The sequence below is a fragment of the Melopsittacus undulatus genome, chromosome 6, assembly GCF_012275295.1.
Source record: "Melopsittacus undulatus isolate bMelUnd1 chromosome 6, bMelUnd1.mat.Z, whole genome shotgun sequence".
Classification (NCBI taxonomy): domain Eukaryota; kingdom Metazoa; phylum Chordata; class Aves; order Psittaciformes; family Psittaculidae; genus Melopsittacus; species Melopsittacus undulatus.
The window spans coordinates 6,765,598-6,904,682 of record NC_047532.1 but is presented as its reverse complement, the minus strand read 5'-3'; the positions used below and the strand labels follow the sequence as shown (position 1 = coordinate 6,904,682).

Below are 139,085 nucleotides of genomic sequence, written 5' to 3'. Positions count from 1 at the left end.
AGTCTGTTGCCATTGTAAAGAAAATACCCAAGTGTTTTGGGGTGGTGGTATTAATATTTGGTGACTTTATTTTGGCCTTTCTTCTCCCCATCACTATGCTGGTGACTTTTGGTGTGATCATAACCAAAAGGACAACCCCAGCTCTGAAGATGGTCTCCCTCAACTTCAGCCTCGTGTCCTCAGACTGCATGGAAAAGTGAAGGGCAGCAGTGCCTTCACAGCTGCTGAATCCAGCCCTAAGACCAAGCGGCCACCATGTATGTGGCACTTTGCTCCTTTGAGAGGCACTCATTAGTCATGCCTGATGTGCCATAGAAATTAACTCAGGAGAGAGACAAAACGTCTCTCCTTCAGCCACCAATCACTCAAGCCTTGAAACTCCATTAAAATAGCCCCTAAACATCCAATATACCAAGGAAGAAGGAAAGGGAGCATTGATGCTAATGAAGGAGCCCCCTTCCAACCACTAAAACCCCCACAAGATCACCCTAACGCACACAGCATCACACCAGCCCGGCCTGAGGAGGCATCACTGACATCATGGAGTAGGGCTGAGCCACCTGCAAGAGTTATTTCCTCTCATTAATCTTTCTTTTGAGGCTTGTTCTATGTGTTTCAGTCACCCCTGGCTCTCCAGACACGAGGGCCCATGTCACTGACAGGTGCCCATCCTGGGTCAGCTTCAACCACACAGGGTATCAACAGACATCAATCCCCCCATCACCATGGAAACCATTATGACAGCATTCAAACTACAAAACCATCATTTTTCTATCATGATTTTTCCCCCATTTCTTTCCCCACTTTTGAGTGCCCACAGGAGGTGTTATTCCTATGGGAGGCAAAGTGAGGGCTCGCGCTGGTTCCTAAGGAAGTCATTACTTTTTATAGTCCTAAAAATACACTCATTGTAATTTGTCTTCCACTTTAATGCCTCAGATTTATAGCCTTTGGGAAGATGGAATTTAAGGAAAATGAGCATGGCCAAAACTGTTTCAAGCTCTGCACCACAGGGCGAGAGGGGAAACATAACCATTGTGCCCAGTGCTGTGGGGATGGCATCAGACTTGGTGAGGAAACCCCGGTACCTAGGGGAAATGCCCTATTGCCTGCAGAGCCTCAATAAAGAACTGTGTTTGGGGGGCGGAAAAAGTTGTGTTTGGGGTTATTTTTAAGGATTGTGCAAAAGAAAACTGACTCAGTTTTCCATCAGAGGAATCTCAGGTCTTTCTGGTTGGGTTTTGTTGTTGTTGCTGATTCTTTATATGGCTGCCTCACAGGATTTTACCCCTCTCTCTTTTTAATTCCCCTTCTTCCCACATCTTCCAAAAAGTAAATAATCAAGTCCAGACCTCATCTATCCCAGCCACACTTCTGGTACCTTCTGACCCCACATGACAATAAAACACTGCAGGATGGAAGAGAGCAACCAAAGCCTTAATAGTTGCTGTAAGCAGGTCGGCATAGCAACATCTCCAGAGAGAGCTCTCCATGGGGTCATTTCTATTCACTTTAAAGCCCACTTGGGCTGCTAGAGTGGTATAAAATGGACTCAGAAAGGCTGTTAATTAGGATTAGCAGCTTCAGGAACATCAAGCCACAGTGCTCCAAGCTGAGCCATTTATCTGAGAGAACTCAGGCCTCTTAACTGCCTTCTTGAACCGAGGCACAGGATACCATATGTCAAGGCAGATAGCTTCGAAATCAGATGGCAGAGCCACCCAGTCATCTGTGAGGGAAGGTTCCTACCTCCAGCTGCTGAATGACACTGCAGTACCTCTTCTGCAATCAGATCGCCCTTCGCTGGACTCCAATGATTGGCAGGTCCAAGATGCACCAGCCAGCTGCACAGGAGCAGGGGAGAAGGCACAGACCCATCTTATCAATACAACTTGCATGTGGTATGAAATCCACAGGGCATAGGATGGGTACCCCTGGGTGATACATATCCCATAACAGATCTGTAGGGCTCCAAGAGGAAGCAACCACTGCAGAAAAGAGATGACACAAGAGATGGATGTCAGCATGGTCTTTCAAGCCCAGTCACAGAATCCATGGAAAAACAAGGTAGTGACTTGCATTTCACAGCTGCTGGGATATGGTTTTTATTCTATTGCCACAAGCTTCCTGCCCTTCATCAGTCTGCAGTTTGAAAGGCTAAGGAAGGTGATAAGTTCTTCATGTGTAGTAGTAACACAAAAGCCAGCTTCACATTAGCTTCTGTCACACACATGAGCAAAACAGGCTATAGGGAAAGGCCATTGCCAGGCTGCCATTGGGCTGATTTGCATCTCCTATGCTACTGATCCTGAAAAACCTTCTAAAGCAATATTTTCTGACACCCCCCCCTTTCAAAATACCAGGTGAAACACACATGCATCCCTCACATCATTCTGCTTCTCTTGGTGTTTTCATCTCCTCAGGGTGAAACCCTACCTGAATCAGAGCTGAGATGAAGGCAAAACTTCCCATCTAGGAGTGGAGTATGAGCTTCCCTTCATACATCACTCTTCCTGAAGAAATACATTAGGTCTGGTCAAAGAAATACCTGCAGCAGCAATTCAGACACACTACAATCTGCTTCTCAAGCCCATGCAGCTGAGGGCTGCTGGCAGCCATGCTTTTAACTGTGTCCATCATAAAAGGAAAAGTCTTTTACCATATTGACAGACGGACCAGGTTCAGGCAGATCTGAAATACATTTTCAGGCAGAACTGCGCCTACACTGTTCTCCCACGTTTGCCATAGACATTCCCAGTAGCTTCAAAGAATATACATGGCAGCAAAGGCTCACCAGGCCAGAAAAACAGAAATCCCTACCCAAGAGTTTACAGCACCTTGAAAATGGTAGGTACCTGCTGATGTCCTAGCCATGATGGAGATCTATTGCTCCTCTGCAGGAAATGTCCTTCATTAACCAGCCCTTCTATCACAGAGCTTCAGCCAGCCCCAATGGTGTCCAACAGGGATCAGCAGCTCAAGTGAAGAAGTCAAGACAATGTGTGAGAAGAAAAGGCTGAAGAAAGAATTTATAAGTTAGATCTATCACACCTCAAAAGAATATATACAGTGTTAGGTGACTAAACCTGTGAGTAAGACCATATGTTGGTGCTTTTGCCAAGCAGGTAGGATCATAGAACAGTTTGGGTTGGAAGGGACCTTTAAAGGTCATCTAGTCCAACCCCTCTGCAATGAGCAGGGACACCTTCTACTAGAGCAGGTTGCTCAGAGCCCCATCCAAACCGACCTTGAATGTTTCAAGGGATGAGACTTCTACAGCCTCCATGTGCAACCTGTGCCAGTGTTTCACCACCCTCATAATAAAACTTTTCTTCCTTGTATCTAGTTTGAATCTACCCTCTTTTAGTTTAAAACCATTCCCTCTTGTCCTATTTTGATAATAAACCAAAAAGCAAAAGGAACCACACAGCTCTTGTGGAACCATCTCAAAGTCCCTGCATGTCCCCTCTGCCCAGCACCACTGGGTTATGAAAGCCTAACAGCCAAGTGGAGAAATATGCCGGGCTCATTTAGGCATTTCCCATTAGTTTTCCAAGATTTCTCAACATTCTGCTTCTTAATATATTCATCTGGCAGCAAATTGTAGCTGAGGGAAAAGCAACTCTCCCTGAGCCATCCAGAGAACACAAAGCGACAAAGCAAAAGCGTAACAGACAGGGAAACTTCTTGTGAGTCATCATCTTCCCTCTCGCTTTCCAACATTGCTGATAGGCCTGGGATTGTTCCATGCGGTCTGGAACCAGAAGGTACCTACTCCTGCTGCAGGCGTAAATCACTCCAGAGAAGAGAGGATTTTTAAACACAGCAAGACTTTTGCTTTCATTTTAAATTAAGTAAAGGAGAAAAACAGCAACTGCATCTTTGTAGCTCTCTACTTAGGTACCTTCTACCTGCTTTTCCGAGGTTGATGGACCAGTTACACCAAATGCATGTAATAAAATAACTATCCTCTTCCCAAAACACTCCCCATTGTGCCCAATGTGACATCCCCGTCTCCCCCAAAAAAACAAACAACAAACCAACAAAAAAGCCCAGCAAAGCAAACAAAATAAACCATAGTGGATTCATCAAAGAGAACACAAAAGCAGGTCTGATCAGTGCAAAACCAGCCAGGCTGGCTACATAAATATGAAGTCAAAGGAAAGGAAAACAGCCGAATGTGTGTAGAACAGAAAGCATGTTTTTGTCAGATCTTCAGATCCATATGTCCAAATTGCAAGACAGTGATTTTGCTGTATCCTACCACATATTTCAAATGACAGCTTCATCACCGACTGCCACTGCTCAAAAAGAAGATGAAAACTTGCTCTAGGCTGATACATTTTAAAGAACCATTTCTGATTTCTGTAGCCAAATTTTCGGAACAAATGCATTTGTCCTTGAGATAAGTTTTATTTGATCTGCATTGATATTCACAGAGTAACCCACTTCTCCCTGTCTGAAGAGACTGAAGTGTTTGCTACAGAGACTTCATATAAGCCATTAATACACGTTGCTGGGTTTAGGGGTTATAGGGTTACCATTCTATGTGGACTGTAGATAGCCAACATTTCTACAGTGTTTAGGATCTGAATTTAAATTCAGAACCAGTGCATATGTTTATATTAAGAGAAAACTGGGCAGGTTGAAACATAGGTCAGTGTATTTTTAATGGTGGTTTCCTCAATGTGTTTTTCATCTTCCAGGGAACCTTAGAATTTGGTCTAAGGGGAGGTCCATATAGGGCCAGCATACATCATCTGAGGAAGATTTGCTCCTCCACCTCCTTAGTGCAGAGACTTCAGGCTTGTCTAAGGGAGTTACTTGTTGGCTACTACAGCTCCCCCAGTTATTACAGCCCTCAGTCTTCAAGAATTAGAACCAAGCAGATTTGATATTGGATTAATTTCAGCGATACATCCACGGGTTGGTGTGTGAACATCATTATCACACTCCATAACCAGTCTGTAGAGCCATAAAAAGCAAGACCACCAAGAATTGTCACCTCTGAAGCTGAACTAGCAGCACAAAATTTTGCTACATGCAACACAGTCACATAACGAAGTTTTGATTGATCTTATCGAATCACAGCTCACAGCTACCCGCCCTTCACTAGCTAAAGCAATAGAAGCATCTCATTTGGGACTCTTGGGATCCAGAAGTACAGACAGCTTGAGTCCACATACAACATCCCACTGGTGAAAATGGATACAAAGCAGTGAGGCCCAGGCATGGCTCTCCAGGAAGGGAACTCCATGAGAATTCCTGCCACCTTCTTTCTGTTCTGTGATTCATTAAATTCAAGCTACTGCCCTTGTAAACTGGCAATCTTTATTAGGTGATGTGCAGAAACCATCCAAAGGTACAGGAGGTTGCTTGCTCTCTTTGTTCCATAACCCACATCCACACACAAAACCATACTTTTTGCCACCAACTATATCCTTTAAAACCAGCTTTTAACCTACTGATTGTGCAGGTTCCTCTCCAGGGAAGAGATTGTGTCAGCAGCTCTTGATAACACTGCATCAGGAGAGACCTGTAGTGTTGCAGGTAATGTTTGTTCAGGCTGGGGCACTGGACTGTATGGGACACGCTGGTTCTCACCATCTTAGGCCAGCCAGACAGTCAGGAGTTCTACAGAGGGAAGCAAGAGTGAATCAGCTTAAAAGAGCAGAAATGGCTGATTTTTACACGAAGAAAAAGGAAGTGTAGCATAAGAGTTTAGAAGATGTTTTGCCCCCAAAGGCAGCTGATGTATGCAAATAAGGCATCTGCTCTCACACGGAGTTCATGACTTTGGATGGAGAAAAAAAACCAACTCAAAAACTAACATGAAATGTATCAGAATGGAAACAGTTTCTCACTGTGATCAGATTTTAGAGCAAAGCCAGAGCTCTCCTCAGAAGATCAGACTCTTTGTAGGCTGCTTAAAACAGACTCTGTAAAGACGAAGCACAGGGACCTGACTTTCAAGCCAGTAAAGAGCCCATTGACCCCAAGCTACCTTTACCAGCTTGCTGTAATATTTCCCAGCCCAGCCAGAACAAGCCAGTGGCTCCTACCCAGTCTTACTGCATAGGGGCAGTTGAGAATTGCTCCAAAGGTCTCTGGTCCCAGGTCTTCTTTCCCAGTGATCCTAGTGCTCACCTGCACTGTGCTCCAGGGGAAATAACTTTATCCCTATGCTGTATTCAGATGTCCTGCTGCAGATTAACCCCAAAGGGTCTAAACTGAAGAGATAGATATAGCACTAGCCCCATCCTCCATACAAATGGTATCTAACTTCTCTGGGACAGCCAGGATACAGCCAAACCCTGAGATGGGACAGGTTCCATAGCTGGACCTGCTCAGTGCCTCCTTTTCTCATCTCAGGGACTGTGCTGCATTGTAAAGGCAGATTATTAAAGTGCTAAATTTATTTTAGCTATAACTGGGAAAAGTAATCACAGCAAATGCAACAGCTCAGGAGGAATCAGAGTAGGATTAGACATTTATATGAATAAGAATAGCTTCTCCACTTCCACTTGCTGTGATAAAAATAATAAGAATCTCAGATTCCATGCTCCAGGGCAGAAATTTAATCTCTGAACAAAGTGTTAGAAAGAAATTTCCTCTCCCAAGAGTAGTCCCAAATGTCCAGGTCACAGCATAGGGTTTAGTAGTGTCTAGGAGCCACTGCTAGAGACAAAGCTGGCTGGAACCCCATGGGCTTGTTCAGGAGGCGCTGCACCAGGGAGCGAGTGAGGTGGGTTGGTGTGTATAAGGCATAAGTGAAACAAGCCCATCACTCCCTTTTCTTTTTGCATTCCTTGCTCAGCCTCAGTCCATGACAATCAGCGAGTTTCTGCACTGGGTTCCAGGGATCCCGTTGCTTTTTGAGGTTTGTTTCTGTGTAGAGTCCTTGCCTGCCTTGCCCAAAGCAATCTGAGCCGTTAAGCTATAATGGCCTTAGCCTCAGCTGATTAATAAACTGGATTGGGACTGCTGATCTCTTTGGACCATTAAAACTTTCCCCAGCGACTAGTCACTAATCCCCCAAAGAGTCATCCTAGATGAGGTTGTTGTCAGCCACACCAATCCTGTTTAAGGCCTCAATTTGCAGCAGAAAGGAGCGGGGAAAGGGGGGGACAGTCTGCATTTGTCAGGCAGCACCATCTGTTCCCTCAGGTTACAGACAGCTACAGCAGCCTCTGTATGCCACAGCTTAGTGTTTGCACCCAGGTGAGGACTGTCACTGTGCAGCACAGACACCAAAGAGCAAGACAGTACTGCACCAGACATCTGGGGTTTTAAACAGGACCAGGAGATAAAGCCAACATTTGTTTCCTTAACTGATGCCTTTGGCTGGGGCCAGAAGGCATTATAGCATACGGTTAGGGTAGGAGTATCTGCCATATCAATTTCAGCAGAGATGCTTTCAAACAAGCATGTTTAGGACATGAACTACCCAGAGCATTGTTACATATAGGCCTGAGCAAGTGCCCTTGTTTTCTTAGCTTCCAATTGTAATCCCAATGACTTTATTATTAAAACAGTTCACATCTTCAGCCAGAAGACTGGATTTGCCTTAATGACAACTCTGGAAATGCAATGACACACATTTTGGCAACCCTGGCCATAGCCACCCGCTCACTCTTTCAGCCTCTTCCCCCATTGTCAGCACACTAATCCTGATTATCTCTCCTTAGCTCCTCTAGGAATTTTTATATCCTCCAATCTCATTACCATGAGCCATACTTAGGGGCTTGAAGGAGGATGGTGGCAGATGTTGAATTGCACCCTCCAAACAGAACGCAGCATAGAAATCACATCTGCAAAACCACAGTCAAATGTTCCTGGATTTTCACCTAAAAACTCACAGCTGTTTTTTCCCTCCTGTCTCACCAAAGTTATAGCTTTTGAACTCTGGATTTTCTGTTTATGTGAGGTTTTGAACAAGTGGTGCATGTTTAAGATGAGGTTTTATAGAGTGAGGCCATATAAGGCCATTAGCTGGAACCAAGCTACATTTGTAACTCCACATAGAGCAAACTGTGTCCCAATGTGGTTTATGCTACTGGATATTGAACTGTTGTCAATAGTCTGCTGAAGCAATCACAGAAGGGATGGGAGTGAAGGTGATGCAAGTACATAACTTATGCTATGGACATACCTTCTGCAGCTAGCTGTGTCACGGACGGCTGCTGTTGAAGCCCCTTCTTCAGACAATGTTAGACAAAATAGCTTCAAAGTTTAAACTGGTAGCTTGAGTTCGCTGTGATGCTACTGCTCCTGCAGAGTGTCCAAAAGAGGCAATGAGAGGGCAAACCCCTGGCAATTAGGACAGCTTGGAAGAGGACATCTCCATCCATTGCCAAAGAGCTGGTCAGTGTTATGCTCATTAGACTTCCCATGTGTCGGTGCCACTGCTGCATCGTGTCTCTGTGCTTCTGTTGGCAGCTGTAATTTAGAAATGACCATATCAGTTCTGTGTGAGACTTCTTATACCATTAAACATGTCCTACAAGCAAAAGTTTAACACGTTCTCATCAGAGGTCCTGCTTCTTTACTACCAGCACAGTGTATGGCTTGCATAAGTCCATCCCCAGATTAATGTGAACATGAGTCCAGAAATCATTTTGGCTTTAGCAATGGCTTGGCTGGTGTTGAACACACCAAGTTACAGCCAACAACATGTGGACTCCATTGGGAGTGGGGGAAAAAGAAACCAGCAACACACAAATGAAAAACCCATCGCTCATGATCCTTTTAAATGATTAATGCAGAGCACAGGGAAAGGCTTTTCAGCCTTCAAATCTTCATATGATTATATAAACTTAACTCATCCCAGCTACCGAGGACTTGTGTTTGTTTGTGGGCACTAATAGCTGCTGCAGTGTTATAGTTAGAGCAGAGAATGAGGAGTCCCATGGGGAAATGGAGGAAAGCCCACATTGCTCAAGTCATTTAAACATTCAGGGAGATAAAACACTGCAGAGAAGTTCTGGAGGGAGCAGTGCTTGGAGGACAGAGGGGTTACAGCCTCCACAAGTTTCTGCCTCTCTTGGGTCCATACAGTTGGTAATGGTTATTAATTATTTAGGATGCTACAGTAATAATTAGTGCAATAATCATCTCAGCCATTGGAATAGCCCCTTCCAACCCCTGGAGATCTTACAGGACCTCACACATTCCCATGCAGTCTCTTGCCTCACTGCCTGTGGTCTTAGACTCCCCATTGCACCTTTGAGAAAGCCAAGCCTGGTGGTGCCAGCATGGAGAAAGGACCACACCAGCCAGGGTGCCACTGCCCTCCAGGTTAATAAACAAGGGCCTGGGATGGAGGGTGATGGAAGCTGCTCCCACACTGGAGGGTAGCAGAGAGAATGTGGTTTGGATGCTGCAGCTTTCCTGGGAATACCCACTGGGTACCAGCACGGAATGGGGAAGAACCCTGAGGGCCTGCTAAATCAAAGCTTCTCTGGGCACAATGGGGAGCTGTGGTGTGAACCTGCTGGCCCTGTTCCTCAGACCCCTCTTGGGCACCTGTCAAAGAACTTGCATGTGACCCCAAATTCATCCCCAGAGAATAATCATCCCCCATTTCTGTGCTGGTGACTCTCACAGTGTGCCTCAGGAGTGCTCAAATTTGCAGTGATTTCTCACTCTGTCCTCCCTGGCTGTGGGCACCATGAGCCAAGAAACATCTGAGGACTGAGGATGTTGTACTGATGCCAGAGGTTTTGCTTCATCTCAGGACCCTGTAAGCAACTGCGTTACTCAGCAACATAGTTCCCATAGTTCCTGGTCACTTCCATCCACGGCTTCCACCTCCATCCACCCATCAAGTGAGCCCTGAGGGTGGGAATTTCCCCACTCGCCCCAGCCCCTTTCCTTCCCATCGTGTCAAGTGGCTCCTCACGTATATGGACTTAACTCAGCCAAAAACTAACACACATTACAAAACCCTGAAGAAAACCCATCAGACCCACACCATCAAACAAGTAACTCTGAAAACCAAGAATCATCTCTCCTTCATATCCAGCCTCTCCTTCCTCCCCCAGGCAAGTCTCAACTGCTGCTCACAGCATCCACGGTGCGACCCATGCTGCCGCATCACCCAGCCTCCCGGGGGCTGGCGTAATGGGGAAGTGTCAGAGATTAGAGACAAGAGAGCAGCGACTGCAATATAAAAGCAAACTGAATAATTAAAGAGAGAAGCTGCTCCTCGCAGAGAACAAAATGAAAGAGTTGTGTGATTTGAGCAGAAGTGACCTTTACACTTCATTACAAGGAGGTGGCATCCTCATAGGGTTATTAATATTTCCAGCTGAATTAGCTTGGGTTAAAAATGGCTCAAAGGAATGAAGAGGGAGAGGGAGTGTGTGCACAGAAATAAATCACCCTGTCTTTTCCCCTCCTCTTTGCATTTAACCTTCTTTGTAACTTGTTGACTTGAAAGCAGGACTGAGCAGCCAACAGGAGCAAGGCTTCACTAGAAAGGGTGAGAGCTGGAGGATGACCTGGCCGAGAGATCTTCCCCCCTCACTGGCTGTGCTTCAGCAAGAAGCCTGCGTGATGCCTTTGTGGCTCTTTCTCTGTGTTCTCATCTAGGGCACAGAGCACGTCTTCATTCACCAAGCTGCAAACACATCACGGGACTGACGTTCAGGTGGTTTTAAGACAGCAGTGGTGCTCAGTGCTGCTGCTGTTCAGACCATATGGAGTCCTTAGGATCTCCTAGGGCACTGCAGGTCTCGCATGTGGTCTCATGATTATTGTTCATCTCCCCTGGGCTGACTGATTCCCCTTCCCACTGCCCACAAAACATCTTCCCTCTCTCCTCAGTGGGGAAATAGACAGCTCCTCTCAGCAAGCTTTACCCCAACAAACTGAGAGCATTTACACCCTGAAACAAGGGACACACGTTCATCTTCCTTCCCAAATGCAGACAAAGCCAAGGTCTTCACTAAGATTATTTTAGCAGAGGACAGGTGATAAACATGCCACAGAGAGCAGAGGTGCTTTGATGCTGTAGCTGACAGAACATTATACACGCGCTGTTTCCCCCCAAAGCGCACACAGAAAAGGACCTTTACTTCAGCGTGTCCCAGCATACACAAGCCCACACAGCCTTACAAAAGCATGACTGTCAATAACGTGTCAAAGCACTGGGTGAACTAAATAAGCAAAGCTGAACTTGAGGATCTGAACCTAAATCCAAGCTGCAATTTTGCTGCTAAGAGCCCCGAGGTGTACACGGTTGTACTTTTTGCTCAGATCTCTCAGTCTCATATGAGTCCCACCAGTGACTTTGCAGATGCAAAAGGGCTTCTACCTTGATAATGCATCCGGGTACCTGGTTGCTTCTCCACAAGTCTGACCTGAACACTTTCTTTCAGTGCCTCTCTCTGACCAGCAGTAACAGACACCAGGAAAGGCCACCCTAACAAAGAAAAAGAAGGCAACATGAAGGCAGGTACACACCCATAAGGAATGAGGGTCCTGAGGTGGAGCCTGCACTCGGTCTCATGGGCTGCATCATCATGGGCTGCATCATCATGGGCTGCATCCCTGGAGGCACAGCAAATCACCTCCCCGTCCTCCACTCGTGGAGGGGTTATTGCAAATTTAGTGCAAACCCCCAAATTAAAAAGAGAGTTTAAGCTTTTGAAGCAATCATGAAATGGACACAGGGGCAGTTGCTGCTTCTCTAGTGGCTGCTGAATCACAGCCCCTCACTTATTTATAGGCCTCCCCAGGGTGCTTGCAGCTGAGTTGATCACAAATGCCAATGAACATCTACTCTCACTTCCACAGGGTGTTGTTATCCTGGCTGTAAGGAAGATGCAGGACAATGAAACACATCATCAGCTGTGCCAGACAGTTGTAGTGAAGGCAGAAAGAGGACATGAGACACTGACCAGCTCCTCCATCATCGTCTGAGCATTGCTCCCAGAAAACACACAGGTTCCAGTCTCTCATCCTACAAGGTGAATCTGATGTCTATTACTAAACCCACAGTTTTTGATGCTGTCTTCACTCTGACAAAAGGCTATGCTCTTATGACCACAGAAAACAAGACAATGACACACAAAGCCGAGGACTTACCTGAGTCTGAACTGAGCAGGGAAACATCCCAGGGATGGAGGCCAAGATGCTGATGTTCCAGGCAGAGGAGCAGGAGCAGATACTGAGACCCAAAGAACAGCCAAAGTTTTCCCCATTTTCAGGTGACTATTGCACACAGGCCAGGCTGCGAACAGTTCTGAGGGCAAGAAGGAGAAAATTCAGTCTTGATCTGGCTTTAGTGCTAGGAGAACTCATGAATGTGAAGGATGGGGAAGCCTGGGTCGGGGAGGTGCAAATGCCTTCCAGGGACAATGAAGGTAACCTGTACTACCCTTCTGTCCATAAGAGCATCCCTCACAGGTAATCTCTGTCTGGGCTGTGCTCCAGAAGGAAGAGACAATTTCCCTCACTGTAGTGCCAGGGAGCTCTCTCTGGGTGCATCCTCAAACTCTGGTGCTGTACAGCTGGCAAAGGCAGGAGTCAGCCTGCAGGATCACATATCAGTGATGATTCACAGGCCACAGAGATCACAACTCGCCTGGTAGATGTCATTGTGACCTGGCAGTCAAGGAAAAACATCTTGTTTATAAACCGGGACAAGTTACAACTGCTGAGGTGTAGCCCACATGGGAGCTGCTGCCTGCTCTGTGGAACAGAATGACTCTTTAAATGATAGATGAGGCTACAGGAGCCTTCCACAGGGCTCATTAGGTGGGAAAGGGCTACCTGGTCAGGGTGTGCAGAGCCCTTTCTCTTACTCACAGGCAGACCAGGGCTGGGCCCCTCTTCCAAAGGCTTCCTGGTGCTGGCTGACACTGTGCTGCTGTGGCTGGGTTCTTACTCAAGTCATCACTCACACATTAAATCTGAAGTGGCTGTTTGGTCTAGACATGTTTTTCACACTGAGAAAGCAATGGGGTTTACAGGAAACACCCATGGACAAATCCAGATGGACCCAGGAAGACAGTGAGGGCCTCTGCGAGGGAAGATTGGATCCTGTGGTGTTGTCTCCAGGATGAAAGCCTTTGAGGTCTGATTTAGGGTTGAGCTTGCAGTGAGGCCAGTGAGACTCCTGATGAATTCTCTCCCCTGACTCTTCAGTTCCGTGATGTCTTTCAGTACACGGTTCCAAATTTAGGTGGAATTAGTTGATGGCACAACATGTTATTGAAGCAGGAGCTGGAGTCAGGTAGGCAGAAAGGTCATCTACATCTTGTTTGCTTTGTTTCAAGTTTCTTTAGCCAAACCCGTGACTCATCTGAAAGGACTCGAGGTAGCAGCAGTCCCCAGCAGCTGGCTGAGATCCACAGGGAAGCGCAGCTATGGAGCAGTGGAGAGAAGAATGGAGTGAAGGGTTAGGAAGAGGAGACACGAGGTGCAGAAGACCCCTTGTTCATCTCAACAAACAAGTCCCACTTTAACTCCGCTAACACAGAAAACAGGAACAGCAGTAGCTCATCATCTGAAGACTGTGACATGAAATTTATCTTTTTCCCTTGCTTTCACAGCAATTTTGCACTATGTTTGATAGCTGATGTGCATATCCAAATTCATGCAGCCCTACCATCCCTCTCTCTCCCTGCCTACTCGCTCTCACCCACGTTCCTTCCGCATGTGACTCAGGATGAAAAGGGATTTAGAAAGATGCAGGGAACGTTTACAAGCCTCCCACCATTTCGCCCTCAGCCTGGATGGTTACATTAGAACCTCCAGTTTGCATTTAGAGGCCAGGCTGGTCAGCATTTGGGCTGACACCCTGGGACAGGCATTCCTTCTGTCTCCTGCACAGACAGGCACAGAGCAAAGCTGCCTTGGGGATTACTGTTGGCTGGAAGTTGCAAGGCTGGATTTGCTTTAGGACAAAGCAAGTTCCCTGACTTCTTGATGCTTTGTTCGTAGGCTGCGCTGCAATATCCAAGAGTGGTCACTGCAGGAGACCTCCTGAATATGGTCCCCCAGTAAGGAGGTACCCTCATCACACCAGGCAATGTAGATGGCTAAGAGACATAGAGATCTGCCACGTTTAAGAGAGCCACAGCCTGTCCCATCCAGGATCACCAGTAATACCATAACTGTGTAAACATCTGTGGCTCTTCTGGGCTGGCTAAATGAGGTGTGAATACTTGAGCCTGTGAACTCTCCAGCAAAACATCCAGTGCATGGGGGCACTGGTGCAGGTTCCACCAGCACAAAACTAGCACCAAATATTCCCCCAGCAGCAGCTGTCAGGGATTGACAGGGGACAAGCAAACCAGATTTGGGTGACAAACTAAAGCTATTCTCCCCCTTTAACACGGCTGCTGAGCAGCCATTTAGGGGAGAGCGTCACCACTAACATCATCCTGTTTCTATGGAGACCAGATTAACAGAGTGGCTGGGAGAAGCTGCACTCCTAATCTCCCCCAGAGAAAAGAGTTTGCTGATACAAGAGACTTTTAAACATCTTTAATCCAAACTCGAGGTTCCCTTTTCCATACTCCCTAATCCTGCTAGAGGTTACCAGCCCTCTTTTAACCCTAGGGCTACTAGCCCCTTTTAATCCCTTTACAAGCACAGAGCAATAGCACCAAGCAGTGCAGTTACCCACAGCCTCTGCAGTCCTTTGCTAAAATTAAATCTTCCCCCTCTCTCTGCACAAGTTTGGCTGTCTATAAAATAACACTTAAATACCCCCACCCAGCATGTGCAACTGGCCTGCAAAATGATGTCTGCATTGGTGCACTCAGCCGGCTTTCTGATGATGGACCTGGACACTGTGGATGGAGATGGAGGCACTGCCTCCATCAACAAGAAGATCCAGCTGCTGCTTTGTGTATTGCATTGTATTGATTTACTTCCCTTGAGTTTTGCACCCCAGGTAAGAGCAATGGAGCACCCGATCGTTTGCCCAGTGGAACAGGCACACTGCAGTTCCAGTTTTACCTAAGGACTTGGTGATAATGAGTTCCACAAAACCATGTGTGACAACCATCACTACAAAGAAGTTCCCTGCTATACCTGTAGTCTCACCTGCACTCACCTGTAGTCTCTCCAGCATTCAATGGGTGTCCCATTCCATGAGGACAGTAATGCAGCCTGGTGGGAACACAGAAGCAGGCAATCACCTACAGGCACCCCACCTGGACCTCCATGCTCTGTCTTGTCTGTGGGAGGCTTTGTGGGCCTCAGACCAAGGCAAAGTCTGGGGGACTGGAGTCCAAAGCAGTCTCCAGTTTAAGAAGTCTAAACCTCTAACGAGAGGTCAGTGTTAGAATAGCAAGGGCTCCTGGATTTGGACTGTGGATCTCAGCATACATGGGCCAGGAAATCCTCCTTCCCAAGCCATAACCCTCCCCAGGGGAACATCCAGACCCCAAATATGATTCTACTTTGGGAAACAGTTACCATGTTTTCTCTTTCTAGCAGCCCTGCCGATTTAAGTACAGCAGAAAGAGTTCTGCTTCCCCTCCACATCTTGTTGGCTTTGTCGGTCCTTTTCCTAATGGACAATTCATAACACCAGATACTTCAAGAGTTCTACTCACCCTCCCTGCTCCAAGGCACTGCAGATGTGCCTCATATACTGCTCCAGCTGTGCTGAGCCATGTGGAACTGCTCTGGCTGCTGAGCTGGACAAGACACCGAAGGCTCTGCCTCCTTCCTGTTGCCTCTAGAGGTTAAAAGGCATTTAACTACTTGATTTTTCTTGCCTTTACCCAAAAACCTGGTCAGGAGGCTCCTGACACAGTCTGACAGTGCCAGAATGAGGTATAAGGAGGGAGTGTGACCAGGAAAGTTTAATTCAATCTCAATTTCATTCCTGCTCCCTTTGCCAGAGGAGTTGATGATGTTCTGCACATCTGGAGGCATAGTTACAGGTTTGCACAGCCTTGTCCCAGAGGGTTGAAGCTTGTAAGTCACCTGTACTACGAGGTCTCATACACAATCTCACCTAACTCAGCCCCATGCATCTCCCCTGAGATCCTGCATATGCTGAGGTTTCTCTTTGCAGGCAACACACATCCAAGCCCAAAGCTTCCCAAAAGCACAGCTCTCACAGGCACAACATGCCCCTGGAAAGGGCCAGGCCTCAGCACATCTGTGTCCTACAGCTGTGGTAATGAAGGGTTGTTTTCCTCTCCAAGCCCCAAAAGCACATCTCTGAAGCAGCAGGCTGCTCCTGATGAGCATCTCTGATTTCAGATGAGAGCTCTGCTGTGGGTTAGAGCTGGTGTGTGGGATAAGAGGGAGTAAAATTAAACAAGGGATATTCTGGGACAGGGTTTACTGCATCTATTTCCATGGTCCTCCTTTAACTGAAGGGTCCTTGCAGTTTAGTTCATGGCTGTGCATGGTGGCTGGAGTTCAGCAGAAGTAAAGCAAGGAGTGACTGAAAGCAGGTTCTGCAGAGGCTGTATTTATAGCACCTGCACCCACAGATTATTATTATTATTATTATTATTCTTGGGCCTTTGGGCTCAGCCTCGCATCCACAGCCACCTTGTGTCACACAACCAAAGCTATTTCACCTCAACATGGCCCCAAACTCCTCAGTCTCACCTCTGTAGCTGGTGTCTATGAACACACGATGGCCAGAACAGAAGAGTGTTATTATTATTATTATTGTTGTTTCTGTGCAAACAGGTTGTCCTGTCATCACCAAGGCCATGTCTAGAAGCACAAAAGACCATAATCAAGGAATTCCAGGAAGAATGATCTGCACAATAGTGTCTGCTGGAGCCAGCACCGCCTTGGATCTGCCCCTCAACCTGTCAGCCTGGGGCTGCGGATGGAGCTGGCCTGAGCACACCACACAGGCAGAGGAGATGGAAACTGCCTTCCTATCTACAGCTGTCAGGCACAGGCAGGGTTGCGGATGTGCTCAAGGTGCTCAAGAAGGGCACTTTCCTCCCACAGCTGGAAGCTCCCTCCCGGCTGGATGCTGGGGGACAGCAAGCAGGGACCAGCTTTGCTGACTCTGCCTTTGCTGTCGGTCCCGATGTGTCTTCAGCAGGGTCTGTCGTGTTCCACCACTGTGGCTTGTTTTTGCTGGCGGGCAAGGGCTCAGCAATGGACAGGGGACGGGGAGGAAGGAAACGGGAAGAAGAGGGGGCAGATGAGATAAAGAGGTAGTGTGAGGATAATGAAGGAGGACAGCTGGCCTAGAAACTCACGGCAAGACAAAAACTGGAACTAATGCCAAAGTGTGAGGCTCCTGCTGAGCCCAAGGAGAGTGGCATCAGCTCCTGCTGTGGCTCCATGCACCGGTGGCCAGCACCCTTTATGCCAGCGTGGTTTATAGCCAAGGAAAAGCAGGTGGCTGCATGGCTTTTCCTATGAGCAGGATAGGGGGGCTGTTCAATAAGCATTTCACTATGTCTGCAGCAGAGTCAACCAACATGGTCCATACCAAGGCTCTCCATGCCTGTGGGATGCAAACAGGGCTGCAGTGGGCCAGCAGGGATTTGTCTTGGCCTCTGTACTCCAGTCTTTTCCTTTCATTGTCATTATCTTAGGTCTTCAACCTCACCAAAGGAGCTGGGCAAGAGTCCTAATACAGCACTAAACCCCACAGACCTCTGGGGAGGCCAGAGATGAGGAACTGCCACACTCTCACCAGGTCTACATGAAGCACTGAAGCAATACACCAGTCACTGAAGCAACTGAGGCTAAAGGATTATTTATCATTCAGGTCCTCTGATGCACCACAGCACGAGGCAGGGACATCATAAACCTCTTTGGTAGCAATGAAACCATGAAGTGCACCCTACTGACCGGAACAGGATCTTGCAGGAGGTCTGAGCCTGAGCAGAGAGGTGAACCTGTGTCTCTCAGCTCGTGTTCCTCCTGTGCCAATGAGAACAGCACATAAACACCCGGCACTGGTGTCTTCACAGATGGTATCAGCAAGTTAAGTCATTTCCCAAGGTCTCACACAAAGATGGAGGGAAAGTTAGAACAGGAGGAAACATGGGACCAGGGAGCAGCCTGTGCCCTCCAGGTTGACAGAAGAAGCAGGGAGTGGGATAGGGATGACAGCTAACGCAGAAACCAGAGCATCACCTTTATCCCCTTCCAGCCACCCTGTCCACAGGCTTCTCCCCCAAAACAGGAAAAGCAGCTCACACTTAATCCTTCCCCACAGCTATTCACCCTCCCTTCAGTACCTGAAGCCTGACTCGGAGAAGTGAAAACAGCCGCTACAAAGTCAAAGCTAAGTGGCAGCTTCCCATTTAACCAGCTCTAATTGCCAGCTGAGCAGACGGTTAATCTCCGAGAGCGTGCTGCGATCCGGGTGTTGCTGAGTCCCTGTAATTGCTTAAGAGCTGCCATCGAGGATGCTGGGAATCAGGCAATTATTCTCCCTAGTTTCTTTTTTCCCCCCCTGTTTTGTGAATTAGCAAAGAGCTTTTTTTTTGCCCAAAAGCAGCCAGCACAGGATTTCTCAGCAGTTCAGTAGGGATGAAGAGATTAGATCTGGGCTGGATAATCCTATGTGGGCAGAGAGAAGAAGAAGGGGGGATAGCAGTGGGGATCCCACTGTCAGCTGGGCTCACCATGGGGATAGGGGGTCACCGTAAAACCCTTCAGTTATCACTGCTCTGGAAGTGAAGAGGAGGGAAGGTTGCAGTCACAGGTGATGCCTCGAGCAGAATTCATCCCAGCAAGCCAGTGCTGGCCCTGAGTACAAATCACATCCAATTTCCAGCTCCTCAATGGCTCTATTGAGTAATAAATCAGCTCTATGTCCAAGCTGGCTGAAACACTCCTGCTTGCACAGTTGTCTTATTCAGTGCTGAGAAGCTGAGGTCTCCTTGCCAAGGCCATCAGGCTGGGGACAGTCAACCGTCCAAATCCCTTCAGATCCCAGCAGTAGAAAATGAAACAAAAACAGGCCAAAAGCCACAAGACAGAAAGGAAGTCCCTGAACTGCAGATCACCTGCACATGTCCATTTGTTCAGCTGTTCTTCTGCACTCTGCAAGAGATGATGCAGTGGTATGCAGTGAGTATGATCAGCTCTCAGCAAACAGCCAGGCCTCTGTCTAATTCAATGCTGATCTACACGTGCAGGTAACAGGGCTCAGCTCCCAGCTCTTGGTTATCTTTGAAGCTATTTAAAGTCTAGTTTCCCCCGTAGATGCTTCATGGGCATTCCTTAGATGCCACTTTTAGGTCCCAGCATAGCAAACTTCTTTGAACTGATCATACATACACCAGCAGCATATACCCTAACCCAGCTGCAAGCTACAGCAACAGCAGCATATCCACCTCCATTACCTTACATATGTAAGCATGTCTCTACCCCACAGCTCATCCCTCCCTTAGTTATTCCAGCCCTTGAGGACACCAGATAGAATCAGCGCTATGCCAGCTCCTGCACTGTTTTAGTGTTGGAAACCTCTTAGTGCCCTCTCTTGGATAGGATGGGACAGGGAAGCTAACACTGATCCCAGAATAAAAATGAATCCCATCCTACTAAAGGCAAGCAGGAAAACTCCCTGTGAGCTGAACCAACAGAGGCTGCAGGATCCCAGCAAGGGCAGAAACAGAGCAGAAATGGAGAAAAGGTACCAAAGTGCACCTGCAACTCAAATGAATGCCAACAACGGTGCCACAGAGCCAGAGATCACTCAGCTCTGAGCTGGTAGTTAACTTACTGAGATCTAATCAGTAAATTCAGGTATGTAAAATATGTAATAAGTACCGAGGCGTTGGCAGTCAATCTTTACTACACTTTTAGTATAGGATACAAAGATAATCACTTAAACTTACTCTATGTATCTTACACATTACATATATGAAAAGCAATGTCACTTACCAACGCATCGATGTCTAGTGTCAGGTAAGCGGTGTCTCATCCTCAAGGGGTAGCCTTGGGAAGTATCGCTGCTCAAGGGGATACCACCACTGTGCAGCCGGCTGCTGTGGATGGAGAGCTCAACAGACCCTGATGGCTGCAGATATTAATAGCGTAAGGTGATTGATTTTAGTCAGATTTTCTGCTGTGTCAATGCGGTTTTGGCCACTTATCAGCCCAGCCTCCAGCCAAACAGCTCTCCCTCATAGCCCCACATAACAGGATTAACTTTGGTTAGGCCTACTTGCCTGGACCAAAAATCAGTTAGCTCAAACAGGAGCAGTGCATCTGTCACACCACAGTCCTAAAGCCACTATCACAGCAAATCAAGTAAGACGCATTCAGTAGCATGCCTGAACTCCAGCAGCATCAAAACATGCCCTATGGACACTGCCAGACCTTCTAGGCAGTGACTGGGGGAAGTTCACTGTGCCAGGGCTGGACTCTGCTCTTACCCATCAGCCACCCCCCAAAGCAAAGCAGGGGCTCTGGGGAGAGCCACTGCCCTGGGGATGGATCTGAGAGTGAGCAGGGCTTATGGGCAAGCACAAGCACATCTCCATCTGCCTTCCATCTGTATGCAGCAGAGACAGCATCAAATGATGGACCACAAATGCACCACCAAGCAATAGCCTTCCTCCAGGAGGACTTTGTGCTCACCCAGCAAAGCCTCTGTTTGCACCAGGAAAGCAACAGCCCTGGGTCTCTCCAGAAGGTCTCTGGAATGGGACAGAAACCAGCAGAACAGGAGAGCAAAGGTGCAGAATACTCCTGTCCCTAAGAGCTGTCTTGACCCACAGAACACCCTTAATCTCTGCAACCTCCCCTAGCAGCCTTTTCCTCCCCCTGCATGCCCATGGCATCCACAGCACTCTGGGGCTGCTCACTTCCACACCTAATGTAAGAGCTACAGTTAAGCCTGACCCAGCAACTTCACATCTAAAAAGCCCCAGACCCAACCAGCCAAAATTAACTCCAGGGGAAGAGGGCACAAGAAGAAAGTGATGGCAGCCTGTCCAAAAGCTGGATTGCTTGTTCCTGCTGAGCTATGCCTTGAAATAAGGATTACACCCTCTTGTTTCAGAGCATCCTTCCCAGGGAGGTGGCAGGATGAGGCTCTGACAGACCAGGGCAGCCTCAGACTTGTGCCACCCTATTGCAGCACCAGTGAGCTGAGGGGCATGTCAAGAGGATGCCAGCATTCCTTTACACTTATGCTGATACAGGAGCTAAGCACTCATACAGGTGAAGGTCCCAGCCCTGTGGGTTACTTTGTGGTCTAAGCAGTAGTCTCAAGACAGTTCCCTTCAGCTCCAAAGGAATCACATCCTGCACCAAGGGTCTGCTCAGGTTGAAGCAGGAGCAGTGTTCTGCCTAAGGTGAGGAGACCACAGCAGTTTCCTATTGTACAAACACACAGCTGAGCCCAGCAGCAGCCAAGACCTCAACCTGCATCCTTCAGCCCCATCCTCCCACTGTCCTGCTGCTACCCTCTACCCCAGAGGCTGCTGCATATCAGCACCATTGCTCCTGGGCAAGGAGGAGAGCTGTGCTGGGGCCACAGCAATGCTCCTGAGAGCCCTCCTGCTGCCTGGTCTTGTCACGTGGGTCTCTCGTGCTCTTCCTTATGGATAATACACTTGACTGACCCACTGACCCTAGGGAGATCCACTAGGCCTTTGCACAGCTGCTCCTCATGCAGAAGCCTTTGCACGGGGCACGGTTTAGGCAGGAGACCATATGTTCCAGCATGGGGGACAATGAGCCACTCACTGTGATTAGCATCGCTGTGATGAACCACTGTCATGACTGATGGCACGAGCACTCTGGGGGAGTTGGGGGGTAGATGGATGATTTTCACGGCAAATAAGTCCTAATGAACAGAAAAATAACTTCCCATGATGCAGGATTTACAGTTACAACAGACATGCCTAGCCTTGCAAGGAAGGAATCACTTAATTGCAAGCAAGGCCATAGGGCTATATCTGGGGCTGAGAAAGTGCATCTTCCTGCTGGGTTTGGGAATAGGGGAATGAGCAAACACATCTGGAGGAGAAGGAATAAAAGCACAGGGGGGAGCCATGGGGCAGAACAGGTTCATAGGGGAGTGGGCTGGGGTCTGCAGGTCTGCCCAGGCACTGCAGCATTCCCTGTGGCACAGTAACAAAGCAGCTCAAATGCATCCACCAGAGCACCCAGACCTCTCACAGAGGGGAAACTGAGGCACAGAGAAATACAAAGCCAAGGAGAGATTTCTTCAGGACTGGGCACCCCCGTGCTGGGAAGAAATAGAGTTCAAAACTCAATACTGGGCATTGTGCCTCACAGGTCAGCTCCCACAAGGAATCTCTGTTGTCTAAGATTGGCTTGAGCACATACTACAGCGTTCCTCATTGCATCAGAGGAAGCTTTGCCATGGGAACTGCTGCCACCGAGCCACCTTATATTAGAAGTTACTACAGCTCTGCCAGGAAGCTTGCCCTGTGCTTTCTATTTTTAGCTGCAGGCAGACCTATTCATATCAGTCACTGCTGCAGCTCAGGTCCTTACGCACAGATTTGGTGCAGTAATTCAGGGGCATGAAGTCAGGTTGTCAGCTTTGAACACAGCTCAGCAAGATAAATAATAAACCTATGAGCTGAGTGCTCACAGGGCTGGGGGTGATGCATTGGAGGGCAGGGAGCAGGCTCCCATCACACACATTTATTCCACAGGATCACACCACTACTTACGTGTGGAGTGAGGCACAGGCTCGAATGTGAGGTACCAGCTCAGGGCCATCAACTGCAAGGGAAGCAGGAGAAATGGGATGAGAGAGAGGAAGGGTCCTGCGGGAAGCATAAAGAGCTTCACAAGGCTCCAAACTGGTGGCTGTTTTCCTGCCTGTCAATTATTTCATCTTAAAATGCTTTCGAAAGGGAAGTGCTTTGCTTGTGCTTAGCACAGGACAAGTGAAAAAGATGTCTCCTTTTACAGCTAGTCACTGGGAACATCAGAGTAAATCTCAGCTATCTGCAATAACTCTATAATATAATAATGGAGCAAACCAGTGCAGGACAAGGTAAGCACATTTGGTGATGGAGCACTTAATCAGCCAGACCTTGATGTAATGATGCTTGGGTGTGGAGCTGGGCCCCTGCTTTGGGGAAAGTGAGAGAAGCCCCACAAAGGCGAAGGGGGTGACACCAACACTGGACCTCGATATTAACAGTGGTGAATTCTCTGTAGCTGCTTTGCAGCTGGTTACAAGATGTTGGTTACGAGTGCTCCTCTTTCTCTTCCCTAATGTCTTTCCAAGTGACAAACCAGAACATGTAAGTACTCCCATGAGCTCTTAACTGTAACTCTGTACTTGCAGGAACTTAATTGAGAAACCTTTTGTCTGATTTGATTCAACTGTTGTAGAAAATACTATCTGGAGCTCTGCCCTATTTTGAAGCTGATCCAGGCTTTGTCATTACACTTCATGGCAGCTAAACTCAACATGACAAAGGAAACCTGAGTATACTCACCCCAGTGAGAGCTCTTCCTCTCTTACAGCAGTGAGCTAGGAGGAGGACACCCACAACCAAAATCTGTCATTCCAGCTGACAGGCATTTGTATAGTTGATATCTATGGATTTAATCCCACCAGTTCCCACATGAGGGGAACACCACACAGAGCAGCTAACTGAGGTTCATCCCTCCTGGCTGCGATGCTGGATCTCTCCTGTCTGTAGCAAGCAAGAAGCCTGAGGCTCTTCTGCTACAGGTTGCTGCAGTCAGAGGCAGCAGGAGGGTCTCCCATGCACAGCTAACCCAGTCACTGTCCTTGGTCACTCAGCATGGGACTTGCTGATGGCAGTCCCAGCCCTCCTGACCCGAGGTGTTAGCAGAGCAGATGGAACAAACGGACAAGTGCTGCTTGTCCCATCCACATGTTTTCCAGGAGGAGCAGTGACAAGTTAATGGGCACAAAGAGCCCAAAACAACAGAGTGTGAGCATATTAAACCCTTTTCCATCCCCCATTTATGCTTCAGCTGCTACCTTGAGACTGGCATAGAAACCAACGTGCCATTTGCTTCACGCAGCTCCTGGGACCTCCATGGCACAGTTTCTGCTTGGGTAACTTAACTTCTGGAGGCCATTAGGCAGGGTAATTTCACCAGTTCCTAAGCAAATGCCTGGAGGGGTCTTTGCAAAGCCAGTTCAGCACAGCTGAAATATGGAGGAGATGTTCATTTGAATCCTAAAGAGAAATGTAATGACTGCTTTGTAGTAAAGCATGTTCACATCAGCCCCCTTTTGGCTGATCAAGGCACGATCTCATCAGCACTCTCCAACAAGAAACACTTCTGATCCAGCAAGTGAGCTTAACACCTTTGTGGGAGAGTTTTCATCAACAGACAACATCCAGGGTGGGAGAAATTAGCTCACAGCATCACCAAGGCACAGATTTAAAAACAAGTCCATTTTTTATACTTCCTCCCCCCCCTTTTTAATCTTTTCTTAACAGGTACTTGCAGTTTGATGGGCCCAGCTCCACTGAGATGCCATCTGGCTGAGCACTCCAGCTCTGCAAATGGCTGTGACCTGTTTAGTCATTGGCGTGCTGGTGAAAGCAGTGCTCTCCTGAGCAGCATCCACACCTGTGTGTGAGTCCTGTGTCCCAGCCACAGCACTCAGGAGTGAAATTAAAATGGGGAGGAGTAGACCTGGGTTGTGGTGGTTGGTTGGGCTGCCGGAAAAAGAAGGCAATAAGCAGCAAGGCCCTGGGCCATCCAAGCCCATCAGGACAGAATGGAGGGCAAAACCAGGGAGCAACTGTTTTGGGAACAAGCCCGCAGGGTAAGAATCACTGGTGCCATGAGTTCAGTAGCATCACAAGGAGGAGCTGAGAAATCCAAAGGAATCACTATGGGTTCCCTGGCAACTTGCAAATCAGAGAGGAGAAATAGTCGGTGGTGGGGTATCAATACTGATGTCCCCGGAAGGATGGAGGAGATCCCCACAGGCAGAGGCAGGAGGGATGCTCTCTACCCCATGCTGGATGGCAAAACAGGCTTTGGAAGTGACAGTAGCTGGTAGTTTGTTGGATCTTACTGTCACAAGGTGCATATCTGCAGGTCCTGCTCAGCAATGCTTCGCTTGTGGATCAGAGTGCTCCCCACCCAGCATTAGAAATGGGAAAACAAGCAGAGGAAGATGTTCAGATGAAGGCATCGGGCTAGGCATCTTGCCAGCTGATGCCTTTGAACCACAGCAAACCCAGTACTCAAGTTTGGGTGAAACTCAGAAACTCTGCTCCCCTCCTGAAAGGGGATTCTTTTGCTGTCTGCTTGCCCCAAGCAACCTCAGACACCTGCAACCGAGCAGTAAGTGAGGAACGAGCACTTGGCTCCTAGCTTTCGCCTCCTCTCCTGGGTACCAGTGCCTGCATTGTGCCATAGCCACCCCATGTTTCAGAGTCCCCAGCACAGAGGGGCTGCTGTTACCTGATAGAGAGCTCAGTTCCCAGCTCCAAAGACAGCACAGCACATGATTTCTCTTAGGTAACTCCTACCTTACTTCCCCCAACACTTCAGGAAATGGACTACTTGATCTGCGTGGGGTTTTCTCATCTTTAGCACCAACAATCCTCTGATACAGCCTGTTCTTTCTCTTTGACTCTAACCAGAGCCCTGAAGTAGTTTCTCATCTCAAAAGCTCTCAATCTACTTTTCAGAAAACATAGCGTGTCTGGGGAGAAACCTGCAAAATATAGAACACGTTCCCCATTTGCATCCGAATGCTGAAAAACCTCATCACTCCTCTATGATACATCACACCAGTGCTACACCCTCCATGAAATATTCATGGCCATTTATTATGATGGTTTTATTATCCTCATAAAACTTTCCAGCAATCATTGTCTCTGTTTGCTCAGCCTCCTGCCTGCATGGGGACTTCAGTCTCCCCTTCGGTGTTTGAATTAATCCACGTCCCACATCAGAGTAAGAACAATCCCACTGTCCTCCTGCGTCACAGTCCATTCCGGGATGCCTGTGGCATCACCAGGGCACTAAGTGGGGATGGGAGGGTGACCATGACACACTCCACCTGCATTAGGTTGCTGGAAAGGAATGGAATTCAAACCAAGATTGACCTCTCAAGCCCAGTGTGACAGTACATGGAGCAGAGGAATTAAATGGTATTGCTGCTCCTGTGTGGATTGGGAGGCCAGTGGGAAATGCTGCATGTGAGACTGAAAAAGAAGGGAAACACTCTGTGAAGATGGCTCCTGAAGGATTTATGGCAACTGACAGATTAATGTTATTGTAATCTGCTGCATGCTTTTCAAATGGGTACATCTCCGTTTCCTTCTCAGCAGCCTGTAGGGTCTGGTATGGGAAGCACAGCCCTGAATCATCTCTTCAACCACCAAACTGCCCTCATGGCAATGAAACAGAGGCAAGGATTGAACCCGGAGGGAGGATGGGAGAAAGACAGAGACAGTTTCTGGAACAGATGCAATTTCTGATTCAGAGCAGCCCTTTATAGGAGGACACTTTGTGAGAGCCTCTTTCTGCAAAGCTTTTATTATTTGAGGAGAGCTTGCAAAACCTGCCTTCTACGTGCAGAGGGGAGTAAAAAAAGATCTACGAGGACAGTGAGAGCCAGAGCTCTCCCTCCACAGAGACTGCAAAGCTGAATCTCAACGGAGTGACCTTGATACAACCTCTTGCTTCAAGCACACAGCAAACAGTTCTGCGTTGAACAAACTGCTGCAAGAGGATACAGGCTCCTGGCTTGCCGATGCCCTGGCACTGCTTTTCCCCCGAGCACCGTGTCTTCCAAAGGCAAACTGCACCAGCTTGAGAAACATCAATAAATCTACTTTTCACAGTGTTTCATCTTCTGATAACAGTAATGAACTCAGTCCAAGGCATTACTGGGAATTAATGACTGCCTGGCTCCTGACTCACCAGCGCTTGCTGGGCTATCATAAATTCCCAGGAACTGTTGTGAACCACACATCAAACAGTAAGCTGGAAAGAAAGCAATTGTCCAAAACCCTGGGACAAATAGACAACAACCCAGTCCCACCTGCAAGCCTGGATAAGTGCAATCACTCTGCCTGGATGGCTCACTGGGGGCAGGCAGAGGAAGCTGCTTCCTGAAGCTCCCCTAAGGATCCCACCAGTGGTTCTGAGTCACTTTCCAAAGCCAGGATGAAAGCAGCACACATCACCCTCGGGGACCTGCTCCTCTGGATAATTAGACTCGCATTGCGTGCCATACCTTTAACCTTATTGCTGGCTAACTCTCCAGTCTCACGATGCTCTTGTCTGAGAGATTAAAGAGCCTCCCAGAAGCTCCCCTAGGATGCAGGTACTTCCAGACCATTATCACATCACCTCTAACCTGCTCTTAATAAACCAAGAGAAAATGCTTCATTACTGAAACCAAGCTTCACAGCTCATATCTGCTTGGCAATCAGAAACCAGGGTACAGCACACATGCGAGGCCTCTTGGACTTTTCTTCCTTTTGGATCACAACGCTCTCTGCAGGGAGAAAAAGGGTGAATAAAATTACTAGATACTTATGCAAATATCTAGATATCTTGCTTTCCCCATTGCAAATGTAAATCTGTGTGTAACTCGCTCCAGTAATTAGGGTTAATGACTAAAGAGCATTTGGAGATCGTGCAGCTCATGAGGTTCTCCAGAAAGGACAGATTAGATTTGATGCTCTTTTTGAAAAGTACAGATTTCTGTCATCATCTGTGCACTGAACATGTCTATCCGGCTGCTGTCTCACAAAATTTAACCACATTAACACATGATGTTGTTATCACTTATTAAGTACAGGCCATGTGCAGATTCACATGAATCAGAGCATTGAGCTGGCAGAACAGATAGTGGAGTATGTTTTAATTTGGAGAAAATATAGCTGCTACATCAAACCAAACAGCTGAGCAGCTCCACTGCAGCAGTTCCATAGCTGCATTCGTTTACTGTTGGGGCTGGAATCACACATCCAAGCTACTTAGGCTCCAAGGACAACCACTGCACAATACAGCCCAGTGCAGAAGGGAGACTGGTGAACTATCTCTAGGCAGAACCAGCACAAGCCTGAAGAATAATTCTGCACTAGAAGTGTGTCCTCCTTCACCTCTGCAGGTACCAGCCCTGTCCTTGGACCTTTCAGGGCAGAGCTGGGCACCCAGGGGTCCTGGACCAGCATTCATCCCACTTTGGGAGCCCGGTCACGGATGCTGCAGAGATAGCCTTAGTTAGCACAGTATCTGTGTCCCTCCAGGTCTCCAATTAAGACAGCTTGGGCTTCTCAAGCAGTGGGGTATGGAAGCAACACCTCATCAAAGCCTAACCCTAACCCTAACATCCCAGTCCTAACATCCCAGTCCTAACAACGCTCCTAAATCAGCTTCTCAGGATGCAGGCATAAGAAGCCACATGGAAAAGCCACTGCAGCAAGGGGAAGGTTTCGCCGGCTCTTAATTATGAGGTTTGGCACAAGTCTCTGTAGCTGGTGCTCTGGAAAATAGCAAGGAGGAGCACTCCAGCACTGTGCCACCTCCACCAGCTCCAGCAGCAGCTCCTCACTGCTCCCACAGCTTCCCACACATGGGTGCAGACACTGCCACAACCGCATCCCATTTCTGCTGCTCCAAAGACCCACAAAACAACAGCTTTGACTCCTTTCCTCTACCAGACCTCTGATATTCTTCCAGTACTGACTCGTGTACAAGTAATTGAAGCTCCCTGACATGCCAGCTGCTCCCGGGCTCCTTGTCAAAACCCTTTGAGAAAGGTGCCACAGGTCAGCAGACCATAGACTAAAAGCTGCTGAAGTGAACAAGTCCCTGGACAGGGAACCTCATGATTAAGAGCTCTTTAACCTGGCTGAATCCCTGTCTGCAGGGTCAAAGGCAGCAGCTGGAAGGCTTGATATCAGAAAGACACAGTTAATAGTGCAAGCAATTAGCCTCTGCAAAAATTCACCATGTACGTCATGGATTCTCTGTGCCTGGAAGTGTTTAAATCTCAGCGGAGATCCTTCGGAAAGATAAGCTTCTGTTTGGCCAGTGTAGATGGCTTGATACAGGAATAGCCTGATTTATGCAAGAAGAGATGAACAGAATGGTCTTTTGAGCTGGAAAACCTCTGAAATCTATGGAACTATTAATAGAGAGTGAGACATTTCTGGTGGGTATGACACCTAGATGACAAATCTGTGTTAAATTCCACAGGATCCAAAGAGGCTGCTCAGTCTTGTTTTGTAGCAACCTCCAAGGGGTTTCCCGGTGGGGGATTTTAGTTTTCCCTTTTTTTAGCTCCAAAGCAACTTTCCAAACCGTTAAACTTCTCCATCTCCCCTCCTCTTACATCGCTCTGCTCCTCCATCCTCTTCTCTGTCTCCGAGAGCTGTGTGTGGGTGAACCCTGGGAGAGGCGGCAGCACAGGTCCATCCCAAGAGTGGGATGAACAAAGAGCAGTGAGCAGGAGGAGAAGAGACACAGCTTTGCCACCACAGAGCAATCTCTGAGCCCCGGTAACCCACACAGCAGACTCTAGAGAAGCCCCACAGCACAAGGAGCCCCAGCATCACTGAGCTGCACACATTCTGCTGCTCCCAGAATAGCTTTATCGGTATTTCTCTGTCAGTATTTCCCCCTTTTAACCCTGCTGTGAAGCTCTATCCTCTCAAATTCAGCAGGGCACAGCAGCTCTCCGTATCTGTTGTTGGGGGCATGCTTCTCATGCTCTCACCGCCTGCTACCTCATCCACCTCAAATAATGCAAGCAGTCGTGAGGCTTATTCCGTGATTAAGAATTAATAACTGCTTCCAAGACCAATCGTTTCAGCTGAGACTGCTGCGAGCTCGTTCTTTCATACATATGTTTTGGGAAAGATGGCAGATAATTGGGAATGCAGCATTACTCCCAGTCATTCATCATGCTCAGTGAACTGCCACCCCCACCACAATGTAAAACCCTCACTTAGGCAAGCTGTATCCTCACTCCTTTGCCATGCTGGCTTAGTAGGGAAACTCTTCAGGGAAGCCTAAATAGTGCTTACTGCAAATCAAGGACTTCTCAGTCTCTCATGCTCTGCCAACGAGGAGGGGCACAAGAAGTAAGAAGGGAGCAGAGACAGGAAAGCCAACCTGAGCTGGCCAAAGGGATATTCCTACCACAGCACATCGTGCCCAGTATAGAAACTGGGGGGAGCTGGCTGTGAGCCACCCATCGGTGCTCAGGGATGCACTAGGCACTGGTCAGTGGGTTGTGAGCAATTGCATTGTGCATCACTTGACTTCCTTGGGGTTTATTCCTCTCTTTTCCTATTATTGTTGTTGTTATTGTTATCATTTCTATTATTATACTCCATTTCAGTTACTAAACTGTTCTTATCTCAGCCCATGAGTTTTACCTTCTTCTGATGATCCTCCCCATCCCACACAGGGGTGGAGAGGGAGTGAGTGCCTGAGTGGTACTTAGTTGTTGGCTGAGCTTAAAACAGGACAGAAATAAAGGCAGAAAAGATGTCAATATTTCCTGTGCTTTCTTGTCATTTATATTTGTGGTAAAGACTGCATTCTTCCAGAAATCCCAAGTGGAAGAAGTAAAACAACAACCACTTGAAGGGTTTAACCCAGAAGTCTCCAATTTACTTCATAGTTATAAAACGAAATCTGTATAAATCTGTGGAAAGCCTTGGAAAAATACATAACCAGCAGCCACTCATGGAACTACTGGAAGAGGAGTAATGCAGAAGGATCCAAGACTTGTTTCTCTTGGACATCCCTTTTGATTACACTCTTCCTTCTCACACAGGGGCTTGCCCTTGTGATCATCCTCTGTGCACAATTCAATGTGCACACAGCAGGGATGATGGGAAAGGGGTCCCTGTGACTCAGAGTTGGATTTCAAAAGCATGCTGTCAAGGAAGATTAAGCCTGGCATCTGAGGATCAGCAAGATCTGGAATGCTCTCCAAACAGAGCAGCAGGGTCCAAGTTCCTCTGATGGGTCTCATCACCATGGCACCTGCCATTCTCAGTTCCCAATCATCCTCATGGTGCTCCCTGCCATCCCCATGTGCTCCCAACCACCCCAGCATTACTCCAGTGCCTTTGGAGTAGATTCCCGTTGCTAGTCCTGCTTGCAGGCTGTAGCAGTGCATGTATAGGCAGTTGTGTCAGGTCCCCAGGACACACATAAAGAGCTGGTATCTGCCTGTCTGCTGCAGAGCAGCTCTATAGCTAGGTCCAAGCCTGTCCCCACCTCCACTGCAGTCCTTGGAGCTCCCACCCTGGGAATCCAACACCACCAAAGTGATTTAAATGCCTTTTTCCCCCCTCCCAGAGCCGTGCTTTGCATAACCCCCAGGTACAGCAGCACTAAATCAGTTTGCAAAGACAGAGCTGTGCCTGGCAGCATAAGCAGGACCTGAGAGAGATGTGACAGCAGGAGAAACGAGCCAGTTAGTGCCAGAGCCTGGACCCTGTGAGCCTTTGCAGCACCCTGCTGACCACCGCAGCTCTGCCAGCCTGGGGACAGCAGTGCCTCTGAACCTGAGGTGTTGTAGGATTGGAAGATAAAGATCACCAAGGTGGGATATAAAGGTACCCAAGCATCCAGTCCCAGCAGCTCTGGTGGCTCTGGAGCTGGAATTACAGGATCCAGGGCTCACACTCCTGCAAGGCTGCTTTCTGTGATCTCTGCACTGCCAGACAGTGTGCCTTCTACAGACACTGTCCTCTGCCAGCTATAGCATCCCTGTCCTCTGTCAGTCTGCATGTGAGGGTGATCCAGGACACACTGACAGTCAGTGCATGGGAATCATATCCCTGCACACATCCCTGTGTGTAGATGCTACTACTTTAGGAGGGGATGTTCCCTGCGCTCAGCTCTTGATGGTACCAACCTGATCTCTATGATGAAGCCACAAGACAGAAGCTGCTGTTACATGGATCCACTCAGCCCAGCTGCTCCAGGTCCACAATAGAGTTTTAGTTGTAGGATTTTTTCCTTGAAAGGATAAAGAACAAAAAGGAATCAGCAGAGCAGTAAACTCAAAAACATCTTTCACCCCATCAGCTAGGGGAACACACAGATTCTGTTACCCAAGGCACTGCACTACTTTGCTATTCCTTTCCCATCCATTGTCAGTGTTGCTTCTCCTGAGCACCCTTTTGACACAGTTCCAACCCAGACAGCCTTGCAGGGAGCTCCTCAGAGCACATTGATTTGCATGACCAGCTTGGAATCATGCTCTGTCCCATCACCCTGCATCAAAGGCTCTGGGTTTTAATTTGTCTCTGATGCACAGCCTGAGCCTGGGCACATTCAGGATGATTGTGTAGCCAAATAAGTTATGATCAAAGCCACCTTGCCCAAGTGAGAGAAAAGACACTCGAGACATCCCTATGTTCCCATGATCAAATGCTTCTGAGACATCCATCATTCGGATGAAGCCCTTGGCTCACTAAGGGAGAGATGCTGCTCCCCAGGGCTGGAGCCACAAGGCTCAAGGCTGAACATGGCTCAGGATGGATCAGTGATGGATGTCAGGGGAAGGAGGAGGATCTACTTAGGAAGAGCAGGAGGGCAGCCCAGCAATAAACCTGCTGTAGCAAAGACAATGGAAAAGGGGCTGTGCAGCTTGCAAATGGGGTAGCTTTGGACAGCACCAAGCTGCAGGTTTCATGGGCTCACTGGGAACGCACGCATGGGACAACTGGACACATCAGTTGAAACACAGCTTAAGTGGCCATTGAAAACACCCCCTAACACTTCCACATGTGTCTTGAGGCATCTTATGGGGCAGCCCAAGCTGAGATAGAGTTGGGAGGAGACCTCCTGCCATTCAACAACTCTCAGTACTGCAGATCACCCCCAGGTTTCCTTGGCTCTCTCCTGGTGCCTTCTCTGCACAGAGATACCACCCAGAGAGTCAACCTCTCACTCCCCATCTCCTCTTCCTCCCTAGCACTGTGCAGATGGCAAACGATGGAGCTGCCAGGCAGAAGCTTGTCTTGCCTACTAGCAAAGCCAGCAGTGCCGCCCTCTGGAAACCTTGCCTCCCTTCTGCAGATGTGCTTTGTCAGTGCGCTGACACCAAGCAGCGTGGTGGGAGTTTCACTCTCTTATTCCATGGAATCAATTCCTGCCCTAAGAGCAGAGAGGAGAGATGAACACCAAGGCACAGCAGTAACCACACATACACACAGCTCCCGGAGAGGCTATCATGCTCAGAGTGCAGTTAAGACACTGAGTTCCTTGTTGACACACAGTCCCCTCTTGCTCCTTGCTTTCCTGGCTCTGACAGACCCTGTGAGATGCTCAGGGTCTGGATGTGCCTTTTCCAGATTCTAAGAGATATAAACCCCTGGCTCTTCCCTGGAAATGCAGAGGCCTGGAAAAACAAACCCTGGCTGTGCTGTGGCTTTGCCCACAGAGAAACTGGCTGATAGTCACAGGCAACAAAGCTTTTGTTTGTTTCTTTCCTCCTTTCTACTTGTATCTTCTCTTGGTTCTTAGCTGGTACTGAGCACAACCAAGAGTCTGAAGGAGGGGCAAGGCTGCACATCAACACAGCCTTGGCAGAGTCACCAAGCATCCGATAGGAATCATCCCACATCAACAAGCTTCCAGGAGTTGAAACCACATAGAAATACCCTCCCATCACACACAGCCTCTGATCCCTCCTCAACAGCTCAAGCCCAGAGCCACAGCAACAGGCAGCTATGCCCACCACTGCCAGCCACATCAAGGATGAGGTCTGGTCAAGCAGAGGGAAAGGCAGATGCTGTTCCATCTCCCTCTGTCCTGGCAGGAGCACAGTGCCCTGTTCAAAGACAGCAAGAGATCTGGAATCCTTCAGGTCACCCTGGAGGGCACTTATCCAGCTGAACTGGTCCCTGCTGTGTCAATGATAGAGCTCTACGAGGGTTATAGGGTAATTTGGCCTCAACAACCCAAGGCTTAACAAATCTACCCATTCAGCTTCTCACTCTTTAAACAGGAATGTGGACTGTGTATCCCCAAGCTGAACTATCAAAGCATCAACAGAAAAATAACAGGTTCCTCTAGAGCTCCTTCATGATGTTCCTGGTCTTAGAGGAATTTCTTTCTTCAGAGAAAGCTAGAGAAAGCCTTGATGGAGACTGCATCCTGCCATCTATTGCTGTCCCTTGTCTGTCTGTCTGTCTGTCTGCTCTCCATTAGCTGCAAGCAGCTTGCATGGAAAACATGCCTGAAAACTCGTGTGTGCTCACAGCTTGTATCTGGGAGACACCTGTAAATCAGGGCTTTGCGCAGCAGATCTTCCTAGTCCCTATTCTCTGTCAAGAGCAGGACGGGGTGATGGAGGTCAGGCCTTCAAAGGCAGAGGACAGTAAATCCACATGGCACTCACTCCATTGTCTGAGGATTCATGGCTCTGTTCTCTGAAGGTCAGCTTCATCTGTTCTAGTCAATTAAGAATAAACTATCGCTTCTCCCTCTGCATCCTCGCTGGCCGTATGCTCCTCGTCAGCAGGAGCCCATTGGTCACGCACAAGTCAGAACTGCTCAGTGGCCCAGAGACATGCAGTGAGAAGAGCAGGAGGAGGCAGATCCTTCACCTCACAATGCGCTCCCAGGGATCCTGCTTCTCTGACAGGCTGAGGACTGGAAGAAGGGGGAGTCCCCAACATGATATAAACACCAAGGAGCAGTTTGCAGTGTGGGAACAGGAGAGGAACCTTCCAGGCACACCACAGAACAACCCCAACACCTGACAGCTTCTGCTGCAGTGCTGCTCCCACAGATGGCACGGGTATCCCTCCATCACCCATGTCCCTTTGCTCTCTCCATCACTCTCACATGACCACATCTCCTTCATCCTTGACTGCTGCGTCACTGGCTCACAGACAGGAATACAGCCTGCTGCCCCATCTTCCCTGTCCTGCCTGGAACCCTGTTATTTTTGTTATCTTCTCTGCTCGCAGTTCCTGGAGGTTTCCTCAAAGGAAGAGCTACTCATCTCCCCCTGCATGGCTGTTTGGAGTATTCCCCGGTTTGCAGTCCAAGGAAGCAGTACACCACATGCAATTCACTCCCTTGAATGCTGGAGCGGCTCAGGAGAGGCTGGGAGGAGACTGGGTCTTAGGGATGGCAGGAGGCAAAGAAGGGCTATTAGGAAGTGGAGACAAAGGCAGGAGAGAGGTGAGAACTCCAGATGCCTGACAGACCCCAGTGCCACACTGAGCATGCTAAAACCTGGGTTCAGGAACTAACTTTGTGGTCTGAGATTGAAACCCTTAACCTAAAGCTATTTAGTCCTGGCTGCTCCCTTGGTGGCATCTCTAAGGATGGCCAAGGAATTCGCCCCTGTAATTTGCAGGAGTCAGTGGCCCTTGGGATCCCACATCATTTATGCCACTGAAACCAGTAGCAGAGCCAGGACTACAACCCTCACCTGCCGACCCACAGCTGAGACCAGTCTAAGAGCACCCTTCCAGTGACTTTGGGTTCTGCAAAGAGAATCATGAAACATCCTGAAGACAAAGCTCACATTCAACTTAGGAGAGTTTTCCTGACAATAAACCCAGCCCCAGGTTATGTGGACAGTGTTCCATCAGGGGACAGAAGCAGGACAGCATTGGGGCAGTGGTATTGAGGTCTCTGATGGAGAGATGGAGGGATGGGAGAGATGTTGACCTCAGCCATGCCCCTGGAGCTTGTGCTGCCGGCTCAGTCTGTATTCTCAGACCCAGCAGGGACCAGGAATTGAGGCACATTCTTACTCTATGGAACAAGAAGGTAAAAGAGGTTCTAACCCCCCTGGTCCTGTCTCTTCTTGTCCACTTTGTTAGCTCATTTGGTTTGTTTGCTTTGGTTTTGAGTAGCCCTCAAGGCTGTGTTTTGGAGACAGTAAAGGAAAGGTACAAAGATGAGTTAATAAGAACGATTACTCAGTGGGAGCTGCTGCCACTCATCTCCTAACAAGCATAAGGCACAGCCTTGCAAAACCAAGGCTTTCTCTGATGCTTATGTTCATGGGGATTAACTTGTGAAACTTTGCTTAAAACCTGCAGTGATCTTATTGGAAACCCAGTCAGCGAGCAGGCAAGTACAAGGGAAAAACATCCCTTGTTTAAAGTTCATCCGCTGGGAGCAGGGAGCGCCTGGGGCTGGACTAGGGCAGACCAGAGACGTGCAGTGCTTCCCCTGCTGTCCCTGGGTTACTCACCATCATACAGGAGATGTGACAGCCCCCCTGCAGCTCAGCAAGGAAGAGCCGCTTTGCAGAAGCATTTTCTCCCATTGTTGCTGCAGTCCACAAAGCAAATCCTATGTTTCAAACCCACACAGCCTGGGCCAGGGCTGGGGAAGGACTGGATCGTGAGCTCCTGCAGTGGGTGCTGGCTCTGTCACTGCAGATAGACTTCTTTACAACTACAGTCAGCTTTGCTAGTGATTAACACTGTGTCTGTGCCTGAGAACTCATCACTGGGCTCTCCACCCAGGGATGTGATGCCCAAGCTTGGCACATAACGCCTGCCATTTATGTCCCCATCAAGCCACAGAGAAACCAAATGGACTGGAAAACTGGCCCAGGATCAGTGCTTTCCTTCCATTTTGGCACCCACGGAATTCAGGACTGCTCTCCATTTCCAGCCTGGCATCCCAACCAACCCCCTGCTCAGGAAGAGCAGCAGTGCCAGACGTGGTTGCCTCTCCCTGTACCACTGGTGATGGGATGGGGCCTCCCTGCTGCCTCCTGGCCAGGGTGGACACCCTTAACCTAGGGGCTCTGCCCCAGCACAAGTGCAAGGGTCATCTCCCTTTGGGGCTGGTGCCACAGCCCTGCCACTAGCTCAGACAGATGGTGAGCAAGCCCAGCTCCATCTCCTGTGGCTGCTTGGCCACTCAGATTGCTATTCAGGCCAACCCAAATTTGGCTGGCAGGTCTCCATACCCCAAATGCAAACGTTTTGGCAGGAGAGGCTGGGAGCGGAGTGGATGAGACTCTGCATTCCCCATGGAAGCCAGGGAGAGGGGTCTGCCCCACAACAGCTCCTGGGATCTCCTCACTTGGATGAACCAAATCTGATGCTCAGCAGCTCTTCCCTCCACTGGCTCCCATCCTCAGTTGCATTTGGGGCATTGGTGGCCCCATGCTTTCTGCCAGGACTGGCCCTGCTTTTCCAGGGAAGCATCCCAGAGCATTGGCCACATTGTCTGCATTTCCCCCATCTTTGAAACCATCCTCCTTGATCCATGGCTGTTTCACCTTTTCTTTCCCACTGACCCCTGAGCTCCAGGGTCTTGCTATGCTCCGTAGTTAGCAATCAGTGCTAATCAACTCCTGGCTGCCATTCACAAAGCTCTTGGTGTTTCCTGGCTTTTTCTGCTGTGATGTCTTTCAATCTGACCCCTTCAGTGCCTCCTTCACCCCCTCTTTTAAATCTGGCAGCTCTTGGGATGGAGGAGCACCCACAAAGCACATCCCATCCTAAGAGATAACCCTTAAAACTGGTGCTTTGCTTCACCACAAGTATTGGAGGAGAGGGGTCCCACCACCACATACTCTCCTCTATGTCCCGAGAAGGGACCCCCCCCACTGTGCTCTCCCATCCTGCTGCCAGGTCAAGCATCAGCTGAGAGGCACCAGCCCTGAGGTCAGTGCTGCTGTGCCACAGAGGCTCTTGTAGGGGCTGCAGAGGTTTTAGTGCCACCTTTAAATCCCAGTGTCCAGAAACTGAAATCAGAGTCCTCTCCCACACAAACCTGTAATGTGCTTTGTACACAGCCAGTCCTTGTGACAGTAGAACTCGCATCTCTAGTTCATGCTGCTCTGCTTCCTAGGGAAAAGAAAGGAATGGGGTTACCATGCTCTCAGGGAATGAGGAGACAATTATAGTCTTCTCTACATATGCAAAAGAATCCTTTATCAGGCTGCATTTAGGGCCAGAGGTCTTCAGAAAGCAGTACTCTTAAAAATGAAATAAGAAGCCTCAAAAAATGTTTATATGCCATCTCTACTTACAGGCAATTAGAGCAGGACATAAGGTCTGGGTTTATGTGGAGGCTTTTTTGCTTTCTTTTCCAGCTTGTTTTAATCATACAGCTCTTGTGGCCCAGCAATGTGCCTAGCATGATAACTAAATACAGGAGCAACACTCACTCCATAAAAAGTCTAATCAATACCACTGGGCAGACAGAGCCAGAAACATGCCAAAATGGAGCTGGGAACTGGAAGAAAGTAACAGATGTCATTCAAAACCTCAAGGCTTGATGAAGGGCCAAATCATGCCCTGCCTGGGTGAGCAGGACGAGAGCTATGAGACCAGTGCCTGGGAGGGGAGAATACATTGGTGTCAGGTATTAGATGTAAGGGTGAAGGAGTGATGGGAAAGCAACAACAGGGAAACTTGCCCAGCCAGCATTGTTGCACCTGCAGAGGGTTTGTTCCTTCTGCAGAAGAAACAGGTAATAGGGACGAGATTACACATGTTAAACAGCCATTGGCAGTGTGGGCAGCAGGGATGCGCAGGGACCACAGGATGAGGGGAGCAGGGGGAGGTTACCCACTGCTGGAGACAGAGAATGGCCACTGTTATGGGTGGAAGCAGGAGCCCTCCTGAAAGAGGGTAACAGAAGATTTATGAGCATAGCAATGATGGAAGGCAGTTATCCGTGACCATCTTAAACCTTGGCAGGGAAAGGATGCGGAGCTGTATCCGGTGCGCAGGTTGGAAGATTTAATGCCACCGTTCTGCAATGTAATCACAAAATGAGCCTGTCCCAGCTGGCTGGGCTCTGTGGGAAGGGCCCCAACCTCTTGCCTGTGCTTTAAGAGCTGGTTAGGGCTGAGCCACACCAGTCAGAGAGGGCCAGCTCCCAGCCAGCCATAGAGGAGGGCTATATAACACAGGAGTCACTGCAGAGAGCCTCAGCATCTCTCCCAAAGACCAGCGAGGGTCAGGAAGCTGCCAGCCTGCTGCAGCCTGAATGCAGGCTGCACCAAAGCTCAGCTCAAAGGCTCCAAAGGCTCAACAAACTCAGCTTCTGAGGTCTTCACACTGGTCTCATCCAGTGGCACACACCAGCAGCCCCAGGCATCCCTGCTCCCACAGCCTTGATTAATAGTGCTGCATTTCCAGCCCAGCCACTGCAATGCACCTCATCCCAGCCACAGAACAGAGGATACAGCAAGTAAACTGAGGACTCCCCCCCAAACCGGGGGTCCACATGAGATGGACCACTGCAGCCTCCCATGAGCCAGCACTGACAGCAAGGAAGGAAGCCCCAGGCTCCAGCCAAGGACACTGGGGCATAAGGGGACAGGGGAAGAGCAGCCACAGCCACTGCAGCCCTTGCATCCCCAGAGTCCAGCCATGGGAGATGCCTGCCTCCTGCCTGCAAGCCACGTCATGCTCTCCCTAAGAGAGAAGGAAAGCAGGTAAGCAATGTTTACAGGCCCATATGGAGGGGCTGGGATGCTGCTCAATCTTCAGCGCGAAAAAAAGTGCACATTTTATGGTATAAATATTTTGGTTTTCCTCCTCCTCTCCAGCCCACAGGCTCCAGCACAGAAACCACAACAGCAGCCCTTATTCACAGCCTTTCTGGCAACCAGCTCCCTCTGATCCCCACAGTCACCCGTGTGTGCTGCTGCCACAAAGCCTACACAAACACATCTCGCTGGGGCAGGACCCTCCAAACCTATGTGTGACCCCTGCAAAGGCTCATGTGCCTCCAGGGCACTGCCATGAAGGAGAGGGGGTTCTGGTAGATTGGAGGGGGCTTTCAGCTCCTGGAAGGTGCAGCTCCTCCCAGGGACGAGAGTTAGACCCAAGGAGGGTTCCTTGCAGCACCATCTGGCTCTCCTGGAGCTGTTCGGTACTCTTTGCTCCTGTTATCCCCCATGGCAGACAAGAACTGAGTCCATTCCCTTTCCTGCTTATGGCCTGAAAACTGGTGCTTGCTCTGAAATTAAATCAATGGCTGCAATGCAATGGGGAATTTGCCCTGCCAGCTGTGCTACCCTGCAGCAGTCCCAACACGAGCCCTTCCCATCAACAGCACAGCATCTCCTTGGGACGCATCCTCACTGCGGTGGGTCATACTCTTACCCCATACAACATATTCACCAGCCCACCCCAAGCCAGAAGCCACCCCAGTTTCCAGCCTCTTCCTCTTTTCCTCCTCCCTGTGCCATAGGAGACTTGGCCACCAGAACCACTTTCTGCCACAGCAGGAACAGCATTCACAGTGATGTGCCAGCAGTGTTGGCAAGAGGGGATGGATCTCCTTTAACAGAGAATCTATGGCCATGTCTTACCATCACTGGATGCAGAGAGGCACAAGCTTCCACCACCCAGGGGTGCACAGCCCCAAAACTTTCTCCAAAGCCTCAGGTGAGTGTGATGGGAATTTGGTGATGTGAAAATGCATTCATTTGATTAAAATGGAGAGGAAATCATCAGGGTTTCTTCACCAAGTCTTCTTGGGACAAGGAAAAGAGAGGGAGAGAGAATTTGCCTGATGAGAATAACATTAAAAGCAGTTTTTTCACCAGTGTATACTTTATGGCTTTTAATACTGGAGAAATGAGCCTGGGTCCTGCCTCCCCCAGCCCTGCCCTGGTTGTGAATGCAGCCAACCAGGCCCAGCCCTTCACCCTGCTCCACTGCACAGCCCACTCCCAAGCTGAGACCGGGAGCAGCTCTTCCAGGCTCTGTGCTGTCTCCAGACCGGAGCATGTAACTCATGCAGCGCCTCCCCGTGTGTCTGCTCCAGAGCTGCACATCCAACCCAAAACCTGGGCTTGGGATCAGCACTTACCTCGGCAAACATTTGTTTTGTGCTCTAATAGCAAGGTGAGCACGCTACTCCCCTGTGTAAACATCCACGCTCCACACATAAGCACTTCTAAGCTGTGCTGCGCTCCTCTCTTGAAACAGCCACTTTCTAGGTGAAATCTGCTGCATTTGCCTGTGTCAACAGAATCGGTGCTTAAGGCTGTCACGGTCTCCTCTGAAATGTCTCTTGTCTTGGATGGGAGCAGTTCAAGGGTGGCTATTTCTCCATGTAAAAGCATTCCCTGCTTTTAGGTGCACTCTGTTCCTTGCGCCATCTCAGTAGATGGGGCTGCAAAGCAGGAGCAGGAAGGATGACGAACAGTGTACACACCAAATAAGAAAGAAGGGTTATAACACATAGTGGGATTACCCTCGCAGACTAATGTGATAACTGTCTTGGAAGAGAAAGGCAAAGGGAACAGGGCAGTCTCACCTCTCTGCTCTTAGTGCTGCTGCTCTGTGGGAGATGGTGACCAAAGCAGGAATGTGTGGGGAGGGGGAGAACCCAAAACCAGCCAAAAGTCCTGGAATGGGAAGTATGAGGCTATAGGGAAGGTACCAGCAGAGCCCCCTGCAGAGCGGGTTTGTGACCTGTACCAATTCCTTTCATTCATGACCTCATGCTGAAGATGTTTGAGGCCAGCACCAAGCCAGGAGGCAGCAGGAGCAGATGGAGGGTACACAGCCCATCACCCAGCAGAAGACAGCTTGGAGCCCACCAGGAGGGGGAACAAGGACTGCATATCTCTTCAGTTTATGTTTCTGTTGAGATGTTAACTCACAGAGTATTGAAATGAGCCCCCAGGGATGGAAAGGAGAAAGCTCCTATGCCTCCTATAGCACGTAAACCATTCTATGGGTCTGCGATAACCCACTGCATGCCACAGGACAGTCATTGTGACCTCTCTAGAGATGGGGAACTGAGGCAGGAAAAGGGAAGTCATTTGCCCAGGGTCATTCATATTAAAGAAGGTCAAAAAAGAGCAGAGAAGAGCTCCTGAGTGAGCTGGTGAATGAAGGGCACATGGTATAAAAGCAGCATAGAAGAACACAGCTTGGTTGGCCTTGGTAAAACAAACTGGCAGTGATGTGATTTTTTCCTCTATAAATACATCTGGAGGATAAACAGGGAGGGAAAAGCTATTTAAGCTGAAGGACAATAGTGGCACAAGAAAACATCCATATTAATGCTTGGAGAACTGAAAGAGCAGGTTATGGGGAGAAGGAAGGGAGGAATGAATGACCCGAAGGAAAGAGAGGCAGGACAAACAGCAGAGATGCTGTTAGAGAGGGGCCGATGGGGAGGATTCCCATGAGATCAATGCCCTTGCAGAGCTCAGGGTCCACATACTTCCCACCTGACAAGATACAACAGAAAGCCAAGATTAGGCACTCCTTGGCACCAGGTAAGAGAAGGACCAGGTCACGGAGGCATCGCAGCAGAGATGCTCAATGCAGGACCCAAGTGGGGTGTAGAGGGAACACTGGGAAACAAGCTGCTGCCAACACAAGCAGGAAAACAAGTGCCTGAGCCCACAGGAGAAGATGATGCCTCTGCCCTCACCCCCCATACTGATGCCCCTGGGCTGTGCATGGGCACAGGGTTCCAAATCCTCCAAGATGTCACCAGCCAGCACAGCGTCCCCAGCACATCCCATGTGCTCTGCTGTCTGCTTGGCTCAGAAGCAGAGCCAGACATTGCTTCCTCAGCCTTCCCTTCTAGGAGCAAGCTGGGATTTCCATACCCATTAAAAACAAGCCTTTGTTATTAGCTCTGTGAATTATTAATTCTTTCATAATTGATGCAGGAGGGTTAACGGCCACAGCACAGCTCCCCAGCTCACCCATCTGCAAACACTGCTCCACTTCTGCTCACCGCCTCAGCATTAAAGATGCATCAGGGCTGATAAATGTCTCTGGTGCACTGATCACCACGAGCCTGTTGAACAAAGCACTCGGAGCACGGATACCTCCCTCAGGAAGGGCTGTGCCATGGAGGAAGGCATCTTCTCACAGCCCACCCCATTCCCTGCTCCTGCCACTGAGCACAGGCACCTTCCTGGAGATGGTATCTGAGCCGTCCTCCAATAACTCAGTCCCCTCAGGCTCTTCGTGTCTGCCCTCTCTCTTTTCTGCAGAACTTGACACACTGACACTGGTCCCCATCCCCATTCTCTTCTGTCTAGCAGACAGGCTGTGGGTCGACAGAGCTGGAAGTTGTGGGTCGACAGAGCTGGAAGTTGTGGGTTGACAGAGCTGGAAGCTGTGGGTCTTCTGCTGTGGAGGAGATGGTTGAGAAAGGAGCCTGCAGAGCCAGAGGAGATGCCTCCATCAGAGCCCACAGAGGGGGATGCCTGCTCTGGCTGATCCTCCCAGGACACATGAAGAGATGGAGTGGCCTTCAGTTGCCTTCAGTGGTTTCAAGCACCCGGAGAGGAGGGAGATGGGGAGTATCTCAGCTAATTAATAAAAACAAGAGGAAATTAGCAGCTGCTCTGAAGCTGCTCAACTCTTTTGATCCTTTCTCAGACTGGCCCTGAAGAAATAAAGCGATTCCAGAGTATGAGGCTTCCTCAACTCAATTGGCTTTTAAGGTAGAGAGCCATGCTGGGAATACCTGAGGAACAGGATCCCATCAGGTATTACAGGATGCCTTAAGGTCTCCCTAACAAGCTCACTGGCCATTAGACTGCTGAAAACCAAACCAACCCAGGCAAATCCAGGCTTAAAAATCAAACAAATCAACCTGCCAGGGATCAACCCCTGGCAAGCCTTTATTCCCTATCCCACCAAAACCCCTTCCCATTAACACCCCTCCAGCAGCCTTTATCCACCAGGTCACCCTGTCCCTGAGCACCCCAAGCCTGCTTGTTCTGTTTTCCTTTGCCACCCCTTCTAGCAGCAGGCTGCAGGGAAGGGCAGGTTTCAGTTATGGGTGAGTTTGATTTAAACCTGGGCTATGGCTGCTCTCACACACACAGATTGGATCAGGAGGCTGTAAGAGCAGCAGTTACACACACACCCCCCCTGCTCCATGAGATTGCTCCAAGCAGCTTTTCACTGGCTAAACTGGGGACTGAGAAAGGTTTAGTTCAAGACATGCAATGTTCTGGCTCTAACACAGAGGTCTAAATCCAGTAGCTGAGATTGGGGCTAGTGGAGCTGCTCCCATCTCACCACTCAGGGGATTTAGAACAAGGAGAGAAAAAAGGAAGCATTAAACATACATTGTCTGGGCTAATCCTGGCCCAGCACTGAAGCACACTTAAAATGACCCTGCTCTAAGCTTTGCCTCTCTCATTTGATGTTTCTCTTATTCGAGGATCTTTCTGGCTTCAACATCTATTTCTCTGTCAACAGCTTTCAGTGCATCTCTCTTGCTATCTTTAGTCTCGGTTTATTGATCTCTCATTCCTATCTATCCATCTAATTCTTTTGTGCTGATTCCTGCCTGTCACTCGATTTACCGCAGCACGCCTCTCCTGATTTACAATGTGTAGCTCATGTCAGACTCCTCTTTCACATTTCCCCTTCCCTGGTGAGGAGTGACACCAAACAGGGAGCCATTTGCCAGCCTGCAGGGTCCAAAAGAACACCCCCCATCCTTGGCAGGGCTGGAGCATCCCCTTGGCTGCACCTAGGAAAGGGATAAATATAAACCTGAGCAGTGATGTCAGACCCTCTGCCCTGTGACTGCACCTTATCAGAGGAGATTAGTCAGAACCTCCATCCTAATGCTGTCTCTGAATCCAAAACACCGGCATACCCTTGGAGATAAGGGCATCTTTGACAGCAGTGTCAGCTCAGTATCAGGGTGTAGCAGGGCAAAGTAGGGAACAGGGAAAGGCAGATGAAAGGAAATAAGAAAGACTGAGAAAAGAGGAAGGATGGAAGCACACCCAGAGCTGCTCTTGGTTTATTTTCACCTTTCATGTCTTTGAAAGTGAACTGGGAAAAAGAGAGGCCAAGAACAAAGCCCCATTACTTACCCTGGCTTGTTAACTCATGATGGTTAATGTGGGCCATGCTGTGGCAAGCGGCACAAAGTGAAGAACAAGGATCCTCTGGCCAGAGCAGGTGCATAAGGTCCCTCCTTACTCAGCACACAGCCACTTTCCAGAGGGCTCCAGCTGATGGATGCCCAGCTTGTATGGCCACCCCTCCCCAGGGCTCGGCAGGGCTGAAGACCTCACATAGGGTCTGCTCCATGTTGGGATGCTTTTCTGTGGGACCCAACACTCTGGACACCCCCAAAGCACAGGTTTAGTATGGAGAGTGACACCCACAAGCCCTGGGATGTCCAATTGTCATGGAGTTTGGGGGGCTGAGCATGTCAGTGCATGGCAGCACTACAGTCACCTTGGGTCGGGTGCTGGAATTTTCTGGGCTGTTGCTTGGCTCTGGGGATAACAGGACCTGTGCCAATGAGGAAACCTGTCACCCTGAGGTGTATCAGCAGCGGAGCTTTGCCATCCTCCTGGTCCAAGACCAAGACTGGGGAAGGGAAAAGGACTAACAGCCAACTACTCCATGCAAGCAGGTCACAAGTCTGAGTTCTCACAGCTATGCCCTTTGTGTCTGGCAGAAAGCAATCAAGCCAAGGACAGCTTACAGGGAACCTTTGCCATTGTTCTGCAGTAGAAAGGTTTCCATAAACTTTGGTGGTTGGGTTTTTTATATTAAGGGACATTTTCCCTCACTTTGCCTTTCACAAAAGGTCATTTTCAAAGACAGCAGCCCACTGGCACCCATCATTCAGTGGCTCTGACAAGCCAAAGGAACTGTCAGACCACATTGTGCCTCCTGGCTGCATTCAAGGTTTGGCATTCGATGTTTTTTCCTTTCCCAATGGAGTTTTTCCTTCTAGACCAGTGCACTACCAGAACCCAGAGAGCAGCAGCACCAGGCAGACCTTCACCCAAGTCTTACCATTCGATTCACTGCCAGGGAGGTGCTGCAGTAGGAAATCTCAAAGCAGACGTTATCCAGGTCACAGAATACAGAACAGTCCCAAATTTATATGCATCTGGATAATGATGAAATCGGCAGGAATCAAAGGGGTTGAATAGGAATAAGACTCTCTGAATGAGTCCACTGAGGATGTGAGAGGTGGCCCAGGGCCCCTTGTTTGAGACAGCCATCAGCTGGGGACTGGAAACCTGGAGAGAGGGAGAAGGCAGAAGGGAAGCAGAGAAGGCTCTTTGTGGAGTAGAATACTTGTTGTTCATGAGTGTGCCATAAATAGCTGATTACAAAGTCCTCAGTTGAGGTAGGGTGAAGTGCTGAAGGCCCCAGAATAAGCCACAGTGGCAGCATTACAAGCCCAAGCCTTGAAGATGTGGGCACAGAGGATCCAAAGGCCACAGGTCTCAGGGATGGGCAAAACCCTCCCAGCGGAACAGGACCATCAGAGCCGATGCCCCAGGTATGTGCAAGGCACAGGATCTACTCAAGTCACATATGCAACATGAACTCGCATCCCAGTGAAGAAGGAGCCGAGCATAAGGTCTGTCAGAACACAAAACCAGCCTCAAGTGGACTCAAGTGAGAGAAGGAAGAAACCTACATGATGAATGCCACCCTGGCCAAGACCTGAGGAGGGTAATGGCTCATTACCCCTGCTGCCTGCTCCCAAGGCACCCATGGGGAGCCCAGTGCCATGGGGGAAATACCAGCGTTTATTTGCACAGCAGCTTGTAACTGCAGCACTGCTGATGGTATTTGTTAAGTATTGATTATAGGATCAATAGCTGTCAGCGTTAGTATCATTTTAACTGGACTAACAATAACAACTCGTCATTGCGTTTTTGCTTACCCTGTTTAAAGTTTTAATTAGACTAACAATAAATCCTTGGTCTGGCACAAGGAAGTGCGTTTGGCTTTTGGTGGATAACATCCCCCAGCTCAGTCAATGCATCCCTGTCCTGCCCTGCCTCCTGGGATGGATGGGATGCAGGGAGCTCAACACCACCCCATTCACAGAGACACTTCTCGGCTCTCCTTCCCTGCAAAGCAGCACATGTGGATCAGGGCACAGACTAACTCATCCCTTCCAGCTTGCCCACCATGGCTGTTGTGACTTCTGAAAGCCTTCAGCAGCCAGTCCCCACCTTGATGAAAGGCCTTGGCACACGAAGGCACAGTGGAAAAGCAGGGAGCTTTAATCTCAGTCTGTTGCTAATACCACTGCAGAGGCAAGTTAAGCAGACAGCAGTGACAGCTCACATCAACCATGCCATGTTCCCAGGAGCAGCCCAGCTCAGAAGCAGCAAAGGGAGGCTTTAAACTTCTGCAAAGGACAAGTTTGCCCATAGGAAAATACCTCTATGTTCATGTTCCCAGTTTGTATATGCTCCTCAGAGTATTACACCTGCAGCAGCAGGGAGCAGTTTGCTCCCACCCATAGGGATCAGCAGGATCCCTCTTCAGGGCAGAGGACATCCTCCTGTGGCTGCTGGGATCTGACCACTGCATTGACCTATCTCTGAGCAGGGCTGGAAGGATGCTGCAGGGCTGGAAAAGGGATGAGTTCAGGACATCTGCTTATAAACAAGAGCTCAGCTCCATACCAACCCCAAGCAGGGTCCATCCCTCTATGCTCCATCTCCTGCAGCCTCCCACAGGATGCTCCTGGGGACAGATGTGACAGGTACTGCCCTGAAGGCTGGCATGGGCCTGAGAGCTCCCCACACTCTGCCTCACTGTGCAATGCTAAAACTTGCCATGGTGTGGGGCTGCAAAACCCCTCTGTGTTCCCATGACAGCTTCCCCTTCTCAGTCCCTTGTCCCACCAGGAAAACCAGGTGAAGACACAGAGGAGCTTGGCCGAGAGCTGGGTGGCCCCATGCCCCTCATCTCAACAGGGGCACTTTGCTCAGCTCCTCCCCAGCACCCCAAACAAGACAGACATGGCTCCTTTGTATGTCCCCCCACCTCTTCTCTCAGCCCCTATCCCGGTGCCTCGCAGCCTCCTGGGGCAAGAAGCATCCTGTGCTTAGAGCCCACCACAACCTGCTCACTTTCAATTTGCTTACCCAGGCAATAAAGCAGAAATGAGAAATGGCAGCTAATTAAAAGTACTGATTCATGTGGCATTCAAAACTCTTGAGAACAAGCCGGGGGAAAGAGGGATGAGGAGCGTGGGAGAAAAGGGGATAGCAGGATTGCGATGCTCCAGACGGATGTATCTTTGCTCCCTGTGATTTGTTACCATGGGGAAGACTTTTCTGCACCAACAGTACAAAACACTGTCCCCAGGACACTGGGTCTTTTCTTCACCAAAGAAGTCTCCAAGATTCCCATTACACCAGCTCCATGTGAACCCTCGTGGAAGCTTGGCATTCCCCATGAATTTGCAAGCCTAGCTGATGGTAAACCCCCTGACATGAGGGAGAAGCACGGTTGGGATGTGTTTCTACAGCACACTCAAAGGTCACCACTTGCAGTCCCTTCTGACCTTCACATCTCGAAGCCATATGCAAACACAGAGCAGATGTTGTCTTTGTGACTCAGGTACATGCAGGACTGGGAGGGTGCTTGGGGCCAGCAAATACAGACAACTTCTAATCTACAGCTCATCTGCTCTGCTACAGGAAGATGGGTTTAGGACTAAAGTTGGAGCCTATATCTTGCATGGGAATGGGAGCAGGGGAGATGGAGCCCATCACCAGGGACTAAGGTTTCTTTAGTAGGAACATGCAGCTCCTGAGATGAGGAAGGTGGTTGTGATGAGATGGGAGCTGAGGCTGCCCATTCCTGGCCATTGTGGGTCTGTCTGGAGAAGAAGGTGGCTGCTGAATCCTCACTTCTCAACAAGAGCAGAAACTTTGTGACTCAAGAGACAAGTGAAGAGCATCTAGACAGCACTCTGCCAGTGACAGAGCTATGAATAGACTCAGAAGCACCCACAGCCACCCATGAGGTGAGAAACTGCTGCTTTCCTGCTCTGCATTACCATGTCACCATCTCCCCACCCCTCTGTCTTGTGTAGCTTCCGGCAGCTGTCCTCCTGGGGCCGGAAAGAGAGCCAGAAACTGGGACTGGGATCTTGCTCCCCATCCCTCTGATCACACACACCAAGCAGATGCCACCATGGCCTAGATTACAGAAGCAGCAGGGTACCCAAGTGCAGCATCACCATCTGAGGGCTCAGAAGCAAGGATGCTCCTGCAGGCAAGGACGTTGGATAGGCATCTCTGGATATGCTCCAAAAGCTTCCAAGAGAAGTGCCAGTGCCTCCAAAACTTCTTACCCTCAGAACTACCCTGGCAGCCTCCTCAGCAAGGTTTGCAACCACATCATGGGCATGGGAGGATCTTCACCCTCTGCCTGGTGTGTTATCAGGCTTCCTCTGAGCTCCAGCGAAAGCCATGAGGGATTGCAGGCACATGTTTAGGTTCCGTCTTCTCCTCTTCCTCCAGCCTATCTTGCTTCCTCTCCTCCATCCAAGCTATTACAGACCATCCCACCAAGCAAAGCACCGAGACAGCTCTTCCTAGAGCACAGCAGCCACCCCTCTGGTGCTCCCCCCATCCCACATCACACACAGGGATCACAACACTGGAGGAGATCAAAGGTTCTGCTACAACTGCAGGTAATCCAGCCAGGCAGGCAGAGGGATTCGCTCTCCATCGCAGACTTTATCTGTCTCCAAGAAGGATAAGCCTAAATCCTCTGCTGTATTTCCCCTCCCTCCCCTCTCTAGGCCAGAAGATGTGATGTGACATGTGGCTGAGACCAACAGGCAATGTTCAGGAACAGGTACAGGAAAACGTGTTGTGTGGGGCAAGGAGGGGACAAGGGTGATGGAGGTCATAGAGGAAGGGAAGGGAAGGAGCCCTGCAGTCTACAAGCACCTCTCCTTGCAGATCCTGGCTCTGCAGGCTCTCACCCTAAATAAACCACGTGGAGGAACCATGTCTCCCACCCCAGAGGTTGGCAGAACCAGCCAAGGTGGATGTCCCCACAGGAGGTGGCAAGCTCACAGGCAGCCAGTCCTGTGTCAGTGTCACTGGAGCCCAGCCTGGATCCTGCCTTCAACACTCAACTCAGACCCCACCACTGCAACCCTGCTAAGGAGGAGGACAGCAGGGAGAGACTCATGATGCAGTAAGGAAGCTTTCCCCATCAGGAGCCCCAAGCCAGTGGGCTCTGGGCAGAAGGGGTTTTGGGAAAGCACGCCAGGTTTTCCCTCCATCAATCCAAGGAAGATGGCTGAGGTGACTTCACCTCCTGCTCACCCATCACCCTGAGCTGCTGTCATGGCAACACAAGCTGATGCAGGAAGGAATGGGTGCTTCTGCTTGTTTAACTGAGGAGGAGGTGCACCCTCCTATCTGAACAGAGAAGGAGGAGGGAGCAAGTGAGACAGTCAGCATGGGAGCTCATACAGAGCCTGACCTGGACCTGCATGATGCCACCTGCAAGAGGGGTGCAATGGTCAGCCACTGTGGCTCCACTCCTATGGCACAGAAACGTGCTCATGGCAATGGGGATACTGCCCCACACCTTATGAACAGAGGTGATAGAGGGCTTGACCTCCACAGGAAGAAACTGAGACTGAGCACCCACCATGACATGCTGGGTGCTCAGCACCAACCTCCCCTCCAAAGGGCAGAACTCACCTTCAGTGAGTCAAGACTCAATAGAACACCTCAGGAAGGTCCCCAGATATTCACCAGGGGCTACAAAGAAAACACACACTGCCCAGCACTACCAGAAGCACTTTGACAGTAGCTCCTATGCTGGTGGGTGGCAGCTGTCCTCTCCAGCCATTGCCCAGGAGCAGCCCCAGGACATCCAGCATCACCCATGGGCCATGGGAAGCTGCTGAGCATAGAGCCTTCCCTTTGAAACCCCACTCACACCTGCAGGGAAGAAGGCAGTGCTTTGATTTCAGAGCTCTCAGATCCAAATGAGCATGAGCATCCCAGCTCCAGGGAAGAGCTGCATGGCAGTCCAGTGACCTTCTACACCACCTCCACATCCCAGCCCCCGGAGAACAGGGGGAAGTCTTGCTCACAGCAGCTCTCTGCATGCAGTGCCTCACTACTGGGAAGGCAGCACCAGCAGCAGGCAGGCGGTCTTGGTTCCCTCCGGCACAGAGGAGGCAGGAGCTGGAGGAGGGATAACTATTTAAGGAGTGGTGAGAGGGGCCCTGCTGCAGAGCTGCCTCCAAACTTTGCTGGTTTTCAAGCTGAGCCCATGGGAGAGACACAAGGAGCACAGACCCACTGCTTCACACCACTGAGGTCCCAGCTGGGCAGCCAGACTCCATCCCTGCAGTGCAGCCTGCTTGCAGTGACACTGTGGAGAAGACCATCACCAAGTTCAGCAGTGCTAAGAGCAGCTGCACTGCTGCCCCTGTCACACCACACACCAGACCCACAGCCATCAGGTATCGCAGTGAGTCGTGAGCCCACCATCCCCACAGCCCTGTGTCCCACACCTCTCCCTGGTCAACAGACCCTCTCACCAGGGCTGTGGTGCAAGATACAGAAGCTGCAGGCTTCATGCGAGACCCTGGGCTCAAAGCCAGGCTCATTCTGCAATCCAGTGGTCAAAACCCATACGAGCCCTGCCTGCAGCCTGCTGACCTGAATTAGCTCTGGTGAAGGGGCAAGGGCAGATGCTCTCCTGTGCTGCCCTCTCAGCCCTGCTGCCCTCTGCCTAAGGAGAAGAGAGGCTTGCTCACAGTCACCAAAGTGGCTTCTTCATGAACCTCTTAAGAACAGCAAGAAGCAAGCAGGTGGGAGGCAGGGGTTATCACTGCTGTGCCCTGGCACATCTCTCCATTCCCCCCAGCTGTGAACTGGCTACTTACATTTCCCAAAGGCGGATGAGAGCTTTTCCTGGGCATCATCCAGCAATGATGATTTCATTCCTAGGAGCGATGCTCAGAGGGGAGGGAAACCCAGTTCCACATAACACATTAATGGCTGGTACACCTGAGATTCCCAGCCTTTCTCCCACAGCTCTGGTTCGATGGCACTGGAATGGAATGGATGGCACTGGAACCCTGCTGAGGCACACACAGTTCCCCCAGGTCTGACCTCAATATATTTGATCCATATTTGATGTCTCTCACCCACATCATGCAGTTGAGAAAGCCTCAGTGGTATAGGACATTATTTTTTGCAATGAGAGAGATCTAAAGGAAGGAAATAACCAGTAATACACAGATAAACCAATTTGATGTGTTGTGGTGCATGGGCAAGTCCCTGCAAGGTGCTGAGCAGACCTTTACAGTGAGCACCCTCAGCTTTTCCTCCTGGATGCCAGCCCTGACGAGCAGCTTTAAGCAGCCCTCTGCTCCCCATAGAGCCTTAGGGGGGATAGGTACCTACTGAAACCATCTGTAAAACAGGCAGCAGCCAAAGCTGTATCTGATGTGCCCCACATCCGCCCTGCTGGGAATTGAGTGCAGCTGTGTGCTCTGCTCCAACATCTGCCTGTCCTGGGCACCGAAAGAGCCATGGAGCTGCTGCTAATTTCATTAGCAGGCCTGTCAAGCGGTTCATCAATCTCTGATTTCCTGGCTTGTCGCCGTGAGGAAACAAGCAGGATCTGCTCTGCATTCACAAAGCCAGACTCTGGGGTAGTTTGTCTGAAGGCTTAAAATTCCCCGTGTGGATTATTATCCGGGATTAGGGGGGGGGGAGGGGGGTAGGGGGTGTTTGGGTTTGCTTCCTTTTGGGTTTTTCCCCTGCAATAAGCCTGAATATCCCCTAAACTGCCAGTTCCGCAGCCCGGAGCGAGGAGTTTCCCATCCCAGGGCCAGGCAGGACACAGGCACCCGCTGCCCCAGGCTGGCTGCATGCCCTGGCCAGCCCTGCTCCGCAGCAGCAGAGAAGCAAAGCCCCCAGGCTCTCAAGCGAGAGGGGTACGGATTAGGTGCATGGGGCAGGCAAAAGGGAACTGAGACTCATAGAAACAACCAGGTTGGAAAAGACCTTTAAGATCATTAGTCCAACCGTTACCCCAGGACTGCCAAGGCCACCACTGACCCATGGCACTGAGAGCCTCATCTGTATGGTTTGTGAACACTTCTAGGGACGGTGCCTCCAGCACTGCCCTGGCCAACCTGCTCCAGTGCCTGAGCACTGCAGGGAGCTCCGGCTCCATCGGGAATCACTGCGGGTTCCGCCGCCCGGCTCTTTGCACCGGAGCGGGACGCGAACCCACGACCCTAGCGAGTGTCCGGCTGCTGCGGCCGCCGCCAGCCCCTGCGGCTCCGGGCTCGGATGTGCAGCGCGGCCGTTCGGCGGCTCACAGCACCCCCTGCTGGAGCACTGCCGCAACTGCAGGGCGATAGCGGCCGAGGGAGGCCGCCGCCCAGCTCTGCTCACCAGGGGATGGTGGCGGGGGGAATGCCCCGTCCGGAGCAAGCAAAGAACGAGCGGCGAGATCGGGGTCGATAAAGGGACAGTTGGGAGCCAGAGCTCTTGGGGTTGTGAGAAAAAGCAGAACAGAAACTACCTTGTCTGCAACCAAAATCATCCCAGTAATTTAAAAAACCAAACAAACAAATAACAAAAACAAACAAACAAACAAAAAACCCAAACCAGAAACCCTACCATTTAATTCAGAGATGACAAAAAACTTTTCATCATTTTAGGGTAATTTGACCTTTACCACAACATACATGGGAGGTCAACACTTCCAGGTACTCCTCCATTCAACCTTCATGTCCCACCTTCTACTAAGGCAAACAGGAGGAAGATGTGATGGGCATTGACCTCCTGCAGAAGCTGGAAGGAAATGTCAGCAGTGGCATTAACCATTCTCCTCCTTTTAGTGATCCAAGCCCCATGTCTCAGATGAAGTCAACAAGAAAAGCAACAGGCCAGAGGAGGAGCTAGGACAATCCCCTGATTTGGGGCCATCAAGGCAGTGGCAGCAGCAACGCTAAGGACCTGAGGTAAGTCCCTGGCAAGGCAGCCATTGGATCTGCATTGTGAGATAGCAAACACTGTCTCAGCAGAAGGCAGGACATCATGCAGCTGACCTCTGCACCTCCTCATGGTGTCCCACCAAGTAAAGCTTTCACCTCATCCTCAAGCAGACTATCTGAGCTATCAGAGAAGTCCTCCAGATCCTGCTGCCTCATCCTGGACTCCAGAACAGTGATGCGCTGCTTGAGTTTCTTCTGGGCATCATTGTACTCTGTCAGGACCCGGCCAAAGCGCACGTGCAGTGTGTCCAAGTTCAAGGCCAGACTGTCCAGCCTCTCCTCCATGCTCTTCCCTTCCGTGCTTTCCTCTGTAGCTGACTCATCCAGCAGCCCTTCCTTGATCAGTATCTCCCGGCCACGCTCCTCCAAGATCCTTTTGGCATCAGGATACTCTGTGACTGCTTCCATAAGATCTTCCTTTGACAAGCAGAAGAGATCAGAGTATCCCAAGCTGCGGATGTTGGCTGTGCGCCTGTTGCCCATTTTGCTGCCTTTAATGTTGAGGATGCTGATCTCGCCAAAGCAGCTTCCTGCAGTGAGCAAAGCATACTGTGTCGTTCCATCATCTCCCACCACGGCCAGCTTCCCCTCCTTGATGATATACATCTCTTTCCCAATGTCTCCTTTCCGGCAAATGTAATCTCCTGGGCTGAACACCTGAGGGCGAAGCTTCAGCACCAGCTCCACCAGTAGATCTGCCTCACAGTTCTGGAATATCCTCACCTTCTTCAGCGTCTCCAGGTGAACGTTGATGGCAATCTCTGCCCTTAACTTATCAGGGAGATTCTTGAGGACTTCCCGTTCATCTACTGCTTTCTTGTTGGTCCACACATAGTCAAACCACTTGATGACTTTGGTTTCAATGTCTTTGCTGACCTTGTGGAACTGCATGTAGTGTTTGATAGCATCAACTTTTGCCTGGAACGCTGCCCTGGTGGCATTCATGTTGGATATCATGGATCCCACATTCCCCACAATGGTGGCAAAGATGAGGACACCGATGAGGAAATCAAAGATCACAAAGAGGTATTCTTCATCAGTCATAGGTGGAGGGGTCTCTCCAATAGTCGTCAAAGTCAAGGTAGACCAGTAGAGACAGTAGACGTACGCCAGGGTCAGATTACTATATTCAGGGTCTGTGATGTTGGGATAGACCCAGCTGTCCTTTCCAAGCCCTATGGCCTTGGAGATGGCATAATATATGCAAGCGTTCCAGTGGATGATGACCAGGATGTAAAGAACCAACTTGCTGATGCGGAAGATGTTGGGGTGGCTGGTCCTGGTCTCGGTCCTATTGAAGAACTCAAACATGCGGGAGAAGTGGAGCAGCCTGTTGAAACGCAGCTCAGGGCAGTGCAATCCCACAGTGAAGTATGCCAGGTCTGTGGGCAGGATGGAGAGAACATCCAGCTTGAACTGTAAGGTGTGGATGTAGTTATCCCGTAACTTCTTCGTGTCCTTAACCAGGAGCCCCTGTTCCAAGAAACCTAATGAACAAGCATATGACAGAATTATCTTGGCTTATGTTCAACTCCACTTCAGGGTTTGTATGTGCATTTGAGAAGTATTTTGTGGGGTGACATGCGCATGTATGCACAGGGTCATCCAAATACTACCATTTCCACCTGACCTACTCCTGACCTACTCCAATTACAAGCTTTTGTTATCACTCAAGCCCTTCATCTGGCAAGAGCCACCTAAAGATACCACTTAGGGATTTAGTTTGTTGCCACGAAGAAATGGGGACACAAAGGTTTCCATCCTCCAGGTCATGAATTATTGCAGTTCTAACAGAAATGTACAGCTACCTGCCACGTTCTGAGAACACTAAATTCTGCCGTTTTCTCATGTAGATAATTCATTAGCAGAACTGATGAAAAATCAGAGATACAGACCTTCAACTATGCCCGAATACTAATAGCAACACAGGTAATCTGGTACAATTATTCCAAGGTGAAGTTGGAAGCTGGGGTGATTAACCTTTCACTCTGAAACTTACTCCGTTCCTCAGACTTTTCTCATTAGGTTCTTTCTGTGGAGACTGCTTCCTATTAGTGAGTGCCAAGGGAGACAAACCCCTCCTTCTAATGGAGCTGTAGATCAGGTCTCTCCCTGGCAGGATCATCTCCACTTCTAGGGGATTAAAGCACAGCACTCCCAAGCCAGGGTTCTGTTTCTGCTTACCTGTGCGCAGGCGGATCACTATGTCCCCAATGTAGATGGAGTCCGAGATGTAGTCTAACACCAGCCAGAGGACAACATAGGTCTCTTGCAGGTCATTGAAGCAAGCCCTGGGGGAAGGTCATAAAATAGGGTAGTGAGACCAACAAATCTCTGTATCATCTCCAGCTATTACAGCTGAATAAGCTGATTCTGAGGCTCCTAACTGCAACAGAGCTTGGCCATTTGCCCCTCTTCTCCTAGAAATTAAAACCTCTTTCTCTGAAAACCCTGTCCTCTCTTCATGTAGGTGAAGCAATGTCTTGAAATCACCTCCCAGATATACCTTACACTTTACCCCAAAATCATGGTCCTTTCCAACCAGGGCCAGAGGATGGATGCTCTGCCTCTGCACTGTAGAAGTCACAGAGATAGCAGGAGATCCCTTTCCTTTAGGTTTGCACCAGCCCCAGCACCACCAGTGTCATTTGATACCAGCTGAGCAATGACAACCAGGTGAACAGGCTGAACAGAGGAGAGAGGGAGCCTACAACCTCCCAACTCACCTGGCTACGAGCAAGCACCAGTTATAGAGGACAGGAACTGCAATGACAGCCAGCCAGCAGTAATACCAGTCCCCTGCAGGGTCCACCACAAAGATCTGCCATTTCTTCCTGGAACCAGAGAGAAACCAGAGCTGGCAATGTATAAATAAAGGGCTAAATATAGAAAATAGGGTTGGAAGGAACCATCCGAGCCACATCCTTTAACCCTTGCACTGGACTGGCTTAAAACATAGCTGCAACTTGAATGCCAGTCTGTAAGATAAAACCAATCCCAGCAGCACTGGGCAAAAATGTCCAGCACTGTGGAAGCTTCTTTATCCCTAAAACTGAGCTCATTAATGTACCAGAAGAGGAAACTGTAGGACAGTAAGGTAGAGCCGGCAGCCTATAGACACCCAGCACCCAAGTGGCAAAGCCAGAAACAGACGTATGGAAGCAGATGATCAGAAAACTTCTTGTACATGACATTACCTCTCCCAGATGAGGTTTGGATCCATGCAGATAGATCTTAGAAGAAGATCAATTAGAGCAGGAAGGAAAGTGTTCCGCAGATCAGTGAGAGCACCAAGAGATGCCCAAGCCCCAGAGCAGCAACCCAGGACAGCTGGCATTGCAATGCTAACATCACCATGCTGCTTGTAGCTGCCTGCCTGCAGCCTGCTCAGTTCTGGTCCAGCCTTTGAACTGCTCCCAAGTGTTTGATCCTGCTCATCTTGGGACTCTGAGATTAGCTGTGTGTGCTCCAGTCGCCAGATCTCACTGGAGAAGCTGGGGGGAACAGAAACTCTGCAGCTGGGCACATAAGCTCAGTGGCTGCAGCCTGGTAGGGCAAAACTCCTCTTTCCCCTCTCTCCTTTCCCACTTTTGAACACGGAAAACTCCCTCCAGCGATAGGAAGAAAACCAACCCACTTGCCAACAGATTCCCTGTGCCCACCCCATTGCTTCTGACAGCTTCAAAAGCAAAACCTCTGCATTGAAGTCTCCTTCCCCAGCAGCACAGGTAGCAGCATGCGCGGTGCCTGGAACATGGGGAGCAGCACTCAGCACAAACCCAGCAGCAGTCCTTCACACTCCCTCTGGATACAGCATGGACAAGCTGGGGGTCCAGCTTCCCCATCAGAAGTGCTTATCTTTTGCTCAGAAAGAGCAACTTTAATGGGTTTTGAGAAAGGGACTTCTGGTCCCACAGCACCAGCACACGGGAAGCACTGCCACCCACAGCCAAACACTTCTGTTGTGACACCCACAAGCACTAATAACCTCAATAACAATGCTGATAATGGTAATTCCAGCTTTAAATCACCAGTGCTGCCCATGGCAGGTGGAAACCAGAGCTCTGGGTTAGCCCAGGAAGAGGGAATCTGCCTCTTCCTGATGGCTTTGCAGCCATGGAGTCCCCCATAGCTGTGAACAGCAGCTCACATTCAGAGTTCCCTGTGGTTACTTACCTCTGTTACTCACCTGTAGAGATGAGGACCAGAAAACAGCAGAAGTTACCACCATGTCCTCATGAGTCCATTGGCACCAAGAGCCATTTCAGGGCATGCTTCATCCCCCTCTGATAATTAATAATCCCCCCTTAACCTCACAGGGCAGAACAATTCTTTCCATGCCCAATAAAGGCCCAGATACAAGGCTCAGATCTTTTTCTCCTACAGAAAACAATTACTCCTTGGTGTTTTAATTACCACAGATAATGGCAGGGTACAGAGGAGTCCATGAGCTCTGCCCTTTAATCAGCCAGCAGAAGAAAAACCAGGTTATAGCTTTGCACCAGGTGTGAGAGCTGAGGAGATGAAAGGGCTGGATTTGAAAGAGCCTTTCACAAAGCTGCCGTCACAGTGTCTGCTCCTGGGGAGGCCAGGGCAGCAAACACACTCCCTTCATCTCCCTTCATCCCACAGATGATGAATGACAGTGGTAAACCCCATGTGATTGTGCTTGCTGTGGTCTCCTGTGGGGAGATCCCACATCCCTTGCCTTGTCCCCAGCTCCCCATAATGCACAAAAGCTAAAGGTACATCTCCTCACAGACCCAACCCTAGTGTTGAGTTGCTCTGGAAATGGGGAGCTCTGCTAGCTGTCACAAGCCATGCAATGTTTGCTTCCCACCAGGGCATGGACCAGGGAAGAGAAGGCCATATAGGTAAGGGACAGTCCAGGTCCTTTCCACAGGGACAGACTACCAGGTCCTATGTGCCAGGCTGGCCGGAGAGGGCAGGGAGGACCCTTCCCACTACTGCATCCTACCACTCCCTTTCCCATCCCCATCCACCTCCATTGGCCACCACTGCTGGAGCCCCCAAGCCCTGTGCATGGCTTTCTCAAGCCGAGGATGCTGTGGCCACAGGAAAGCGACCCTACTTCTTGTTTCCCTCCTCGGTCTCCTCATCCTGTAGGTCACTGGCAATCCTGGCAGCCACCGCCTGGAATTCGCTGCCCTGGAAGCGCTCGAGGAAGGGGTCTGGCCTTTGCTGCTCCTCGTGCAAGCTCCTGCTGGCCCAGTCCCTCAGCACCAGCACCAGCCGGACTATCCTGGATGGGGGAGAGAGGAAGAGTCAGGAGGTGTCTGCAGAGCAAGGAGAAGGCTTCGGAACCAGCAGAGTGGCTATGGCTGAGAAGAAAACGCTCACAGCTCCCTCTAAACCCCATTTCCTTTCTCCTCCTCCCTCGCAGCGATGCTCATTTGGCCATTTCCCGAGGGCAGCGGCTGCAGAGGAGCCTTCAGCACCACAGCGAGGGGAAGCTCAGGACCCAGGAGCCTCCGTTCTGTGCGAGGGGAGCCCCAAGCCCTCGACAGGACCCGTCCGGGAGCCAGAGCCGGCCCCGGGGAGCAGTGCGGGCACAGGGATGGGGAGCGCCTGCCCCATGGAGCTCTGCTCCGGCTGCCCCGGGGGTGGCAGCGTCGGCAGCAGCCAGAGCCGATGGAGGGGAGGCTGCAGGGCCGAGCTCGGGGTGCAGACAGTGCCTGCATCGGTCTGGGGAGGGTGCCCCATGGGCAGGGTGCACCCGGTGCTCCCTATGCAGGTCCTGCTGCAGCACGGGCTGAGCTGCCGGACGCTGTCGGCAGCTGGAATGTCCGGGGAGCTGAGAGGGAGCTGGGAGCTTGCGCCAGGCCCAAACCGTGCAGGGGACTCAAGTGTCCATCTGAGCTCATACAGAAAGGAGGCATTAACCCAGGGAGCTGGTAATAAAGAAACAACCAAAGGAGGAAGAGGGCAATTTAAAAGCAAGGGGCTTCCTCTAAAATCTGATATTCCCATCCAGAACTGCTTCATAGTTCTGCAGGGGGCTAACATGGCAGAGGGGTTGGAAGCTGATGATCTTTAAGGTCCTTTCCAGCTCTAACCTATGATTCTGTGGTGTGGGACCTAGAATATATGAGCAAGAGAGCTCACCCTGGCAGAGTCCCACGGCTCCTTCCCCAGTCCTGCTGCCATTCCCACAGGGACATGAGGGAAGCGTGGGTGATGGGACAGAGAGAGGCTGCCTGCAATGGAAAGGAGCCCCCAGGCCCACAGATGTGATGAAGCCATTCCCTCCTGAAGCCCTCTCCATGGCACCATTCACAGATGCTGCTCCTTGCAGCCACTGAATGCCATATAGCAGGAGGGGATGCTGACCCCAGGGTGAAAGCCAGGTACAGAAGGCTCAGGCTCACACACAGGTACCTGGCCAAGGTTCTCCTGCCTTGGAAGGCAGAGGCAGGCGGCTGCTCCCCTCCATTCGAGGGAGTTCCTCTCTGCAGCTCTGAGGTGTCAGCCTGGCTTGAGCAGGTCCTGCAGTGGGGAAAGAGGGGGATCTCAGCCACACTGTGCGTTAGGGTTAGGCATCCACCCACAGCCAGGTGAATGGGAGGAAGCAGGTTGGGCATCCCAGCCCTGCCCATGCCAGGCCTCAGCCACACACAGAGCTGAGCCTCCCCAAGCCCACCAGGGAGCAGCCTGACCTCGTGGTGAGCCCCGTCCCCTCCACTTGGGCTTGGCCGGGTGGGCAGGGATGGTGGTTGGCTGGTGAGCTCTGCAGATCATTATTCTTGGCCATCATCCTCCATGTGAAGAGACCATGGGCACAAACCCTGCCCCAGAGACCTGCATAGAGCGGAAGACAGCACAGGAGCATCCGTGCAGGACACCTCATGTGGTCTGAACACAGCATAGGAAGAGGGTCAAACCCCATGGGGTGATTTCCACCCCCAGCCCTTGCTGATGCTGTGTTAAGTCTTGCAGAACATTTCACCCTCCCCAGGAGATCTCACATCACCCCATCAAAGATGCTGCTGGCTCCTCAGCCATTGCTGGGGCAACAGCATCCCCAGTGAGTCATGGCATGACAACGAGCCCATGGCTCTCAGCCCCACTGCCTGCCCAAGGATGAGAAAATAGACTCTTAAGGGGTACAAGCACAAGGCCAGGCCTGGCAGGGAGATGCTGTCATTCATGACTTTGTGAATGAGGGTGATTGCACCCGAGCAAGTGCTTTCCTTCCCTAGGGCACTGGAACCTGCTGGTGCCCTGCCCAGAGAGCCCCATCTCTCATCATCACATATCTCTGCCCTGCGATGGACATTAAGGTTTGCTATTTAAAGAGAGTCTTGCTAAGGTTCCTGCTGGCAGGAGCTACTGCCTGGTTTCAGAGAGCAGCAGAGAAGACCCCACATTAACAAGCAGAGGCTGCTGTGGGGCAGTGGGATTTCACCAGGGTTTGTCTCTAACAAATGAGAGATGCCCACAGGGCTTCCTCAGCTGAGCACCACACACAGCCCTCCCTGCTCTGCTGTGCCCTACTACAGACCACACAGTGCCAAAGCTCCTCACAGAAACATAGATTTGCACATACATAAACCCAAAGGCACACAGGCATCACCCAGCCCTACCCAGACCATGTATTCCCAGCCTGCCTGCTCCTCCTTGGGCACACAGCACACCCGTTATACCTCTATTGCAAGGATAAGGCAGGTTCCTGGAGACCACACACTCATGCTGGCACAGCAGAGGCTCTGCATGGGGAAGGCAGCACCTTGTACACTTCTGGTAACACACACAAAGACCCCATCCCCATCACACACACGGGCAGTCACACACCCATAGGCACAGTGAAACCTATGCTGAGAGGCCACCACTGTCCACTTACGAGCCTGGTGTCCCCTGAAGCCTTCCACAAAGGTGTGTTGGGCTGCAAAGCCAAGCCAGGAAAGCAGAGCTGCTGCACTCCTGCCCAAGCAGGATGCACATGCAGGTGATTGTCACTGCAGCACACCCATCCCCTGAGCATCCTCAACATCCTGAGCACCAAGGTGCACTTCAGAGCTGTTAACAGCAGCCAGCCTTTGTGTCTGGGGATGAAAGGGGAGGAGGGAAATGTGCTGATCAGGGATGCTCCATTTCCCTACCCACACATCCCGTTCTCCCGCTGTCACATCCTCAGTGGGTGAAGGGACCCCAGTCATCTCTCAGGGCAGAGCCCAGCAGGACATTGCAGCCATCCTGAGCAGTCCGGTGGCTCCTGAGCCCCAGCAAACCTTAGGGAAGCATCACTGCCCACCCAGGGACAGGCAGACCCCCAGGTCCTGCACACAAGGGGCTGCACCAGGATTGTGTCCTGGGCTGCCTGCTTCTGCTCCCTAGGGAAGAAGTGCACTAGATGATCTCCAGAGGCCCCTTCCAGCCCTAGCAATCCTGTGATTCCATTTCCCTGCTACACAGGCTGTGCTACAGCTGCTGCTCTGATGGAAGATCTGCAGAAGTAGACACGTTTTAACACCCTCCCATCCATTTACCTCTCCTTACACTCAGGGACGAAATGGGCTGCTCTGGAGTCCCAGCGAAGACAGCCCCAGTGTCTGAAGGTGATCACAAAAATGCATCTTTCACCAGTTTCTGCCTTTGTATTTTCTTCACATAAGCCATTCTCATCTCATAGCCAGATAGCAAAGAAGTTGCATCCTCAAGGCAGTAAGGAAGAGGTTAATTTTTACCTGCCTCTTGCCTAATCAGCTCCTGCTGTGTGCATGGAGTCCTGCACCTGCCAGGCTGATCTGAAAGCACCAGGAGTCCCTTTGCTATCAAAGGTTTACCTTTTCTTTTCCTTCAAAGCCTTTAACATCACTTGTTCTGACCTCACTGAACACCCTGGCAGCAGGAGCCTGAAGGTACAAAGGGATGCTCTGCAGCCTCGGTGGGGTGAGCACCCAGCAGCGAGGGGCACATCACCCTGCTCTTGTCCTCAGCACTGGGGACCACAGACCAGGAGCACTGACAGTGGCACATGTCACCACTTCCACCTCTCCTTTTGCTCCCTGCCTGCTGCTGCCTTCAAAAGCAGCTCCAGGAGCTGCTCCCTCACAGCTCCCTCGAGCACCATGGTGCACAAGACACGTTATTTGCCATGCACATCTCTGTGGCAGTGACCCCAGGAGACACCCAGCACTGCCACGTGTGCTGCCCTGGGACAAGGCAGAGCTGGGAGGAGGAGGCAGGGAAGAGAGAAAGGAAATGCATAAAGCCATCACACCTCAACATATCCAGAACACATGGTCTTTATTAAAATGTGCATTTTATGGGTCAGGGTTTCCAGATATAAACCTTACATAAAAGTCGTATTTTATCCCCTCTAACCTGCCTTTGAGAACACATACAGTTTGATCATCTCTCCTCCAAACACCTTCAATCCTCGCTTTGAATCATGTCCTCAAAAGGGTCAGCCCTTCTCATCCTAAAATACAGCTTAAAGAAAATCCAACACAAGCTTCTTCCCAACCTCTCTGAGAATTGAAACCAGGCAAACTCTTCACCTCCTTTCCTGGCACAAGTCACACAGCAGCAGCCCCTTATACAGACCCACTGTGTAAGGTCCCCTGGTAACCCTGACCACATCCCTGAGCCACAAGCCATAGGAACCACACCAAACTACCCTGGTGCTCATCTGCAATATATCCCAGTGCTCAGCTCTCAGCCACAGGTTCAGACCTGCAATTACATGTAGGACAGCTATTGATTAGTCAGTGTCCAGATTTACAGTTATGGGTGCAGGCAGCAAACCCCCAAGCATTCACATCTGTGAATAAGCTAATGGCACATCTGGGTGACCTGGAGGTGCAGCTACAATCACTGATAGGTGGAACAGAGAGGTGCCAAAGCCTGCCCCAGAGCTGCAGGCACAGCTCCAGCAGATGTGCTGCGTGAACCCCCAAAAGCATCTCAAAGTCACCTCAGACCCAAGTGTTACTGAATCCACAGAAGGAAAGCAATGGCAAAGCTCTTGAGCTGAGCTTGGTTTTGGCTAAAGAGCATCCAGGCCAAGGATTCCCCTCACCTGTGTTCATGCACCATCACTGAAGTTACAGCTTGGCAGCAGACCTGGAGCAATCCTGCCCTCTGGCATTGGCAACCTAACAAATATCTGCTGCTGCCCAAATGGGCAATATTCCATGGCCTGTCTGGTGCTATCACTGTTGGTACAAGGTCTTATAATCCACAGAGTCACCATGGGGAGGTTTCCCATTTCAATCTCCCTGGGAAAGAGCCAAGCTGCAGGATAAGCCCAGACCTCAGCAACGCTCTGACAGTCACTTTGGATTTGAATGTTTGCAAACACACTGCTGAAGTGCTTCCAGCAGGACAGGAGCTGAGAAGATGGTTGCACAGCAGCAGGGATGGGAATTGCTGACTCCTCCAGCTCCGTACATCCTGGAGCAGGGGCTATGGGATGGGGGACCTGGCAGTAAACCTCCACCAAAGAGCAGTGGCACAAGGAAGAGAAGAAAACCCATCAGCAGTTTAGATAGACTCAACCACTCTGCAGGTGTTGGAATGAAAGATGAGGAACAGGCCCCAGCAGTTGGCTGAGGACTTTCATGGGGTCAGAACTGGGTTATCCAAGCTGGGACCGAATCAGGGGACTGGGCCCACCAGCATTTAGGGCTGTTACAGGACCCCATGTCCACAAACACTCAATGCCTTGGGTTTGCATCTCCTCTGGCAGACACCCCAAGGGCCGGAGGGTCTTCCATGGCTCTGTGCGGGACAGGCACCTCCTGTGTCAGCCGCAAGACCTGGGCTCTTCCCAGCAGCTTCCCACAGGAGCACTGACCCCATCAAACACACAAGGTGGTTGCTAGGGTACAGAGAGCATCTGCAGCCACAGCTCAGCCCTGGGACTCTGCCTGTTGGGCCATAGTACCCCAACTCTCCCCAGTACCCATTGCCACAAGGTCCAGCTTCAGCGCTTCTCTCACCCACCTCTGATGCTAGAGCATGGGAGAGAGATGGCACCTTCATTGTCATCAGGGTCTAAAGGACACAGATCCACAAGGGCCTACAGTGAAGAAAGCAGGTCAAGGTCAGAGGACACAAATGGCTTCACAGGTTTACTGGCTCAAGTACACGAGCAGGGATCCTCGCTCTGCCCTCAGCCACCATGCAGCAGCAGGCAGGAGAGGTCAGGGCACAGGGAATCATCTCCTCATCCAGAGCCACGTGTTGATGAGGCAGGCGGAGATGAGCACGGAGTAGATCAGGACCTCCTTCTGCTGCGAAGCCTTGCACTGCTCCTCCAGCACCCGCACCCTGCTCGAGATCCTCGTCAGCTGCAAGGGAAGCAGTGGGGATGCTGTCAAACCTGCACAGGACACTGGAGCAGGACAGAGAAGGATGGAGGTGTGGGAGCTGCCATCTTCAGGTCCTCCTTTGTTAGAGCAGCAGCCATCCTTGTGTGGGAGAATCAGCAGAGATCCTGATCTCCTGAGCAGAGATCCTGCCCATCTGGAGAGTATCTGAACCCTTTGCTACCAGCAGACAGAGGGGTCTGGCTGTCTCCTGCAGCCTTACAGCCCCCTCAGGGCTGGAGCTGGATAGGGCAGCACACATGTAAGTCCTCCCCTGCTTCCCCATTAGCAACATCAGCTGGGACTAACTGGCAACACCAGCCCATCAAGGCTGAGCAATGGAGCCCTGGAGCCTCCTCACTCACCCTCTGATGGCTTTCCCAGGAAACCTTCCCAGTGCTTCACCCCCAGCTCACCTGCTTTCTCATTGCTGCCATCTCAGTCATTCCAGCCTCCTCCAAGGCACTCTCTGGGGCTGGGCCAGCCTCCTGGGAGCTGGGGAAGAAAAGCAGAGATGCACAGGGACAAACACTGCTTGAGAGGTGCCTTCACCCATGCATGGCACTGCTGCGGGGAGCCATGCAGACAGCATGTTCAGTCTGTTGTCCCCATCCTCAGGGGCTAGCCCTACATCAGCTCTCCTGCAATCAGAACTCTCCTCTGCACCCCAATGGGCACAAGCACTTGCTGGTATCATACAGGTTACTGCACATCTAACACAGCTCTCCTAGGGGAAGAAAGAGGATCTATTCCTGTTTGCAACACGATGTTGATCTCACTGAAGACAGGTCAGGACAGCATGTGGAGATTCAGTGAATCTCTGTCTGAAAATACATTTGTGAGATAATGCTTCCATGTAATGTAACTGCAGTGCAAAATGAAAGTCACGACAGAAAGGAAATCCAATTTCCCCCAGCACAGAATCATTCACAAAGGACACTTACTGCAGCTTTTGACTGAAAGTCCAGGTTGATCCAGGGGAACAACTATCAGAGTGGAGGCTAGAAATTACCTTCTAGTGACTCATCCCCTTCAGGAGGTCACTGTCAGGTAAATGCTCTATTCTGTATCCAAGACCAGGCTTTTCTTTACTAAAACCTCAGGATAAACAAGTCACCTCAATGTTGCACAGAGGCATAAAGCTGTCGTACCAAATAGATACCGTGTGCCTCTGAAACGATGCAAAGTACCACAAAGAGATGTTTCAAGGTGGCTAGCTTTAAAGGGAGATGCGGCCTGGGACTCACCCCACTGCATTGCAGCAGCTCCACAACCTACCACTCCACCATGGTACTATGGCCTAAACCTCCCCTACTGCTGATGGGAGGAAGGAGAAGGTGTTATAGCCACTAACCAGATCTGTTGGCATGCTCTGACTTCATTTCAAAACAAAAGCCACATTGAAGACAGTCAGCCTGCTGTGGTTAAATCAGGGACAACACAAAGCATCATCCAGCATCTCTGCCTGCACCTCCACACCAGCTGGGGAGGGAAGGCTGGTGTGCCACTGATGATGGGTGCTCGCTCTCCTCCCTTTCTGCCCATAAGCTTTGCTCAAGGAGAATTAGAAGCAGCTCGATGTTCCTCCCGGTGCTGAGCAGCCTCAGAGCAGTGGGGATACCCTAAGGCTGCAGTGACATCTTTGAACAGGTTAAAATGTACTGCTCTTGCAGAGGTAAAAGTGTTGTGGACACTGAGAGACTGAGGTCACTGCATACCTGCTGCAGTGAGCACACAGGCATACTGCACCCAGACAGAGGCACCAGCTATGGGATGAGTAACGCAGTGCAGCCAGTTAGTGGAAAAGGGTAACTAAGAGTGACCAAGATACAGCCAAGGGTGCTGGCAGCCTTCAGGAGAGGAAGTCTCAGGGTAGGACCTAAATTGAGCCATTCCAGATTTCAATCCCCTTCACACATTTCTCTCCATCAAGGCATGCAGTAAAATTAGCACCTGCCTGGCAGTGCAGGGAGGCTGAAATCCCAGCAGTGTCCCAGGCAGTTTGGTCACTCAGGGCACTGGTGTCAAGCCAAGCAGAAGGCACAGGCTGGGCTGGGTTAGCAGTGGCTGGCTGCACCCAACGCTCCTGGGCCAGGCACCTGGAGCTGGCAGACAGGACAGGCGAGAAGGAGCAGCCATGCAGGACCATCCTGCTCCTGCGCCATGCAGGCTGAGCTTTACAGAGGTGTAACATAGCTTAGCGAGGCAAAGGCGAGTCCTTAGAATGCAGCGAAGTGGCTCAAGAGGAGCCAGTCACCTGGGTGGCTTTGGGTCTTGCAGGGAGCTCTGGAGCCGGTGGAAGAGCATCTGGCCCAGGAGGTACAGGGTCTGGAAGATGTTCTGCATGGAGTAGATCCTGCCTGTGCCCATGAGGAGGGGGAGCGGGGCACTGTGCGCTGGCAGGGGGCATGGGTCCAGCCTGGGGTGCACACAGAATCACGCCTGTTGTTGGCTGGCCTTGTCCAGCATGGGCACAGGCTGGCATTTGGCAGTGCCCTTCAGCACCTCCAAGCATCTCTGGGTGATACCATCAGCACCCTGACCCCCATATAACCAATAGGAGAAACCCTCCAGTAGCCCCCATGCTCAGAGGCAAGTGCCTGAGTGCTCTGAGGACAACCATGGCTGTGTGATAACCAGACCTTCACCAGCTGCTCCCAGGGTGATTGCAGAAAGCAGCTCTCCTGACACCCAGGACAACCCTGCACCATAGAGGGAAAGGTAGCTCTGCTCTGGGATTAATTGGAGGCAATTTCTCCACTAGACAGTCTGCTGCCCAAGGCCATGAGCAGAGGATCACTGTCACTGTGCTGCTTCTCACACGCTACACTCAAGGAGCTGAAAAGCAAGTGTGCTCCTAGCCCACTCCATCTGCAAGGTACCACAAGTTCCAACAAGCCCTGTGGAAGCCCATAAGCCCTAGTGTCTCATTTCCCAGTGGTTACCTGCCCACAGCCCCCAGCACTTTACCATGCTGGTGCTAGAACAGGAGAACACATTGCAAAGCACTGAGAGGAAGATGGGCAGAGCCAGAGAGATGAGGACAAGCAAGAGTGGGCAGCTCCTGATGCAGTGGCCAGGCAAGGACCAACAACTCTCCCATGCACCTCTCAGCAGGGAGCTCATCACCCTGGAGATCCACACAGATGCCTTAGCACTGCCTGGTATGAACCTCTCTGACACCAGAAGCCATGTTCCTCTCATGCAGGAGGAGGACTTGCTAGGCATTGCCTTGGCCTGACCTGGATACCCCCCAGCTCAGGCACTGACACCAGGGAGCATCAAAGCAGCACTGGGGACAGGAGATGCTGATCCCACCTGCCCCGGGTTCATGCTCACCGCTCACGGTGCTGGCCCGGGCTGTGCATGGCCAGCAGGGCACTGTCACTTGGAGTCTTCTGCCGTGACTTGCTGCTGTGGTGGCCCTGTTGGCATCAAACACATCAAGCACTCAGTGCGGGGAGCACTACATGAGCCCCAAACCTGGTGGTGGGGAACCGTGCTCAGTGCAGAGCGAGGGTCACCAGTGAGGAGTCTGCTGATCTGATCTCTATTGGGATCAGAAATCCGGAGCCTAACACATACAGCAGCAGCTCTTGAATCTCAGGGAGGGGAAGGCACTTGAAAAAGCAGCTCCAGCAGCCAAACCAAGCCCCTGCCTGCCCATGTCAAGGGCCTCTCCTTCGTTTTGCACAAGGTCAAGATGTGCTTTCAGCTCTTACACCAGAGCCCTGTAAGCTGCAATGATGAAACAGCTCCTCTACTTCACCCAGGAGAAACAGCGGTTGAAAAGGGGCTTTACAAGTAGCAGGAGGATGCTGTGGGGGACCTGCACTCAGCCTATCTCCTGCTCACAAAATGCAGTAGGAGATGTCCTGAAGCAGTGTCCCAGCACGCAAGTGTGTGCTGGTGATGGGACACAAAGGGATCCCACCACCCCTACACCCTCACTGCTAGGGCCCTGGAGGAAGAAGTCACACTCTGGAAGATGCATTCTGGCTTAGGCTGATACCAGACCTCTGGAAAAACCCAGCACTGGGATTGCTGCCCCTTCCCAGCACAGCAACCCCATCAGCCCTCAATGCGGTACCGATCGCTTGCGCTTCTGGGAGCTCGATCTGCTGGTGATGTGCAGGTCAGGGGCATCCCTGAGGCAGGACTGTGAAGATTCCATGTGCACCATGACAGAGGGAATCTCCCTTTGTGGGGTCAGCAGCATGGGCCTCAAACTGGCATCTGGTGTATCTAAAGAGGAGAAAGGGGAGGATTAAACCAACTGGAATGCCCTCAGGGGAGAAGAGGGATCCACCCATTCAGGAGTACACAGAAACACATGTCCTGCAGGGGTGAGCAGCAGGACAGCCTGGAGAGGCAGGGACAGGAAAGCCACCAGCCACACTGCTCCAGGAAAGCTGACTGCCATGTCCACCCCTGTCCTCTCCTCTTGAAAACCAAACCACTGGGGGCATCACAAAGGGATCCTACTCCCTAGGATGCTGTAGTGCCCCACCAACCTTCAACCACCCCAAAGAGCAACCCAGGACATCCATCACCTGCAAGAGAAATCCTATCAGGGATGTGCATCCGAAGGGAAGGAGACACCTCCTCTGCCACCGGCTCCTCATCCACAGGGCTGAGGCTGTCTGTTACCCTCAGTCTGCTGGGAACCTGCATCCTTTGGTTGATGGCTTCTGTGAAGGGCACATCACAGCGGATGCGGTTCGGGTCCGGTCCCCAAAACAGCCACATGTTTTCTGATGTCCTCAGCTTGCTTGAGCACCCTGGGGGTTCACACAGAGGAAGACAGAGCTGAGCAGAAGTGGTGGCAAAAGCCCTTCCAAACTGGCACCTGCACATGTGCTATAAGACAGCTAAAATACAAGCAAAACAACCCACAAGACAGACACTGTCAGAGCTGCCTCAAAGAACAGGGTGTCCCACAAAGCCCCATTGGTGGGAGCAAGGATGCAGGGCTGCTGCTGCAGGTGGAATTCCTGCCTGGCAGGGTAAGAAAGGGGAGCAAAGCATGAGTTAATGCATACTGCCTCTATTGATAGCAAGGAAAGGGCAACACTTCAGCACACCTGAAAGCAGTTCAGTATAGCCTAAAAACTAGTGGGGAAAAACCATCTATCCAGAAGTAGTTTTTTGGAGGGCTGGGAGCACATTTCTGTGTTCATACACAGAAAAATGAGGTTTTCTATAAACAAAACAGGGTTTTGGTGGCAAGATTCCAGGTTATCCCAAGAAAACCTGAGCACTGGAACTCCTCCACACACACACTGGCTGCAGTGTCCCCCAGGGCCATACCCCATTCCCCTCCCAGCTCCTTGAGTGACCTGCACCAAGCTCAACAAGATGGACTTGGTGCCAAGCAGAGCTTCCAGATACTGAACCCAGAGCAGAAGGAACACACCAGCATCCCCAGGCCAGCACCAGCTTTGCTCTCTTCCAAGAGGGAACTGGCACCAAGGAGGAACAGAGCCCCAGAAGCACCTTCCTGGTTCCCAGCACTCCATACTTCCTCAACAAGCTGCAGCTGAGGAGAAAACCCCAACAAGTGAGGGCTGCTGGAGCAGCCAGACCTCAGCACTGCCCCAGATGTGCCACTTGCATGCAGAGACCCCTGCACCCTCATTGCTGCTGCCCATTGAGCTCGCTGTGCCCTCTGCCACCAGGTCAGAATCCACCCTAAGAGAGGCTGCTCCAAACAGAGAAAGGAGTTTTCCTTTCCTCAAGGAAGAGAAATGGGAAGAGGTGAGCAAGCAGGGACCCTGCCTTCTCCGATCATGATCCAGGGACTACATTTAGCAGCCAGGTCTCCGAAGCTGCATTTCCAGCCCACCAGGCTCGCAGCCACCCTCACTGCTGCTTCTCAGGGTGCTTTGGACCCTGCTTCCTGCCTCAGGATGTAGTGATAAAGCCCGAAGGACCGCAGCAGACACAGTACCCAAGCCATGATCCTGTTCCCTGTAACTCCGGGTACATGAGGGTGGCAGAACCAGCTCCACGTCTGCAGTAACCTGCCTCACCCTGCTCTCTCCTCCTCTCTCATTAAAAACCTTCTCATTGACGAGACAGAAATTAGCTCCGGCGATTTCCTGCTTCCAGCCACACAGACACAGGATCAGATCCTCACCTGCCCAGCTCTGACCCAGGGCTGCTGTTGGAAACGGGCTCTGCAGGGGCACAGCAGCCCCTGCCTGCCCCACAGCTCCTCCACCACCCTGGCACGGGTGACACCAGCCCATGGGTGTCACACACACACCTGCTTCCCCCCAGATAAAACGGGGTTTGCAGGAATCCCCCGCTCAGGAGCAGGGCAGTTAAGTCCTGGATGGTCCCAAGGCAGTGTCAGTCCTGGATCAGAGACCCAGAGCCACAGCTGCGGAGACCACAGGGCTCCTGCTCCACGTTTTTGGTGCTTTAGAGGAGCGAATGGTCTGTGCTGCTGCCTCAGGCTGCTCGCTGGGAAGCCAGCAGATATTAATAACCATAAATCTGGAGAGGGCACATCGGTTCATGTTCTAATCACCTATGAAACTGCTGCAGCTCCCAAAGAGCAAAGGGAGGGGAGTGAGAAGCAAGTTCTGAGAGACTAAGCTATTAAGGAAAAAAAGAGATCAGCTGTCAAAACCCATAAGAACAAAATGCTTAAGTGGCTGGATTTCCTCCTTTAACTTTCTTTAGGGCTTTTCCTAGCTATTGCCAAGCAACCTCCTTTCCCTTGCCAATAGAAGACTCCTTCTCAGGCTCTGCTTTGGCACTTGTATTCGCAGCGACAGGGAATTTCCGGCTCACTAAGCCCGTGAGTAGATTTAAGCCCTGCAAGTCAGGAAAACCTGCCCTGGGGAGGGGAAACCCCACAACCGCCCTCTCTCGGTCCCTCCGCAGCTCCGTACGGGGCAGGAGGGGATCCCAGCCTGGTCCAGCACCCCCCGCACCGCTCAGAATGGGGTCTTGGGGTACACAGCTCCCTGCTAAAGGAGCCAACAGCCCCCACGGGCTGTACCTTGTCACGACAGAGAGCAGTGACAGGCAGCAGAATGGCTTCTGTCACCCACTCGGGTCCGGCTACGCAGAGCCGGGGTGACCCCGCAGCACCCCCGGCCTTCAGCTTAGGGAAGCGCCATGGGAGGATCCGAGCACGACCCCCCGGCTCTGAGCACCGAGGGTGGGAGCGGGGCTGGGGTGCCCCATGGGCCCCTGCGGGGGACACCGTCCCGTCGGGCCGGGGAGCGGCAGCAGAGCCCGTCGGTTCCCGAGCCCCGGTGCGGTTGGCACGGGCAGGGAGCGGACGCACTTACTTGGACTCTTCCCTTGCCGTCCAGAGCAACTTTGGGCCCTGTAAACAGCAGCGGCACCACCAGCCGGGGCGGAGCCGGGGCCGGTGTTACCGGGGTAGCCACCGACCCGCCCCCCCCGCAGCGCTTAAAGCCGCCGCCGGTAAGCACCGGTCATCAGCGCGGAGCCCTCCCGGGGGCTGCGGGGGATGCTCCTGACACCCGGGGTGGGAGCAGACCCAGAGCTTCATTCCCCTCCCTTATCCGCAGCCAACCCAACCGCTTCCAGGGGAGGGCTCAGCGCGGCTCCTCCCGGTGCCCCAGTGCAGGCAGAGCAGGGGCCCAGGGAGCGGCCATGCGAGCAGGGAGCTGGGGCAGAGCTAATCTCTCCTGGCGCGCAGCGGAGTCTGCAGCGATAGAATGATCCGTTTGGGATGAACGGCAGTTTTAAACACTTCTGAATGGGGACAGAGTCCAAGACCTGACCGTAAAATCTGGTTTTGAAAGGGCTTAAAATAAATCCCACGCTGCCCCAGCCTTGCTATTTAAAGGGGATTATCTAAGAGGTTTAGGAGCACACAGAGGAACAGCAGGACAACTTGTGCACCTAAATCCCAGCAAAGACCTTAGGAAATCCCTCCACACTTCACCTACCGGCTGGTCAGAGCTCACAGGACACCCTCCAGCTCTCAGGCACAGCCTTGAGAAGGCAGAGGCTCCTGTTGGAGGTGTGGGGGGTTTGTTCCCAGAACCACAGCACACGGATCTGATCCCCTTCTAGCTGGGGACTGTGCCTGGAGGAGGGGAGAATTGGTGCCATTACCTCCATCACCTCCAAGATGTGATCCCCAGCAGCCCACAGGATGGAAATCCAGCTGTGCCTAGTGAGACATCCCCCTGAGCTGGGGGAAGAAGGAAGGAGGGATGTTCAGAGCAATGGCATTTGTCTTCCCAAGTAACCATTACACGATATAGAGCCCTGCTATCCTGGGGATGGCTTCTCTGCCTGCCCATGGGAAGTGCTGAATGAATTCCTCATATTGCTTTGCTGTGTGCATAGCTTTTGCTTTACGTGTCAAACCGCGTTTGAAGCCACTTTTCTGATGCTCTCCCCCATCCCATTGGAGGGGAGCAAGTGAGCTGGAGCTGGGGGTGCTGTTAAACCTCGACATTCTCTGTGGAAAAACACCACCCTGCACCACTCGGACAGTGAGGGTTTTTTAATAAATACCTTTTGGTCTCGCACAGAAATATACCAAGTTTTACAGAATACAAACCGCAGGGATAACAACCGAGCATCAAAGACAGAGGATGCAGAGTGCCCTGCTGTCCCCCCTGGTCCTTCCCAGGCTCCAACCCCAACAGTCACTGTCAGGTCTTCCCATAACCCCGGTTTGCTGAGGCTGAAAGGCAGAGGAAAGGCCTGGGAGGGGACAGACACGGTGCCAGCAGCTGCAGACCCCACGTGTTGCCCCAGGAGCTGGGCAAGCCTCAGCGCTGGGCTGAGGGCACCGACTGCAAGAGCATCACTGGGACAGAGCGGGGCACAGGCAGGCAATGGATGTACAATAGCCTTGTGGTGCTGGTGGAGGCTGGTGCTGGGGTGAACACCTCGTGGTGGCAGCGTCTGGGCTATTCCTGGGGGGTTGCTGGGCACAACCCCCTTTTGAATGCATCAAACATGACTGGGAAAGGCCAATCCCATTGCCTGGATGCCAAAAGCAGCTGCTCAGGTAAAGGGGACACTGATCCACAGCAAAGCACCTGGCTCTGCCCTAACACAGCTGTCTGGCCAGGGTTTGGCCCTACTCCTGACCCATTGGTATCACCGGGCTGCGGCATGCTCAGCCAGCTCCCAGCCCTGCAGCTGCCTCTGTCAGCAGGCCCTCCACACCATGGCCACAGCCACCAAGACCCAAGAGAACAGGGTTTTGCATTGCCCTTTACCTGCTCTGGAGAACCAAGAGCCCCAAGGAGAAGGGCCAGGCAGGACGGAGAGGTCTGGGGTAGGGAGAGGGGAGGTCTGGCCTGTCCATAGGCTCCCTGTGCCCATATCCCACCAGTGGGGCAGACACCAGACAGGCCATGCTCCAGGAAAGAGGTGCATCCCAATGGGACCAGCTTTGGCTTTAGGTCAATGATGACCCCACCAGCCAGCTCTGCCACAGCCAGACCTCCAGCTGCCTGGTGCCCCACTGCGGGAAAGCAGAGAAGCTGCTACTCTGAAGCCACTCATCTCCCATATAGAACCATCACAAGCCTTTCCCCATTCCCAAGAAGATCTAGGAGATGAGAACACCCCCTGACTGCTCCTCCCTCATCTCTGGATAGCAAATATTGCTACAGGCACCACAGGATGGACTGGGCTCCCCAGTCCCATCTGGCAGCAAATCCACACAAGGGAGGCACTTTCTCTCCAGGGAGAGTGTGGAGGCTGCTTGTGGGGATGGACAGAAACTCACTTCTGCATCCCCAGCTCCTCATCTGAGCCCCAAGCAGCAAAACAGGGCCCAGCAAGGCCATGGGGTAAGGCTGAGCAGTGTCCCAGGGAGGCAGCGAGGCTGTTTCAATCATGTATCAATCAAAAATGTTATGTCTATTTGAGGGAGGGGAGTGAGGAAATCAAATGCACCATAGGGAGACCCCTGCATTGAGCCAGGAACGAGCTGCTGCTCTGCTCTGGCTGCTACAGCACTTACGTGAGTGGGGAGTGAAGCGCAGGAGGTGGCTGGTTCCGGAGCCATCCCCGCAGCCCAGCCTCACCACTTGTGGACTACTACTTATGGTTAGGAGGCTAAGGCTATTGGGATTTCACCAGCTTGTACAGGTGAGATGGAGTGCCAAGTGGCACCTGGACAGGGGCCCCAGGCCCGGCCAAGGGAAGGTGGGTGGGTGAGTGTGAGTACGTGAAGAGGCAGGGGATAGGCAGACCCCTCTATTTGCCCGCAGCAGGGGCACTGGCCACGATCTCTTCATACTTGGGTGGTGGGTCATTGTAGGAGACGCTGGTCTCTTCCCCACTGCTGCTCTCTGGGTTGCCTGTCACCTCCTCATAGGAAGGTGGAGGGGTGGCACTGGACAGTCTGGAGAGGACAGAGACCGAATGCTCTGGTGGGCAGAGGCTGCTGTCTTGCTGAGGGGTGCCCCCAGCTCTGCCATCTCCAGCCGCCCTGTTGCTGGCCTCTCGCTGATACTGCGTTTCCCCTTGGCTCTGGGATCGCTCCCGGTACACCATGACCCTGGGGAGGCTGCGTCCCGTCCGGCTGGCCAGGTAACGGCTCTGGGCGTAGGAAGGGCGGTGGCGGGTGGCCTTCTGGAGCTGGCATCTCCAGATGATGAAGAGGGCGATGACGATCAGAAGAGCCACTCCCAAGAGGGGCACCACCACATACATGGCTTCTGAGCGCTCCGTATTGTGCCCTGGGTCCTTGACAGAGTAGACATAGTTGGTGTAGCCCTTCCAAAACTCCATCTGTGGCAGGAACAGAGAAGTAACCATCATGTGCTGCAGGTGGGAAAAGCACCCCTTGACTAGCACCAGCAATAACCCCTGCCTTCCCTAGGCTAACAGAAGAGGCAGGTTTTGGGCTGTCCCCCACCACTCTACCTGCATTTGCGGGGCTGTGGGAACCAGCACAAAAGATCGTGGGCACATCCCTCAACAGCATCCAACAGCCCCCCAGCAGGGAGAAACCTGGCTAAATGTAATCCTGGAGAATCGAGGACAACAGTACAAATTCCCTACACATATCATGGGAGTGCCAGGTCAACCCACAGCTTTGGGCAGGGTGTCCTGGAATACCAATGTGAGGGCACTATGTGGAAAGGGAAAGTCATGCTGGAAACACTGCCTGCAGACAGAAGAGGACAAAGGGAACAGGAGAGGCTGTTCCCCTTTGTGCTTTCTTCCTTTGCCTCCAGCTTGCTAAGGTGCAAACCCTCTCACATCCACTGGGGAGCAGGGCAGGACAAACGCACCGTCTTCTCCTTGTTCTCGAACACTTCCTTGACCTCCTCATAGCTGCAGACCTCCTCAATGCACTCCCGCTCGATGGTGCCCTGACGGATCTCCTCCAGGAAGCCGTTGGCTCGGGGAAAGCGCTTCAGGACCGAGTGGGCATTCCTGGCCCCCAAGAACACTGCAACACACAAAGCAAAGAGATGCTAAGCGGGACAACCCCACACTTGACTTTCCCGCTTGGCTTCCCACAGGATGCTGGTGATACAGGCATCCCAAACACCAACAGCTCCGGGCTATAGGGTTGTGGTTAGCACAGCAGAGTTCCCACTGAGGGAGAAACGACCCAGAGTGGTGCAAGGCTCTTAGGGAGCATCCTTCCAGGTGGGATGCGGTACTAGAGACATTGGAAGTGGCACTGCAGACCACACAGGGCAGCTGAAGAAGAGACAGCTCCAAAAAGACTTGTTTTCAACCTCCTGCCCTTGATGGGATTTCACTTTGCTGCAGAGCAAAGGAAATCCCAACAGGTGAGCAGGACCCTGCATGGGTGGGATGCAGAGCCAGGCCTCTGCCAAGGCATGGGGCCAGCAACAAGACGGACTCACAACACAGTGTACTGTGCATCACTCTATAGTCATGCATCACCCCAAAGCCTCCTCTCTTGCTTCAGAGCTCCCAGAAGGGCAGCCAGCCTGCTGGAAGCTGGTCTCCTTGCTGCCAGCTGCTGTGGAGTCATGCAAGCTTAGTTAGGTGGCTTCAGGGACTCTGTTCTGGACCCAGAACCACTTTGTCTTCTCCCAGGCCCAACAATGGCAAACATCCCCAACACATGGAGTCATGAGATACTGAAAAGGGCCTGAGCCTCTCCTCACATGGCAGCACATTCTCATCACTACTGCATTTTGTGCAGTGATCTCAAAGAGAAACCTTCCTCTGCTCCCAAAGCCTGGGAGACTCAGTGTTGCCCACATCAGGTCTTCCAAAGAGCATGCAGTCATGAAGCCAGACATCCCACCTATGAGAAACAAAGCCCCCTCAAAGACCTCCATGGGGCGCAAGGAGCAAGCACCTACCAGGACAAGAAAGGCAAACAAGTTGTTGCCCAGAAGGCAGAAGCTCCACACAAACCACAATCCTTCAAGGATCCAAACATCCCACACATGCATTTCATTAGTTTCCATCAGGCAGCCCAACACATTCAGCTGTAGGCTGGCCCCATCTCTTCCCACCAAGCCACATAACTGTGCTGCTTCCCTTGAGGAAGATGAATCAGTTCAGCTGGCTGATCCACAGAAACCCATTTACCTCCTTCACCCTCAGGCTGCCTTCCATTGGATCAACCAGATGAACAAACTCACTGCAGCACCATCAACAGATGCAGGGCAAGGAAGCAATGGGACAGCAGGAGTTTCCCATTAGACCAGCTTGGCTGTAATACAGACATACTCCTTCAAGAGGGAGCTTGGTGAAGAACAGATCTAACAGTGAAATGCCACCACCTCCTTTCATGAGGAGCCTTTTACCAAAGAGACCAGCAGGACTTCACCTTCCATGTGTCCTGCTCCTAAAACTGTACAGCAAGAAACACTCTCACATTGTCTCAAGGCAGGGACAAGAACCATGGTGTAAGCAACTCCCACCGTGCTACACCATCCCATGCCTGGAAGCACTGTGCTCTTTTTGTGCTGTGTAGGTGCATTTCTCCCCCCACCATGCTTTATTAATGGCTTGTTCAGTGAGCAAGCCTGCAGAGGGCTGCACGGCTGAGGTGTGAATGAGGAGCAGCATGAATGATGTGAGTCACAGACCTTCCCTCGGAACCAGCTTTATTATGCAAACTTTCTTCTATTTTTGGTTTTACAAGGACAACTGAGAAAAGCGTTTCCAGGAGGCACAGAAGGCACATGGCAGGAGGGCAGGGACCAGCTCGCTTGGGTTTTCACAGTTGAGGAGAGGGAGCACATTGGAAGGCCGGCCTCCTCTTGAGCCTTTCCACGAGATGAGGTTTGACATCCATCCTGTGAACATCCCATCCTCTGCTGGACAAGCTGGGCCTCACCTCCTCTGCCTGTCGCCTTGATCAGGCTGCGGTACCAACTCTCTTCTCCTCAGCACTTGAGTCTCAGCCTCCTCCCAAGCTCCTGAGCAGCAAGCTTGGCACAGATCTCACTGTCAGGGTTTCCATCCCTGCAGTCACTTGACCCTTTCCCTGCTCTGTCGTGTTGAACTGGCCGCTGTGGTGGGAAATAAAAACAAGACACACAGGCAGGCAGGTATCACAAGCAGTGTCCCAGCTGAAAGCATTCTGTGATGGAGCTGTATGCCTCTCCCCTCGGGGACCTAGAAATGGAAGAAGAGCAGAAACTAAGTCACTGCTCCCTCCCCTCTGTTACATAGAAAATGCCAAGAGCTCCCATGTGCCTGGGGACCAGAGCAGGAAAACAAATGGCCTTTGGGAAACACAAGCCTTGCCAACCCTCATCTCCAGCCTGGATCCCCAAGGAACAGGGGGAGCTCAGCAGGTACAGACCCCAAACAGCAGGGCAAAGGGGACTTCCCAAAGCCCAGCAGCCTCAGCACTGACCCCTCGTGCCTCTCCCACTCTCTCCACACCAGAACCGGTGCTTGGGAAAGACCAGAGCTTTAACCAGAGGGAGAAGCAGCAGCAAGGGCTGGCTTCACATCACTGCATCCCTGCTGCGTTTCCCGAGGTGCTGCTGGCCCCTGGTGGCAGGCAGGCTTGGCCACACCACAACCCACAGTGGGGACCCCCCCCGCGGAATGACATGTGGCTGTGTCTGCAGGGGAACAGCAGGGCTGAGCACTGCTGGGACCACATGAGGGACACGCTGACCACCACATCCCCCCCACCACAAGGGTGAAACCTCCCACAAGTGCTTGTGAGCCAGCAGCTGAGCTCTGAGCAGCAGCAAAGGCAGCAGAGAAGGAAGGCAGGAACCCAGCTGGGTACCCTCCTCATTAGCTGAAGATTAAAACTGCCTTTTAAAACCCACTGCCTGATGATCTCTGCTCCTTTCCCCACCTAGCACAGGACAGATAACGAAGGACAGCATACCTGTCATCCCTGGGGTCCTCCTCCTGCCCAGCTTTGGCTGCTGGCTCCACCTTCATAGCTGGCTCTGGTGACATCCCGAGATCCCAGCCGGATCTCTCCATGTCCCTGTTCACAACTGCTGTCTTCCTTGAGCTCCCATCACACTGCTGCACACAGCCTCTGTGCAGGCTGCTCAGAAGAGCGAGGAAGGAGGGTTGAGCCCAGCCCCTTACACACCACACGCTATCCTCCACCCTGCACCCTTGCCAGCCTCAGCCCAGCTTTAGCCGCTGGCCCCATCCAACTCCTTCCAATGCCAAGACACAGCGAGCTCCCAGTGAGGCACTGGGAATACAGAGCCCCAGTGCCACCAGCCACACAGCAGTGTGGCCCCAGGGATGGGTAGCATGTGGGATGCCAGTCATGGGCCACTGTTGCTAGAAGATGTCAGTGCAGACCAGCAGCCCCTGCAGAGGGGCCACTCAGCCCAAAGAGCCGCAGGGGGGCCAGCCTTGCACAGCAAGCATCACGCACATAGAGACATGCTGCAGCGTGCAGGGAGTCCTGGAGAGGTCAGCCCCTCAGCACCTCCTCTCAGCTCCCACCTTGCACAAGGGAAAGAGAAGCACAAGTCAGGCCGGACCTGAGGAATCATCCATGGATATCAGCCGATGGCATGTGCTCCCCACAGAGAACAGACCCCCCCAGAAAGCACAGGCACCCCTTCCTCAAGAGGTGGCTGCCAGTCATCCCCCTTCTCTCCTCCAGCACCACCACCACCTCTGCGGCTTGCCTGGGGAGCACTTACTTGCCATGCTGCCTCACTCGGCTACAGGGGCTCCTGCCTACCTGCAGGGAAGAAAACAGGAGAGTCACTGACAGCTTAAATGTCACCCCTGAAGCCCATGACCTCCGTTGCCCAGGGTCAGGTTCATGCAGGAAGCAGGTGGAACCACGGCAGTGCCTCCTCAGAGAGCCAGGGGCTCACGCTGCCTCCCCACTCATTGCACTGCTGGAGGGGCTCAGGGCACCCTCAGCTCCCCGACAGCCCGGGGCAGGTATCTGGTGTCCTTGTGCTGCACCAGCCCAGGGCCCTGCCCAAGAAGCCCAGAGGGCTGCAAACAGGAGAAGCAGGAAAATAACTGGCTGGAGGAGAGTCCCCATATCTCATCAGCACAGATGACCTGCGTGTCAGAAGCAGTCTGGTGCTCTTCCCCTCCGCAAGAGATTGATGGATACAGGTAAGGCAGTCATCCTGTTTTCATCAGCTTCACAGCCGTGCCAGTTCTCACCTCTGCAACTCCTACCCACAATCTGTAATAAACAGGGCCATGCTATTTTCTCCACTGCCATAAGACTGACTACACTGCAGGAAAGCAAAGGATATGCATCCCTTAAAGGTTGTTGGACCAAGCTAAGGGCAGCAGTAAGAGCGGCAGAGCTCCGTGCATACCACCAACAGCTCTCCAGCTGGAAAAGCAAAACCACACTGAAGGTAACCCTACAAGAGTGAAACAAAGTCCTGCAGAAGCAGACTATATCCCTCTCCACTTGCAGGAGGAGTTTCACTCGCTTGCTTTTCATGCTTTGTCTTCTCCCTGTGCTCAATGTCCCACTGATCAGATGCAGGGGGCAAACTTATCTCCTCCTGCCCTGTGTGATACCTTGCTATGGCAAAGCCATAACTCTGTCAGGAGACAGAAGGGACAGGATTAACCAGGATTAACTGGTTTACTGTGGATGAAGGAGCAGTTAGAAGCAGCAGGAACCAAACCACGTGCTGACTTCAGGTTCAGGACTTCAGAGCTATCCCAAAAGCACTTGAGTCCACTGAATTGGAGTGAGGTCAGCAACAGCACAGAGCCCTTCCCCGGGTCAGTGGGGCTAGGAACACATTTCTCATTGCACACAGACACACAGCAGGGCTTATGCACAGCACCACAGTGGGCACCACCATTCCTCACCCACAGCCACCTTCTCAGTAAATCAAGCACCTGGAGGCCTTTTCCTCAAGGAACTGTGCACCCAATCCTGCTTCTGACCTGTCCTGGGCATGTGGGAGCAGCTGGGAAGCCTCTGGATCTGTGCATCCCCACACAGCTCTAAGCAGGGACCACTCAACCTGCTTTTGCTGTCATCAGTCTTTACAGAGAGACTCAATCCTACAGGATAAAAACCCCACGCAGAACACACAGCATGGGAAACACGTCCCTGTTTCCATACAAAACCTCCGTATCACTCATTGTTACAGGCATTCTCCCCATCTGGTGAACAGAGGATGCAGAAGTAAGGGTACTGTCAGGATCCTGAGCTCCATAACTCACACCATACATCCGACAACACATTTAATGCATCAGGAAGATTTTTATCCTTAACTTTTTCCCCGAGTACCCATGTCAGCGCAGTCAGTATCAGAGCTCAGAGGTGGTTTATTCCAGTGCCACAAGACATATCTACACAAGCCTACCGGCATGAGCGATGCTTGCGAGCAGGGCAGGCATCCCAGACGCTTATTTCTGTTTCCACACACAAATCCCTCACCACCACCCCCGGCTCCAGCGAGCAGGAACAGCCGCACCCCCATCCGAGGCAGGCAGCATCCCTCCTGCCTCCGCACAGCCCCGCTGGAGGCTGACCCAGCAGACACCCCCAGTCCCGGCTCCACCACCCCCGCTTCCCAACACGCGTTCGCCTCCTCTATAAATACCCCATCGATGGAGGTTGCTACGGCAACCGTGAGGAGGCGCGAGGGATGCAGCCATGAGGATGCTGCAGTCGCGCAGTTGTGTCTCCCCCGGGCTCCCCCCATTCCGTCACTGATCCCAGAGGGAATCGTGCTGGTAAAACATGGAGTGTGCGTGATGCTGGCAGAGCTTGAACGGGCACGGGGGGGGGGGAACACAGCGGGACGTGGCACCTCCTCGGCAGGCTGGGGGGCACAGGGGATCCCCCCTGGGCAGTGCCAGCATGCGGGAAGGCTGCTGGCTCTGCCGGCACCACGGCTGCCAGCCGGGAGCCCGGCGGTACCGGGGCTTTCCGTGCTGGATGCACACAGAAGAGGAGCTCGGGCTCCGCTTGCCAAGGGACCGCGGGGTCCCCGCGGGTTGCCAGCAAGCCTCGTCCTCCCGACACAGCCTTCGGGTCCCACCCGGCCCCTCCATCCCAGCACCGGCTCTACCCAATCCCAACTCCAAGTTACTTCCACCAGCCCTCAGTGTACCCCCACTCCGGGGTGCCCACAGCCCACACGTGAACTTGCCCAACACGAACCGGACGAACCCCACCGAGCCCCACCGCCGCAGCTGCCCTGCTCCCCAGACCCACAGCCCCGATCCCCACCTCACACCCGGCCCAGGACCCTCCCCGAGGCTCCCGCTCCCCTCGCCCCACACCGCCCCTACCTCATGGCGGCGCCGCCGCAGCCTCTCCCTCCCGCCGACAGGGAGCGGATGCCGAAGCCCCGCCCCCGCCCCACCTCGCCCCGCCCAGTCATCCCCCCTCGACCAATCAGCTTCCCCGCAGCCAGCACACACCGCAATAGGAGCGCGGAGCGGCGGCGGTGGGCGGGGACACACGCTCCGCCCCCAACCCGGAGCGGCTGGTAGCCAATGAGAAACGGCTACGGCTGCCGGGGCGTGCCGCAGTGGCTGCTGGGAGTTGTAGTCCCGCCCGGTGGTGCTGCCGGGCGCAGTCACCGCCGAGGGCCGGTGTCCCCGGGCCCTGTGCCCGGTGCTGTCCGCAGCTCCGCGGTGCCCTCAGCCCGGCCTGGCAGCACTGCCTGCATGAGGCGGGGGCCTGCAGGCATGGCTCCTGCCTCTGCCTCCTCTTCATCCTCTTCATCCTCCTCTTCTTCATCCTCTTCATCCTCCTCGCTGCCCGAGTCCTCATAGAGGCAGAGGGTGGCCTGCACTGGGAAGTTCTGCAGCAGCTTCTCCCCCACGGCATACAGATAGTCAAAGGACTTGGACTTGGGCCACAGCAGCCTATGGGGAGATGTGGGGTGAGGCGGGTGAGACCCCCCCACCTCGCCCACTGCCCTCGGTGCCACCGGACACCGGCTGCACGGCTCTTACCTGACCGGGTGGTGGAAAAACGCCAGCGCTTTGTCGGGGCCACCATCTGCCGCTGCCTCCCGAGGCCAAGCCTGAGGACACACGGTTGTGGGGGACCTGCCCTGCGGCTCCTGCCATGGGGTGCATGGGGACCCCGTCTGGCAGCGAGGGCAGGACCCTTCTCTCCATAGACCTGTCAGCCGGGCCAGCCTGCCCCGGAACCGGCTTCTTCCCCCTCCTCTGCCATGGGTTTAGGTCCTCATGCCCCCGTAAAGGAAGCTGGCGCCTGTTCCCACCACTGCCCCCGACGGGCTTTTGGCCAGCGTAATCTCCCTGCCCCGTGCTCATGGCCGGACGTCCCACTAACCCCCTGAGGAATGCCTGCCCGGGCTGGGAACAGGCAGCCCTTTGAGCCCTGCGCTGTGGGTGCCTGGCCATGCCCCAGCAGAGGGGTGATGCACCAGGGGAGGTGGGCACCGCACCGCCATGCACCAGTGAAGGGTGAAGGAGCCTGGGGCAAGAAGCTGGTTCCTGCCAAACAGAGACCCCATTCCTGACAGCAGGAAACTGGGGGGAGCGTAAGACTCACCGCGTCCATCTCCTCCCTCCGCTGACCGGTTCCCTCCTCTGCTCGGGGCAGCCACGGTCTCCAGAGAGGTCTAGGTGCAGAGAGCAGGGTCAGTAGGACACACACACACCCACCCTGCCCCAGGCACCCCCAGCCCCACAGCCTCCCCTGCCCAGCTCAGCCCATGAGTGTGGCTGGAGCACCGGGCACACATAGATGCTTTCATGCTACCTTGACCTCAGTGCTCCTCACCCTGCTTCAGCCCCAGCATCCCTGGGAGTCCCCAGCATTGCTCCCTGGGCTCTACACCCTCTCTCCCACCCATGGCCGCCCGGATCAGAGGGGTCCCTATTGGAAGTGTCCCCAGCTGAAGCCTTCCCCAGCACACCCCTTGTCTTCCCCACCTCTCCCCGACCCCCCCATGCAGTGGTACCCAGGTACCTTCCCCCCGGCCCCAGCCGCGGGGCTGCGTGAGCACTGGCCACAGGCACCCGGAGCCCGTGGGGAGGCAAGCAGCAAGCAGCAGCTTCCATGGTGGCAGGAAACTGTGTCCCCTCTGACGCTGCAGCCCCTTGGTGAGGACACCTTTATAGCCCTGCCTTGGCTGGTCAGGCACAGATCCTTCAGGGCAGGGGACTGAGGGGCTGGGGGTGCAGCAACAGCATCCCCGGGGTGTGAAATTTGTCCCAGTTGTGTAAACAGAGGGTCGGGGGGAGTCTGGGGGCGGAGGGGCTGTGGAAACCAAAACACAGAAGGGAAAAGTTAGACACCGTTTGTGAGAGAATCCCCAGGGGGGAGCAGGGGAGGGCAGAGACAATTAACCAGGATAATTAAGTGCTGTTTGTGGCCATTTGCATAAGGCAGGGTGGAGAAGGGATGCGGAGGGCTTGGGCAGCGTGATGGCCATGGGATGTGGACAGCACAATGGGCATGATGAGGACCGTGTCATGGACGTGCTCCGGGCCAGGGTGATGGGAACAGTGTGACAGGCTGCAGCGGCAGCGAGCACAGAGCAATTAGGAGGCAAGTGGTGGGATGCTCAAGAGAGGACAGGGAGGGAGGGCAGACGGCAAGGCTGGACCCCTGGCACAGGCAGGACAATGGTCCTGCTCAGGCATCCCTGCTCAGATCACCCGAGGTCGCTCCCAGGCTCTGTTTCTACACTGCCAGCACTCGCTTTCCCCTGCTCCCTCCCTTTTCCTTTGGCTTTTTGAGCTGAGGACCATACTGGGAGGTAGAGGAGCTTCGCACTATAAGGGTGCAAGGCTTGCTCCTCCTGCCTCAGCACCACCACATGTCCTGTCCCTGCCGCTGCTCCTGCCCAGCGCTCAAGGGAGGGTTTCGATATGGGACAAGGAAAGAAAATAGCAAATGGTCCGTGCTGTAGCTGTGCTGTCAGCATCCAAACAGCCCTGTCCAAACACCGGCCAGACCCTCAGCTCCCAGCACAATTTGTCACCAGGGGCCCTCCCTGCCCCTCTCCATCTGCAGCAGCCGGTGAGAGGGAGGGGGCACGGGGCCAGCGCAGCCTCATTACTGTCCCCATTTGCTCCTCATTTGGGCCAGGGGTCTTACAACAACAAACCCTGCCGAGGACCAGCAGGGCCGGGAGGAGAGAAGCAAAAGCCCAGGCTCACTCTATGGGCACAGGGAGCTCAACCTGTTGGCATTTCACTGCCCCTTCTGACACAGCCCAAAGCAGACACATGGACCGTGGCATGTGGTCACCCATCAGCCACCAAGGTGACAGTAAGCCACAGCCCTGAGCCACTTGGACAAGCCTGCTCTGATAATTAACAAACAAGAAAAACAAGGCATTGCAGCTCCCTTCCCGATGCCGAAAGGGTTTAATGCTGAGGTGCTGTAAGCCTCTGATCCAGGCGGAGATTTGCAGATGGATTTTGCAAAGCCGTCGCTAAACAACTCACAGCCCCTGATCCCGAGGGACGAGGCTCCGGGTGCTCACCCTGTCCTCACCAAACGCCTCTGGTGCTGGGTGGGTGATCCCTGGGCACCCTAGCTCCTGCTCCGTGTCTCCAGCCACCTCTGTAAGTACCACAACACCCCTGATGTGCAGCGGGAGGTCTCGGTTAGCACATGGGAAAGGAGGCAGGAAGTTGGGAAGCGCTGGTATGAAACATTTGGGGTGCCAGGGGGGACACAGGGAAAGGAGCGAGGCACAGGGTGGTGGTGGCACTCACACCCAGGAGCGTTCCCAGGGCACACTGGAGTGTTTTGGGCTCAGTCTGGTTTCGCAACAGGCTGTGGGAGGGGGAATTTGGAAAGCAGGCGGAAGGAAAACAAACCACCCCACCGCAGTGCTGCTGCCAACCAACCCCCCCATGCACACCCAGTGCTGTGAGCAGGGGATGGCTGGGCAGAGATGCAGGGCACGAGCTGCACCCCAGTGTGCTCATCACCCCACCGAGGGACAGGTCACCCTGCTCGGCCAGGGGAAGCATCCCTGAGGCACTGACACCCGCTCTGCCCTGTAGTCCTGTCCTCCAGGGACCTCTGGGCTCTCCTGGGGACACCAGCGTCACTGTCACATGCATCCCTCATCGTTATCATCAGTGGCATGGAAAGGGCGATAGCCATGGAGGAGCTTCCTTAGCTCAGGACACCACAGGAGATGAAGGAGGCAGTGGGCACTTGCTCCCCACCAGCACCAGCTCTCCATCCCTGCCCACAGCCCCGGTGCAAGGGAGGGCTTTGGCATCCTTCCCAGGCAGCGCTGCCCAGCCTCTGAAGTCTGGCTGGGAGATAGGGGAGATGAAAGGGCGCTTGGCGCTGCTCCGCAGGCTTGGGTCAATCGTTAATCGGGGAGGGATCGCTCTCCCCTCCTGCAGGTAACCTCCCCCCGCCTCCCACCCACAAAAGCAGAACCCCCCGGAGCTGCGGCACAGCCATGGGGAGCTGAGCACACACGGAGCCAGGAGCTGCGAGCCCGGGGAGGTGAGAGCCAGCCCTCGCCATGGTCTCCATGGGACTTCAGCTGCTGGGCTACGCCGTGGCCTTCCTGGGCTACATCGGCACGCTGGTGACCACGCTGCTGCCCAGCTGGAAGACCAGCTCCTACGTCGGTGCCAGCATCGTGACAGCCGTGAGCTTCACCAAGGGGCTGTGGATGGAGTGTGCCACGTACAGCACGGGCATCACCCAGTGTGACATCTACAGCTCACTGCTCAACCTGCCCACCGACATCCAGGCGGCACAAGCCCTGATGGTGAGCTCCTGCGCCGTGTCCTCCCTCGCCTGCATCCTCACCATCGTGGGCATGAGGTGCACTGTCTTCAGCCAGGGCTCACCAGCCAAGGACCGGGTGGCGGTGGTGGGTGGCATGGTCTTTGTGCTCGGGGGGCTGCTGTGCTTCATCCCACTGGTGTGGAACATCCACGTGGTGCTGCGGGATTTCCGCAACCCTGGCATCCCCGACAGCATGAAGTTCGAGCTCGGGGAGGCGCTTTACCTGGGCATCGTCTCCTCCCTCTTCTCCCTCGTCGGTGGCTTCATCCTCTGCACCTCCTGCCCTGCACGGGACACCACGACCACCTATGCAAACACCTACCGGCCCCAGCTGCTGGCAGGCAAGAGCTGCCGGCCCTCCGTCAACCACACACAGAAGACCAAGAGTGAGCTCAGCACCTACAACCTGACGGGATATGTGTAATAGCGGCTGCAGTGGGGAGCAGGGCTGGCACCTCTCCTGGCTCCCCAGAGCATCTGGGCTGGCACCAAAGGAGCATGGTAAGAGGAGAGGATACAGCAGCATCACCAGTGATTGTGGGGTTTGCCACTGGGGATTCAGAGAGCCTTGTGACTGCTCAGAGCTCCCAGCTAGAGGCTTACATTGGTGAAGGACCCTGGATCCAGCTTCTGTTCCCCTCTCCATGCTGCCAGCCCACAGGCAGCCCCTGGCACAGCAGGACCCCTGCCTGCAGCCCCACTGAGCTGGATGGGGATGGGTGGGCTTGTAGCCCCAGGGACCATGGGTACCAGGTATCACAGTGGGGCCAGGGTGTCTGCACGGCTCCGGAGTAGCTGCTGTGGGGGTTGAGTGCTGGTTGCAAACTGATGTCTCAATAAATCTGTGTTTCCAGCCAGGCTGTGGCTGAGCCTTCCTGCAGCATTGAGGGGCCCTGGCAGCTCCCCCCGCAGGGTGGGCACTGGTGGGGCCCACATCCTATAGTGTAGAGGGCAGCCCTTGCTCTGGTGTGTGGTGTCACCCCCCAATCCCATGGCTTTGCCACCCAGGACCCCAGGCAGGTGGGAATGCTGTTGGGGTGGGGGGGATCCCTTCCCGGCATGGTTTGTACCTGGGCACCACACTGGGAGGTTGCCACGTGCCACCACGGCGAGGGTGCCAGCGGGGACAAGTGGGCTAATAGCAGGCAGTGCCCCCCTGCCAGCCCTGCTGCTTCTCAGTGTGCAGGTATCATTGGGAGTGGGGTGCGTGTGGTCCCCAGGTGATGGGGAGAGCCCTGGAATCACCACATCTCCATCCCAGGATGCACCCAGGAGATAGCATAGTCCCAAGCACCCGAGGCAGCCGCTGGCCAGAGCAGAGACTGAGCACCTCAACACAGTGCAGATGGGTCTCACAGGCAGGTCCTGAACCCAGGGGTCCTTGCAAGAGCTGTTCTGAAGAGGAAAAGTGAGACACTGGTAAGGCACAAGGCATGGGCAGATAGGGGCCAGGACTGCTCCAGTGCTGCCACACCACAGCACAGGGCACATGGGGACCCCCTTCCCTGGCTCCCTGCTCCCCAGGAAACAGGAGGTTTTGGTCTACCTGCTGGCCCCTCATAAAGCAATTTAGATTAGGTCACAGAGAGCAGGATGTTCCCTGTTCAGACGTCACCACCGTTACCCTTGCACCAGTGAAATCATCTTTGCCATGGGGTTAACCCACCCCAGATTATGTCTAGTCATGGTTTCCCCTCTCCTCACCAAGCAAGGGGCTGCCCAGGGACCCATCCCCACACACTAGAGGGGACCAGGATGGATTTCCAGGCAAAGGCCACTCACCCCCTTTGCATTGGCCAAGGGACACAGCATCAGCCATGGACCAGCTGAGTCACTTATTGCTGCTCTGCGTGCAGAGGATGGAAGGCTGCAAAGGGGCTGCAGCCTCCCGGGAGATGACCCAGGTTCACTGAAGTCCTTCAGCCATCAATCTGTTGTTTCTACACAGCTGATGCAGAGAGGAGGCGAGCAAAGAGTTGGTACAAGAGGTCATGACTCCGAGGAGGAGGAATTCCTGGGCGCCAGGTCCCCATCCCTCGCCTCCCACCCTGGCTGCGGGGCCGCACAGCACTGCCTGTGTCCGAGGGCAGGGGCTCTGCTAATTAAACAAAGGGGCATTTGAGATGCTCTGGTCAGAGCCTGGTTGCAGCTGGGTTTGTTAACGCTTTCATTCAAGCAGCAGAAGGGAAGATCTATGGGTTTAGAGGAGTCAGCTTTTGTGTGGCTTCCCCCCCTGTACCCTTGCAGGTATAGGCAAGGAGAGGCAGAGTGAGGTGCTTGGGTACAGAAGCAGCCATGGTTTGGACAGAGGGAAAGAGGCCCCGATGTCCCCAACAGCCCCTCAGGTTTCTTTCTCACCTGTGCAACACCAGACCCCTGTTCCATGGGTGCAGCAGCACACCAGCTTCAGCCAGAGAGGAGCTGATGAGCATCACATTGTGATGGGGATGAACCCTGCCCCAGCCTCCAGTGTCTCCAGCCCTGCCAAGGGGAGCCCCTGCATTAAGCATGGCTGAGCTCAGGTAATTTCCCCCTGAAATTCCCCCCTCTGGCTTTGCTGGCCTTTAACTTGAACACATCTGAAGATGCAGGAGCAGAGGATGGGGAAGGAAAGGACACTGGGTGCAGGAGTGCAGTGGTGGTGGTTATCTCTGCCTCCGGCAATAGCCACGTTCCCAGTTATTGATAAGCCGGGTCCTCGAGTGCAGGCTGGATGTGGCCCAGCTCAAGGCCAGAGAGGACAGGAGCAGGGGCAGTGAGCATGAGCAAAGCAATGGAGCCCAGACAGGCAGTGTGCACAGAGCCAGCTCCTCATCACCGACTCAGTAGGAAAAGCTGAGGGTGCTCCAGGTTTTCCTGCAGGGAAGTGGGATGCAAGGGGATGGCAGCCAGAGGCTGGGTGCAGAATGAGCTCCCCTCACCTCACAGGACAGCATGGGAGCTTCGCAGCCCCTCACTGGAGGGTCAGGCTGCAGTGACTCATCCCTTGTCATAAGGAAATGAGTCCTTCCTCTCTCTCCTTGCTCTGGATGTTGCCTCAGATGAAGAAAGGGGGGCAATAAAACACAAACATGTCCTTATGTTCCCCCTGGAGCCCTCCTGGCAAGCAGAGTTTAGCTGCTTCTGGCATCCCTGACCTGCCTCTGGTCCCTGCCTAGCACAGCTCATCTGAAGCAGCAGCAGGGGAGTACCAGGCAGGGTGCTGGGAGAGCCCATCTCTGCCCACAGCCCACAGGAAGGGCTCAGATAGGAGAGGCAGGAGGGGGAAGAAAATTCGGGCCAAGTTCCTGATGGGCTGAGGCACTTGGAAGGGCTTCCACATTCCTCCAACCTCCTCCCATCCGCAGCACGCTCCCAGCCTCCTCCTGTGCCATGCCGGAGCCTCCCAGCCCCTCGGCAAGCCAGGGCTGGTGTGGAAGAGGACAAACCCTTCCTACCCTGACCTTACAGCAGCCTTTCCAGGAGCAGCAGGGGATGTGCTATGGGGAAGGGCTGCTCCCAGGCACTGCAAATCCTGACTCCCAGCCTGGGCTAAGCAACAGTCATGGACCACGCTGGTGGGAATGGGAGATGCATTCCCCACCCCAGCCATGCCCCTGACCATGCTCTAAGCCCAGGAAACGTCCTCATGGTTTCACTTCAGGGCAATTCCACTCACATTTGACCTCCAAAGGCTTCCTGCCCTCCCAAAGCCTTGGGGATGGCCCATGTGGGGTCACACAGACTGGATATTGCCATAAGACAGTGCCTGGCTCTTCTGGCTTTAGTGGGAGGTGTTGCAATGGAGGTGAGGGGTAGTGAGAAACCAGGAGTAGCTGTTGGAAAACTCCTTCAGTTGTAGGAGAAGTCTATGCACAAACTCAGGGCTTGCTGTAGCCTCCTGGAAGAGACCTGCTTAAAGGTGCTTTAAAGGGTCTTTTGGTCTTTAAAGAAAGATGAGGGAAACAAGGCAAGGATGAGCTCTATGGCCCCTTTCTGTTCACCAGCTGAGACTGCTGGAAAGCACCTTCCTGGCTGGGTCTGATCGACAGCTTGGGAATCTGTCAGGAGAGTTCCAAAAAGCATTTACCTTGGAAAATGGTGATGTCTGTGAAGAGGACACAGAGGTTCCAGGCACCGCATTAACATCACAGCTGGTTTTCTCTGTACTTTGAGTCTAATCATTGCTAGAGGAGCTCCAGATTAGCAATCTCAGCCAACTAAGACGCGTGCAATCTGTAGCAGCGAGAGCAGGCTTTATCAGTAGAACCTACACTGATTCAGCAAGCAAAACAAGCTTTATCAGCAGGACATGCTTTTACAGTGGTGTAAACATCAACTCTTCCAGGGATCTTACAGAAATACTGGTGAAAGCAGACTCTATCTCTAGCCCTGGAGGACTGAACATAAATTGTCCTGCACCCTCAGCACCTCCGCTGCCAACTGATGCTTAAACAGCACCCACCCAAGCTCTCCTGTGTGCTGTGGTCTGGAAGAAGCAACAAGTTACCCTGCATGCAGAGCAGCCAGGAAGGCTTCAGGATTGCAGAGGAAGGCTGTGTTTGAGGAATGTTTTCCCACATCGGAGATGTAATCTCTCCTGGAGGCAGGTGCCGTTGTTCACACCTTTGGCTATACCTGGCAGGGGCTCTCAGCATTGCTCCAACAGATGTGGTTTTATCACTTGAATTTTTAGCCCTTTCCTTTCATGGCAGGAGAGAGCTATTCCAGCCTTCAGTGCTTCCCAAGGCATAGTGAAACCCGGGTATCACAGAGCTAAGGGCAGCCCACAGCCATTGCTGGCTCCATGACTGTGATGATGCTGTGCCCTCTGAGCTATTCCAGTACTCTTTCAGGAACAAGGATGCTGCTCTTTGGATTTTCCCATCTGCATGGAGGCCAGGCACCACATCTTATAGAGCATGGGAAGGTGAGAGGACAATTAACCTGATATCCCCCATGACTGAATGATTCCCTATGGGAAGCATGCCTTCTGCTCTTCCCAGCCCACCAGAGACCTATCCCTGTAGCTGACATCCTAGGGCTTGCTCACAAACAAGGGTCTCACTGCAAGTTATGGCCTCCTTCCCAAAACATCCCCGCTCCAGATGTGCTAAGGTCAACAGGCATCCCACATAAGCCCCATGGGCTGGTTTCTGACTAGTAAATCTGCATTGAAAGTGGGTACATTTCACCACAGAGGTCACAGGCAGATGCAGTTTAACTCATCTGCGGTGCTTGTGGTTGAGTAAAAGCCTCAGGAGGAAAGACCTGATAAGCAGGGCAAAACACATTGTAAAGACAACCAGAACTTGCACAAAGAACCAAGTTTATCCTCAGCACAGCTGCTCTTTCCCATGGGAGATCTTTGCAAAGCAAAGGGAGTCTGCCCACCAAATACAGCACTAAAGCTCACCAGTGGGATGAAAAGAGCTGTGCTCCCCACGGCAGTGTGAGTATAAGGGGAAACGTGGAACTGCTCTTCCCCAGGTCCTCACACCTCCCTCAGTGCTGGGAAGCAAGGGCAGGGCAGGCTGGGTTTCTGCAGCTACAGCCCCAGCATGTGATGATGCACAGCACAGCACTAGCAGGGGGGACACAAGAGGAGGGGAAAGCTTTACTAAACAACCTTATCTTTGAGATGCTTTTGTGATCTCCCCACCTGCAGCAAGCATTTATGTGCACCACACAACCTAATCCCCCCCAGACCACTGTGGCATCAACCTTCTGGCATGGGCACTGTGCTTCACAGCTTTCAGAGCTGCAGGAGAGAAGTGCCAGGTTTCAAACCCAGGTACTTTGATATCAGCTTATCGAAGGGAAATTAATACCTGCTCTGTTTGCCAAGTTACATCCCTTTAGGAAATGCTCCACCACAGAACCACTTTGCGTGTTATTTCTTTACACTGAGGAAAACAAATCAGCTCAAGAGATGTCCAAAGACTCACATACTGCTCCAAGGAGCATATCCTTCGCCTTGCTGGTAATGGGAGACACAGAGAGGTGAGAGTATGAACTGTTCACAACCTTCCACAGCCTCATCTCTGCCGCCTGATGCTTGCATCAAAGCTGCCCTTTGCTCACCACCTCCTCATTCAGCAAAGCCCATTCCTGTTGCTAATGCCTGCTTCCTGTTCATCATGCGGACACGTTCTCCTTTCCTCAGGTGGCAGGAATTAACCAGGAGGAGCTCTGAGTTGCACAAGTGGTGCCACAGCTCCCTCATGGAGATGGGGTCTGGCCCGAGGGCTCCACACATGACGTGGCAAACACTGGGGATGCCTGTGAATAACCTGCTAAAACAAATAGGGTCAAGCAGTATTAGGGATAAAGTTCAGAGCAAGTTACAATGGGGTGGAATAAACAAGATGCAAAGAAGAGCAGCAGCAGCTGAGATTACTAGCTCAACACATATGTGCTGTGAAGAACGTTGGGATCAAGCCTGAAGGAGGTGTGGACATTTCCTGCTTTAGAAGCAGCTTTGGAGAGAAAATAAAGGTGGATGCTTCGAAGGATGACTGGCTTTTGGGATGAGATGACAAGAAGCATGACAGCCTCCCAGGAGCACCTCAGAAACCATATTTCACGTAGCCATAAGGATTAATGCAAGCATCCCAAATGTTACGGAAGGAACAGTTTGCCTCACTGTGATATTCTGGTGCAGAGTCAATCTCCTCAACAGCTCTATTGAAGATGAAATATGAAGATTAAGGGCATAGTCCTGAGGTTTAATGCCCAGAGGATGAGAAATCAACAGCAAAAAGCCGAACATGAATGGAGGCAGGAAATGCTCCCTTCAAACCATGAATGGAGGGAGACAAGGGAGCTGCCTTCAAGCTCAAGTGTTACCACCCATAGCACTGCCCTAAACACACAGTAAACAACACAATCTGAGGGCGTCAAGAGAGGTCACAGAAACAGCTCCCAGACCTAGAAACAGGAGCTGAAAATGGAACAGGATTCAGGCAGACAGGAAACAGGGAGCAGCAGACCCAGGGACAGCAGAAAACACTGGGTTGTATGGACACTGTCTCCCTGGCAACAGGGAAAGCTGTGCACCCAGCCAGGGGGGAAAGGAGGTGGCAAAGTCCTCCCCATGCAGGAGGCAGCCGGCTCTGTCCCCAGGGCTGCATTGCTCAACTCGGAGGTCCAGGCAACGCACACAACACACACTTGCTGATGCCACCTGAGCTGCTGGTTCTGTTGTATGGTCTCATGATTGTCCAGGGTAAATGAAGGGTTGGAGTTAAAGGAACCCCCAATGCACCCTCCTCTCTTCCATACCCACTGCCCGGGCAAGAACGCACTTCAGGAAGGACAGGGAATGTTGACTGTAAGGGGGTTTCTCCTTAGCTCCTTTAAGGCAGTCATTTTATACCTGTAGGAAACAGTGTTTGATTCAGGATGCTTCTGAGCTGGACACAAGTAGAGGCTTGAACAATATTGAGCTACATGCACTTGCCCTCAGTTTCATCCCATGGACCCGTGCTGCAGGCAGGACACGGAGCTACAGCATCGTCTGGTCTGAGTGCAATCATTCCCGTGTGTCATCTCCGGCTGCTTTCCAACCTCACATCTTCCCCAAGCACCCCATCATCCTCCTTTCCCAGGTTAAAAGGCTGGTCATGCTGCCAGCTACAGAGGAGTCCAAGAAAATAAGCCTAAAAAGAAAGCTTAAATGTGAAGCTCCCACACAGGACAGCATCTGTTGAAATAAGACAGGTTGGACAGGGCTTGGAACAAGCTGTTCTAGTGGAAGGTGTCCCTGCCTGTGGCAGGGGGTTGGAACTGGATGAGCTTTAAGGTCCCTTCCAACCCAAACCCTTCTATGATTCATTGTGTGATTCAAGCTGGGCTCGGAGCCTTGCAGCAGCTCTGATTGCAAGCCCCAGCGTCACAGTACCGATGACTGTTCCCATAACTACCCAGGAAGATAAATTTAGTTCAAGGAACCTTGTGTTGCTACATTATTTAACAAACAAACAGACACACAGAACAGGAAAACACAGGCAGGGACCCAGTTTAGCTGCTGTGTGGGCTGGTCAGACCCATGGAGTCAAGGCTGCTACCTAAGTGAAAGGGCCCAAATCCTGAACCTCAGCACTATTGCTGGAACCCCAGCAATAGGGAGCAGAAGAGCCACACCAGTCCTGCGGGACCAGAGCAGGGTGAGGAGAACCCCCCTGCCCCTCCAGAATGATGACTTAGAGCACAAGTGAAGAAACCAGGGGTTTATTAGCGATCATCCCCATAACACTGTGAGCAAGAGGCCAAGAGCCCGCGATGCCTCCTGCCCTGTTCCCAAGGCCATAGGGATGACAGCGAGTGCCAACCAGCCAACCCTCAACCCTGGCCTCACCATAGCTTCTCTCTCTGTGCCTCCCACAGGATCCTGAAGTGCATCCCTGTATCCTTGAGTCTCCCCATCAGTCCAGCCTTCTTTGTGGACCTCACCAGCTCTGCTTTCAGCACAGTTTAGCAGTTAACATGTGCATGTCTTGCTTTCCGTCTTCCGAGCTCTGAGCAGCACCAGCCCCTGTTGGCATTTCAGAACCTCTGTTTTCAGGCAGCACTTCTCACTCCATCTAAAATGGGAGATGAGGGCACAGGGATCTATCAGCTGGTGTCATTGTTTAACCTGGGCCAGCAGCTAAGCCCCATACAGCCACCTGCTCATTCCCCCCAAGTGGGATAGAGGAGAGGAATCAAAAGGGTAGAAGTATGAAACCTTGCAGTTGAGGCAGTTTAACAGCTAAAGCAAAAGCCACAAGTGCAAGCAAAGCGAAATAAGGAATTCATTCAGCACTTCCCATAGGCAGGAAGGTGCTTAGAGCCCATGTGGGGTCACTGGGCACCAAAACCAGCTCAGGTTGGGTCACTGCTGCACTTGGATTGCTTCTTGTAAGGCTTGGCCTCCATTGGTTCAGGTGGCTCCTGCTGTAGTTGTTCTGGTACATGCAGTTCAAACATGGGTTACAACAATTTAAAGGTATTGCCATCTCCACTCCTGGTCCCTTTGGACCAGACCATAAGGTTTAACATTCAGTGAACCCCTATTCCAGCCTGGGTTTATCCACAGACCGCAATTCATTACAGGTGCACCTGCTCCAAGCAGAGCCTCATCTATGAGCCACAGTTTCTTCAGTGGCATTCCTGCTGCAGCACAGACTTATCCACAGGCACAGATGCTTCAGGGTGTATCTGCTGCAGCGTGGACACATCCATGGGCCCCAGACCCTTCAGACTTATCCCTGCTGCAGTATGGACATAACCAGGGCCACAGACACTTTGGGATGTCTCATCCCCAGGTCACAGTCCCTTTGAGTTGAGTTCACACCGCAGTGTGAACCACAGTTCATGCTGGAGTTCAGCAGTGATGCCCTGCGCATCTGCCAGCCCAGGCACACAGCCATGGCTGTTATCTGTGTTCCCAGCCACAGCACAGTAAGATGATAGGCACCACAACAAAAAACAGAAGCGAAATGCAGCCACTACAAGCACTAGACTCACATACAGAAAGGCAAGCAAGACCCACGGCAAGCATCAGAGCCCATCAATTAATAGCTGAACAGCAATAACAGCTACAAATTCAATCTAGCACATTCCAATCAAATCTGTCCTTATCTCAAGCACTTCATACCCCACATTTGGCACCAAAAAGGACTATTGTGCTTTAACCCCAGTTGGCAATGAAGCCCCACAGCCACTCATTCACTTCCCCCCAGTGGGATGGGGGAGAGGATCCAAAGGGTAAAAGAAAGCTCGTGGGTTGAGAAAAAGGCAGCTTAATAAGTAAAGCAAGAGCCCAGCCCATTCTTTACAGGGAACATCACTCCTTTTCAACTCACTCTGACCTGCCCTCTCCAGAACAACCCAGACCAGTAGGGATGCACAGCCACAGACTCCTTACCTTGCACCGGAGCACATCCCACTCTGCTGAAGTCAGTCTTCTGTTCCACAGAAACATCCTCCATTGGTATTCACACATTCTCCCACTCCATTAGATCCTCCTGCTCCTGTGTGTTAAGGACCTGCAAGTCTCTTCCTCCTCTGTCTCCACCGTGTGTGGCTTCCTCCACTTTTGATCTGTCAAGTCTTGCCTTCCACCAAAAAGGGAAGAGCCGAATGGGAGCTTCACTGCTTGTACCAACTGCCACAAAGGATCCCTTGTCCATGCTTTTTGTGCTCCTATATATGAACTTACACACACACACGCAAATCTGTAGCCTGTTTTTCTGCTATTGTTTGGCATTTGCTTTTCCAGCTTCCTCTAGATCACACCAATCTTCTAACGTGCTGAGCTACTGGGCAGTAGGTTAGCTGGGACAAGTCAGGCCTGGGTGATGAAGCTTTCACCAGGTCCCCATGCTTTTCCAGTACTTCTTTTATGGTCAACTTGGACTTGCTGGGTTAAAAGGAGGAAAATTAAGGAGAAAAATAGAGGGCGAGCAGGCTGGAGTGTCCCCAGTGCACAATAGAGCTAACCTCAGACCTCAGTTCCTGCTGCACCTATAGCAAACTACCAACCCCTTGACTATGAGCATCAATCCTCCTCCTGGCCAAGCGCTTGCTGCCCCAGCACAGAGGATTGCTGCTGAAGCACATGGCATCAACCTCTCCCTATAGCATAATGCTCCTGATGCTCTCTCAGTTTCAGACAAGGAGCCACCATTGAGGGGACATGGCAGTAGCAGAACTAGGAAGCCCAAAGGCCCTGGGTCCTGGTTCACCCGGCCCCACTGCCTGTTCCAGGCCATTCCCTGCGCAGGACCAGCGCCAGGCAGCAGGGACCAGCGCGGGACACAGCCAGGCAAGTGGCGCCACCGTGTGGGAGCAGCCCACGTTGCGCTCCCATCACCGTGTGGCAATGCGGGTTTGAGGAGGGGGTGCAAGAGCTGAAAATAAACAAGTAAATAAAGCAAATATCGACTTCCCCCCCAAAAAAAAATAAAGAGAACGTGAGACTTATCCAGAGGAATTCTCCCTTTTCCCTGCTGAAAGCTAAAGGGCTTCTCTGGGGTAAAGATGTCCTCTGTACAGAGCAATTCATAGCAAAACAGAGCTGAATGCCCCCCCAGTCATGTCAGCTGCCATCCAGGATGATCACTGAAGAACTGTGCCCATGGAGATGCATTTAGCTCACAGGAGCATCAAGGTGTTAACACTGTACACAAGAACCAAGAGGATCTCAAAACACCAACTCAGCATGGATTTCTGCTCCCATTCCCTGTCTGGACACAGGAGGATGAAGGTGCATTTGAGTCCTGTAGATCCTTCTCTCACAACAGGAGGGGTAAGAAGATACCCACGACAGACCCACTAGCTCTGGCCAGGGCTCCCTTCCAACAAACTGCATCTCACTGAGACCTTCCTTATGGCCCCAGAGTAGACCCCAAAGAAAGGACAGAAGACAAAACATGGTGTGGGGTAGCAGCTTGCAACCTACCACTTGCCTTGCTGTTTAAGGGACTGGTTTTGCTCTGAGATCCACCTCCTGTCTGGACTGCAGTCTTTGGACTAATGTGGGGCTACTTCACAATGAACAGACCTAAGAGAACACACACAGTACTCAGAACAAAGGCTGTGTCACAGCAAAACCCTCTCCAAGCAGCAGCCTCGAGCACAGGTCTCTTGCTGGTACGTTCTTTGCTTTCTTCAATGGCCTTTTTGTTGTGTTCTGGATTCAGGAAGTTGCATTCAATTACGCCCATCACACCTACGTATCTTCCCCTGCACCGGGGCCAGAAATGAAGGGGAAGAGCTGCTTTAACCAATTATGCTCAGAATGACAACAAAATCACAGTAGCTCTTTGGGGAGCACTGACACACCAAACCCTTGACAGAGACAGCTCTAAGATACTGCTACAAGGGAACACCAGTGCCCACACCAGTCCAGCTCCCAGCACAGAGCCCTGCAAAGCACAGCACACTTGGCTCTAGAAGACTTGCACAGGAGAAAGATGAATAAATACACCCTAAGGAAATAGTATAATACATTTATTTACATGGCTTCCTCCCCCTCTCCTTGCCAAAGGGCTGAGAAGGCAGACATGTGTAGCACAAGAGGAAAAAGCCAGTACACCCCAGTAGGGTAAAGACAGTGCCCATCTCTCAAAGAAAAGCCTGGTGCCCAGCTCTCTGCCTTCCCGAATTTGGGATTTACAGACCTCCACGTTAACTCCCAACAGTCCTTTGCCATCCCAGTTACAACCAAGGAGTTCTCATGACACATGCAAATCCACAAGGTTCGCAGTTATCCGTCCCCTAGTTGGCAGGAGGGTTCTCTCCAGCGGAGGAGCAGGGGACGGCAGAGGCAGCCTCTGGTGAATGCCCTTTGCTTTTCCCAAATTCAATGACCAGTGGCTTCCCCTGCAGCTTGTACCCGTTCACCAAGTGCATGGCGTCCTGCGCCGACTGAACATCTGCAATGAGAGAGCAAATGGGCACAGGTTACACAGCACAGACACATGTGGTGTCCCTCAGCCTGCACCATACTGTGCAGCACCAGGATCCTCCAGCCAGAGTGACATCCCAATGTAAATATGGCACATTAACAGACTGCATCCCTTCTGATGAATCCTCTTCCAATTGAGAAGAATCAAGGAGAAGACTCCTTCTTGGAGAGCAAGTTTAGCACCAGCCCAGAGCCCTGTAGGAAGACATGGCACCTTCCTGGGTCAGGGAGGAACCGAAGGGCACAAGGCAGCAACTCACCAGGGAAGGTGAGGAAAGCCTGACCCCTCATGCGGCCGCTCAGGAGGCGGAACTGGATCGGTGGGCTGTCCTCCTTCTGGAACCGAGCAAACAAGGACACTAGGTCCTTCATCGTCACTCGAGGGCCCAGGTTCTTCAAGTACAGCACCTGCTCCAGAGACACAAAGGATCAGCGGCCTGTGCCATGCAAACAGACACCTTCCAACCTGGTCCCAAGTCCATACACCACAAAGGTATGAATTAGTTCAGTCCCTCTGCCATCCCAGTCTTTCTTCACCCACATGCTAACAGTGGGGTTTGGAAGAGAGGTGGGTGTATGGAGAAAGGCAGTTCTGCACTCAAGGCATCGTCATGCCTGCCTATGCCAGGTGCTGATAACTCCAGTTATTTATAAAGCACAACAGACCCCAGCTACCAGTTAAGCACTGAGTGAAGTCACAGCTTCTTGATCAGTGACATGCCAGCACCAAGAGGGGCTGGGGGCTGAAGCTCAGCTCTTTGCCAGGCTGGGTGACATCCCACTAGAGTCAAAGCTCCTCTTCCTCCAAGAGTGGAGGCTGCTCTCTCTTGGCCAGAAGGATCAACCAAGTACCCCCTAAGCAACAGGGAAGAGGAGCCTTTGGCTGCTGAAGCAGCTTCAGGGCACGCTAACAAGGAAGAGGAACAAATCCTGGTTCAGCTCAACATACCTTGCTGGGGTCCCCAGGGTTGTAGGACGAGAAGCGAGGAATACTCCGGAGTTCTTCCTCTGAGAGACGGTTCTTGCAGATCTCCTCTTCTGGGACAAACTCTACAGGGTCTCTGATAACCACAGGACTTGGAGGGGGCTGGTGGGGTTTTGCTGCAGGAAGGATGGGACTTCTTTCCTGTTCCGCCTGCTCTTCCTGGTCTGGAAGCAATGACTCCTCAGCCGCAGGCCCCTGCAGGGCCGGGGAAGGGCACGAGCAAGCGTCACTCTTGGTAGGCTGGACTTCTTCAGGGCACTTCTTGCTTAGCAGCTCTTGGTAAACACTCTCCAGATGAACCATGGGGTCCTTTACATCTGTTATCCTCTTCTGAGTGTCATCTAATCCACAATGGAGAAACATGGAAAATGTGACTATCACCGAGAACCTGGAAAACCTGACTCCTTCAACACACTATCCCCTGCATGCATGGCCAGGATGAGCTATGCTACCTTTCTACACCACTATGTGGAATATAAACTTCCAGAGACATCAGATTAAGCTCTTAGGTCTAAAGAAGGTCCATGGCATGGACTGACCGATGATATCTTCTTTATTTAATGGAAATGAGGACAGATGTGAGAGGGGCATCTCCCAACCTACAAGCCTCAAACTTGCTTGGGAACCACAGTGCCAGGGCAAGAAATGCCGTTACCCGAGGGACACAGTAGTGGGAATCAGCAACTGGGCTTCAATTCCATTTGGCTACTGGCCTTTAACAGGTCACTCCTACTCTTTCCTGCTCCGTGCCTCTGCTTCCCTCCCACCATTGTTAGACTGCAGTTAAATGAGAGAAGGGATAATCTCTAGCCCCAGTCAAAGCATATCCCCAGCTGCTCTTCCACACACTGAGCTGGGCTCTGCACCACATCCAGATCCAGGCTTTCCAAACAGAGATGGACTTCACAAGCCTCTACATTAAACCCCTCAGAGAGCCCACTCTCTGTCTGCTCATGTAAAAGAAGAAAATATCTCCTCCCACACAGTGCCAAAACAGAACCATGTCTTCAGGGACAGAAGGCCAGACAGAAATGTGTTGGACTCCCACACCCTGGCTCTGCATGCGGGAACAAAGGCAGGAGCAGCTTTGAGCCCACAGACCTTCGTGGTAGAGCGCCCGGAGGAAGGAGTGCCGGTCTGTTCCCTGGAAGAGGGCATTTTCAATCTCCATCTCCCTCCGGCTCAGCTGCTTGCTGCCAGCAAACCTCTGCGGCAGAGCCAGGATGCGCTGACGCTCTTCCATCTTCTCCTGGATGGCATGGAGTCTGTCCTGTGTGGCCTCCGGGGCTGCTCCCAGCCCAGAGCCCTGGAAGACAGGCAACAGCTTTGTTTAGATACAGCATGTGCTTCCTTCTCTAGACCCAGCTATCCTCCAGCCCCAGAGTGAGTGCAACTAGGAACCAAAGAGCAGGTCACGGCAAGGGTAGGACAGAAATACAACCACTCAGCAAACCTCAGTTCACAAGAGACAGCCTTTATCCCAACTTCTGTGCTGCTTTCCTTTCCCTGGCCTCACTGATGGTGCCTGTGTCCCTCTGTTCCAGCAGACAGGTGCCTGTGTCCCTCTGTTCCAGCAGACAGGTGCCTGTGTCCCTCTGCCACCTATACCTGTTCTCTAAGGCTGCCTGCACTAACTGCACAACCCCCTTTGGTATTTCTTTTGCCATGCCTATAGCATTCTTGAGCTGAACTTCCCAACAAGTTTTTGGTCTATGACCCCGACATCGCTGAGAACACCTTACATAAGCTTCCATTTGGCACCCAAAGATATGTGTATGCTAAGAACTAAATCCCTGACGAGATTCAGTGTTCACATGAACCAGCCCACAGAAGCCACAGTTACTGCTGCACAGACCTCAGAGCTAATCTGGCTGTGAGCAGCATTCCTGTATAAATAAACCTCACTACACAGGGCCAGGGGCACTGCCAAGATGCACCAGACTCACGCTGCCAAAGCTCAGAGACATAACCCACCTGCTGTTCCCACAACCACCTCTATCAGAGCCCAGAGAACAGGCTTCCACAGGGCTGTGGATGGTTTTCTTTCCTCACATTCAGTTCAAGAATTACTGTGCAGATCTTTCTGCCTCAGGCAAGAACCAGGCTTTCTCCCTGCACAATCCAACAAAGACTTTCCCATAAGTACCTCTCCCGCCTGACTGCATGGGCCCACATCTGCCCAGTTCCCATTCACTATTTCACAGCTTCCCTGGGGCACAAAAGGCTGTTCATATGAAGAAAACAATTGTGGGGAGTCATTTGTAGTACTTTGTTTTCAAAAGAGCTGCAACGTAAGCAGCTGACAGTAACAGAAGCACTTGGTGCTGTGCCCAGAGCTCCACGGGCAATCTGAAGTCCTCTCTGCCTCAGCTCCCTGGGATCTTTCACTCAGAGCCTCCATATACAAAGCTGCACATCACTTGAGCTTGAGCTTTCCCTCTAGGTATTCTCCCCTCATGAGCTGCAGATGTATCCTAACACCGCTGGTTCTTTCTGTCAGGGTACAGTTTTCCATGTTAATCTGTATTTCTAAACATCCCAGAACTCATTCCACACTGAACACAACAGCTGCTGCTGCTGACATTCATTTTCACTCTGCAATTAGCATCACTCCTCTCTAACCCAAGCTGTAATGCAGGCCACACCAGGGCTGGGTTGGCATTTAAACACCAAAGCAAGTAATGGCCGGCTGGAGAGAGGCAAACCCATGGTTACCACAGCCTGCCTCTGCCTGCACACAGCTATTGGTCAGGAAGACAAGGCCAAGGATCAGCCCAAGTCCTTCTGCTTCATTACATTTAAAGCAGGACACTCCAGTGCTGACACAGGACGAGGCCAAAAGCCCCTTGTCCTGGAATGTGAAAGAACAGGGTGGAGGGAAGGGGAGAAACCTGCTTTGGCCACAAACTGCACCCGAAGAGGGGCACATCACTGCAATCACACACTTGGTCTAACAGCTCTTTGCTGCTATTTTTATGTGGCTGTTTCAAGTCCCTTGAAGCATATGCAAACCCCTGAGGACAGTCTCCCTATGGACAGCTATCCCAAGCTAGCAATGGGATTCAGGGATGTCAGAATACAGAAAAGAGGCTAAGGTGTTTTGAAATGTTTCCTTCTTTTTCTCCTCCAGCTTTTAAATCCTTCTTACACAGGTATTAACAGCTGAAATGATCTGCTTGAGACCACCAAAGCAGAAGCAGTATAGCCATGTTCTGCTGTGTTCCAAAGGACCAACTCTTCTTTCCACCACAGCTTTCAGCACAGACCATTCCACCGAGGAAAACAGGCCAGAAGAAAATATGCCTTACAGCTGACACACATACAGCAGCCATTCTTTGCAGTGGGCTTACAAAGGGCTTATGTTTTCTACCAGGGTGCCACAGGCTATGGGGTTAGAGGGACACGACCACGTTCCCATCCAAGCAGAGCACACCTACCTTTGCTGTTGAAGCCCGATTCTTCCAGAGCAGGATCTCCGAGTCAGAGAGCCCCAGCTCCCGGAGAGAGGCAGTTTCTTTGTTGTTCTCCTGCAGGGCCTGGAACTGCGACAGGGTCAGAGCCCCCGCAGCCTCTTCCCCAAAAGGCTTGTAAAAAGCTGCAGGGGCAAAGCATCTCCGCTTTGACTTGCATCTGTAACCCAAAGCAACACAACAGCACTGAGAAACCAGGGGAACAGGGAAGGGCTGGCCTCTCCCCAGCCAAGATTGGCACCAAGCAGAGATGCTGTGCTTCCATACCCTCCTGACCCTTTCCAAGCCCACAAGATCCCACATGGCAGGAAGGTTCCCTAACATGGGCAGGAGGCACCTCTTGACACTCTAACACCAAATGCCCTGCAGATGCAAATGCAGGCCAGCCTACAAACTCATCCTTGCATCTGCCCAGGTAAACCAGTCTTAATGGTTAAAAGATGTTACCCCCAGTGCTTGCTCCAGGAGATAAGGAGTGCTTATCTCCTACTGGAGTGTCCTGGCAGGAGACCAGCAAGGAAGACACAGCTGACTTAGCAGACAACAGCCTGCATCAGAGGAGGCAGTGAGGCAACACTGCTGCTGCCCCTAGCATGACCAGAGTCTGCCCACCAGCCCCTCTGCAGCCCCTCCAGGGGCCTGACTGGGACTTACTGCTCGATGGAGACAGTGGTATCGAGCTGGTGGTGAAGGAGGCTCTTCAGCTGCCGCTCTCCTTCTGTCTCCAAGTCTTCCAGGAGGAGCTCATCACTGGACAGGCTGCTGTTGACCCTGGGGTGCACAAGAACAGAGATGGTCAATAAGGCAACAGGGAAAACAGCGCTCAGAACACAGTGGTGCTACAGGCCCTCTGCCTCCTTAATGGTTTTATGGGATTTAAAGCACAACAAGGAACCAAAACTGCTTGACCAAAGCTGTATTAATGTTACCTATAAAAGCCAACAGAAAGTAGGACTACTCTGAGGAAGTTATAAATATCCCTGGAAGCTTTCCTGTTAGGTTTTTCCTTCCCCAAACCACATGTAATCCTATGTTTATCGCTGGAAAGTTGTTTTGTGCCAGCACCTGAACAGACATCGCCAGGTTCAACACCTTTCATGAAGACCCAGACAATCAACCAGGTCGGAAAAGACCTTTAAGGTCACCAGGTCCAACCGCCGCCCCGGGGCTGCCCAGACCATCACTACCCCATGCCCCAGGACAACTGCGGGGGCAAAGGGGCGCAGCCTGCGCAGCGCTCCACGGAACGCTCCCTTCCGCCTCCCCGGCTGGCACCGCAGGGATTCGAACCCGTGGCCCAGAGCATCCCCCCCAGGCCGAGCGGTGCCCGCTCCAGAGGCTGCCGTTAACGAGCCCGGTCCGGGCCGCAGCCGCCCCGCTCACCGCCGCATCGCCGCGCAGGGGCCGCCGGGAGCCGTAGTGCGGAAGGGGCAGGGCCGAGGCTTGCGCCGTCCCCGGCCGTTGCCTGCCGGTTACCGGTAGCCGCTGGGGGGGGTGAATGGCTCCGCTCCCAGAACGAGACCCGCGGTGACCGAGCTGGAGCCCTCTGCAAGGGCTTCTCGCAGGGCCCTCAGCGCCAGTCGCAACTATAGCGGATATGAGGCGCCTCCCCCTTCCTTGGAGATGAGATCGGCACTCAGAACAACGTTAAAGAGCAACTCACGAGTTGTAAAGCACATTATAGCCGGTAGGTTAGCCAACTAAACAAACCCTTCCATTCTTTCCTGGAGGCAACCAGGCAGAGGTAGGTAAATATAAAGTAAAGCCTATTACACATTTTCAGCACTGTGCAGAACAGAAGATAAAGCACAGAAAAGCACTGAGTGGGCGCTGTTCTGCTAAAGAGGTGATCCCTCACTCCCTTCCCTTAGTAAGAATACACTGGAATGTGCATTATAATCCACAGAGACAGGATGATGTCTTGTACAAAGCCTTACAGCAGACTCATTGACCAGGCTCCTTCCTGAACCAGCTGCACTACAAAGCACCACACAAGTACCATTATTCCACTGGCACAACTAGTCAGTTTTAATTGTATAGAAATGCTGCTTACAGGTACCAGCACAAAAGCAGGTTACTGTCAAAGTACAGAAAACAAGGCACACTTTCACCTGTGGACGCCCACCCAATGGGAACACAAACTCCAGCCAGCAGTAACAGGATCGAGTCTCAGACTGCTGCAGCTCCTTCTGAGGACAGCTCCTCATTAAATCCTCTCCGTAAGGATCTCAATAAACGATCATCAGGTCCCACTTGACCATACCCACATTATACCGCAGTACAGGAGGGCTCAGCCAGGGACTCACATACTGCATAAGTTCTTGAGGGGCAGCATTTGTGTTTCTCACCCCTCTGCAGGCAGTTACAAAGAACAAAGAGCACAGACTTTCTGCACAAACCTCATGCAGTCTCAGACTGGAGTGGGTGAGCTCCAGACACACACTGCAAAGACTGGCTCTGGAACAAACAACACATTTTACTGCAAGAAAAGAAATAAACCCACGTAATTATTTGAGACCTAGGTCCCCCAAAAAAACTCTATTTTCTGTGGAGATTTTAGGTCAATTCATTAAACTTCAAATGATTCAATCAAACGTGATCCGAAAACTGCGCTCTTGCTCCTTGCGGCGGCTCTCGCAAACCTTTGTCACCTCTTCTACCTTCCTCTGCAACACGGCTGTGGGAGAAGCAAGAGATTAACCTTAGAATCACCCTAAATCACAACCCTGCACAGGACAAAGAAAACTGCTGCCATTTTGACAGTCACTCAGCCTTGACAGTGCACCAAGGAGAAAAACACAACACAAAGCACACATTCTGTAAAGTCAGTTCTGATCCACGGAAGCTGCACCAGACTTCCAGATAAAGGCATGTTTGGAATGTGGAAGTTAGCATGCATGTTCTGGAGGAAAAGGACAACTTAAACCCTAACCTAAGCCAGTCATACTGTTTAGAAGGGACAACAGTGTGCCTGCTTTCACCCAAGCAGTACACACACACACACCAATTTTCCTATTCCAAATGGAAACTCCACATTTTAGAAACTGAAATGTTTACTCTTCGCTTGACAGAACTACACTGTGAGCACTTTGACAGCACTGCAGGCAGACAGTGCAATTTGGTGCCGCTGAGGGGAGCTCTACTTCATTCTGCCATGCCCCCGTGTGGCTGCCGGCACCAGTGACAAAGCAATTCCAAAGGGAAACCCCACAATATTCTAGAAGTTAAAATACTTAACCTTAATTTGACAGAACAAAGCACCAGGTTTTCAGTTCTCTGCTTTGCACTGATGCATTTCAATCTGCCCTTTTTGGGGCACCTGCTTTCTATTTACATTCCCAAAAAGCTGCAAGACAACTCTCACCTGAGTTCTGGTCAATCCACTGCAATGAATCCATGTGGGCATTCAGGATCTTACAGATCTGCTGAAGCTGAGCACAAAGAGAAGGGGCAAGTCATTTCTTACACTGTGTAAAAACTAAGAGCAGTAAAAGACACAAACTCCCTGTCCCTGCCTTTGGAACACCATGCAACCCAGACATGTACAGCTCTGCTAACTTAGCAGCCACTGCCCCAGGGAAGTCTGCAGCAACTTTCTTCTCTTTCCCATCAGGAAAAGAGACTGGTTCAGTGCCTGTGGCTGCAGCTTCTTCCAATTCAGACCCAGCAACCACATCCATCACCTTAGGCCTGAGGTGGCAAAAGTAAAAAGGAATGGGAAAAACTCAGTCTGCACCAGTGAAGGGAAATTTTTAGTGGGGAAAAAAATAAACAAGCTTCTCAGTAAAACCACAAAGAGTATCAAAATCAATGTAATACAAATCAGAAAGAGCTGTAAATCACATCTTGTTTTCATGAGGATACAAAAGTAATATAAGAAAAAATAACCAATAACCCCACAGGGCATTCTAATCAAAATGTAGATTAGCACCAAGAAGGATGCAAGTGGTGGAGCAGGCAGACACATCAGGGTTAAGAGCTGCCTCTGAAATAAGCTATCATTTTGGCAAAAGTAAGACGTTAGATAACCACAGTTCCTACAGAATGAGACACTTTGAAACCTACTAACAGACCCGCAGAGTAACTACGTGTGTCAGGCTGGTTGTGTGGTGTAATAAAGCCATCTCTGTGGCAAGACAACCAACTCAGGCACAAAACAAAACACCCTTCCCAGGTCAAAGCTACAAACAGATGAGTATCCAAAAGTGGGCAAATGAAGAACATGCGAAAAATACAGCTTGGATTTACCGGGTCACTTGTGTCTGCTGGGCCTCTTGATGTATTCAAGTGCTCAGTGATGTCCTTCAGGTCTTGTGCCATGCGCTTCAACTGAGCATCTATGTTTTCAGCCAGTTTATAGCTGCAAAACACACAAGAACAAAGGTCAGAAATGTAAGGTGAACTTCAGTGCTCCCTGTCACACCAGCTTTGGGCAGTCAGAATTAGCTTAAGCACCTTTCATACTGGCAGGTATGTGGGAACAGCACCCTCAGAAGCATTCTAGCACACAGATGAGGTAATGCCTAACCTCTGTCTTTCTTAATCACGAATTATGCCAAAATTAGTAACCTGTTCCCAGACAGCTGGTTAAGACAACAACACCCAAATATATTTTCATGATGATTCAAGGGCCTCCAGTCACATTTCCCTGTTTCTAATGCCTAAAATCTACATTGCCATGCAGAAAACAGGGTTACATGCTTGACAAAGGCCTCTAACAGATAATACTGTCATGCATCCCAACTCTACTTCCTGCTCACTGATCATCACATTACTCTGCTCAGCACAGGTCCAACACAGATTTCTGTCTTACGTCTTCTCTCGCTCTTCATCTGCGTGCTGCAAGTAAATGGTCCCGCTCTGCTCCTTCACAGACTCCTCCAGAGGGGTCAACAAGTCTTCAAGCTCCTTCTGCTGGGACAGGATGAAGTCCAGCTCCTGATCCAGTCTGAAAAGACAAAACGCTTAGCAAACCACTTCTAGCTCATGTACCTTCTACATCTGCTGTTCCACAACACAAGAAAATCGTTTTTCTTCTCTGCATAATTTCAAGCATTCATAGTGTCATACCTCTTCTGATCAAGCTTCACTTTCTCTACTTCTCTGTGCAATGAAGTAATCTGGAAACACAAGACACTTGAGTTATACTACAGAAATTCAAAAGTCACCTCATAAAACAAGAGTAGTGGAACTGAGAAAGCTGGTACTGTACAAATGTCTACAAGAAACAGTTACATAAAGATTTAGAGACCAAAACCAAAACAACAGAGGTTTGGCTTTGAAACTCCACCCTAACATAATTGTTATCAGAGTTTAAACTCACAGAACAGACTTCCAAGAATCAACATCTATCAAGCACAACAGACATACAATGAGCCTTTCAAAAGCACATAGATATAATTCACATCTGCACCTGAATGCCTTTAAGGATCTAACCAAGCAAAGCCAAGTTGCACTGGGTATCACTTTACCTTCTCTCCATTTTCTATCAGCGTCTGATCCCAGGCATTAACTTGTGTAGCTTGATGGAGAAAGTGTTTCTCCTGGTCTTCCAGTTCCAGACTCCACTTGTTTATCAAACTCTCCAGCTGGGCATAGGTCATCACTGGAGGCGCACTGACAGCAAGTGTGGGACAGTGCAGAACACAGGATCAAAACCCAACACATGAACATGGCACCACTCACCTCCCCCCCCCACCAGGCACCAGCACTGATACAGCCTCTTGCCCTCATCAGGACACAGTCACTTGTACTGAATTCCTTACCTGGTGCTAGTTGTTGTGGTGATGGCAGCTGTAGAAGTCACAGCTCCAGTGGTCCCAGTTGTAGTTAATGGCTTAAGATTCAAAGCAAAGCCAGAAGCAGTAGTGGTGCCTGAAAGAAGAGATTCAGGTCAAGCAACAGAAGAGGACACATCTGCTATCAAACAGAGAACAGGTCTAATGTGCACTTATAAAGCACAGTGCTGTGTGAGCTCAACCAGGCCCCCTACAAAATTAAATCTCACGTCTGGCAAGAAGGGAGTGAAGCACATTTTGACACAGTTTTAGTGGACAGTAAATGCCTGACCACTAGTTCCAGTAAAATGAGGAATTAGCAGCATGCATTTAACCTAGGTGTCATTCAAATAAATTAAGTATTAACCCACACTGCTCTCTAGCTTCTCAGTTTTTAGTATTATACCTAACAGCTATCAGTAAACCCAGTTCTTCCTCATCTTTGCAGAAGAGGTGGTTTCTGTGTTGCTAAGAGCATCTACCATATGGCACTGTCAGGCAGTCACCCAGCACTTCTAGGCATTGAGCTCAAATTCTTCAGTCACTCCAGACACAAGATTTAGAAGGACCTTGAGAGCTGAGCAGCACCCATGTTACTAAACAGAAAATAGAAACTGTATCCCGAGATGGATGTTCAGGCCTGAATCCCAGCACTGTGCAGCAGCAAATTCCATTGCGGGTTTTCACATGAGCTACCACCTAAATACAGCACTCATCTCTGTGGCTTGTTTGGGTTTTTTTGTCCTTGAAGAAAAATTTCATTTGAAGCTTGTAATGTCAAAGAAACAAATTAATGGGGCTGAACTGAAACACAGAACATCTCTCCCTAACACTCCCCCCCCAAGCTTTTGGCTTATCCCTCTGCCAATCAGTACACCTCTCCCTCACCTCTTAGAGCAACCCTGCACCTACACAGGCAGGCTAGAGAAGGGGCAGCTAACCTGTCTACTTTATTTGCTCCAGACTAGAACATCAAAGCCCACAGACTTTCCTTAACCCAACGTCCCTTTGCTACGGACAGGCTCCCAGAAGTTGTAACTGTGCACCTGGGGAGATGGAAAAGGAGTATACTGTGTTATTTACCATTACTGGAGGGCATTAGAAATTAGAATTGCTGTGCTGCTACACTAGAGAGGCCCTTTGCACTACTGACGCCAGGCTTTCTTCTCCTCAGCTACCTTCTGCATCCAGTCCTTACCAGTGGCAGTGCTTGTTGTGGCAGCACTTGTTGTTCCAGGAGCTTTTAACCCAAACCCAAGCGTCCCAAGACTGGCTGTCCCAGTGGAAGGGGCACCAACTGCAAACAGAACACAACATGAAGAGTTTGTGGAACCCATTAAATGCACTGCCCCTGTGAACAGCTGTACCCTGCCTGCTCACCCATGTCCATCTGGTCTGTATCTGTATTAACCACAGTCACTGCTCAGGTGAAGGATCATGGGGACATGACATTAAAAAAGGCTGAAGCTATAAACCAGCCAGAACACTCTACAATTCTGCCAGGAACCTTCCAGGAATCAACCAAGGTGCAAAGCTGTTGTCATTTCTCTTTAACTGTTTTAATTTCTCTAACATTTAAGTGCTACCAAATCCTAACATAAGCAAAGGGTACTGGACGCTGGCATGCAGGAAGTGCTACCTTGGCTCAATGATATTTTGCTAAGGCAATACAATTGCAAATACTAGAGGAAACAGGCTGGCTGATTTTCAGTTGCCTGGAAACAACCCACCTATGCTCATCTAGGAACAAGGCTTCAGACATTCTCATAAATGGAGAGCGCCCACTAGCTTAAGAGCAATCTTAAATACTAAGATTAAGGTCTGCTTTGGACATAAGAGCACCAATGCCAGCTTTGTAGAGCTACTGAAAATACAAGTTGTTATGCTGGTAGATATATGGTATCTACAAATTGCAGGTAGACTAGTTACAAGTAATCCCTGTGGCTTTAACAGAAAGCTGGTGAGCTGCTAAATGTTAGAGGCACAGTAAGACAACATTATGTAAGCAATAGAGGTATTAACTCTAGTCAATATTGACCTTCACTGTACAGTCTCCATAATTAAAAGGAACTGAAGTGTTAACATCTTCTTGCAGTCTGAGAAAGCAAGCTGTTGGTTCTGTCTTCAAACCTGGGCTACTGCCTTAAAGTTATCAGAAAACAAACACTGCTTCCTCCCATAGAATTAATACTGCAAGACGAAACTTGCCAGCTACTACCAGAGGAGCTTGCACACATACAGCTGTGTGAACACTCAGTTTTAGCACACTCTGTCTCCACTGTCAGCCCATGACTCTTAAAGAAGGGTGGAAACAAAGAGGGAAGGCAACAAACAGCAAGAAGAGCTGCCCTCTGAATCCTCCCTTATTACCCCAGCATCTGCAGCTCAGCTACTGACAGGGACAACCAAATGTGCTGCTGATTCATTCCCCCATCTGATAGCATCTGTATATTGAGACTTACGTGAGAGGCCTGTGGTCGTAGATGATGCTGGGGCTGCAGAACTCGCTACAGATGCAAACAAAGTTGGCCCCGTTGAGCCAAGAACAGAGGTTGTGCTGGTAGAAGCAGTTGCAGCAGATGTGGACGTTACTACAAACAGAAAAAGCATCCACCTTGTACAACCAAACCACATCATGCTCTCACCCTTTTCAGAAGACCCATGTTCAGAATGGGACACAAAATCGCCCATCTATACCATGTGTTTTATGGGTGACAGAATTTTAAGCTATTTCTTGAGGTGGAAAAACCTCAACTCTGTCTTCTCAGTGTACCCATCACACCCGCGGCTCCCCTCTGCCACATCCCAACAAGTATGGAACAGAATTTATCATGTGGGACCCAAGAAAAAACAGAGAGGATATACAAAGCATAATGATTGCATGAACTGCAACAGTTTACTGACACCACTGCATATTCACAGTAACAAACACTTCCAGCCCATTCCCAGAGTCCAATTGAGAAAACTGTTCCCAGAAGGAACAGCAGATTCACAAAGCCTTGAGCAACTATTCCCCAAGATCACTTCCTACCTCCAAGTTTGGCTCCAAAAGACAGAGCAGGTCCCGAGCTGGTACTTGTGCTCACTGTTGCCGTGGCTGCACTAGTGGCTGCAGTGGAAGTTAATGACCCAAAGTTCAGGCCTGGAACAAGTGGCATAGGCAAAAGGAGAAGACAGACCTTTTACAACTGAGACACTGCAGCTTCCACTGACCACAGCAACAGTCAAGTTAGAAGCAACAAAGGCATAAAAGCCACTCGCTTTGCTGCACACCAGCAGAAGCTGCAGAACCTTCCCAGATGCCCTCCCTGCTGACAGCATTCCTGACTGCATCGGCCATGCCAAGGCCAGGACTCACCTGTGCTCTGCCCCCCAAGGCTGAACGGGGCTGCAGGCTGCGTTGCAGCTCCCAAGGTGGCAGCAGAGGTGGCAGCAGCCGCAGGTGCTGCTCCAAAGCTCAGCCCCGTGGCCGCTGTCTGCGGCACTGCAGCACCCATGCTCAAGCTGCCTGCTCCGGCCTGAGTCGTGGTGCCGCTGGAAAAGGTAAACCCTGCAGTTGTCCCAGCCTGAGCGGTGCTGCTTGTGCCAGCGGATCCAAACGCAAAGCCAGGAGCTGCTGCTTGACTTGAGGGCGCGCTGGTCGGTGCCGAGCTACCAAACGTAAAGCTCCCTGTGATTCCTGTGGCTGGAGTTGCAGAACTGCTTCCAAAGCTTAATTTGGGTGCATTTGCCCTAGGGAAGAATGGAAAGAGATCAGTTGGAGATGTACATCCAGTCAAATACTGAGTCAGGTTTCTAGCACGCCGCTTCCTGGCAGCAGAAACCAACATTCAAATCACGCACACATCACCAGGTTTCTGTTTCAGTTTTGACACAGACTGTATGGCAGCTCCTGCCATCTGCACCCCCGGTTAAGCCTCTTTGTACTAAAGCCCTTTGACTACCTCCACCCTTAAAGGCACCAGAACACGTTTATAGCAGTGCAAGCAAAGTTGCTTATTCTGTGGGCTCTTCAGTGCCCTTTCCCCATCCCCTACGTAACACTTGTTTTAATTAAATTCCACTGCTAGTCCCCGTGTGAGCTCCCTTCCCACTGCTCCCATCTGCCAGGCTTTGACAACAGCCGTTCCAAAGAACCACTTCAAAGCTACAGCCTTTCCCAAGGGAAAAAAAAACAGTCCTACTTGGCTGAAGAAACATTCTGGGCACACCAGAAGTGGATGAGAAAGGACAAGACGTTTTATGCTTATTCTTAATACCCGTCTGGAATAGCCCGCATTGACAAGCACAGGTCTTGCTGAACCCGTTTCCAAACACACAACACCTCTCACCCCAGCTGGAACACGCTGGCTGCCGGAGCCGCGCTGCTCGTGCCCGCCGTCCCGAAGCTGAAGCCGCCGGGCTGCGCGGCGGTGGCCGCGGGCCTGCTGAAGGAGAACAGCCCGGAGGACTGGCTGCTGCTGCCGGCCGCCGGCGCCGCGCTCCCCAGCCCGAAGCCCCCCGAGCCCGCGGGGGACGAGAAGGAGAAGCCGGTGGCGGCCGTGCTGGCGGCGGTGCCCGACGTGCCCAGAGTGAAGCCGCCGCTCGTCCCGAAGCTGAACTGGCTCATGGCGGCGCCGGGAACACGGACCGGGCCCGAACGACGGCACTCGGCGCGCTCTGATGACGCACCACCCCGCTCCGCCGCGCTGCGCCCGCCCCTCTCTCCCGTTCACCAACCACCGCCCGGGGCTTCCCGCCGGAGGCAGCGATTGGCTCTTTCCTCCGCCACTCGAGGGAGGCGCGCTCCGATTGGCTGGCCTGGCTAGAGGGGGCGGGGCGGGCCAGCGGCGTCCCGTTGCTATGGTGACGGGGGACGCGGCCGGTTGTAGCCCCGGAGCCTTTGGGTGCTGCGGCCGCTGGAGGCCGGGCCGGGACCGCAGCGGCTGCTGCTCCGGCACAGGTGAGCAGTGGATACCCATATGGACAGCGTTTCCTCAGCCCCTTCGCTGCTGTTGCTTATCAAACTGCTTTGGGATGCTTGGGAACTGAGGAACACAGGGAAAGTTTCCATAAGAAATGCTGTGGTTTACATACTGCTCCATAACCCAACATCAGTGACTGAAGAGAAGCAAATCTCTCCTTTCCCCAGAGTGGAGAACATCAGAAAGGTTTGGAGTGAAACACAGAGAAGATAGATTTAGGGTAACAAGCTCTTGAGGGAGAGAGTACAGAAGATGCCCCAGGGAAAGGAGAGATTGTGACCACAAAATGGAAGAGAAAGGGTTCAGCCCAAGGGAAATAAGATTGCCTGCTTTATCACACATCACCAAAAAGCAATGACAAGCCCATACTTATTAGGAAGTTTTACAGCAGGCCCACAGGTCTTTTCCTGCACCCTTGCACCTGAACCAGCTGCACTACAAAGCACCACACAAGTACCATTATTCCACTGGCACAACTAGTCAGTTTTAATTGTATAGAAATGTTGCTTACAGGTACCAGCACAAAAGCAGGTTACTGTCAAAGTACAGAAAACAAGGCACACTTTCACCCGTGGAAGCGCACCCAATGGGAACACAAACTCCAGCCAGCAGTAACAGGATCGAGTCTCAGACTGCTGCAGCTCCTTCCGAGGACAGCTCCTCATTAAATCCTCTCCATCAGGATCTCAATAAACGATCATCAGGTTCTACTTGACCATACCCACATTATACCACAGTACAGGAGGGCTCAACCAGCGACTCACGTACTGCATAATTTCTTGAGGGGCAGCATTTGTGTTTCTCACCCCTCTGCAGGCAGTTAAAAAGAACAAAGAGCACAGACTTTCTGCACAAACCTCATGCAGTCTCAGACTGGAGTGGGTGAGCTCCAGACACACACTGCAAAGACTGGCTCTGGAACAAACAACACATTTTACTGCAAGAAAAGAAACAAACCCACGTAACGATTTGAGACATAGGTCCCCAAAAAAAAACCTCTTTTATGTGGAGATTTTAGGTTGATCCATTAAACTGAACCATTCAATCAAACGTGATCCGAAAACTGCGCTCTTGCTCCTTGCGGCGCCTCTCACAAACCTTTGTCACCTCTTCTACCTTCCTCTGCAACACGGCTGTGGGAGAAGCAAGAGATTAACCTTAGAATCACCCTAAATCACAACCCTGCAGTTTAGCCTGCAGAAGGAGAAAGTAAACCACTGTCCTTTGTTTTTGACAGTCACTCAGCCTTGACAGTGCACAAAGGAGGAGGAAGTCACAACACAAAGCACTGGTAATCCTCTGAGGCAAAGAAGAGTGTCTAGGAAGTACTCTGAGGCATCCAGGCCAGGTTGGACAGAGCCTTGGGTGATACAGTTTAGTGTGAAGTGTCCCTGCCCATGGCAAGGGGGCTGGAACTGGGTGATCTTAAGGTCTTTTCCAACCCTAACTGTTCTGTGATTCTATGATTCAGGGACTCGCAGGCAGAACCAGAAGAGCGCTGGGACATGCTGACACCATTTGCCATCCCAGTGTGTTGCAGTTTCAGGGCAGTGCAGAGAGCAGAGCACACCCTCCCTGCACAGGAACTGCAAAAGCTTGAGCAAAAGCTATTGCTCTGTAAAAGTTTCCTCTTCTCACCTCATGCTAAAATTTGCTGTGAATTACACAAATTACAGATGAACTACACCATCTGTTCCAAGCACATACATATTTTCTTGCAGGATATCACACAGCCATAACAAGCCTTTAACTCACCAACAGAGATTGGCCAAGTTCTGGGAATACAGAAAAGACGGTGCAACCGCACAGGAGAGCTGCAGAGCACTTGCAGCCACAACACAGATGAGCTGCTATCTGCACATCCCCAGTTTGGGAATACATAAGGCACCGAGTGATCACCAACTTTAAACACAGCAGGTATCACAATATACAAAAGTATCTTAGAAGACGCTATAGCAATTTCTAGTTTCATTCCATGAAATCTTACCATAATCAACAGGGTTATGGCATTATGTCAGCCTGTGGCTTAGAGACTCCAGGTTAGGTGTTATTTCATGTAATATGACAAACCCAGAATCTTCCATAACATATTAACCAACACATTCCAGTTTGCTCCTTTCCAAATATTCACCATGCAAGAAATGACTGTGGCAGAAGATGGCAGCGTGCTTCCCTGCCCCATAGATCTCTCGCTCAACTTGGAATTAAGTTGTAACTACAAAAGAGAAGACTTGCAGGTTCTCTCAGGAAGAGCTAGAACGTAACAACAAGGCTTTGTCCAACAAGTCAGCCCAGTTAATAGCCACTGTGTATGCCTGCTACTCACTGGAGTGCACACAGCACCAGGAATGCTTCTCCTCACCTAGGACCCCACAGGAGCAGATAGACACATTGACCTCTTTGAATAACTGCAGTTTCTTCAGCTTATTGCTTCTGTCTTGCCAGACACGAACTGCCCGTGAACTGCTTCTTTAGAGGTACATTGCCCCACAAAAAGAATGACTCGGTATTAACTGACAAGACCCTTTCTTTGGTACTGAATGACAGCAGGAAAAATGGGTCTCCTTGCTACAAAAATTGAAAGGAAGTAGACTGCCCTTTTCACACATTCTGTAAAGTCAGTTCTGATCCACAGGAGCCATACCAGATTTCCAGATAAAGGCATGTTTGGAATGTGGAAGTTAGCATCCATGTTCTGGAGGAAAAGGACAAATTCAACCCTAACTTAAGCCAGTCATACTGTTTAATAGGGACAGTAGAGTGCCTGCTTTCACCCAAGAAGTACACCAAGTGTGGGCACTTTGACAGCGCTGCAGGCACAGTGCAATTCGGTGCCGCTGAGAGGAGCTCTGCTTTTATTCTGCCATGCCCCCGTGTGGCTGCCGGCACCAGTGACAAAGCAGAACCGTGTAGCATTCTTGAACCCCTCACCAGGAGGCACTGCCTGTTTGCTTTTAGTACAGCACCATCCTACACTAGCTAAAGGTGAATCCAAGACAAGAAATGACACCAAGTACTCAATCAGGTCTTCACTACCGAGTGAATCTTCTGCTCTGTGCTACACCTCAACTTACTGCTCCTGCACAACTTCCACACTGGAGCTACAGAGTGACAGGGCCTGCAGATAAATGCACACTGCTCAGTCTTACCTGGATTTGGCTTTGCTGTTGGGGTGGGTGCATGAGAACTTTAACCACACACAGCCCCCCTCACACATTTTCCTGTTTCAAAGGGAAACCCCACAGCAGTTTAGAGGTTGAAATATTTAACCTCAGTTTGACAGAACAAAGCACAAGGTTTTCAAGTCTCTGCTTTGCACTGATGCATTTCAATCTGTCCTTTTCATAGCATTGTAGAATGGTCTGGGCTGGAAAGGACCTTAAGATCATCCACTTCCAACCTCCCTGCCATGGGCAGGGACACCTCACACTAAACCAGGGCACCCAAGGATCTGTCCAACCTGGCCTTGAACACTGCCAGGGATGGAGCATTCACAGCTTCCCTGGGCAACCCATTCCAGTGCCTCACCACCCTCACAGTAAAAAATTTCTTCCTTATACTGAATCTAAACTTCCCCTGTTTAAGTTTAAACCCATTTTGGGGAAAACATTGGCAGCTGCCAGGAAGTAATTCTCAGCAGAAGCCTCTATTGCACATCAAAATTCAAGCACAAAAAAGACAGTATCACTGAAGGTGAGGGGGAGAAGGTACCTCAAGGACCTTCAGGAATTCATTTGTGTTCAAGAAACACTTGTGCACATGCTACATGCTTTCCATATACATTCCCAAAAAACTGCAAGACAACTCTCACCTGAGTTCTGGTCAATCCACTGCAATGAATCCATGTGGGCATTCAGGATCTTACAGATCTGCTGAAGCTGAGCACAAAGAGAAGGGGCAAGTCATTTCTTACACTATGTAAAAACTACGAGCAGTAAAAGACACAAACTCCCTGTCCCTGCCTTTGGAACACCATGCAACCCAGACTCTCACATGTACAGCTCTGCTAACTCAGCAGCCACTGCCCCAGGGAAGTCTGTGCAGCAACTTTCTTCTCTTTCCCATCAGGAAAAGAGACTGGTTCAGTGCCTGTGGCTGCAGCTTCTTCCAATTCAGACCCAGCAACCACATTCATCACCATAGGCCTGAGGTGGCAAAAGTAAAAAGGAATGGGAAAAACTCAGTCTGCACCAGTGAAGGGAAATTTCACTACAAGAAAGATGCAAGTAGTGGAGCAAGAAGCCACGTCAAGGTTAAGGGCTGCCTCTGAAACAAGCTGTCATCTTGGCAAAAGTGAGACATCAAACAAATAACCAGGGTTCCTACAGAATGTGGTACTTTGAAATCTACTCATAGAACTGCAGAGTAACTACGTGTGTCAGGCTGGTTGTGCTGTGCTATAATGCCAGTTCTATGACAAGAGAACCAACCCAAGGAAAACAAAACACAAGTTTCCGAGGTGGAAACTGCAAGCAGACAAGTATCCAAAAGTGGACATAGTGTTAGAAAGGTTTACATATCCTCTGTCTCTCACTAACATGCAAAGAATAAAGTTTGTATTTACCGGGTCACGCGTATCTGCTGGGCCTCCTGATGTATTCAAATGCTCAATGATGTCCTTCAGATCTTGTGCCATGCGCTTCAACTGAGCATCTATGTTTTCAGCCAGTTTATAGCTGCAAAACACATAAGAACAAAGGTCAGAATATTTAAAGCGAGCTTCAGGAGATCTGTTCCCAGTCACACCTTTCAAGCAATGCTGGCAGACATGCGGGAACAGCACCCTGAGGGGCACTCTGGCACACATAGGAGGTAGCTCCTAAACTTCCCTCTGGATATATACACAGGGACAGACAAGCAGTAGTCTGGAGGGCTTTCTGGATGGTCTTGTCAGAAATGCAGGAAGTAATTAGTCTGGATTCCTAAATACTCGTCTAGTTTGAGCCAATGTTTCTTTTAATTCCCCTGCTACGATTCAACACTTAAAGTTAACAAGGATGACTGAGCCCCACTTAGCACATTCTGCTCTCATCCCTTCAATTACTAAATAATCATTAATTTTCAGAGATTATGCCAAAATTAGTAACCTGTTCCCAGACAGCTGATTAAGACAACATCCTAAGAGATTTTCACAATGATTCAAGGGCTTCCAGTCACATTTCCCTGTTTCTAATGCCTAAAATCTACGTCGCCATGCAGAAAACATGCTTGACAAAGGCTTCTAACAGATCAATACTGTCACGCATCCCAACTCTACTTCCTGCTCACTGATCATCACATTACTCTGCTCAGCACAGGTCCAACACAGATTTCTGTCTTACGTCTTCTCCCGCTCTTCATCTGCGTGCTGCAAGTAAATGGTCCCACTCTGCTCCTTCACAGACTCCTCCAGAGGGGTCAACAAGTCTTCAAGCTCCTTCTGCTGGGACAGGATGAAGTCCAGCTCCTGATCCAGTCTGAAAAGACAAAACGCTTAGCAAACCACTTCTAGCTCATGTACCTTCTACATCTGCTGTTCCACAACACAAGAAGATTGTGTTTCTTCTCTGCGTAATTTCAAGCATTCATAGTGTCATACCTCTTCTGATCAAGCTTCACTTTCTCTACTTCTCTGTGCAATGAGGAAATCTGAAACACGACAACCAAATATACAATGAAAATTCAAAATCAACTCAAGAATTAAAAAGAGACTGAATGAAACTGAGAAAGACAGCACAATACAAATGTCTACAAGAAACAAGAAACAGTTACATAAAGCTTTACAGACCAAAACCAGAAAAACAGAGGTTTGGCTTTGAAACTCCACCCTAACATAATTGTTATCAGAGTCTAAACTCACAGATTTCCAAGCATCAATGTTTATCAAGCAGAACAGACATACCATGAGCACACAGATATAATTCACATTGGCACCTAAAACACTGAAGGCGTTAAGGATCTAACCAAGCAAAGCCAAGTTGCACTGGGTATCACTTTACCTTCTCTCCATTCTCTATCAGCATCTGATCCCAGGCATCAACTTGTGTAGCTTGATGGAGAAAGTGTTTCTCCTGGTCTTCCAGTTCCAGACTCCACTTGTTTATCAAACTTTCCAGCTGGGCATAGGTCATCACTGGAGGTGCACTGACAGCAAGTGTGGGACAGTGCAGAACACAGGATCAAAACCCAACACATGAACATGGCACCACTCACCTCCCCCTCCTCCACCAGGCACCAGCACTGATACAGCCTCTTGCCCTCATCAGGACACAGTCACTTGTACTGAATTCCTTACCTGGTGCTAGTTGTTGTGGTGATGGCAGCTGTAGAAGTCACAGCTGCCGGGGCACCAGTTGTAGTTAATGACTTAAGATTCACAGCAAAGCCAGAAGCAGTAGTGGTGCCTGAAAGAAGAAATTCAGGTCAAGCAACAGAAGAGGACACATCTGCTATCAAACAGAGAACAGGTCTAATGTGCACTTCTAAAGTACAGTCCTGTGTGAGCTCAACTAGGCCCTTCTGAAGGGATAAGACACAAATACAAAATTAGGAAGAGCTATTCTGTTTACTTTTCCAGAACATCAATGTCCGTGTGCCCTTCATGCAATTACACAGCACTGAAGTCAGGCTTCCTCCTTCTCAGCTACCTTCTGCACCAAGTCAGTCCTTACCAGTGGCAGTGCTTGTTGTGGCAGCACTTGTTGTTCCAGGAGCTTTTAACCCAAACCCAAGCGTCCCAAGACTGGCTGTCCCAGTGGAAGGGGCACCAACTGCAAACAGAACACAACATTAAGAGTTTGTGGAACTCTTTAATTAAATGCACTGCCCCTTTGAAAAGCTCTACCCTGCCTGCTCACCCATGTCCATCTGGTCTGTGTCTGTATTAACCACAATCACTGCTCAGGCGAAGGATCATAGAGTCATAGAACAGTTAGGGGTGGAAAGGACCTTAAGATCATCCAGTTCCAATCCCCTGCCATGGGCAGGGACACCTCACACTAAAACATATCACCCAAGGCTTCATCCAACCTGTCCTTGAACACTGCCAGGGATGGAGCATTCACAACCTCCCTGGACAACCCATTCTGGTGCCTCACCACCCTCACAGTAAAGAACTTCTTCCTTATATTCAGTCTAAACCTCTGCTGTTTAAGTTTCAACCCGTTACCCCTTGTCCTATCACTACAGTCCCTAATGAACAGTCCCTCCCCAGCATCCCTGTAGGCCCCCTTCAGATACTGGAAGGCTGCTATGAGGTCTCCATGCAGCCTTCTCTTCTCCAGGCTGAACAGCCCCAACTTTCTCAGCCTGTCTTCATACAGGAGGTGCTCCAGTCCCCTGATCATCCTCGTGGCCTCCTCTGGACTTGTTCCAACAGTTCCATGTTCTTCTTATGATGAGAACACCAGAACTGCACACAATGCTCCAAGTGAGGTCTCACAAGAGCAGAGTAGAGGGGCAGAATCACCTCCTTTGACCTGCTGGTCACTCTCCTGTTGATGCAGCCCAGGATACGGTTGCTTTCTGGGCTGTGAGCACACACTGCAGCTGGCTCATGTTCATTTTCTCATCAACCAACACCCCCAAGTCCTTCTCCTTTGGCTGCTCTGAATCTCTTAACTGCCCAACCTGCAGCTGTGCCTGGGATTGCTCCCACCCAGGTGTAGGACCTTGCACTTGGCATGGTTAAACTTCATGAGGTTGGCATCAGCCCACCTCACAAGTGTGTCAAGGTCCCTCTGGATGGCATTCCTTCCCTCCAGCGTATCAACCGAACCACACAGCTTGGTGTCATCAGCAAACTTGCTGAGGACGCACTCAATCCCACTGTCCATGTCACCGACAAAGATGTTGGGAGCAATATTGTTCAACACCAATCCCTGAGGGACACCACTCGTTACTGGTCTCCAGCCAGACATTGAGCCACTGACCGCAACTCTTTGTGTGCAGCCATGCAGCCAGTTCTTTATCTACTGACTGGTCCATCTATTAAATTGATGTCTCTCCAATTTAGAGACAAGGATGTTGATTCCCCCATCAGATAACAACTGCATATTGGGACTTACGTGAGAGGCCTGTGGTGGTAGATGATGCTGGGGCTGAAGAACTTGCTACAGATGCAAACAAAGTTGGCGCCGTTGAGCCAAGAACAGAGGTTGTGCTGGTAGAGGCAGTTGCAGCAGATGTGGACGTAACTACAAACAGAAAAAGCATCCACCTTATGCCACTGCAAATTCACAGTAAAAGCACTTCCAGCTCATTCCCAGAGTCCAGTTGAGAAAACTGTTCCAAGAAGGAACAGCAGATTCACAAAGCCTTGAGCAATTATTCCCCAACATCACTTCCTACCTCCAAGTTTGGCTCCAAAAGACAGAGCAGGTCCCGAGCTGGTACTTGTGCTCACTGTTGCCGTGGGTGCACTAGTGGCTGCAGTGGAAGATAATGACCCAAAGTTCAGGCCTGGAACAAGTGGCATAGGCAAAAGGAGAAGACAGACCTTTTACAACTGAGACACTGCAGCTTCCACTGACCACAGCAACAGTCAAGTTAGAAGCAACAAAGGCATCAAAGCCACTTGCTTTGCTGCACACCAGCAGAAGCTGCAGAACCTCCCCAGATGCCCTCCCTGCTGACAGCATTCCTGACTGCATCGGCCATGCCAAGGCCAGGACTCACCTGTGCTCTGCCCCCCAAGGCTGAACGGGGCTGCAGGCTGGGTTGCAGCTCCCAAGGTGGCAGCAGAGGTGGCAGCAGCCGCAGGTGCTGCTCCAAAGCTCAGCCCCGTGGCTGCTGTCTGCGGCACTGCAGCACCCATGCTCAAGCTGCCTGCTGCGGCCTGAGTCGTGGTGCCGCTGGAAAAGGTAAACCCTGCAGTTGTCCCAGCCTGAGCGGTGCTGCTGGTGCCAGCGGATCCAAACACAAAGCCAGGAGCTGCTGCTTGACTTGAGGGCGCGCTGGTCGGTGCCGAGCTACCAAACGTAAAGTTCCCTGTGATTCCCGTGGCTGGAGTTGCAGAACTGCTTCCAAAGCTGACTGTTGATGTGTTTGACCTAAAGAACACAGGAAGAGACACAATCTGTTAGAGATGTCATGAGGCCTCACTTGGAGTACTGTCTGCAGTTCTGGTGCCCTCAACATAAAAAAGACATGGAACTGTTGGAACAGGTCCAGAGGAGGCCACGAGGATGATCAGGGGACTGGAGCACCTCCCATATGAAGACAGGCTGAGAAAGTTGGGGCTGTTCAGCCTGGAGAAGAGAAGGCTGCATGGAGACCTCATAGCAGCCTTCCAGTATCTGAAGGGGGCCTGCAAGGATGCTGGGGAGGGACTCTTCATTAGGGACTATAGTGACAAGGGGTAACGAGTTGAAACTTCAACAGCAGAGGTTTAGACTGGATATAAGGAAGAAATACTTTCCTGTTAGGGTGGTGAGGTACTGGAATGGGTTGCCCAGGGAAGTAGTGAATGCTCCATCCCTGGCAGTGTTCAAGACCAGGTTGGACAGAACCTTGAGTGGCGTGATAGTGTGAGGTGTCCCTGCCCATGGCAAGGGGGGCTGAAACCAGATGACCTTAAGGCCCTTTTCAACCCAAACCATTCTATGGTTCTATCCCATGATTCTATGTTATACTGAGTCAGGTTTCTTACACACCACTTCCTGACAGCAGAAACCAACATTCAGAATACACACACCTGACCAGCTTTGTGTTTCAGTTCTAATAAATACTGTACTGCAGCTCCTGCCACTTGCACCCCTCTGTTAAGCCTCTCTACCCTGACGCCCTTAACTGATCTCTATGCTCTCCTCCTTGAGTTACATCCAGATGAGCGCAGAGCACCGAGGGCTCCCCGCGCCTCTCACCCCAGCTGGAACACGCTGGCTGCCGGAGCCGCGCTGCTCGTGCCCGCCGTCCCGAAGCTGAAGCCGCCGGGCTGCGCGGCGGTGGCCGCGGGCCTGCTGAAGGAGAACAGCCCGGAGGACTGGCTGCTGCTGCCGGCCGCCGGCGCCGCGCTCCCCAGCCCGAAGCCCCCCGAGCCCGCGGGGGACGAGAAGGAGAAGCCGGTGGCGGCCGTGCTGGCGGCGGTGCCCGACGTGCCCAGAGTGAAGCCGCCGCCCGTCCCGAAGCTGAACTGGCTCATGGCAGCGCCGGGACCACGGACCGGGCCAGGCCCGACCGACGGCACCACAACGGCACCACAACCGCCCCACCAGCCGCCGCGCGCTCTGATGACGCACTGTCCCGCCCCGTCGCGCTGCGCCCGCCCCTCTCTCCCGTCCCCCAATCACCGCCCGGGGCTTCCCGCTGGAGGCAGTGATTGGCTCTTCCATCCGCCACTCGAGGTTAGCACTCTCCGATTGGCTGACCTGGCTACAGGGGCGGGGCGGCACAGCGGCGTCCCGTTGCTACGGTGACGGGGGACGCGGCCGCTTGTACCCCGGAGCCTTCGGGTGCTGCTGCCGCTGGAGGCCGGGCCGGGACCGCAGCCGCTGTTGCCGGGGCTGTGCCTGAACCGTGGGGTCGGGAGCCGCTGATCAGCCTGAACTTGGGGGCGCAGCTCCCCTGGCCGGGAGAAGGGGTCCTGCTGCCCTCGTCCTGTACCAGCTGCATCCCCGTGTTGGCACAGGGTCTGTCTCAGGCAGGAATCACTGCAGGGCTTGAGCTGTGGCTGTAGTTGATGCTGATATAGCAAGCGAGGCTGTGACCTGGGCACAGATTAGACAGGCTGGGTGTATTATCTGTGTTCTGATACCACAGGGGTAAGGGTTTGGCTAAGTTTTATTCTTCCAGCACACACAAAAGGAACATTCTACTCTGCAGACACTACAGAGCACAGTTTGTTCTCTCATTGTCTGGTATCTGTTTTTCTAGCATAGGTGAGCAGTGGGTACTGATATGGATAGCGTTTCCTCAGCCTCTTCTCTGCTGTCCCTTGCTAAACTGCTTTGTGATGCTCCAAAGGATGATGATGACGACGATGAAGATGTGGTGAGTCTTTCAGAAGAAATGCTGTGGTTTACATATTGCTCCATAGCCCAACCTTGGTGACTGAGGAGAAGCAAATCTCTCCTTTCCCCAGAGTGAGTAAAAAGAGAATGAGAACCTTAGAAGGTTTTAGACTGAGACAGCCAGAAGGTACTTTTATGGTAACAACCTTTTGGGGGAGAAAGTACAGAAGCTGCCCCAGGAAAACAAGGAGAGATGATGACTACAAAACGGGAGGGATATTTAAGCTTCCAGCCTTCAGGCTTTTCCTTTAGGAAATGAGCACATGTAGTTGAAAGAGCTCCAGTTACTTTATACTTCACCCTGCTTTCCTCTGAGGTCTGTCAGAGATGAAGGCAATGCAGTAAGAGCTTCATACAAAGGGAAAATGTTGATGCTCAACTTCTGCGCAAAGGCTGAAATACCCAGAGGGGGCTGTGAGTGTTCTCATCCTGCGCCAGGTGCTGGGGGACTGTAGATATCATTGATCTCTGAAGCACGTTAGATACATTAATTATTGTTAAAGAGGGAAGGGTCACCCATTCTTCTAAAGTGAACGACCTGAATGATTAAGGAGAGAAATATCTTTCCGTTCCTCTATACCTGCCCATCTCAGGACTAGGTGAAAACTGCAGCTTAGGGAAAATGTACATTGTTCCTGCAACACTCAACTGCTTCAGTTGCAGCAGGAGTGGCAATGGTGGTAGTATTTGGGATAAAAGGGGTGCATGTCCCTTGAAACTTCCATTTGGTAGGTGGTAGATGGGGGCATTCACATGCTATGTGCCCTTCAGCTGTGTAATGCCTGCTTTTTAAAGCTAGCATTGTTGGCTGTACATCTTTGCAGTAAACATCTTGATTTTAAAAGGATTTGTTTACCTCTTATTAATGAAATGAATGACACTTCAGAGAGAGAAATGGCAATTATCACAGGGATGTCAATTAAATGTGAGTCAATCTGGGCAAATTGAAATCTTTATTTTGATTTAATTTAATGTTCTGTGCATATGAGGCACTCTTATCAAACCAAAGAACCTTCATATATAGAGAATGCCTCACATTGGCCTATTAGCACTAAATTGATTTGTAATTAGAGGAAAATGTTGTTGCTTCTCATGATCTCTACTGTCAAAAGTAATCCAAATGCTGTGATGGCTCTTTCCTGTAACACCCTTGGCTTCCTGCAATGTTTTCATGACAGGCAAAGCATGGAAATGTGCATAGAGTCATAGAACGGTTTGGGTTGGAAAGGACCTGAAGATCACAGAGTTCCAACCCCCTGCCATGGGCAGGGACACCTCACACTAAACCATATCACCCAAGGCTTCATCCAACCTGGCCTTGAACACTGCCAGGGATGGAGCATTCACAACCTCCCTGGGCAACCCATTAGGTTGCCCTAACAGTAAAGAATTCTTCCTTAGATCCAATCTAAACCTCTGCTGTTTAAGTTTCAACCCATTACCCCTTGTCCTGTCACTACAGTCCCTACTGAATAGTCCCTCCCCAGCATCCCTCTAGGCCCCCTTCAGATACTGGAAGGCTGCTATGAGGTCTCCATGCAGCCTTCTCTTCTCCAGGATGAACAGCCCCAACTTTCTCAAACTAATACTCAGAAAGCACATCTGTCTGCAGTGCTGTGCTCTGAGAGTCCTGCTTACACACAGTGTGTCAAGGTCACTTTCTTCTGCGTGAGAGTGAAGAAGGGAGAACGTTCAGTGTTTCAGTCACAAAATGGTGGCATAATGTTTTTTGGGGTTTCAGCAGGCATTTGTTTGACCTCAGATAACACTTTATACTTAGTGACATTATTGTGGTGACTGAGCTGGGCTCTATGAGGATTGATTCAAGTTCTATTTGCCTTTTGTTTTGCAGCAGCACTCTTCTGTTAATGCCATGACTCCTGGTACTATTGGACCAGTAAAGAAAGAGAGCACTGGTAAGGAGGAGTATTTGTATGTTTTAACATTCAGCCCCATACTAGCAGACTGTAACAGCTGAAGTAAGTTACTGTCACTGGTGGCCTTGCCTCACTGTGAGTGCTCACTGAACTCTTAGATGGAAATAGCATTACATGTTTAAAATTGCACCTTCTTGTCCTGAAAGCTTAGCAACAAATTATACCAAGAGAAGCAAAAAAGGTAACTCCAGAGCACAGCAGCTTCAAGTGGCAATGATAAACAGGGTACAGAACACAGCTTGGTCATGAGCTGTAATGTAAAGTTCTTCTGGAACTAATCGTGTTATTAGGCAGCTTAGTTATGAGTCATGAGAAAGGTCAACAAGGACCAGGATGAGTGCAGCAGGAAAGGAATTGTGGCAAATCTAACAGAGTATTTTTGCTTGTGATTCCATTCTAAACCCCTTCAAATTACAGATTTATCAGCTTACTAGAAAATGTTTTTCCATGTAAGACAGGCATAAACCATAGTATCCTGCCTGTGAACTTTCATGTGTCTTCGCTACCTTATCAGGGCTGTGCCCAGTACCTAATGGGAAGAAGTGGATTTCTATGTGGGGAGGCAGTCCTTTTGTAAATGTCTCTTCTCACTTAAAAAATCCATATTTGGGGGCCTGGGGAAGATTATTTAATATTTCTCCACTTTACCCATTTTGAAGTGCAAGATGTTTTATGCCTGAAAGGAAGATTTCTCTGATAGAGAGGTTGGGTAAAGGAGATTTAAGGGAAAGAAAAACATTCTCCCTCTGCATATTCTCATTCGTAAGATACTGAGGTGAAGAAGACTGTAAACATTTACTAGAATGCTTCTTATACAAAGGCTTTTCTAAAGCCTAAAGAAATCAAACTTCTCAGCAAAGCTAGAGGAACAAATCCAATCCAAAATTCAGTGTGGGGTTTTCTTTCTCATCACTTACAGGTACTTCTCAGGTGAAATCTGAAAACAGTAAAACTATTTGGAATACAGAGGAGGTCCCAGAAGGATCTGAATATGATGATACCTGGGACCCTAGAGAACAGCCAGAGTAAGTGACCTGAGACTGCCTGCCTGGGCTTTACATAGCACTGTTGGAAATAGGAGTTAAACAGCTTTGACTGCTTTTGAATGAGACAGCCATCTGAAAAGCTTTGTGTCATGGAAGGAGAAAAGGAGGATATCAATGCTGTATCTAAAGCCCCATGAGAGAAGTGATTTCTAATCTCTCCTTTGGAAACTTTCTGATCTTGTAAATAGAAACATAGAGTTGGTTTTTCCCATCATAGCATTACTTGCAGTGTCACATAGTTGTATGAAGTCAGATTAGGAAGAGGAGTAGGCCACCAAAACTATTTACTGGCTTTCAAGTATGACATTTGTGTGAAATATCTGTCATTTCCTGCGGCAACTGAGATGCATTCATTTTTCATAGTCACAAATTCATAAAGTACTCCAACTTATGTTTGCATTTCAAAGGATTAAGCTCTTCAGAGACAAATAGACACTGAAAGAGGGTAGACTTAGATTGGCTATAAGGAAGAAGTTTCTGCCTGTGAGAGTGCTGAGACACTATCACAGTGTACCCAAAGCTGTGGCTGCCCCATGCCTGGCAGTGCTCAAGGCCATGTTGGACACAGGGGTTGGAGCAGCTGCTCCAGTGGAAGGTGTCCCTGTCCATGGCAGGGGTTGGAACTGGGTGAGCTTTAAGGTCCCTTCAACCCAAACCTATGGTTCTATGAAAAAGTACTACAGGAAGGAAAGCTATATGCAAGCAGTTTTGAACTTGTAAATCTTGTCATTCAACCCTAGTCTGTCAAGGGACAGCCTAAAACCCAGGTCTTTTCCCTTGCTCATAGAGAGACAATAACAAAAATGTTCTTGAAAGGGATACAATCCAGCATGTTAGTTGTAGTTTGTAGAAGTCAGAAAGTCTTCCACATAGCAGTCTTTGCATTTCTAATCATTGTGTTCTCATGCCATATCCTGGAGTGACAAATGCTGGAGCAGATGGACTGAAGCCTCTGAAGCTGCACATTGTATTCTAGTTTGTAGTCCAGAATCCTCATATTTCTCTGCATGTAAGTCATGCCACGAGGTGTTTAATTTCCTGACCTAAACACAGGACCAGGACCAATCTGAACTTAGACTTAACATATCTGAAAATGATTTGGCATTTACCTATAGCCTTACATAAAGCTGGTCTTGATACTGTCACCCTCGATGTATAGAACATGCTTCTTTGTGTTGTGGGCACAACAGAAGCTTTCCTCATGCCATTTTTTGACACTTACCCTTCCTGCTGGGTAAAAGACGTTGCCACTTCAGCCTCAAGGAATTACGTCCTGTGTGCAGCAATGAAGAGAGTATATGTTTTTGTAAGAGTTTATCAAATTGAATCAAGGAATATGGCCCAAAAGGAAAACAGATGGCTAAAGAGATGCGCCCAGAGCTATTAGACAGATTCCTCATTGACTTAGGAATTACTACATATGCGTATGAACACTGGAGATCTAAAAGAGACTTTTCATACACTCTTAGAGAAGTGACTCACTCCACTTCTTTTGCTCAATTTAGTAGGAGTAATATATGTTCTAAATACAAATCTACTTTGTATTCCCTCATTCATTAATTATAAAGAGCAAGTGAGTATGTGATTCTAGACTTTGTAGATGTGGAGAGGAAGAAAACAAATGTTGGCTGAATGCAAAACAATTACAATCTGACAAAAGAGTGTTATGCTCAGACTGCAAGAGCAGGCTGAATGACAGACCAGAACACATGTAATTAACAGCATCCTTTTCAAAGCCATTTCCCAAGGGTTTGTTTGACTAGTTGGTAAATATCATATTCACTTAGGATGAATTTCCTGATCCTGCAAAAGCTGGTTAGTGAAGTAGAAACAGCCTTGAAAGGTGGAATGAATTATCCTCCCCAGCCTTCCAGCTAACTCATTTGTAGCTGTGAACAGAAATCCAGTGCAGATGGGTTGAAGCCTTGAAGGGAGACTGAAAAGGAGGAGAGATGATGCAATGAGATTATTTATATCCCTCTGAGAATTAGTCTCCTTTACCCTCCTGCCCCTTCTCCAGTAGGCAACGACTTCTCTTTCCCAGGTATGAGATTTTATTCAAACAATGTGTGGGAACAGAGGATGTCTTCTTTGGGATGAGCAGGAAAGACCACTCCACGGCCTGCTGTGAAGATATAGTGGTGAGCAGAACCTGTATCTCCCAACCCTTTGTGGTCTTTCTCTGCCCTTTTCAATCTTTACACCTCTTTTTGAGGGATAGAATGCAAACACTAAGCTGTATTGCTGCCCTTGGCCTCCTGTAGGATATTTGTGTAGTTATTCAAGCATTTGTATATGATATTTACACTTGCTAAGCTGAGGAATTAAAGCATATCTCCTCAAGGACCTAGTGTACTCAAAGGAATCTGTGCAAATGCAATGCCACATACAGACATGAGGGAAATAAAAAATGTAGCTCTAAGATGAAGTTTCACTTTGGATACAGTTTTGGGAAGGAGATGGTTTTCATCTGCCCTCATTTATTACACGGTTTGCAAGTTAGCAGAGTGCTACAATACTGATACTCTTTAAAATTTCAGGTATCAGATCCTGTCCCATTATTACATGATCAAAGATGTTCCCTTCTTCCTGATCTTCAGGGATTTCTCTAGCAGAAGCAAACTGTCTAATACACGAAGCCAGGGGTTTTGCTGGGTATGGAATACCTGTCAAGCACACTGGCAGCTCAGGAGTTTGAAGAAAACAGGGTATCAGTGCACATCATGAAGTTATTGAAAGCAATGATTACCACCGTCATATTTTCTCTGTTAGAAATCCACTACTCAATGTTGTTCTGACACTAGCATCAAAATATTCAGGAAGATGAGATCTTTTATGGCTTGTAGGGCTATAGATCTAATCATAGCTTTTCCTCTACCCATCATTTCAGATTAAAATCAAACTGCCAGAGACAAAGAACTCGGACATCACATTAGATATTCAGGACAAGGTTCTTGACCTCCGAACTCCCAAAAAGTAAGTGAAACACAATTGTGTACAGTCAATATCTTGTTTGAAAGCAAGTGAAAGCAAGTTTAACCAAGCCTTCAACTAAATGCTGTGTGGAAAGCAAAGCTAAAGCTGAAGATTGGTTTATTAATTGCACATGGGAGATAGATACAGACACAAAGCAGCCATAGTCATTATACAGTGGGCTAGCTTTGAATCTGTGATACTGTTCTGGCAAAACCAGCTTTAAGACAGGTCTTGGCTACTTAAACAGCAATGCTCCAAGGGTCCAGAATGTTTGGCAAAAACCTCCCAATGGTCTTGAAGGACTTTGTTGGAGTTTGCTTTCCAAATATGAATTTGGACAAATATATAACTGAAGATGGTCAAAATGTGCAGATACATTTTCAGAAGCTGAAAGCCAAACTGTGGCCATATCCAGACATGATGCAGAGATGCGAATTGAACAAGGTTTTCCTGAAGAAGTTTCCTTTGAGTTCTTATTTTTTGATAGGGGCTACTTCACACCTACAAAGATCATGAACCTGCTGGTAAGCTCTGACTTCTCAGTCTTCCTCAGTGTGCAGTTGCCCTGCCCAAGATTGCCACATAATTCCCATGTGTTTTGATTTAAGACCTTCACAATACAGTGCTTTCATAAAAAAAGCTTAATCCTCTCTAGGCTGCATTGAATGGAATGTGATAAGATCCACATGTGAATAGCTTCCTGCAAATAAATTCTAGGTGCAGGTATAAATTGAAGGATTTAGGCTCAAATAACTTCTGTTCCTAGTGGACTAACTATAGAAAAGCCACTTTTCTCACAGACAAAACCAGGCTGAGTTGATTACCCCCTGCTTGGATTTAACCCGAAGATGCAACAGGAACAGAAGAATGCTTGGAAGTGCTAGCTCTGAAAGTAGAAAGTCAGGAGGAATAACTGTTCAGGACTTGCAGACCTACAGATATTAAAAGAGGTAGCTTAATGCAATACTGCAGATGTAGGAAAACCTCAGCATCCTTTTCCTTCTGCAGTTCCATCTTTTTGGTGACTCAGATCTGCCATTATCTTCTTAGTATCCAGCTGTCTGTAGTCACAAGCCTAGCAAATAAAAAGTTTGCCATAAATCTAATGGTTGCTTGGGTACAGGCTGAGCCAGTGCAGCTTTCACAAATGTAAGTGCAAGTTTTCTCAGGATAAAAGAAACAAACAAGATTTCAAGTTCTACATCCTGAAAAATCCTGTACTCTCACAGATGTGTAGGAGGGCTCAAAGGAACTGTTTCCAACTCTAGTCCTGGGGCTGATTCTAAGCCAAGCTGATTTTAAGGATCTCTTTGGATTATAGCAACTGGCTGCCTTCAGTAGGTGTGGTGCAAAGGTGCACCTATTTTAGCCATGGCTTCTACAAGACACCTTAAAAAATCAGAATGACTTGAACCCCAATTTAAAGTAAGCCCCATGTTGACTTTTTGAGCTTTATAGAATTTGGCTGAGAAGATCTCTTGACTCTAAAGTGTCCTTAATGCTCTTTGCACTGTCAATACAGTGGATGTCCAAGACTGGCTCATCATTTATATTGTTAACATATAAGCCTGGGATAGAGGGGGAAGAGTCCAGATTCTGCATGAGCAAGTAAGTTTGAACTGTCATCCACAAGAGGAATTGAATGGGTCTGGACTGAGACATCTTCATAAGCATACAAACCAGAAGGCTGGTCAGCCATTCTAGGAAAAGCTGTATGTCTGGCACAGCAACAGACTGTGGAATAGCTCCTGAATCCAAGATCCAGCCTTTCTTTGTGTATTATGTCCCTGAGCCACCAGTAGGGGATCACTGAATTAATCTTCAATGTAGGTTAACATCCCAGGAACTTCATAACTGTAAGTGCATTCCCCTACCCGAACTGTGCTTTGCAGCGTAGGCATTTCCTTTGTGCATCTGGGCTGGCCAGAATCTCTAATCAGGCTGCACCAGTTATTTCTTTTTACTAAAGGAGACAAATTCCTGAAGACATGTTTTAGGCATTATTCAGATTTCTGCCATCAGGAGAGCATTACCAAGGCAGCTTCTCCTTCCTCTTCATTTAAAATGCAGCACTGTGCAAAAGTGAAACAGTGGAGAGAGCCCCCAATCCATCACTGGAAATTTTTGTCATAGCCACAGCCTAAAGAAAGGAATAGTGTGGAAACCTTTCAGGTCTGTATAGCTGCACACCAGGTATTGCAGGAACCCCATAACCTGCCATAAGAACAAGGTATACTAGAGAACATTCCTTGGTATACTGATGACAAATTGCAAGAGCAATTGCAGTGCCATCTCAACTGCTCATCTGTTCTGAGACATTGACATTCACTGTGTCCTCTTTCACAGGAAGCTGCTGCTGCACCTCCCCTACAGTGTAGACAGCAGGAATGGGAAAGCTCGTTTTCTCTCTGAAGAGGAGACCTTGGAAGTCACCTTGAGAGTATTGAGGGAGTTTGATTTCATCAATTTTGGTTGATGGACAGAGAAATGGAGAAAGTTTGCAGAAAGTAATCTCTTAGTTTGAAGTCTTTGTGAAACTGAACTGAGATAGTAGATTGTTTCCCTTGAATGGTGCAGGGGGAATATCCCTGAAGAAAAGGAAGGGAGTAACATAGCACCCGTAGACTACAAGCTGAGGTTGTAGTGCTGCTCTAGTTAATGTCCTGCTTCCTTCAGTCTCATACAGGCTCTGTGAATCAGAAATGGGAGATTACTATTCTGCAAACCAGATAAGGGTTTTTCTGTGGTTATGGCAGCACAATGAGGCTCTGGCCAATGGCACTGGTACTTCAAGACCTGCAAATGGTAATATTCTTGCTTGGTCTGCAATGCTGGGATGGGGGCCACTTCAGAATCTCCTCTTAGCTATTTGATGAGGTCTTTAGGGATCCATATACACATCTGAGGCTCATTTACACTGGCAGAACAAGGTAACTAGATGTAGTTGGACTCTCGAACTGCTCAGCACTTTTGGTTTTGGCTTTACTAGTTTTGTTTTTTTTTTGTGAAGTTGAGGTTTTTTTGTTTGTTTTGATTTTTGTGGTTTTGTGTGTAACAAATGTTGACAATGGGTGGTTCAGTGTCACCATTCACCTGTTGTCCCTCCAGCTACTTTTCTGATCTTTCTTGGTTAATAAAGACAGTGTTCTAATGAACAATTCCAGTTACTTTTGTCTCTGCCTTCTCTATATTATGTCTCAAGAGACTTCCTAAAGGTGAGATAAGAGGAACTTTGCATAACAAAGCGTCACTTACAGGGCTAAAATATGGCAAAAGCATTTATTTGGCCTTCAAATTCAATCTAGATCTACAGAGTGGGGTAACCACATGTTTCTCTTACTAGCTGCTGGGCAAACACATTCATTTAACATTGTTGATCATGCAGGAAACAAAAGTATTTGCTCAATGATCAAAGCGGAGAGGACAAGCAGGGCCTTGCACTTTGATGAACTTCAGGTGCACTGAACCAAAAGCTTGTAAGCACTTTAAAAACCAAAAGGTTTGGGTCCTGCATTCTTTTGGTGTGGTAGAAGAAAATAATGACCAGCCAGGTTGCAGTTAGTACCCATGCAGTTAAACTTGTGGCAGGTTGTAATGAGAAGATGGAATCTCCAAGAGGGATTGAAGACACTGCCAGAGAGTTTCCAGGTATATTTTCTTCTGTTCTATCAGGAATTTTCAGAATTCACAGTATGTTTGGAATATACTGCATCATGATCCTTAAAAAGCAGACCCATTCTTTGGGTCAGAACCCAACCTCTGCTTTAATGTTAATGCCCTGGTGAGCAGATAGCTCAGTTATGACTCATCACAAGCTATTGAATATGCTGATAACGCTAAGTGGCTACTCCAACTCCTATTTGCTTAAGTTTCTATAGATTACATTTGAATGTCTTATTCTTACTGTACAAAGCTGTGGTGGAGGGGAACAATGCAGATGTATGAAAAGGCTGAGATCATTCCTCCTGACTCAGTTTGTACTGCCTGTGGTTGCCAAACAGGCTGTTTCTTGGAAAAAGGGTTGTCTTTGTGGTCCCTAGACAATATGCTGCTTCAATTTTGCATTTCTTATACAAATTGCAAAGAAAAGTGGAAGATTGATCTTGAAAGTAACATTTGCCCAAATACATTCAGTCAGCCTGTGGGAAAGCACACTATAACTCTGCTCTTCTGAGCCTCCTTCCAGCCCTCTATCCACAAGGTAATTATGCGTTTATAGTTGGCATAGCAATTTACTAAGCCTTAATCATCAAGTCCTATTTAATTTAATGTCAGTGTTTGATACTGCAAATAACAATGACTTTGGTTCATTGTGCTTCTTTCCTGTGTTTGTTTCCTATGGAAATGAGCTAATGCCGCACTGGTATCCAGGTCCTATTTTCCCCATATATTTTTTTCTATGCACATTTTATCCGCATGGAAGAGACAATAACCTGAGGTCGGTATGTTTTGTAAGACAGTTTGCTGCTGAATAAAACAGGGAAATACAAATTAAAACATCCCTATCAGGTAGCACTAGTGTTATTTCATGTACCTTCTGGCCAGTCTGTCTGTACACTCCAGGCTACAGTAAGTCATCCACACTCCATGAGGGGGAGCTGGCAGGTTGGTGATAGAGCAGGATAGCGGAGTTACTGCAGGCAAAGGGAGATAGGCTGGCAGGGGGAAGCTGAAATCACAGTGTTAGGGTATATGAACAGAGAAGACAAACCCATAAGAAGCCAAGCTTTGTGTTTTCCACTGCTCAAAAGGACAAGCTCTACTGCTGTTTTCAATAGAGGTGGAACACTTGTCTGGTGGTGGGCAGTTTGCTGTTGCGATGGGGTGTGCTGCCTGAATGCACAATCACCACCCTGGAGATCCTCTCACATTCTTTCTTCCTATTAAGGAGATGGATAGAGGACGCCAGAAGGTTGGGGTTTGGGTTTTGGTTTTATTGTCCTGGATCATCCCAAGAGTAACTGGTCCAAAGGACATGGAGGCTGCCAAGCTTCCCAGAAACCGAGGGGCTACTGCCAGCTACGAGACAGTTAACATTCTTTTGCAAGGGCTTGAAGGCAGTTTTGGTTTGCTGAACTAGCGCTGACAGAAATCCTTTTGAAGGGGATACAAAACCCCCTTTGCCTCTGAACATCAAAGCTGTTGCCTAATACCACTCCAACACCTGCAGGCATCTTAATTAATCAAAATTATGAGCCCAGTTAAACAACCCAGCCATTAAGCCCCAGCCGTTAAACATCATCAAGCTTTATTGGGTTCCCTAAGAAACATCTTGATTAAATGTATTGCAGTTAAGTAGAGGGTACTGTAGCTGTGGCAATGTGATAGAGGCTGTTTACTGTAGTATCCCAATAAACTGCAAGGTTGTCATCTCGCCTTGTGCATGCGTTCTGTCCTCCAGTTGTGGTGGCAGAGCCACCGTTCCCGTTTTGACTTGTTCCTGCCTTCTGTTAGGACTACTGTGGTGTGCTAAGGTACAGGGCCCAGCTGGCTCTGTGTGTTTCACCTCTCTTCATCCTCCTCTTTGTCCACATAGCAGCCTTCTGAGGCAAAGCTACTTTCCTCATTGTACAGCCTGAGAAAGAGAAAACCCCAAAGATTCCTCCATATAAACCCCTGGAACAGGGCAAGAGCTTAAACCGTGATTTTTCTCTTAAACCTGCAGTCTAGCTTCTAGACTGCTCTCATTGCCACCTTCCTCCAGGTCTGTTGTTGGTGTCACCATATACCCCTTGTATTTGTTGAGAGAGAGGAAGATGACTTCATTTTCCTGCTGTTCCGTGTAAAGTTTGCATCCAAAATGTCTGTGTACTTCTTTCACTCTCAGAAACACTGCTTTAGCAGTATATGCTTCCCTCCAGACAATAACTAAGCTGTATCTATGTGTACAGAAAGGTCTCTTCCCTACAGAGTAAGTAAGGAGACCAGACTGATATTGCTTCTGTCTTGTCTAACCTTGGGTCCCAGCTCTCAAGTGCATGAGGCTGGACTCCTGTGGGAGAAAAGGGAGCTCTGCAGCACCCTTTGCAGGCTGTGGTGCACACTGACACTCAGAGGTGTGTGAATACACAGAGGAGACTCAGTGAAGTAGCCTCTGTCCCCAAGGCCTCCCATATTTTCTCATTCACGTGGCCAGTATTCCTCTTTGTAGCAGTATCTATAGTTGGCAGCACAGGCTACTGGATACAGCAAAACTGGCTGATGGGCAAGGGCACACATCAGCACCAAGCCATGCAGGTGTATCCAGCAGGCTCACTGCATGCTCACACATCCATTGCATGTGCACTTCTCATGCTGGAGCAGGTGTCTTTGAACCTGCTGCTGTTGGCAGACCTTCATCCTCTTTGCAGCACCCGCTGCTTGGATTCATCCTTATTCTCTGGAGCTCCCTTCAAAGAGCTGCTGCCACAGTCAGTCACAGTTGCCTGCCTGTGTTCTTGGCTCCAGGGAAAGAGCCTGGAATTTGCTGGAGGTTGGGTTATTTCTTTCCTATAATCTCCATAAAGAGGAGACAATTTCTCTCTGTGTCTCTCTTTGTCTTCTCCTTCAGGTAGAATCTGCTTTCAGAGAGTGATGCTGAGCAGCCAGCCCTTGTTTTTCCTTTCCCTCCTGATTCTTCTGTGCTTATTTCAGGGCAATCTGATCTTCCCTAAGTGCTTCATCTCACTCCCTTTGCTCCTTCTCACATTAGGACGTTTCTCACCAACCTCCTCACAGGTTGCAGCTGACATCTGACCCTGCTGGATGTGCCAAATGCTGGTGATGTGCATGATTCATCTCCCTTCACTCAGCTTAATGCTGGGAGGAGCACTTTGCTCTTCCTTGCTCTGTGTGTGTTTATGCATGAGAAGGGGATGCAAGCAGGAGCCCCACAGGCAGAACCTGGGTTGTGATAAGGCACTGATGTTGAGGACCATGACACAAAAGCAGCAGATGCTGCAGGTCAAGGCAGAGACACATGAGAAGAGTTGACAGAACCGAGGAGGGGGCTCATGACACAAGCACAACCTGCCTGAGCCTATGTTTAAACATAGCCAGCCCCACAGCTCCCAGTGCAGCAAGGGCTGGTTAGGAAGGAATGAGCCAGTTCAGAAAAAGGCAGAATCATCCAGAATTTCCCAAGGCCTGAAAAGGTTCTTTCTGCTTCCCCATGTGTGTCTCTTTATCCCAGGTTGTGAGATGCAGTCTAGGGCAACAGTGACACAATCACAGGAGGGCCCTCAGGTTTCGGGGTATTTATCTCAACCCATTGAAATCTTTGACCCCATTGGGCTTTCTCATCTCAAAGACCCTTTGCACCTCTTCTCTCTATCTTCACACACTCAT

The 139,085-nt window shown here is 50.8% G+C and overlaps 8 protein-coding genes across 14 annotated transcripts; 2 read left to right on the top strand and 6 right to left on the bottom strand.

Annotated features, from left to right (window-relative positions):
• Window positions 1–53,618: 53,618 nt before the first annotated feature.
• Window positions 53,619–64,768, bottom strand: CNGA2 (cyclic nucleotide gated channel subunit alpha 2). Of its 4 annotated transcripts, XM_031050651.2 has the most exons (7): window positions 64,654–64,768; window positions 61,547–61,748; window positions 60,363–60,504; window positions 60,085–60,192; window positions 58,778–58,948; window positions 55,870–55,976; window positions 53,619–55,172 (listed from the first exon to the last, which is right to left on the bottom strand). In XM_031050651.2, the coding sequence occupies exons 3-7, from the start codon at window positions 60,458–60,460 to the stop codon at window positions 53,752–53,754; spliced, it is 1,905 nt and encodes a 634-aa protein (XP_030906511.2). In that variant the 5' UTR covers window positions 60,461–60,504; window positions 61,547–61,748; window positions 64,654–64,768; the 3' UTR covers window positions 53,619–53,751. The 4 variants fall into 4 exon arrangements, with proteins under 4 accessions (XP_030906511.2, XP_005151383.3, XP_030906510.2 ...); XM_005151326.3 differs by lacking the exons at window positions 61,547–61,748; window positions 64,654–64,768 and adding an exon at window positions 56,412–56,519 and having other exon boundaries at window positions 60,363–60,864; XM_031050650.2 differs by lacking the exons at window positions 61,547–61,748; window positions 64,654–64,768 and having other exon boundaries at window positions 60,363–60,863.
• Window positions 62,936–72,502, bottom strand: LOC101869609 (uncharacterized). 2 transcript variants are annotated; one of them, XM_005151208.3, is made up of 7 exons: window positions 72,326–72,502; window positions 69,572–69,799; window positions 69,109–69,263; window positions 68,358–68,443; window positions 67,276–67,437; window positions 65,435–65,513; window positions 62,936–65,000 (listed from the first exon to the last, which is right to left on the bottom strand). In XM_005151208.3, exons 2-7 carry the CDS (start codon window positions 69,765–69,767, stop codon window positions 64,869–64,871), a joined length of 810 nt encoding a protein of 269 aa, XP_005151265.2. In that variant the 5' UTR covers window positions 69,768–69,799; window positions 72,326–72,502; the 3' UTR covers window positions 62,936–64,868. The 2 variants fall into 2 exon arrangements, with proteins under 2 accessions (XP_005151265.2, XP_030906514.2); XM_031050654.2 differs by lacking the exon at window positions 67,276–67,437.
• A 2,369-nt stretch (window positions 72,503–74,871) lies between these two features.
• Window positions 74,872–82,777, bottom strand: PRRG3 (proline rich and Gla domain 3). 2 transcript variants are annotated; one of them, XM_034063591.1, is made up of 4 exons: window positions 82,719–82,777; window positions 80,126–80,166; window positions 76,280–76,440; window positions 74,872–75,773 (listed from the first exon to the last, which is right to left on the bottom strand). In XM_034063591.1, the coding sequence occupies exons 2-4, from the start codon at window positions 80,130–80,132 to the stop codon at window positions 75,237–75,239; spliced, it is 705 nt and encodes a 234-aa protein (XP_033919482.1). In that variant the 5' UTR covers window positions 80,133–80,166; window positions 82,719–82,777; the 3' UTR covers window positions 74,872–75,236. The 2 variants fall into 2 exon arrangements, 1 of the variants encoding a protein (XP_033919482.1); XR_004080847.2 differs by lacking the exons at window positions 74,872–75,773; window positions 76,280–76,440 and adding exons at window positions 78,111–78,496; window positions 79,339–79,506.
• Window positions 82,778–85,793: 3,016 nt separating this feature from the next.
• On the top strand, window positions 85,794–87,878 carry CLDN2 (claudin 2). 2 transcript variants are annotated; one of them, XM_005151209.3, is made up of 2 exons: window positions 85,794–85,985; window positions 86,821–87,878. In XM_005151209.3, exon 2 carries the CDS (start codon window positions 86,912–86,914, stop codon window positions 87,605–87,607), a length of 696 nt encoding a protein of 231 aa, XP_005151266.2. In that variant the 5' UTR covers window positions 85,794–85,985; window positions 86,821–86,911; the 3' UTR covers window positions 87,608–87,878. The 2 variants fall into 2 exon arrangements, with proteins under 2 accessions (XP_005151266.2, XP_033919926.1); XM_034064035.1 differs by having other exon boundaries at window positions 86,818–87,878.
• An 11,265-nt stretch (window positions 87,879–99,143) lies between these two features.
• Window positions 99,144–105,759, bottom strand: RBM41 (RNA binding motif protein 41). The gene is made up of 7 exons (XM_031050717.2): window positions 105,455–105,759; window positions 104,726–104,842; window positions 104,039–104,231; window positions 101,703–101,907; window positions 100,566–100,942; window positions 99,877–100,024; window positions 99,144–99,584 (listed from the first exon to the last, which is right to left on the bottom strand). The coding sequence occupies exons 1-7, from the start codon at window positions 105,460–105,462 to the stop codon at window positions 99,427–99,429; spliced, it is 1,206 nt and encodes a 401-aa protein (XP_030906577.2). The 5' UTR covers window positions 105,463–105,759; the 3' UTR covers window positions 99,144–99,426.
• A 764-nt stretch (window positions 105,760–106,523) lies between these two features.
• On the bottom strand, window positions 106,524–114,491 carry LOC101869946 (nuclear pore glycoprotein p62-like). The gene is made up of 12 exons (XM_005151210.3): window positions 114,180–114,491; window positions 113,207–113,580; window positions 112,880–112,990; window positions 112,311–112,439; window positions 111,047–111,145; window positions 109,837–109,945; window positions 109,543–109,687; window positions 109,142–109,191; window positions 108,885–109,019; window positions 108,320–108,431; window positions 107,436–107,502; window positions 106,524–106,748 (listed from the first exon to the last, which is right to left on the bottom strand). The coding sequence occupies exons 1-12, from the start codon at window positions 114,455–114,457 to the stop codon at window positions 106,657–106,659; spliced, it is 1,701 nt and encodes a 566-aa protein (XP_005151267.2). The 5' UTR covers window positions 114,458–114,491; the 3' UTR covers window positions 106,524–106,656.
• Window positions 114,492–115,604: 1,113 nt separating this feature from the next.
• On the bottom strand, window positions 115,605–124,979 carry LOC101877075 (nuclear pore glycoprotein p62). Its single transcript, XM_034063765.1, has 12 exons — window positions 124,655–124,979; window positions 123,468–123,841; window positions 123,141–123,251; window positions 122,858–122,986; window positions 121,463–121,561; window positions 121,087–121,195; window positions 120,791–120,935; window positions 120,391–120,440; window positions 120,134–120,268; window positions 119,377–119,488; window positions 118,624–118,690; window positions 115,605–115,945 (listed from the first exon to the last, which is right to left on the bottom strand). The coding sequence occupies exons 1-12, from the start codon at window positions 124,930–124,932 to the stop codon at window positions 115,854–115,856; spliced, it is 1,701 nt and encodes a 566-aa protein (XP_033919656.1). The 5' UTR covers window positions 124,933–124,979; the 3' UTR covers window positions 115,605–115,853.
• Window positions 124,980–125,683: 704 nt separating this feature from the next.
• On the top strand, window positions 125,684–134,235 carry DNAAF6 (dynein axonemal assembly factor 6). Its single transcript, XM_005151331.3, has 6 exons — window positions 125,684–125,780; window positions 127,653–127,716; window positions 128,657–128,762; window positions 130,828–130,924; window positions 131,674–131,759; window positions 134,106–134,235. Exons 1-6 carry the CDS (start codon window positions 125,688–125,690, stop codon window positions 134,233–134,235), a joined length of 576 nt encoding a protein of 191 aa, XP_005151388.1. The 5' UTR covers window positions 125,684–125,687.
• Window positions 134,236–139,085: the final 4,850 nt, after the last annotated feature.

Excerpts from the sequence above, each read along its gene's own strand:
- DNAAF6 (XM_005151331.3), top strand. The coding sequence starts at position 125,688 with ATGGATAGCGTTTCCTCAGCCTCTTCTCTGCTGTCCCTTGCTAAACTG. Across the intron at positions 125,781-127,652 it reads ATGACGACGATGAAGATGTG|CAGCACTCTTCTGTTAATGC; the intron begins GTGAGTCTTTCA and ends TTTGTTTTGCAG. Across the intron at positions 127,717-128,656 it reads AGTAAAGAAAGAGAGCACTG|GTACTTCTCAGGTGAAATCT; the intron begins GTAAGGAGGAGT and ends CATCACTTACAG.
- LOC101869609 (XM_005151208.3), bottom strand. The coding sequence starts at position 69,767 with ATGTGGCTGTTTTGGGGACCGGACCCGAACCGCATCCGCTGTGATGTG. Across the intron at positions 68,444-69,108 it reads CCCAGAAGCGCAAGCGATCG|GGCCACCACAGCAGCAAGTC; the intron begins GTACCGCATTGA and ends TGATGCCAACAG. Across the intron at positions 65,514-67,275 it reads CAAGACCCAAAGCCACCCAG|CTCCCAGGAGGCTGGCCCAG; the intron begins GTGACTGGCTCC and ends TTTCTTCCCCAG.
- LOC101869946 (XM_005151210.3), bottom strand. The coding sequence starts at position 114,457 with ATGAGCCAGTTCAGCTTCGGGACGAGCGGCGGCTTCACTCTGGGCACG. Across the intron at positions 109,192-109,542 it reads TGATAGAAAATGGAGAGAAG|ATTACTTCATTGCACAGAGA; the intron begins GTAAAGTGATAC and ends TTGTGTTTCCAG. Across the intron at positions 108,432-108,884 it reads GATGAAGAGCGAGAGAAGAC|CTATAAACTGGCTGAAAACA; the intron begins GTAAGACAGAAA and ends TGTGTTTTGCAG.
- CNGA2 (XM_005151326.3), bottom strand. The coding sequence starts at position 60,592 with ATGGGGTTTGACCCTCTTCCTATGCTGTGTTCAGACCACATGAGGTGT. Across the intron at positions 58,949-60,084 it reads GGCAGGAGAACCTTGGCCAG|GATAGTCCGGCTGGTGCTGG; the intron begins GTACCTGTGTGT and ends TCCCCCATCCAG. Across the intron at positions 55,173-55,869 it reads AGTGATCCGCCTGCGCACAG|GTTTCTTGGAACAGGGGCTC; the intron begins GTAAGCAGAAAC and ends CTTGTTCATTAG.
- RBM41 (XM_031050717.2), bottom strand. Across the intron at positions 104,232-104,725 it reads ACCACTGTCTCCATCGAGCA|ATGCAAGTCAAAGCGGAGAT; the intron begins GTAAGTCCCAGT and ends TTTGGGTTACAG. Across the intron at positions 101,908-104,038 it reads ATCGGGCTTCAACAGCAAAG|GGCTCTGGGCTGGGAGCAGC; the intron begins GTAGGTGTGCTC and ends CCTGTCTTCCAG.
- LOC101877075 (XM_034063765.1), bottom strand. The coding sequence starts at position 124,932 with ATGAGCCAGTTCAGCTTCGGGACGGGCGGCGGCTTCACTCTGGGCACG. Across the intron at positions 120,441-120,790 it reads TGATAGAGAATGGAGAGAAG|ATTTCCTCATTGCACAGAGA; the intron begins GTAAAGTGATAC and ends GTCGTGTTTCAG. Across the intron at positions 120,269-120,390 it reads GTGAAGCTTGATCAGAAGAG|ACTGGATCAGGAGCTGGACT; the intron begins GTATGACACTAT and ends TTGTCTTTTCAG.
- CLDN2 (XM_005151209.3), top strand. The coding sequence starts at position 86,912 with ATGGTCTCCATGGGACTTCAGCTGCTGGGCTACGCCGTGGCCTTCCTG.
- PRRG3 (XM_034063591.1), bottom strand. Across the intron at positions 75,774-76,279 it reads TCGAGAACAAGGAGAAGACG|ATGGAGTTTTGGAAGGGCTA; the intron begins GTGCGTTTGTCC and ends TTCCTGCCACAG.